General features: G+C 40.6%; 2 protein-coding genes and 1 long non-coding RNA gene across 4 annotated transcripts; 1 reads left to right on the top strand and 2 right to left on the bottom strand.

The window, feature by feature from the left end:
- Positions 1 to 559: 559 nt before the first annotated feature.
- LAPTM4B (lysosomal protein transmembrane 4 beta) lies at positions 560 to 61,289 on the bottom strand. Its single transcript, XM_084507630.1, has 7 exons — positions 61,050 to 61,289; positions 44,887 to 44,998; positions 37,549 to 37,622; positions 36,761 to 36,883; positions 28,242 to 28,340; positions 21,620 to 21,715; positions 560 to 2,610 (listed from the first exon to the last, which is right to left on the bottom strand). The coding sequence occupies exons 1-7, from the start codon at positions 61,272 to 61,274 to the stop codon at positions 2,536 to 2,538; spliced, it is 804 nt and encodes a 267-aa protein (XP_084363756.1). The 5' UTR covers positions 61,275 to 61,289; the 3' UTR covers positions 560 to 2,535.
- Positions 61,290 to 75,297: 14,008 nt separating this feature from the next.
- MTDH (metadherin) lies at positions 75,298 to 106,360 on the bottom strand. 2 transcript variants are annotated; one of them, XM_084512100.1, is made up of 13 exons: positions 105,808 to 106,359; positions 99,866 to 99,970; positions 95,266 to 95,347; positions 94,641 to 94,820; positions 93,040 to 93,108; positions 90,331 to 90,582; positions 87,933 to 88,019; positions 85,866 to 85,964; positions 83,379 to 83,506; positions 82,729 to 82,848; positions 80,787 to 80,906; positions 77,503 to 77,659; positions 75,298 to 76,564 (listed from the first exon to the last, which is right to left on the bottom strand). In XM_084512100.1, exons 1-13 carry the CDS (start codon positions 106,225 to 106,227, stop codon positions 76,494 to 76,496), a joined length of 1,890 nt encoding a protein of 629 aa, XP_084368226.1. In that variant the 5' UTR covers positions 106,228 to 106,359; the 3' UTR covers positions 75,298 to 76,493. The 2 variants fall into 2 exon arrangements, with proteins under 2 accessions (XP_084368226.1, XP_084368227.1); XM_084512101.1 differs by lacking the exon at positions 87,933 to 88,019 and having other exon boundaries at positions 105,808 to 106,360.
- A 310-nt stretch (positions 106,361 to 106,670) lies between these two features.
- Positions 106,671 to 108,024, top strand: LOC311432020. Its single transcript, XR_014689782.1, has 3 exons — positions 106,671 to 106,804; positions 106,901 to 107,050; positions 107,443 to 108,024. It is a non-coding gene; the product is annotated as an uncharacterized lncRNA (long non-coding RNA).
- The last annotated feature ends 13,872 nt before the right edge of the window (positions 108,025 to 121,896 follow it).

Below are 121,896 nucleotides of genomic sequence, written 5' to 3'. Positions count from 1 at the left end.
CCCCACGGGTCCTCTAGTACATCAGCAGAGCTGAACATAGGTTGCATTATCTGCCCCCTCCACAACCCTGCCTCCTTTAACTCAAACTGGCCCAGCTCCAAGACACAAGGAGAACTGGCAGGAGCACACATGCAGTCACACTTACGCACGTATGGTATGCGTAGAGAATTCTTCTTAGTTGGACAAGCTAAAGTCTACAGAAATTTCATGTGAATTAGCATAATGTTATCCCTTGTAATGAGGTGGAAAAAAAGAAGCCATAGCTTTCAGTAGAGCTCAGTATATCCCTGTTCTGCATCACACACTTCATCAGACCTGGGAAACTGTCTGCAGTTCTGGACAACAAAATAGAAACTTCAATTATTTCTTGTTTTTATTGTACAATAAATTATCTGATAAATTTACTATTCTTTTCTCCTCTTACACAATATGGATGGAAAGTTGGATGAAAAACTGCTGCTTACTTGATTTACAGAGAAAATCCTGCCGTGTCAGATTGACTGGAAAGGAATCAATGTAGGTTTGTGCTTGGGAGACCAACAAAAAAAGATTTCCACAGTTTTGAGGAAACACCCTTTATTGTAGAGAAGTTTGTATACACAGATGCGATGTATTTACAACCAGCTTTTCTCAAACAGATGACTATTTAAAATCCTTCACAAATCTGTCAAGAATGAAAGAAAACGAAGCTCAGAAGCCCCACCAGCCCAACCCCCTAAATTCAGATTAATTCCCAAAGACAACTGCAATGAGATCATTATACATGGAGTTATTCTGAAGGAAGCAGTAGGACTGTGACAGGGATCAATGGATGGACTTCAGGGTTGGTTCAGTCAAAAGCATTGCTTAGTTTGATCTCAGAGTGAATGAACCACAAAGTAAGATGCCAAGAGGCAGATTGGGACCTGCTTTTTCCAGGGGTGTGGAAAAGACAGGCAGAAAGAGCGTGTTACCCTTCCTTCCATGGCCTCTGCAAGGACAGGTCACGGTGAGAACCTCTGTGAAAAGAAGTTGTCGGTCCCGTGTTCCCCTGAAAAGGTCTTTTCCAGAAAAAGGCAGGAAAAGCTCCACTCTTCTTCGGTCTGCAGGATAGAGCCAATGCACTGCAGGTGAGAACAGGCATCCTCCCTGGGAAGGGTGTGGGCTCAAGTGCCAGCTAGCCACAGGAGGGATGGCCCCTTGGGTGCTTCTGGTGCCCCTCCGAACCATCCCTCAGCTCTGCACTGCAATTTTCCTCTGTGCAGTGGCATCAGCCTTGCTTCAGCCTACTTAATCACCCCAAATGCAGAGGAGGCACCACGGGGGGGGGAGCAGTGAGAGGTAGAGATAGACATTATATTTCCTTGTCCTTTTCAGTAAAAGTAGAATCTTCATCAGCAACAAAAAGTTACGTGTGCAGGAGGCACTTCTCTGGGGAAGAAAAAAAAAAATACCTCACGCAAGCATTCGTGGATGGATGAGTCCCATGAGGAAGATTCTCAGCATAACCAGTTTGGTTATAAAAGGAATCTGAAATCCTCACGCTGACGTATACGAAACACGCTAAAGGTATCTGCTAATGCTCCAGGAAGGTGCATGCATAAGTTTCCCACAGGCTGGGAACATATATCTTGGAATCTGCATAATTTACTTCACACCCAGCAAAACACTGCGATATTTACAGGCACATTCCAATGGGAAAACATTTGCATATCGAGTGTGAAAGATGCAGCTTTGCCACCTAACCATGGGACTTTAAAAACAGGCAGTTTTTGACCTCAAAATGCTACTTGAGAAGTTTCTGGAGAGGAAAACGGCGTACGGGCAGGAAAAGAAAATTACCAGAAGTTGGTAAGAAGTTGTTGTTTTGGGTGTTTTTTTGACCATTAGAATGGTTACAGGCTGGGACTGAGTCCTTGTAGACCACAGGTTCTGGCTTGTTACACATCACAGAGTGCTTTTGTCCACTCTGAATTTCCATACTTATTTTTCCCCATTAAATTGGTTTCTCACTAGCCAGGTTGATGAGAATAGTACATAACTTTCATCCTTCTTGCAATCATCACTTTTCATATGAGTAAGCATGCTTACTCATAGATTTTCGCAGAACAGGAATGAAGCTGAATGTCACTTCTTGGACTTGGTCTGTATTCTGAAGGTTAAAGTGGGCATCTGAGAAACACATTTGTAATGCTTTGGAAGTTTTATAAATTAAAAAAAAAAAAAGGGCATCACACTCTGAACATGATTGAGAATGCCAAGTTCTCCATCCTGTAGCACTGCATGTCAGGCGTGGTGGACAAAGCTACTCAGCAACTACTGTAACCTTATCGCTACCCAGAATTGTTCTGAAACTAGTTCAGCACACTACTGTAGTTGCAGCAAATTATTAAAACTATCTACAGAATTTTAATCATACAATTTAGGTTTCAGTATGTCAGCAAAACAGCAACATATAACCCATAGAGGTTATATCCTGGAAGTGAAATTATCAAACTATTGCTCCAGTGTCTGAAAAGTAAAGCTATCCTCCCTAGGTACACAGCACGCTCTCACTTATGCTGACACGTAAGGTGGTGGTGGATCTTTAGCAGCTCCATTCACAGGATCATCATATGGTGGCAACAGCACCTGCAGGAAAGAGAAAAAAAAAAAAAAGAAAAAACAAGGTTATATTTTCTAAAAAGAAGCCAGCTGATAAAAATTACAAGGAAAAAAAAATGGAAAAAAAGGCCTTGTGCTAAAAAATAACAAAATAGAGCCATCAGGAGCTGATTAGTTAGAAAATGAAACAGTATTAGTTTAAAGTTCCTCCTTTTCAATTTATGTGTCGGTTTTCATAATGAAGGAAAATATTTCTTCTCAATCTTATTGACTCCAGTGGCAGCATGATTTCAGCCAAAGGCCACTGATTGCTGGTACCTGAATTTCTTCAATCTGACGGTGACAGTAGATGCTTATTCCACAGCTGTCTCTGTCTACAGTGCTTAAACCATGTCTCCTGGAGGAGTGCTCAGGCTGCTAAACCAGAGTGAGGAATGTCCCCCAAACCTCTCTTTCTGAGATCTCACTGGAAGAAGTTGGGGTAGGCGGAAGGAAAGAAAATTGAGAACAAATTACCAACGTCTAAATAAATCTCCAGTTTTGTGCTTTAGGGGCTCTCAGCTGTGAGAGGGAAGACATACATTACCATAAACTCTTCAGTAAATACTTAAACATCTGATAGAAATTAGGACAGCTTTAATCATATATCATCCCCATTCATGGGAGGCCTGACAGCTTCCTAGGGCATGGGAGGTGCAAGTTTAGGCCACACAGGGCAGAGGGATTTGAACCAAAGTTTCTACTTCTGTAAACCAGCATGCTAGCTACCATGCCATTTTTTAAAGTCACCAGCACTGACATTAAGTAGCTTGCATGTGAAAAGGTGAAAGAGCACTTGGTCTGTGAATCCCAGCAGGGACTGAGAGTGAAATGGATGTCTAAATGAAAAATGAGTGTGCATTCCCTAAAATCTATCAATAGCATGTAAAAATATCAGCTGTGGTGCATTGGCAGAGGTACTTTATGCAGCTGAAAATCAATTATTCACAATGGAATTTCCAGCTATATCAGCATCACTTCTTGGTCATTAAAGGGCACATGAAGCTGAATGTCTAAACGTGTACAGGGAAAACCCTGACACCATTAAAATTGATGGGAGTTTTGCCATGAGAGGATTTCACCAGTTTTTAAAGAAGTTGATAATATATTTCCTGTGAAGAAACATCCATGTTCATCTATTTTGGACCTCAGCCACAACATAATACAGTCAGTGGCAATCTTTCTATAGATTTAAATAGGCTTTGGATCAGTCCTTTGTAGGATGGTTCCAAGGGTGATTCACATTGTCCTTATGTGAGTTTACAAACATGCACTGTGTGTTCAAGTATATTTGTGCACATGTTTGTTGGATTACAAAACAGATACCTTCGCATCTTCAGCCCTTAATCAAAAAAGTTTCATCATTTAGAAAAGGAAATTGTTGGAGTTGTTGCTCCTTATGAACACCATATGTTTGAGCTTGTAAATGTAATATATGATGCATACATCCATGACAAAATCAAAAAAGCTCTGTCTTAGAAAGCATTTAATAAGCATTTAATAAATGGTGTCAACAATTAAACAACTTAAGGCAGAATACTTATATCTTGAAATCAGTACAGCTTATAGAACTTCATATAAATGTTGTGATAACAAAAAATCATAAATATTAGTTACAATGTAACCTCAGTAAATCACTTTGCTAGAACATTTAAACTGTGAAGAACATTAAAACTGAGATCCTATCCTTGGTGCTGGTCATCAGTTTAAGAATTTTCTAGGATCCCTAGTAAAATCCTCGTGTTTCTGAAAAAAAACACTAGTTTCTCAAACATACTGAAACACATTCATTAGTTGTATATAAAACAATATAATTAGTAATTAAATCTAATCCACCGATAATCTAAAATGAATTAAGTTCACTTTGTGATGATTTAGCTTTCTTTTCACATTCTCGTAATGCTCAGCTCCAAACTGTTGTCTATTTCTTTCAGGTTTAGAGTCCATTTCATCAGGCATAATGTGAAATGACAGCAGACTCAATCCAAAAAGCTGTCCATTTCCCAAGTCCACCAGTTGATTAATAAAGAACAGTGTGCTCTGATCCTCTCTCTTTTAGATCAACGAATCCTAAAACTACTGTGGTTACATCAATCTTACTACTTCAGCACTGTGGTTACTGTCATTTGCAACAGGTCTCCTGAAGGATTTGCTGATACGAGTGAGCTTCTTGGCTGCCTTCACTTGTGTGAAACGAAATCCTTCAGGTAGGAGAAGAGCCTCCTCGTGAGGCTCTGGGGAGGTGAATGCTCTGCTTTGCTCCATGGACCCCAAAATTACCAAGTCAGTGACCCCAAGGAGCCTCAGAAAATGCTTTCTGACCTCCCAACAGTTCCACAAGAAGAAAGGGAAGATAGGAACGCCTAGAGGAGACATATTGTAAAAGTCATTGATGATATGCTAAGGCATACGGACTTCTGTTGGAAAATTCAAGGTGTATGAGGTATGAATTGGAGAGATCACCAAAGAGGTCCATAAGTTTCACAATAAATTATCTATGGTAGAAGGCTAAAGAGTGTTTTCAAATTTCTGTAAGGTCTAGGGTCACTTTATTGCTGTCAAGGGTTATTATTGCTGGTGAATAGTTCCATCAGTGATGAGTTTACAGGCTTATTCCCAACTCATTTTTGTGTTTAAATATTGGAGTACCCTCATCATCCATTTCCTTGACAGGAACAGAATTGTGAGCTGTAAAAAACAATGAGTGCAGAATAAGCAGTATTCAAAATTACTACTTTTGCTTAGCAGTGTTTGAGTTAGACAAAGAAAATATGGACTGGTTATCTTTCAGTCAATGTGTGTTTTTTTTACTGTTACTTAATCAGTTGTCAACTGTAAGTATAAATAGTCATCATTCAGCTTCCAAGACAATTTTAATAACTCTTAAAACACTATAATTACAAATCTTGCAACTCTGCCTGTAAGAGCACGTTTTCATTGTTTTTGACAGGAAGAGTTTCAGGCCATTACTTCCCTTACAATTTTTTCTGTCCTTTCAGTTAAGTATATTTTGGACAAAGGGAAAAAGATAAGAGCTGAATTATCTCAGCTTTTAACTGTTTACTGTTAAAACAGTTAACCACCTACAAAAATCTCAAGAAAAAGAGAATTCCATTAGAATTTTTATGGATGAATTTACACCAAAGTGGCTGAGATGAAAATCTGGATGATGGTATTTTTCTCATCTATCGTCTTAATTTTAAATCTCAACATGGTTTAATGGAAGCAGATAAGTTCCTTGGACATAAAACTGCTTAATTATTCTGGAAAAACATTAAGTTCTCTAGAGACTTAAAATGGAAACCAGTCACTGAGCCAAAGGGTGAATTCAGAAGCTGGAAAAGTAGACAGAAACTCACTACTCACTTTTATCTGAGAACCTAAATAGAATGGATGCAGTCTAGAATAATTACTGAATGTCAAAAATATTTCAGGTCCATGGTATCCTCAAGGCAGAATATGCACTAAAACAACTGAAGCATTTTGCTTCCTGGGCACTACATTAGAGCATTTCCTTGTTTGTTTGTTGTGAATTGAGAAAAATGCACGTTTGTTCCCCTGGATGCTCTGGGACTAATGCTCACAGAGCGTTTGAGATTGTCACTTGAAAGTTATTATAAAGAGTAAAGATAAAGGGCCCCCATTTTATGGAACCCAGTGATTTCTGTGAAGCAAAATTCTGGGGTTTTATGGCTAGACCAGCTAGCACGTTTGGAAGATTAGGGTCCAGTCCTACAGGATGCCTAAAATCCAAAGGACAGAAGTACCTAAATTCTTTCACAATCCTTATAATGGTATCTAAAAACCATGAATGATTGTAATATCATCCTTTAATACGCATCAAAAAAAAAGAGCTGACATTACTTGCTGTTTGTATAATTAGTGATAAAAAGCATTGCCCAGAGACTGTGAGATCAGTAGTCTAGGGGCTCCCAAACCAAGACAGTTCAAACCCAAAGTGCCCATCTCTTGTATGAATGCCTCAGACAGAAGGTTATCAGGTAGGCTGGAAGGCCATTTTCCACCCTTCTGTTGTCATAGCAAGGCCAAGTGTGCAATAATCCATCGGGAAGGAAAGAAAATAAGAGAAAGTGTGGCTTCGTAACCTCACAGTTAGTGCTTAAGTGGGACAGAGAGTCCTGGATGCTGGGCTTTGCTCCCAATACCATTTAATCATTTTGTGATAAGCAGTCTTGTATAATCCACAGAAATAATCCAGAACTGACCCATAAGAAATCCTGGTCCTGACTTAGCTGGTGTCATCCAACTTATTTGGATAATTGTATTACATAAGCTTCTCTCTATTTTAAAGTGCAAGATAAAGAATGACCTTCTCTGGAAGAAATAATTACCATATAAGTTTCCCACTGGCTATAACATATTCAGTTAGTATAAGCATATGTCATTTCTTATTTTTTACATCCTGGTTAATCTGTTTTTGAGTGGAATTTCATACAGTTATTGCTTAGAAATATGCCTAAAAAGAAACACAGGCAAATACTTGTATATTCAAATAGTTCAGAATTAATCTTGGCCCAAAGTGTTTTTTTTTTTTTTTTTTTTCCCTTGGGGGGGGGTAGGGAATTGCATCATTTCAATAATCCTTCTATATTTTTCCAGCTGTTTCCCCATTTAGCTGAATTTCTAGTAGAATTTTTTCTTTCTTCAGGATATGTGCAAGTTCTCTCATATTGCTACATGTATTCCTGTTTGAACTCGAGATCTTAGATATGTTTGGTGTCTAGTACATTTCTACAGGACAAAATGTACTTAGTCCTGTGTGAGTAAACTTTAATATTTGATGAATTGATTATTTCTGCATTCTTGAGGATCTGACCCATAACTCACTGAACTTAACAGCAGTCTTGCTGGGTCTTCAGAGGGAGCTTTGAATAACATTTTCCCACAGCCATTTGTACTCTTCACTGAGTGGAATCATACAATTGTCACAAAACAGCTTCTGGTTTGAACAATATTTTGGCTGGCAGCAGCTATGTGAGGCTTTTGTGAGTTCCCATGGCAAAATACCTTGTTGATGTCTTGTTAGAAACAAACATTGTTAGAGACAGCTCTGAAACACTTCATTTTTATGACAATTCCTAGCACAGAAATGTACTTGATAATGCCCAAAAAAGCTATAGATTAAAAATGTCTATGGTAAGTGCTGATGGTGGTAGTCAGCATTCAAGATGTTCTCTCAAACTTCAGCTTGGAGATGCATCAGCCCTTCAATCTCCTGTCTGTAAAGTCAGGATTATAAATTACAGAATAGATTTGGAAAAAAATAAAAAGGAAAAAAAAAAAGTCCTATGCATCAATCACGTTGGATAAAAAAATTGTAAAAAACCAAACCAAACCAAACCAAACCAAAACGAAACAAAAAAAAAACAACACAGATTTACTGTAAAATAATTTAAATTCAGTTTTTTATGTATGAAATACAGAGGAGCAAGCTGCTGCCTAGTATTTGAGAACTCTTCAGCCATGAACAGCTTCTTGAAGTGAGAGGCTTGTTCTGGGATCAGCCTTATGAATGCTCTGTACTTCAACTGTGCTGTGAAACACAGTGTATCACTTCATGAATTTGGGAGGAATACGTGCTTGAACTCTAGCACTTCATAAACAAGCGATCATCTTCCAGCTCTCTATAACCTGGGTGAGCATTTCCATGGTGCAGCAACTTCCAGCTTTACTGTGAGAGTTTGTGAAGCAATGTGAACACGTTGCAGAGGGTCCCAGCAAACACCACCTGAGAGTTTTTTCAATAAAAACTCCAGACGTTCATGCCAAATGACTTCACACTACATCAATACACAATATATAAAGAGGGACAGATGACAATGGTTGAGTAGGATTAGGGTCATCACTACTGCAATTCAGTCCTGGTCCTGTCTCTGACATTTTGAGTTTTAGCAATTTGTTTGACTTGGTTGCAGAAGGATTTCACATTTGTAAAACAGGCACATTATTTGAAACATCCTGAAAAGTGTTCCAGACCTAAAGACAGATTTAAAACTCTCTTGGGTGAAACTTGCATATGACTGTATGAAACATGGACTAAATTGTGGAAATACTTACAAACGAAATGTATATTTGCTAGATATTTGACCTATGCCTAGAAATGTTTACCCCACACTCTCCACCACAGCTATGTGTGCAGCACTTCTCAGTCTCCTGCAGAAGTGACATTTGCATCCCAGACACCCAGACCATTAACAAGAATCCCTACAGGAGGCCCATGCAGATACACAGAGAGGAAAAAGAGGGCAAAAGGAGATTTTCTGTCACGCAGCCGATGTACAGAGTGTCAATGGGTACAGGCCTTTCTCTCTGTTTACTTAAAAAGGGAGGGAGAGTAACCACAAAGTGATGGAGAGTATGGCAGAGCCAAGGCAGGATTCACCAGAGTGTTGTTGGACCAAGTCATGGGTAAAAGTGCTGAACCACAGGAATTTCCTCGTCCGGGAACTTCTGCCCAACATGCAGCACCGGTGTGCTGACGGGAGGAGTGCTGGCACAGCTGCGGGCTGAAATAAAGAGTTACTGAAGGTCTTCCCTACTGTGGCTAGCCTTTTTTTTTTCCACTTCCTTTCCAAATTCAGGATAAAATTTCTCCTCGATGTCGCACAGGGCTGATGCATCAGGTTCAGGGACAGCTTGATTGCAATATGAAGCCTCCAGCCACACAAGCCTAGTTGCAAAAATCCTCTGCTCTGGGTTCCTTTCATCTCAGTAATCCCAGCGTGAGACCCAGCACCTACTTGTACCGACGGAGGCACGGCATTGATGAATGTACAGGTGTTACTGTTCTGTGGTCCACAGTGGGTTTCACGGTGTGCAATCACATTGTCTAACTCCATGCTCACGTCTCTGCTCTCCTGTCATTCACCCGGCCAAGGGGAGAGGGATTTCCTTCCACAGCTGCGGTGCCGTGAGAAGCCATTAACCGCAACCTAAACCACGTTCAGCTGCAGTGGAGTGAGCAGACAGCCTACAAACAGCTCTGAAGGGAAGGCTGCTGACATGACCTGTCCGGTTCAAGATAATCCCAACAGCCCTCTCCTCGTGTTGGAGACAAATATTATGAAGGTCACCTGGGGAAAGCAGATTCTGCATTTCCTATCGCTTCACTCTGCACACAGAAAAGGATGAGAACGATTCTCTCTTTGCAATGTTTTCCTGTCAAATTGGTAATGTGTGCTTTTTGTTTGTCTCCTTGCTTTGTTTTTGAGTATGACAGAAGAAAATGTAAAATTAAAACGAGGTAACATGAGCTTTTAGGGTGATTATTAGCATACCTAGCAGATTGGGGTGAAAATATAACTGGATGGACAATTTGGCCTGGAGGAACAATGGATTACACACACTGAGATTGTCAAGAGAGAGAGATTGACTGAATCAGGAAGTATTAAAACTAAATCCGCTAAGAATTCAGGGAAAAGCCTTTTAACCCATGAGCATGAAAACACACTTTACACTGACTGTATGAAAAGACTGGCAGCCTTCTGGTGAAGAGCTTTTTCCTCAGAGTGGAGAACCAGGAAAAATATGGGTAATTCTAAGGCAAGAAACAGTTATTAAAAGTTTCATACAGGGTAAGCACTGGAGAAAGAAGTAGGGCTTAGCATTTTTAGCTGCAGCTGTGCATGTACATGTACGGACAGCTCTGCTGGATGAGGTGAGAGGTCCATGCAGACCGCAGCGATTAGTGGTGGATATTGAAGGAAGAGAAGTGCAAGAGGTAACAGTAAAAGAAATGAAGACGGAGCAGTGCAGGCATATATGGACAGGTCTTGGCTGGCAAGGTCAAGATCAGGCAAGTTAGAGAAGCAGGAGGGGTGCTGAGGAGGGAGCTGACCTCCACCTGAATGAAGCTTTCTCCATGCTCAAGAGAGGACCAGGCACTTTCTCCCACTTGACCCGTGTTAGCTGTGTTCTTCCAGATGAGATCAACAGCCCTGTGGAAGCAATTCTTTTTCTCTGCTGCTTAGAAGTATCTGCTTTCAAGGTGCCTGTTTACAGTGTAAATGGCTGCCCTGGTCACATGAGTGCAATCAAAGGAACTGTTTTTAAAAAAGTTACGAGAGCTATGTTTACAAAAAAGCTTCCCATCTGCCTTCTTCTCCTTCCCCTATCCCCAGTTTAAAAAGCCCTGGATATAGGGCCAGAGCTTTATGTCAGAGCCAAATAATATTTAATATCAAATAGGAAATGTTTTTCTTTGCTTTATTTACAGCTGCATTTGCTTGAAAAGTTTGCCCCAAACGTGCTAGTTAATTACGATTTGTTTAAGCATTTCATGATTCGTTATTTGTTAAATAAATCCCAGGAAACCTTCCTCTCGACATGGACGGGAAGTTTGTATGTTTATATGTGTGCATTTCCATTAGAAACCACACTAGAATGATTACAGATGGACTAACTGGAAGCAGAATAGCTCTGAGATAGTTCATAATTCCATTCAGACAAAAAGTAGGCCTCAATGCTGAAAAATCATCTGTACAGAGTTAGAGTTGGTATGTTGTTTTGTGTTTTGTTTTTTTTTTTTTTTTTTTTTTTTTTTTTTCTTTTCCCAAAACTGCTTATTTACTCCAAGCCACCAGCTCTCTAAGACACTGTTTTGCTACTTTACATGAGTTTATGGATTTTGGTAATGAAGCAGCACAATGTTTCCAGCGCTACAGATAGATGAATAAATGTATATATTACTAGGACACAGCAAAATTTAGGGACAGATTGTGATTGCTCTTGCGTGGGAAGAAAATTGGATTGAGGAAACTATTGTCTTTTTTTTATCGTGTGCAACCTCATAAAAGTCATCCAGAATAATGGTGTAATTACCCTCCCCATTCAAAGGCACGGAGTGATAGTTCACCTCAGGCCACAAAAGCCTTTCCTACACATTGGCCAGCCCTCTTCTGCTGCACCTCCTGCCGTGCATCATGATCTTGTGCGGACAGAGCACATCCTTCTTGCTTTCAAAATGAGCATTTGCTGGATGAATATATGATTCCTAAGGGGTACTGGACTGCATGTCACCAGTACTGATGACTTGGAGAAGCATATTACAACTCTGTGTACCAAATGGTTGGTGTGTTGTCCTGGGTGCAGAGGCTGTGAGAGCACACTAATCTTTTGATGGACTTTTTAATTACTAACATGCATCTCCAACCTTGTCTCCTCTTATGAGTACATTTTGCTGCCACTCAAGAGTTAAAAAGATGGGAACCTATAAATAGCTCACACAGGGCAGCCAAATTGTTTAATAGGCATGGTGATCTTGTGGGAGATATTCTTGCATTACAGATACTGCTGGAAAGGCTTCCATTTTATCTCCATCTCACCAGGTGGACCATTTTTCCCTCCCTATCTGCCTAGGGACGTGGGGTGATTGAACACTGGTCTTTGGCACCAAAACAGAGAGATGGGCCAATTGTAAAATTTGGGGTAGAAATCTCATCATAACATCTGGGGGCAGTAAGACATGGGACTTTGAGATGCCTACTTCTGTCTTCCACAATTATTTTTCACTAATTACTATTTTTATTAAAATATATATATATATTTATATATTGCACAGTGCATGTAGGCACTTCCTAGTGAAAGATGAATGTTTCCCTTGTTTATAACAGAATTATTGTAATGCTGTGTTAAAACTACAAAGCACTGGTGTCATGAAAGGTGATGAACTGACAGCTTGAGGGAAAAGCTGTATGTTTATGTGGAAATCTGTTAATGTTAGTAAATCACATTTGTAAAGCACCTGTCAAACAGAAGCTCTCATGATTTTTTTCACATCTAAATTTGGCACACGACTGACAGCTCAGCCTTGTTCTTTCCAGAGTTAAGGAGGGTTTGTCACGGAGTTCAATTAAAGCAGACCTTGCTTTTCTCACTGCTCGTAAGACAAAGGACTGAGACTGTAAGCGCTGTGCAGCCCAGGGCAGGCTGCAGTGGAGGAAGTCCTACGTCCATAAAGAGTCCTGAGGGAGGCTTGGGAAGAAAGCAGTTGCTCTACTGGAAGCTATCGTCTTTACGGAAAACGAAGGCAGACTGGAAGAACGGTCCAGAAATCACCAAAAGCTAACAACTGCAGGAAGTCAGCCTTCTGGATTGTTGTCACACCCTCGGCAAAACAGCCGCAGCTGCGTGTACTCCTCCGTGATACGATGCTGAGCGTCGCCTCAGCGCAATCTCTAGGAGAACAATGCCACCTACTGAACTGCTGGCGACGGCAGCTCCCTCCCACCCAAGTTTCAGAGGATGTTATTTCTGTATCTACATAGCTTAGGGTGATGGGTGAGTTTTGGCACAGAGGCTCGGGGCTAAAATATCTGGGACATGCAAAGAGTTGCTCCTCCACTTGGCTATGACCTGACTCGCACTGTGCAAGGGGGTGTGATGCAAAGGCTGAACTAGCTTTAAAGATGAAAGGCAGCTTAGCAGAGGAGCAGGGCTTCCAGCATGGGCCAGTTCTGTGGCTGGAGAGCCACAACATGTCTAACCGCTGCCAGGGCTTGGCATCTCGCATCCTGCTGCACTTTCCGGTCTGAACAATACTGCTGGGGTGGATTCAGGCTTCCCCCTGCTTCATCGCACAGTGTAACTACAACTCGAGCCTGTCCTGGAAAACTCACACAAGGCTCAGCTTGTACACCCGTATATCCTTGGCAATAAGGATTTAAGCTGTCATCGGCTTTAGCCGCACTGATACATATCCTCAGAATTATACCTAGGACGTCAACTCATTTTTTCAAGCCCACAAAACAGCAGCCGCCAGATGGTAATGAATTGAGCCTGTTAGGAAAAAAAAGGGTCTGTAAAGAAACTCTGCAACTTTATAAACACTCTGTATTTTTTCCTACATTGCAACACTCCTAATTAGTAAATTGAAAAAGATTTGAAAGATTCAAATTACACATCTCTATGTTATGTCTTTTCAAATTTAATTATGAACAGTGAAAACAGATTTATCTCTTTCTGTATCAAACTTCTTACTGATTTTCATGTGTTAGAGTAATTCCAGTATTTGAGTTGCAAACAGCTCTAGATATCTATTTATTTATTTACTTTTAAATTACACTGGGGAAAATAGATAAACATGTGTTTTTATTTGTAATTCGATTTCTAAGTAAATGTAAATGTAAATGTAAGTGTAAGTGTAATGACTGTAATGACAATTGAAAATGTTCTGTAAGCCTTATTTTTAATCTTTAAAGGGCATTTGCCCCAAAATTGACACCACTAATAGCCTGTCTGAGCAGCACAGCTGGCTTCTAACATCAGCCAGTAAGTAATAGGTGAGACCTGTAACAAAAAGTGTGATTAGCAAGTAGCCCTAAGAAACAGAGCAAGCAGGCAGCATGAAGCAATTTTGACCTCAGGGAATGCTGGAATTTAAGAGAAAATCCTTGCATAAACAAGGAAGCAGTGGAAGAAAGAGCTGCGTATAGATGATATGAAGATGTGAAAGGCTGAAAAAAAAAAAAGCAACACAATCTCCTCATTAAGATTAAAGGACAACTGACAAAGGATGAGACTTCAGGTAGAAAGTGAAGTGCTGGAGCAGCTGTATAGATGTTTGTTGGCAGAAGCAGACTGTTAGGATACTTTCCTGCAATTCGGAATCAATTAGAAGAGGAAGCGCACGCACACATGAGAGAGACGTGAATGCTGGCATCCACGTGGGACTTGAGCCCTTTGAAGATTCTCTGATTAAAGACTTTGCTGTGGGAACTCACAATTCGAGTGTATAAGAGCCATTCTGAAGAGAAACAGATCCAGCCCTTAAATGATATTTCCAGATCTCATGCCGACTATTACACGTAGCTAATTACCACCTTTATTTCAAGTGCTTGGTAGTTCTGTTTATATACTGTGTGTTTTTTTCCTGCATCTGCTTCTTCTTCCTCTTCTCTGCCTCCTGCTTTCCCTCTTGCAGGCTTTAGCAGACAGTTTCCACCAGGGAAGGTGGGAGCTCCTCTGCCTGCACACAGCTGAAGGCTCCAAGAAGGGCTCAGAGAGTGAGTCACGGCAGCAGTATTCATTTGTGGTGTGTGCTCACTTCAAAGTATGCTCATGGTTACTACTCAGTGGAAAAAGATGCCTCTGATGTAGTGGCCCAGCCATAACGGTATGCATACGAACCACCATGCAAGACCAACTCCTTGGCGAGCATTGCCAAGTTTCTAGGAATTTTATGCCGCGTTATGGAAAATACCTTTAAAGCAGGAATTTTCTCAAAGGTACCTTGAACTCAGACACGTACTCTCTCAAAACTGGCTCAGTATTTGGAAATAACAGGTCCCAAAGAGCCTATCAGAAACAAGAACTCTTGGGCACAGTTTGTCTGCCTCTGGGCTCCACCTCACACTTCTGTCTGTTTAATTGGAAAGAGTCTAAGGATCCTTCTCTCCTTCTGTACACAAACTAATCACCTTCCACACATGCAGAATAAGACAGTAACACAAAGAATGGCTCTTCCAACCTCACCAAAGAATATTCCTGCCTCTGCTCAGAGGAATCATCCAGCAGGAATGAAAGACCTAACTCTGCACTTCTCAAATGGGTCCCTGTTGCTCTGGGAAAGGGAGAACAAACAAAAGAATAGTGTTGGCAGATTAATTTCAGACTACTTGGTTGACGTCATGTCCACAAAAGGAATGTATCTGTGCTGAAGACAAAACCAAAAATGAATAAGTTACCAAGTAACTTATTAACTGTTACAGATAAACGTATGTCAGATAGGATCCTTAAAGCAATTTGATAAAGTACATAAGAATCTAAATCCCAATTTGAGGAGAGATTTACGGCTTTATATTTTATCCTCGCCGGCAGCATGACCAGATTGGCTTCCACTGATTGGCTATGGTGAGTGTTAAAAATAAAATAATGAAATTCACCAGTTGTCCAAGAGCACAAAGGAGCCATTCCTCCTATGGAGAACAAAATGTCTAACTTTGGGTAATCCTCCACACTCATAACTTGGCAGTTTTTCCAATTTGGACAGTCATTTCCATGGCACTGCAGTCACAGTTTAAATCAGTGTAGAAAACTGATCTTCATCCATGGAGTGCTTGAAGCAGTTGGCAGGAAAAAGCAATCCCAGATTGGGAAAGTAGAAAAAGCAACCTTCAGGTTATTATGGTTCGTTGCGTGGGAGCCACCTTACTGCCATGCCAAAATCTCTTACAGTACTGGAATAAAGCTTAGGGGGGTGAGATGATAACATATTCTCGAGCAACCCTGAGGCTTCTGTGACTAAGGTACACAGCTGGATCTCCAGGTCCTGCCATTACCAACCCCAGGCACATAACAGGGTCATGTCTTCCCTTTGGCTGGGGTCCTGGCTGTTCCCCAGCCCGGCACCAGCTGGTGCCCCCACCCCATAACACACACTGTTCATGGAGCCAAGCTGGGTACACAGCTCTGGTGTTGAACTTAGAAGGCCACAGAAGGAGGATGTCTAACCTCACAGGGGTAATGTGAGCATCCCATTTACAGCCAGCAGCAGGGAAGAATGCTTGTTTGTTCCAGATGGCACGCTTGCAAAAATTACGGCTTAAACCACTTACACTGAGTGACAAAAATCAGATTATCTGGGAGCTAATAACTATAGCTATCAGGTTACTTACAGTTCAGATCTATGAGTGTTATTTATAAGAAACAGTTTGATCAGGGAGAACTAACTGGAAATTCCTGCACTGTGAATTTTCCCACCAAATTAGTCCACACTGAAGTTATTCTTATGTTTTTTAGTGGAGCGAGAATTGGACAATAAGTAGGAAGAGAGGGAGACAACTGAATATTTTAAAAAATAAAGTATTTCTGCAGTGGGGATCTCTGGAGGATTGTCAGAGAAGAAGGTACAGCATATGCATGGTAGTATTGGTGACCAGGACTGGCAGAGCACTTCTGTGTGAGGGCAGACAAGCCAAAAGCTTGTCTCTTGGAAGGTAACACCTGTAGCTTTCCACCATAAGGCCAGCCAAGAAGATGAAGGAGTATTGCTGTTGAGACCTATTCACTCTCAACATGAATTCAGATTCTTGATGGGCTTGCTCTTAGATAGAAATGGAGTAACTCATTGTGAGACCCACCAAGGACTTCCAAACGCACAGAGTCAAGGAGCAAGTAAGTAACAAGAAACAAGCCCTCGCTACTGTGCTTAAGGAATTGTCCATTCTTCTAACCACTTTTGGATGCGATATGCAGGTGTGCTTATGTGTTTTGCCACTGGTAAATTAAGAAATGCAGTAAAACAAAAGATAATCCGGTTATTATTTTCAGAACAACTTGCTGGATTGGAGAGCCACTTAAATAAAATCACAGATTCTTACTCTTTTGAACAAAATACTGTTGCTTTATAATAAAGATGTTTCCTCCTTTTGTAAGAACGGGACCTGTAATCCAATCATCTCAGTAGGGTTCACAGCTGGTGCAGCCAGAAAGTAACTATGGACCCTTTTTACCTCTTGTGTCATGATATCCCAGCTAGTATGGATTTGATTGTTTTTCTCAATAAAATCTCAGGCATTAATTTTATATTTCCATTTAAATTGGAATTTAGATATATTTTCAAGCCAGTAGAACAGGCAACTCCCTGTTCAAACATCAGAAGAGGGAAAATAATTATCTTTATGAAGCTATAAGTAAATTCATATTTATCTGCCAATAGAACATTGAAGAATTTGATTTTGCCAAGATTTTAATAGACCAGAGAATAAATAAGAATAAATATAATAGCTGACGTGTCTTCTCTTGCAACAGGCATGGGTGTCCCTTCAAAATGTGGCACACAGCAGTCATCAAGCAATCATAACACAAATGTAATTCAAGCAATTTTCTATGGCAATTTAATTTTCTGTAATTGTAGTTATTAGAGAACATGGGTTTATCCATTTTTTTTTTCCATTTTCAGGATAAATCCTGTTGGTGCATTGAATTTTGAATGCAAGGATGAGTTTGCTGATGATTTTTTATTGATCTCTTACTGACACTTATTTTTCCTGAGTGCAAATAACAATAGAAATAAGGTACATGTCATTTTTAACATGTCATTTAACATGTCATTTAACATGTCATTTTTAACCATGCTACTAAGTTCTACATCTACACTTTTCTTGAAGACCTCCAGGGACAGTGACTCAATCACTTCCCTGGGCAGCCTGTTTCAATGCCACACAATCCTTGAAGTGAAAAAATTTCTCCTAATACCCAAGCTAAGCCTCCCCTGTCTCAACTTGAGGCCAATTCTCCTCATGTTATCACTCGGTGCTTGGGAGAAGAGCCTGAAGGCCACCTCACTACAACCTCCTTTAAAGTAATTGTAAAATACAGTAAGGTCTCCCCTGAGCCTCTTTTTCTCCAAACTAAACAACCCCAGTTCCCTCCGCTGCTCCTCAAAAGACTTGTTCTCTAGACCCTTCACCAGCTTTCTTGTCCTTCTTTGGACATGCCCCAGCACCTCAATGTCCTTCTTGTGCTGAGGGGCCCAAAACTGAACACAGTACTCGAGGTGCGGCCTCACTAGAGCCGAGTACAAAGGGACAATTACTTCCTTAGTCCTAGTGGCCACACTATTCCTGGCACAAGCCAGGATGTTGTTGGCCTTCTTGGCCACCTGAGCACACTGCTGGCTCATATTCAGCCAGATACTGACCAACACCCCCAGATCCTTTTCCTCTGCACAGCTTTCCAGCCATTCTACCCTAGCCTGGAGTGTTGGGTGGGGTTGTTGTGCCCCAAGTGCAGGATTTGGCACTTGGTCCTGTTGAACCTCATACAGTTGGTCTGTATGAAGTACCAAATGTTTTTGGTAATGCCATGTCTAGCAGTTGAAAACTTAATCACTTTTAAAAAAATCTTGGGTGCAGTATGTAGATGAGAGGCATTACTTATACCTTGTATATAGCACAGGGGATATTAGGAAATAATAGCTGGGACCTGATCTCTAGATTTTAGAAGTATCAGGATATATTTAAACCTTGTTACACTAAAATGTAGCTATTATGCCCAGTCCCATATTTAAGCTCAGATTTTTACTTCCATTTGTATGGATTGCTATTCTTTTAGCTAGTGCTAGTGACAAGTATGTATAAAAAAAATCCCTGGATACAAGAACCTGCCCTACAGCTAGGACCTACAGCTCTGCTGGAATTCAGGCAGCAGGTTTGATTCTAAAAATTATACATTTCTTTTGAAGTAGAGGGCAGAGATTGACCCACATTTTTTCAGAAACTTGTAGTTTGTAATTGAAAAGCATGTTGGGGTAAAGGGCCTTGCCAAAAGAAGTTTCCTATCATCAAACCCATTGTTTCATAAATAAATACACTTGAGTGTTGAGGGAATGTTATACAATTCAGCAGACAGCAGTGACCTATCAGAACATTTCAAATTTTTATGAGGCTTCTTCAGGAATCCTAAACTCTCAAAGGTCCTCAGCACTCAACTTTCTAAGCCCTATTCTTCCACACTTTGTTTTCAAACCACTTTTTTCCAATTGCGTTGAGTTCACTTTTTAAAAATTATGTGAAAAAGGATTTTTGCTGATCTCTTTCAGCCTATGCATCAAAAGAAAAAAAAAAAAAAAAACTTTTTCAGTCCTTAGATTGGGGGTGAAGGGAAGGAAAAACAATCTTTTGATTCAAAATGGAAGAGGATGAATATTTAACTCTACAAACTCTGTTGTTCCTTGCTAAAGCTTAACACTGAACATAAGAAAGAAGGGCTGCTTAGTAGTACATCAGCTCCTCCATCACATCCCTAAGTGCAGGGCACTGGCAGGCATCCATGGAATTTGTCAGGGAAAGATGTGCAAGAGGTGGAGAGTTACTGCATCACCTGGAGGTAAAGGAACTTATCCTTGTTGGAGAGAAGCCGTCAGAAATGGCTTTGCATGAGGCTTGCCTCCATCCCAAGTAATGAGTTCAAAAACCAGGCTGTTAGTGACTCTCCCCCTTCCTGCCTCTCTGGCAGGGCCTGAGAAACTCTTCTCCAGTGGCATTGTTCCTGTGCCTTTCTGTACTCCTGAACCAGAATTTTGTGGTGAAGAAGATGGTTAGTGGAGAAATTCCCACACAGCACTTTCTACAGGACCTGACCTAACATCATTCCATTGAACTTACAAGGAATGAACAACATATACGTTGTAGCTGAAAGCAACAGATTCTGGCTATGTTCACATGAAGAGAATGTAAATATTGGGGAAGGAAGACAAGTCCAATGGTCAGGGCACTAGCCAGGGACACACAGCCTTTCTCAAAACCTGCCTGTGCTGTAGCTGTCTTGTAAGATCAAGATAAGCAAAGTTAAACTGAACTCAATGCAAGCATATGCCATATGTAAAACAGGGTAAAAGGGCTTCCTTTCCCCACAGAAACACTCACAAGAAATTTAAAGATGAGGAGGCATCTTAGATTACTTTGGTAATTAAACACATAATTTTATAGTGAACACAAAAGTACTGAGATAAGTTCTCATAGCCACGTATGCGTGAAACCAAAGTCTTCTGCTTTGTAAAGGAAGCAGTGGAGCATGTGTTTTTAACACAGGATTTAAAAAGCCTTGGTAAATTTAGTTTCCTTGATAGCTCAGCTGACATTCTCCCACTGCTGAGCCTGCCAGTGCTGTGGTTTGTGTAGTTAGCAATGGTTGAAGATGAGTTACAATGACCTACGGGCTGAACAAAAGAGCTATCGAAATTATTTCACAGAAAACTCCTGCTTTTACTCAAAGTAGATTCCTGTAAATAAAGTATGTGAAAAAATGTACATATATGTCTTAGCTTTCAATAAACCCGTATTTTTATACTTAAATTTCCTGATTACCAGTTCTGATCGTAGCCTGTAAAACTTCCTATGCTTCTCTTAGAACTACAGATGCTGAACACAAGTGATCATGTGAGAATTACAGCTTTCACGTCAAAGCAGTTTTCTAGCCCTTGAATTCACACAGGAGTCCCTCATTCTCATGGTTTTAAGTTGTTGATCTAATGTCTCAGCATGTGGAGACCACCCACACTTCTGGAAAACCTGAGGAGGGCAGTCCTGAAATTTTAGATGATCCCAAGAACCACGATCGTGCAGCTGTCATTCAGTTATATAAATTATGTAAAGATAAAATTTACATAAACTCATTCCATAAACCAGTGGTGTCACCCATGGACTGATCTGACACACTGCCCTCAGTGTGGGTCAGCTCCACAGACATCACTGAAAACAGAACTAGCTCTTTCCAGGGAATGCATTCATTCAGTGCCTTCTACAACCAGCAAGACTTTGCTTAGCCGTAGCACCCTGCATGTATGCATGTCAGCACTAGGATACTATAAAGTGAACTGACATATTCCATCCTTTGTGGTTAAAATCTGTTTATTCACTTCTCTCATGTTGCTTTTTGTTTTGTTGTCTCCTTACTTTACAAAACCATTGTGTGCTGGGAGATGAATCACTGAACCTGTGTTGCTTTTTAGATCCTCTCTGTGATGGTGCAAAGCACTACACTGAGTGATGAGTGCCCTAAATCACAGCTTCTATAGCTAAATTCACATTTCACAGCAGGTGTAGAGCATGGCATCTCTGGGTCCTAATCAGTCCCTGAACTGATCACAGTTCCAGCTGTGGCATCCCATGGTGTGGCCTTCCAGGCTAAATGACCCATTTCATCCCACACAACAGTGGGGGCTTTGCCATCTCACGTCTTAACATGAGATTATCACACAGCTGGAGAGTTCAGGGCTGGGGGCATTCCTGGGCCCATGAGATCAGCTGTAGTTTATGCCTAACACAGATTCTTTAGCAGACTGTGCATAAAATAAAACCAGTACTTTTAGCAACAACAGCACCCCAAGTCAGTAAAACTCAAGTCTAAACATAACCAGCAGATGAGGACCCTCAAAGAAATGAAGATGGCTAACTAAGGATTCAGAAATTAATAGAAAATAGACATATTATCACAATATTAGACAAACATTTTCTCTGTGGTCTAACGTCCTTACCGCAGTGTCATTGGTGGTAATGTACACCAACACATCCGAGTTGTTCCTGCTGTTAATGTATCGGTAACAGTTCCACACGCAGCTTATCAAGTAACCCTGCAAAGAGAAGGCAGTTATCATTATGTGCAGCAGATAAGCCATATAAAATTTCCTGCCATAGGGTTGTGCAAATTCTTGAACCTGGACTGGTTGAGAGCTCTGGCTTGACATTGAAAACAGAAGGGGAGCATACATGTAAATACTTCAAGCTCCATGAAAACAAATAAACAAGCTAATTACTAGGAAAAAAAAATATATGATTATCAAACTTTCTTTTGCTAGAGAAATTTCAGCCTCCTATCTTTTTGTTCTGTGCCTCTATGAAAGGCCATAACATAAAGGAACCTTTCCACGACACCTTGTAAATTTTGTGCTCGCCTCAGTCTTGTGATAGAAGGAACAAAGGAGTAGAAAGAGCAGGCAGAGTAGTGTGGAGTGAGTCATGCTCTTCAGGGCTCTGTACACAAACCAGGGTATTTAAAAAAAGAAATACTAATATAAATATGAATATGAGCCTGGGAGAAGCTTGGGACAGTCACTTTGCTTGCTGCAGTGACTATAAGTTTGTGCAGGGATTCTGTAAGTGATCCGATACCTTTTAACCCCTCTTTTACTTAAATGAGCAGGTCATATATGCAAGCTTTCTTTCTCATGCCTCTCTAAATACAGAGAGATGTGAGTTCAGTCAGACACCTCGCTGCTCTGCATAGGATGTTGCACACCGGCAGGGGTGAGGTTTACAATGTAAAATGAGCATACAAGTCAGATCATGACAAAACAGAGAAGGTGTTGAAGATGCAGAATGCCTCAGGAACAATAGAAAAAATAAACAGAAACACGTTCTAGATTCCTCCATGGTAAGGCTGTTTAAGTATTATCACAGAGTGGCAGTGGTCTTCAGAAAGCTGAATCAAACCCCAGTAGAAAGAGCACAAGCAAGCTGGCGACTGAAATATCATCAAGAAAATTACAGGAACCTCTCCTTGTCCTGTGGTTGGAAGCCTAGCTGGTGACTATGTGATGACTCCATTCATCACATGCATAGTTTCAATACTCCTTTTCACTTCATCTGAGATTAAATCAACGTATTCCATATGACCGGAATAGTCTGTGGTCTTCCTATTCTTGCCTGACCAGAGAAAACTGCCAGTGTACAAGTTTTTACTGAAATCTGAAATTACTTCTATCCTTTTAATCCTTATTGCAAATACTTTTTTTTTTTTTTTTTTTTTTTTTTTTTTACAGTATATATAAAAAAAAAATAGTTATTGCAGCAATATTCCTACCGCAGGACCATAAACTTCTCTGTGTTATTTTTCCTGGAGCTCACTTGGCTCCAGATAGCAAAGAGCTAGGAGTCTGCCTGGCAAAGAGCTAGGAGTCTGCACTTCTTTTATAACTGGTTAGGCAAAACGCTCACATCTCCTCTGCCAGCAGGAGAGGTTCCAGTCTAGCCAGCAGCAAGGAGCAAAGTGGCTGGATGGAAGACAGGAGGCAAGAACACGTGGAGGAGCAGGACTCAGATCCTCAGCATGCCACGGACAAGGCTGGTGGGATTAAGCAGCTCCTTGTGGAGCTTTCTGCTTCCCACACAGCCACACACGACAGTGATGAGGTGAACAACATGATTTGATAGCACCCAGATTATATTTTTACTCAGCGGGCTCTGCATAGCAGTCCTTCCACAAACCTACTGTGTGCAAATTGAACTGCCAGCGCTGATTGGATTTGCATGTGTATCTCTCGGAGTGAGTCATATTTTTGTGACTCACTTGCACTGATGACCTTCCAAAAGCCTCTTATCCTCTTCAGCTGCCCTGTGCTTCCTCCCTCCCCAGAGCTGTCACACAGGAGCTGTGTTTCTCAGGACACCACATGACTCACAGATTGCTTGCCTGCAGATCAGGAAGAGTGTTTTTTTTTTTTTCTACCCAAGCCAAGCTGGCTGAAATCCAGTAAGTTTTCTTCCTCTTCTCAATGACAGATCCTGGATGACGTGGAGGTGTCACGGGCTTTGACAATACTTTCTACTATCAAATGGGGAGGATGACAGAAGTCTGGAGCGAGCTGAGTGCTAAGGGCAAGGCAGGCTGGCTCTGCACCCCGAGCTGTGGGCTATGTCAACCTGACACAGGTTACTGGAACCAGTGGTGTAGAGGCGTTTAAATGAAGAACTACAGCTTTTTTTTCTTTTTCCCAGAATTGAGTAACAGTGACACTGTTGTTAATAATAAATGGTAATAAGTAGCTGAGTAGCTTTTGACACTCAGATGCCAGGCACTGAGAAAGGTGTGAGCCTGTACAGAGAAGAGTACTGAATGCAGGACACTCTTCTGGGGACACAGCCCATCTTCATAAGAAACCCGTGCACAGCAAGGCCACCTGTTTGCAAACCAGTCTTTATGCTCCTTCTGTTCAAATCCAAAGCAAGGGAAGCTCCATTTCAGATAACGCAGCCTTGTCAGGGAGAAGCTACTTGATTTATCTTTGAATTCTCTCCTTCTGCTACGTGTGCTGAATAAGCCCCATTTAACCCCACGATGTGCACACACAGCCTCTCTGCCTCCCAGCCCACCTGGATGCATGAGCTGTTTCTCAGAGGGGTGGCCTGCTCCAGCCACCTGGGGTGAAGAGGCCTCCAGTCAGCACACACCTTAGAGTTGGCGATAGTCGACCCAGTGTAAACGCCCAATGCACCCTGAGAGGTATTTTCGCACAGCACAACACAGGCTGCTGACAGACTTCTTTTGGGGCAGCAGCCCCCACTCCAGAGGAGCACGGTGATGCCACCACCACTTGGAGGATGAGGACGCCAGAAGGGCTGAGCAGGGAAACAGGCACCGCACCTCCTCCTACCAGCTTTCGGTCCCTCCATTTGTATGGTGACAAATGACACTAGCCCAAAAGGAACTGAAACTGTCAAAACTTTATAAATCTGTCTCTGACAGAGTGTTTTGTTGTTGTTGTTGTTGTTTTTTTTGTTTGTTTGTCTGTTTTTTTCATACAGATGTTTAGCTGCACAAGATTTCTGCTCAAGCTGCAATATATATGAAGACTTCAGAGCAATGCTAACGCCAGAGCAGTTGGCTACGTGTATTTCACACATAGTGCTGCAGGAGGGGGCACACTGGGCTGCTGCACTGATCAAATCTGCAATTAAATCCATCTTACCAGCACATTTGAATATGTATCTTGTGAGTATAAGAAGGCTCATATGGCTTAGCCCTGCTGGGAGCATCCACTGGGCTGAGACACTGGGTCTGAACTGGTGAGCACAAAACAGGGTGAGCACCACCTTATCCCATCTGCTGAGCACCACCAGGGATGGTCCTGTTCCCAGGCTCACCAGTACACCCCCACAGCTTACAGGTATACCACGAGGACCAGGGTGACACTCAGCTTGCCTCACTGAACTGGAATACCTTTCAGCTGCCTCTTCCTCCCTAATTTCCATCAAAAGGACGGCCAGCAAAGAAGAGGCCACAGTCTGCAGCTGCAGAGTTCCAGGGCAGCAAGGGGGAAGGCTTTAGTTTGGTTGTGTTTGTGCTCACTGGACTCTACCTCATTTGTGCGTGGAGGGCTTTGTACAGGCTGGGGAGGGAGAGGCTGAGGCCTCAGGTTGTCTGTGCCAGCAGCTGGGTCTGGGCGGAGGAAAACAAGGCTCTGTTCCCCAAAGCAGATGCGGAGAAGGGCACGATTCAAGAGCCAACACGTTGGCTTTAGAATAGAATATCCTGAGTTGGAAGGGACCCTTAAGGATCATCAAGTCCAACTCTTGACACCGCACAGGTCTACCCAAAAGTTCAGACCATGTGACTAAGTGCACAGTCCAATCTCTTCTTAAATTCAGACAGGCTCGGTGTAGTGACCACTTCCCTGGGGAGCCTGTTCCAGTGTGCAAAAACGGCTTTGTGCCGTTTGAAGTGCTGAGTACATTTAGTTATGCTGCTGGATGTTCCTCAGCCAGATAGGAAACACCTATATTTCATGGTATGTAGCTCTGGTTCAGCTTCTAGACAAACAGGGTAAGCAGTATAACACATTTTGGTCTACTCTGAAAAAGGTTTTGCTTTGGCATGAATTATCTGTCCATGCATCCATCCATCCACCTGAAATATCTATTAGCTGCTTGGGATCCAAGTGAATCCTGAGGGCTATAAAGACAAGTGCTGGTGTGTGGTTGGCTTTCATTCATTCTTACTGCCCTCCTTTGTCCCCTGCTTTTCACAGTCTTATGTACAAAGCACAGTACCTCTGTCTGACACATCCGTATCTCAATTTCTCCTCAACAGTGTTTTCATTTGCATGTAGCTGCACCCACAATAAAAGGGTCCTGATGCCAAATGTTTCTGACAAATTATGTGATTCTGTTTCATGTTTCCGACCAGATGAACGCAGCTTTTCCTGCTGTAGCTTTTCCTAGGTTACAATGTTTTGGTTTCTCTCTATTCCAGAGGGAGAGGGAGCTCAGGCATATTTTTATGCACAGCACCTTTTTGGTATATAAACCTGGTGCCATCTGTTAAGTCTATCAGTGATAAAGTGTGATGCGTCTCATAGCGTCCAGCTTTCTTTTCATGTAGCAGACTCCAAAAATCTGCATAGCAGCTCTTCTGGAAACACAAGAAATCCAAATTAAAACGCTAACTGGAATTTAGCATGTGTTTCTGTGTGAGTCATATTTTTGTGACTCATTTGCACAATAATGTGTTGCTAGAATGAACATTAAGAAAAGCAATAGTCTGTAATAACCCTGGCTGTAAAGAACTCGAATGAATACAGGAATGGAACATTAACTAATACTTCAATCTAACTAGTCACATATATTCTTGGAAAAATATTGGTAGCAGCTTTAAAATAGAATGGTTATTTTACACTATTAATTTCTGAGATTTCTTTTTTTATGTAGTAAGTATTTTTTGCCACTCCAATTTTTGTTCCATTTATTTTATAAGCCTGAGACATCTTTGTCATACTTTTTCAATGAAACACCTGACCTGCCTGCGATAAAAGCAAGGTGATGATTGCATCTAAGACATTTAAAAAGCATGTTGCTTGTGTCACCTGGCAGACTTACACATTTATTATATTCAAAGGTGAAAAAAAAAACAACACCACAAACCTCTATTGCTGTGAACATATAAATGGACAAAGCCAGAAGGCTAAATTGTATTTCTAAATCAAGAGTATCACTTCCAACTGCACCTTAAAATATTTTATCTTTTCCTTCCAATTTAGAAATAGCTTCTATAATCTAATAGCCTAATCCACCTTTTTTTTGGTCACAATAACTTTCCCTGTTTGTGCTGTATAGAAGAAACATCCTGTCCTGGCTCTTCAGGATGTCTCTAACCTAATGTGCAGAGGAAGAGCAAGAGCTATTCTGTCACCAAACCAACAGCAATTAAATAATTACTCCCTGTTTCCTTTTTCTGCCCCATGTGACAGTCTTCTGTGTTGGCACTCCCAGGAGGGTCTGCTTGGATCTATTTAACTGCTCCTTGTATGAGAGCTCTTCCATCCTTCAGATCACTTTCCTTCTGTGTCTGCTGGTTCTGTAGCTCTACAGCATTCTTTTTGAGACAGGACACACAGAAGTGAACGTGTGCTTCACGATGCCAGTGTGTGGCAGACATCACAAATGGCACAGAAACCCTTAGACTTCTTTTTTTCTTTCTTTAATTTTTTTTTTCCTATTTATTTCTTTATTTCAGGTTTTATATATATATGATATTTTATTAAAATCTAATATTCTTATTAATTGATTTAATTGTTTGACCAGAACTGAGAAGTAAACTAGTACTTCCACGGACCTGTGCTATTACATCTACAAGACTCCTTTTCAGGTGCTCATGCTTAGTTCAGAGTTAACTGCAGTGTCTGTGAAACAGGATTGTATTTTCTCTGTGCCCATTACTTAGAATATATCACCATTGGGTTTCTCTACTGTTTTATTGCTTAGTAACTCAGAGCCTTGAGACCCTTCTCCAAAGCCTTCTCAGCTGATTGCTTCCCTATTCTGGGTGACATTGCAAAAAATGTTGTCGCTAGATCTTCATTCCCTCTCCCAGATCTTTTGTGAATGAAGACCATGGAGTTTGGTTGTAAAAACTTATTTACCTTTATCCTCTATTTCCCAGCTACAATGTACAAGAAGACCTTTCCTCTTGTCCCTACACTTCTCACACTTCTCAGGGTGGTTTTTTTGTTTGTTTGTTTGTTTTGTGTGTTTTTTTTAAAGCCTCCAATGAGAGGCTTTACCAAATACCTTTGAAAAAAAAAACAAGAAATCTGTATCTACAATCCCTTTCTTGTCCACTCTTTCAATGCATTTAAGCATCATGAGCTCCCCCTACAAGCATTATGCTTCTCCATTGGGGTCTACATGTTCACGTGTCTTCTGTAACATTTTCTCTCTTTTTTTTTTTTTTTTTTTTTTTTTCCACAATACCTACCACTTTGCATTGTGCAGCTATCAGACTGCCTGGTCAGTAGCTCTCTATGTGTACTCTGGGGCCAGGACTCCCAGAGGGAGCATTTCACCCATGACCAGAAGTAGATGGCATACGAGTAATGGACTTACCTTAAAAGCCAAAATGATGCTTATGAAAAGGAGTATAATCACAACCAGACATGTGGGGTTCACAGACATGATCTCTTCCTTGTAGGGAAAATTGCTGGGCTGCACAAGCAAAAATAAGCAAAACACTGTAAGTTAATCTCACGAGTCATTTAAGAGCCATTCAATTAGAGCAGTCTATAATTAATAGCTTAAAAAACTTGCTGTGATCTACTAAATTGGGAACTCTCTGCACCAATAACCAATTTCAGTAAATTTGTCTGGAACATGTGCTACAAAGGCTCAGCCTGCCAAATGTTCCCCAGAGGGCCGAGGGGTTTGCTTTTGCTCTATATGTGTGGTGGGTTTTCTTTCCCTTTGTGCATGCTGGTTTTGTAACAGACACAGATTGACAAGGGGCATCCCTCTGAGGACTTTGCAGCAGGAAACGTGCCTTCTTGGGCAAAGGCAGGAAAATTCTGGTCCTATGAAGTGGTCACTGTCTTACAAGATACAGTACTCTAGCCATGGCTGCCAATGACCAGTGGTAGCTCCTTCCAAGAATCAAAGAGGAAAAGTCCAGACAGCACGATCCTTTCACCTAAATATTTGATTAAAAGACATTGGCTGTATTCAAATCCGTCTTCTTTTAGCTACATTTGGACTAGTTCTCCCAGGGCCACTTGTTAATGCTGCTGTTCCCCAAGGCTTGGGCCTTCCAGGGGAGCAAAGTCATGACTGAATCTGAATGTGCTCCAGGCCCTTCTGTTTTCTTGTATGTGAAATCGAGGTGACAACGTTCATCTTTTTAGAGCAGCGATTAGGATTGTGGGACACTTCAGGATCAGTGGCTGGAAAACAACCTCTAAACATGTTTTGCTATATCTAGTATTGCTTAAAAAACACCCTTTAAAATGAATTGTTTTGAAACATGGCAGCACCAGGGCATCTGTTCCAGATGGAAGAAACCATTTTTTGCAGACAGAGCTGCTCTTCACACACGATAGCTCCACTGCAGCAGCAGCAGCCCACTATAACTGCATGCATTAGCTCCTTCCACGCACAACCCCCTTTTTCCTTACAGGTCTAATTATTTAAGCAGGCCAGCTCTGAATCCCTGTCAGGACAATTAAACAGCCCAAGCTATAACTGTACTCTTGGCAACAATGGTGAAAACCCAGTCTAACCCCTTGATGCCCCTTACACCAGAAGTCAGAGCAGTGCTTCAGGAAATTCTCCTTTTGGACAGCCGCTGGCGAGAACAGCTCTTAATGTAGTGCTTCCATGAACTGTTCGGGGTGGTTAACATCAGCTGCAGCTGTAGCCAATGCAGATAACGGTTACATAAGCACATTTTCCGCTTCTTGACAGCAACGTTTCTGTTAATGTACTGAATTTCATGGCTGAGGTTTTTATCGTGTTATCTTCTTTGTCGAGGCACAGCTTTTGTAGGAAACCAACTTGCTATAATTTAACGAGTTTCTTTTTTTTCTTTTTTTTTTTTTTTTTTTTCACACAAGGTTATTGCTAAATATAGTGGATACGGTCACTCAGAGACCAAGAAAGCAAGACTGTATGCCAAGAAAAGATGCATTGCAAAGCAAAATCAAACCCCTTATGTACAGAACATTTAAGTACTATGGCCACAGCACCATCCTACTGCTTGCAGGAGTGAGGCCATCGGCTTGGTTAGAAAGCCCAGTCAGTTAGGGTCAGTCCCAGTAAAACTGCCCAAATAGGTTATCTTTTAGTACTGATCTACCATTAAAAACTAGTCAAACCAATTCATGAGTGTAATAGGAACTTCCTAGCTTGGCTTTGGGGAACCAATCGCTAGTAAAAGACTAGACAACAGTATGCTGGGGTTTTGGTCATAACCTGACGGCCTGTTTCCAAACAACAAAGCAACTGGGATTTGCATGGGGGCAAGAGGAGGGTGGGAAAATGACCAAGGAAGTTCCTGCAACCTTGAAGAGCAGGAACATCTGTTGGAGCCAAGAGACCTGGCCAAGTCTGGGAGCAGCACATCCCTTACGTCAGCAGTACTTCAAGTGAAAGGGCCTCATCAGCACTGAAAGCAACAAGCTGGGAGAGTACGTGAGGAGCACATTCTGTGGTTTCTGTCCTCGACGCTCAGGTTTTGGAGTTTCCTTCCTAGACAGATGTGAGGTGGGAGCAAGCCCCATGTGGTGGCTGTCCCCACCAAGTGGTGCCTGGGAGATCTTAGCATGCTGTATGAAAACCAAAGCAGGCCCCTCCTGGGGCTTCCCTGCTTGCTGTGTGGGACAAAAGGCTTCTGAAGCTGTGATGGATGTCTCAGGGCTGTGGGTCAACGTGGAAGAAGTTCACTTTGTTTGCTAACCAGGCTGGTTGCACCTGCCAGCCAGAAGATATTTAATGCTGGCTTGCCCAGGCTGGCCGACAACCCACCTGATCTTGACTCACAACCACAAACACCTTCAGTGCAGTAGGAAAAACAGTTATGAAACCTTCATTTTGCAGAGAAGCAGGAAAAATTACGGGAAGTGTCCTGGCTGCCCAGTGCAGGTACTGCTGCGGAGTTGGTCTGTGCTGGGAAGGTCTCCTTCATTCCCACCGTAACCAAGTACCAAAAGCGGCTCAGATGAACCAAACACCCATTGCCCTCTGCTGATGCAAAAAGTGATGAGCTCAAACACTGATGTGGCTGCACAAAGTGGGAAGAGACAAATTCTGTTCCTGTGCAAGGGGTTTGTCACCCATGGGGGAAATCAGGAGCTGGAAGCCTGCCGCAGGGATGGTCCTGAACACCAGGGTCAGGCCAAAGGTTTGGCAAATGCATGAGTGCCATAACTTCTGGGAAAAGCTCAGCGTCAAATGTTGTGCAAGGTCTGATGAGGCTCAGACAGAAATATGGCTGGGTGGGAAAAAATCCAGCCCGTCACTGGAAATGCAGGAGGGATTTTGCGGGAAGATGTTGTGAAATTTCATGCACAGACAAAAAGTACTTGTAGTGGTGTGGCACTGGCATGCTGAAGTCTTAATTAAAGTGTCATTCATAACCTTGTCATGGACACTGAGTGCACTGCATGCATGGTAATATGCCCTTAAATTTTCAATTAAAAATAATTACTGCTTATATGTAGCAAAGCTCTATTAGAGACTTCAAAAGAATCTTAATCTTGCATGGTAAGTATATAGTATTGACATTGTACAAATGCACAACAACAGAAAGCCCAAGCCTGAAGCTTCTTCTTGTTCCCTCTTGTACAACCACCCATGCTTTCCTTCCTCTGGGACCACAAAATAATCCACTTCATATGATGGTGTGGGTTCTTGTTCAACAGTTACAATACTCTGAAATTAGATCTTACAGAATTGAAATAAAACAGGAATGCATCTGTAGAATTTTTAAAACCCTGCTAGGAAGTTAATTGTACTTCTTTGGAATTATGAAATGTCATTAAAATGTCAGAAAGAATATTCGCTTTTTAAGCTTTAGTTTATAGGAATCAGTTTTTTAGTTTTAATCTTTTACATTCTCTAGACCTCACCTCTAGGACTGAAAAGCGCGACTGGCACAACGAGCTGGTAGACAGCAGCATCGCAGCTATTTAATATACTTTGAAATTTTCTTTAGATGACCTGAGAAAGCTCTGTACTTTCACAAAAAAACAGTATTGCGTAACTCAGTTGCAGACTAGCCTGTTCTGCACCTCTGGTTCAATTCATTATGTATACTGTTATCAGATGACAGAAGATGAAGTGTTTAATTTTAAGGTTTTAGAAAGCACATACATCAAAGTGTTATTTGGGGTAAAGAAATCAAATGTGTTTTAGGTCAAACTACTTCAGACCCCTGCTGCTCCAAGAACCAAGATTTTTTTTTATACATGCAACATTTGCTCTATGTGAAGATTTTTTTTTTCCTAGTGACAGTGATAATGACCAAGACGTTCAACATAACCTTCAGAAAGTTTTATGACACGTCATCTCCCTGCAACGTTTCAAATGACAGATTTGTAACATCTACTTATTTTACATGACCCTTTGTGCTGAGATGCTTTTGCAGTGTATGGGATTTTAGGGACACACCTGTGTGCAGCTGGGTACTAAATGGCAATGCAAAGTTTCCAAAGACACTTAGAGACTCTGAAAGAAGCAATCAGTGTAGGCTGACGTTACAAAACAGCTTGTGAACACCATGCTCAGTGTTTTGGAGTTGCAACACTTTTAGCTAGGGCTCTGCCTATCCTATTGATAGAATCCTATTTGCCTAAAAGTACTTAGAGGGTTTTATAGCAGCTTGCAACTCACCGTTGGTAGACTTAAATCTGCTAGATCTGCACCAAACTGAATAGATAAAATAATTCCAGGTACTAGCATAGAGAAGTAGAAGTGATTAAAAATACAGGGTTTTGACCTTTTGGTAAGGAAATCATATTCTTCTGTGACTGCCAAATACATTCCATTACCTGAGGTATATGCTCTTCCAGATATTCAATAATGAATTTGAAGAATATTTGGGATTTTTCCTTTCCCTTATGGAGCTGTTCTCCCTAAAACACCAACCCCCATATTTAAAGCAGTTTTAGAAGCACAAAAACTGAGAACGCCAGGAAGAAACACAATTTACTCCCTTACTTTCTGCCTTGCTTGGCAGGCCCCCTACAAAGGGAATGAGGGCAAGATGTCCCTAGGGCTGATTTATAAATCATCAGGAGCAATCACACCCAATTGGCATGACTCATATCTCACCTGTGGGGACATGGGTATTAACTGCAATCTTGTTCTTAATGTGGTATTTATCATATCTACCATGAACATCATTTAAAGGTAAGGGAGCACGTCCATGGGCGCAAGCCTGCATAGCAGTACCTGGGCTGTATGGCTACATCGGTGATATTATTGTTAAAAACTGGAGAAGTTTATTTTTAGTTTCATCTTGTTCTGCCCCTAAATCCTTGACATTGCAAGAGCATCTCAGCATCTCTGAATATCAGATACCAGCAGACACGAATTTCACTCATTGCATCTGTTTTTTCCTACTTAGAGCGTATTTGCTCTGAACCAAACGTGGCAACCTTTTGCCAGCTGATGTGGGCTCCTGTGTGGGGGTCCCAGAGATTCCTGCTGAGCTACTTCTTCTAGGGACCACAGCCCAGACAAGGAAGATTACAAGGCTGTAAATGGTATAATAGAAACATCTTGCTTCTTAGTGAACTTTACCTGGAATAACTTTTAGCTACTCATTATCATTACACCTCTCATCTAATTTAAACAGCCTTTAAACCTAGATGCTATGCATACAAAAACCATGATGGCATCACCTCTTGGTCTCCTTCCTTGACAAACTAAGCAGGAAATTTGATTATCTGTCATCATACTACAATTTATCTAGCTTTTATATGATTTACAGAGGAGCTTCTCTGCATGTACTTTGACTTTTAAGTCGGAGACACCAGAAGTAGATAGACACAATCTACGTGATCAACAGAGAAGGAGAGCCTCCTATCTTACTATTCTTTGCTTTATTTTCTTCTGCCCACAAATCTCATGAATAGTATTTGCAAGCAAAAAAAAAAAAAGAAAAAGAAAAAGAAAAAAAAAAGTGAACTCTTGTTTTGTCACTTAGTTCCCCCCAGGCTGCTTACAAAATCACTGCATTCTAGTTGCAGTTGCCATGGTATAAGCTCATCTGTATTTTTTAATATATTTTTTTATTTTTTTAATATTTATTCACATTTAGCAATGTAACACAGGTTGCTGAATGAACTCAGCTTCTTAATCAATGTGGCTCACTCTGAGTAATGGTTCTGTCCATAATGTTATTTACATCTCCATCAGTCTCTGTGTCAGCCACAGGTTTTACTAGAAGTGATTTTGCTGGGAAAAGCCACAAGTACTGACTCTGGGAAATGCAGAGATGTGCTCACTTTGGGCAATGCAGGGTACGGTCTTTCAGAGGATGACACAGCACTACTAGATTAGGCTCCTGCTCTCAGCCTTCCTCTAGAGGACTTGGTCCCTTTGGACAGTGACCTAGGAAAGCTCTCCCAAGGTTGGCACTACCTTTGTGAATGGCCTCTTGGGCACCACAAACCTGTTCCATCTGCCATCTAACGTGATCTAATGCATTTGTTACATCCTTTATTGATCTAGTGCTTCACTGATGTTCTGAGCATCGTGCTACGAAGTCAAATGTCTTACAAAGGTCTACTGTGCCCCTGCCCAGCTTTATTGACAAAGTCAGTAATCTTGTCAGAGACAGAAAATGAGTTTCCCTGCAGGACTGATTTGCTGTGAAACCATGCTGGCCGTCATTAATCATATTTCTCTGTCCTAATCCTTTGTCAATTGACTCTCATCTCAGCATTTCTGTTACTCCGCTTGGTAGCAATGTCAGGCTAATCAGCCTATAATTATCCTGAAAATTCCCCTTGCCCTTCTGAGCACAGACAGTTTAGCGCTCATGAAGCCTTGTGCAATTTCATTACTCACGTAGAAGATGATTTACAACAGCAAGAAAGGATCTGTGCAATCAGACATTTTAACACTCCAGAGTGCACATTATCTAGGCTTGCTCATTTTAAAACGGTGTGTTCAGAGTGAAAACTCTTTAATATGTTTCTTGACTGTCAGCGAATAGAAAGTACTTCCAAAACCCCAGCTACATAAACATGTTATACTGCTTGTTTCCAAATGCAGAGCAGAAATAGCTGGTGAACACTCCTGCCTTCTTTGCATCAGTATATTTATCACCTCTGCCCAACAAATGGCCTCTCCTTGCATTAGAAGTTTTTCTTTTTCATTTCTAATATACTTGTAAGTAGTCTTTTGGCATTTTTGCAGTTATAGATTTTTCTCTGAGGTTGTTAGTTATTTTTTTTACCTCCGGTAACTTCTAATGAAGGTTTCACTAATTTGAGCTAGCCAGAAATAAAACATCTCAACAGCGTGGAAAATTCTTATAAGGAGATTAAATCTCCAGCTTTCTTGAAGTCAGCACCATGCCTCAGCGTACCACAGGAAAAGCATCACAGAAGAAAACCCAAATATATGTGTGAGGCAGATGGTGGCTCCACTGACCGGGAGGGAAAAACATGTCCTTCCTGGAGTTATTGATAACACCTTGGAGTTGCTGTTAGAAATGTAGGTCAAAACGGGAACGTGGCTCACAAAGAGCTCTGCTACACAATTTCCAGTGTCCTCCAGGGTCTGCTCTTTGTATTTTGGCTATCGAAGGGCCAAAGGCAGTGATGTCTTAGCAGACATTTTGAGGGAATTGGCCGTCCTTTGCCCTCCTGGTGAGCTGGCTCCAAATGTGGCACCAACAAGAACAGGAGCTCTTCAGCATGCAGCTCCCAGCCCCAGACTGCTGCTTTCTCCCTCATATTTTCCCTCAAGGACCAAGATTAAACAAAACCTGGTTACAGTGAGCCCCCTGGGATGGGGAGTGTGAGCTCCAGAGCTGCAGCTGGTCCTCGTGCTGCCACAGGAGGGGGGCTGGCACCGACCCATGGTGAGAGGCTGCAGGAAAAGGGTGAAGAGGAGGGCTCCAGCCTTAATTTGTTCTTTTCTACCCTTATCTCTGAGTACCTTTTGAATTGTTCCTCTGCTTCTCTTCCAGTGCAGCACCAGCTGTGACTGTGGGCGGGTGTTAAGTAAGGTGAAGGATAACAGGTCCCTGATGCATCCCAGCTCCCGCTGGCTTGACACATTGCCTCTTCCCAGAGATTTGTGCAGCCACTTATCTGCCTGCTGTTGCTCATTACCTGTTATTTATAATGCCCTAGGTGGTTTTCCATCCACATAACAAAGTTCACAGCCAAACTAATCTGCATTCAAGTTCTCAAGGCAGGTTTTCAGAGACAGCCACAGCGTTAAGTTGTCCCAGAGCTCTGCAACTCCATCTGAACCCATCCAAACACAGCCCAGGACCAGAGGTGAAAGATTTGCTTGTTTTCACTTTAGGTGGTTGCAGTCGCATACTGTAGCTCACACAGTACTGATTATGAATGTTTGGCGACAGTAGAACCTGTCAAGAAGGGAGCCTCTAATTGTCCCAAAGATGAGACAGATTGATAATATTTTCTAGCAAAAGCAAACCTACCTTGAATCTAACTCCTGTCTAAAGAAATCGGTGTTAAAGCTGCTACATAAATTCAAAGGAGCAACAAAACATCTTTGGTATAGCAACAAAAATAAGTCACTGGATATGAATGCAGTAACTCTGAATCCAAAAGCAATCTCTTAGGATCTCTCTCTTGCACTATCATCCTCATTCCTAATGAAATGGTGCTGAGAGCTTCCACAGCATCACAAAACTCCAGTATCTGTGTAATTACAGTATCTGCACAGATACTGTAGTGTAAGCAATGTAAGTTAGCAATGCAGCTCGCAAGGGTGTGGAATATAGATGAGCAAGCTCAAACTGAGATGACTGTTCAAGGACTGCATAGGAAGTCAACAGTAAACCACTGGCTAGAAATAAGGGACAAACCAGGCACCTTACACGGTTCTCCCCAACGCCCCAAAAGGTTTGTGAAAGTCAGGTAATTTACCAGCTGGCGGAGGTAGTCCTGAATTGTGCTGGGATAGACAAGTACACTGATGGCAACCAATGTGTTGAGAGCAAAGTCAAAGATCTGGTAACAGAAGAAAGGGATGATCCAAGCCGCATGTTGCTAGAAAGGAAATAAAATAAAAACACATCAACCACAAGCTAAAATGGGAGGATATATATCTTTCTGCACTGAAACCTAAGGAATATTTGACAGAATGCAATGTTACATTTCATGAAGCTGTAAGAGGAAATAACTTGTAAAATAGGCTAAAAGAAATACAATATTCAGCCAAAAAGATTGGCCAAGCCATCTTGGCTGCTGAGCTGCTGCAGTGTGTGTGGTGCAAGCCCCGTAGCTCATTATACTGAGACATTTAAAAACCACATGAGACTTTTTTTTTCCCAAATAAATAGGATTAATATCTGGACAAACCACTCATGTGGGAGGGAATGGAAAAAAAATCCATTAAATTTGGTAGGAACAAGATTCAGTTCCCTGAATTTACAGTTTGCCCAGAGCTTACTCCTGTTTGAAAGTACAGAGAGCAAACACATCTGAGCAGCCTCCAGCATGGGGCTGTGTCATAGCACTCATCTAGACAACCAGCTCTGCCACTTCTTTGTTTTGTTTTGTTTTGTTTTGTTTTTTGGTGTGTGTGTGTTTTGTTTTTTTTTTTCCCCTCAATTTTCAGATAAACACAAAATTGGTAGAAAGCAACTTTCTTCATTTTATTTGCAGTTGTATAGTTCACTTGCTTCACATCTTTATGGAATGTAATGAATTACCTTATACGCGCCATACGTAGCCATTGCACAAATCAGAATCATTAGAAGAGAAATTGCTGTGGCAATGCACATATCTGAAAAAAAAGAAACACATATGAGTGATTGCAGGAAAAAATCAGAGCTTGGTTCAGTTATTTTGCCATCTGCTTAGTGCTGAGCATCCCAAAGGGCAGGATGGGAAGCGTGGGTGGGTGGGGATGAGCCAGGTGCATCATGCAGCCATTGCTGGAGGAAATCTCTGGGTCCTGTGGGAAATCTCCAAATTATGAGAAGCTAAAGCAGTGGTTACACTGCACAAGCCTATGCAGCCCTGATAAGGCTGGGGAGATGCTGTGAATTGTTCCTTTTTTTTTTCTGAAAGATTTTCAAACATCCGGGAAAGAATGGCTAGAAGACTATTTTGCCTGGGACGATCATATCTGTAGTCAGAAAGAGTCGGTGCTGAAATCAAAATGTGACCATTGGAGATAAATCTGAGCTTGCCAGACACATGGAGCTCAGCAGGAGCCGGATGCCTGGCTGATACCAGCCCCTCGGGTACCTTTACATCCTGTACCCTGCTCTGCCTGCTGTGAGACGGCTTTTGGTATCAGGACAGGCAGCTGAAGGCTATCTGTCTTGTGTGAGTCAGCAGGAACCACTGTCACATCTTCGCCCATGGTTGCAGACATGCCTCCCAGACTACAAAAGTTTACAGCCTTGGAAAGGATGTCTGCATTGAACTAGATAGATAAGTTTAAATTAACCTTGGGGAGATCAGGATCTTCTCATTATTGCCACACCTACTCTGCAACTAACCTAAAGAACGACCAAGCTCCCATGGGTGTGTAAAAAAAAAAAAAAAAAAGAGAGAAGAGAGAGAGAGAAAAAGAAAGGACAGAATGAATACTGTGGCTTGTGTTTGCAGTAACAGCTGCCACATATCATTGCTCACATCTTTATAAACACTTTGGAGAAGCAGAAATACATTTTTAAAAGCAGAAGTAGACAAGGCAAGTAGGGGTATCTTACAACAGAAATAATGTACTCCAAACTTTCATTTCAACCAGGAATAGTACAGAGATACATGATTTATTAATGAAGAAGTATAACTGTCAGTAAAGGTGAAATAATAAAGGAAGTAAAATATTCTTTACATATTTGATTGGAGTATTTACAGGACTCCTGTCTTTTTTCTTATATTGCTGCTGAACTTTCAATTAACTTTTCATTAGATTTAAGAAGGTTCTAAGCCACAGACAGCTGGAAGGAGATCCTGGGGGGTAAAAATCATGTATGTTTGGTCTTTTCCTATACACCTCCCTAGATATAATCACCGGCCTTAGGATGCCAGAAGTGAGAGGCTGTATTTCTGACCCTGCTCTGACAATAGGTCTGGGAGCACAACTGAACATTGCTACTGCTCTTCAGAGGCTAAGCACAAAGAGGAGAGAGGAGGCAAGGTATTTAGGACATGACTTGTAGAGGTCCAAGCTCTGTGAGTATTCGTGAGATATCTGCTGCTCACAGTGCTCTTACCATGTGCGTGGAAACTGCCTGCCTCCGTGAGGTATTTGGGGGACTTGAGACACAGAAATGCTGTGTTCAGGCTGCTCACTACTTATCACTGCCTGACTTTGGAGGCGTTTGAAGTGTGAAGATGCCTCCATTTGACCACAGCGTTGCCATGACACCTAACTCTAGCACTTTCTGAGGAGCATCCCACAGCAAGGGACAGTCCCTCACCTCCCTGTCTGCATCCAAATGTGGCCCTGCAAAGGTGCCCAGGAGCCTGCAGGAAGGTCCCTGAAGGGGCCTGATCTGGACAGGGACTCCAGTGCAGCAGAAGAGACCTTACTGCAGGCTAATTCCTGATTTAATGGATGGAACTTCTTTTCTGGGCACTTTTAAGCCCCTGTAGTGTGACAAGGGCCTGGAGTCCCCATTTCCTTACTCACAGTGCCTCGTACCCAAAACTTCACACATGCTGGCTTGTGGATGCCATGGGGAGGACACACAGGGTCCCTGTAATGCAGAAGGGAATGACATCTCAGTGCTTCCCAAATTGCCCTTCAACCCAAATTGCTCTTCAGAGGCACTTTCTTCTCCTGATACTCATCTCATATATCCAGCTTGGACACCTGAGCTACACTACCACGAGCAGATTCCAGCTTTTTAGGAGTTAAGGCCTGTGCTATACCTGTTGCAGGTGGTTGGTATTCTGTCCTCAAGACAGAAGCACGCACAAAAATGAACCTGTGCTAACAACAGTTTCTGCAGTCTGTTTGTATGCTCTTATTTGTGTGGTTTTTATTTTGACTGCCCCCCAAACCTCCTGTGAAATCACAATGATGTTGAGCACTCCCGGTGCAGTCAAGATTATGAAAGAAAGGCGAGATGTGGGAACGGCCACCTGTAGCCACCAGCCTCAATTGAAGCTCTTGAAAAAGAGCCTCTTGGATCGATATTTTCACTTTAGCCATCAGTTTGAAGGCACTGTGCTCTTATTTATTCTGCTCATTCATAATCCCAGTCCCTATTCCCTGTCTCAAGGGGAAACTGCTGTCATTGCTGCTTGCAGCAGACACAGCAGTTAGGGCCTGGCTGTGCTGGTGATCCTGGCAGCTCTGGTTCATGGCCAGAGCTCAGCAAGCCTGGTCCCTGGTGCCACTCGAGCCGTGCGCAGCCGTGCCAAGCCTTTGTTGGCCCAAGTTCATCCTTCCTCATTTAAGGCTTCACTGGGCTTTTTGGGTTGTGTCAGCTTCAATTAATGAGAGTGAAACCAGATATGTAGCACGCTGAATGAGAAGCCAGCAGAGGCATGTGATTTGTTCCCCAGCCACGCTGTACATCCTGTGGCACTCACTAGATGAGCTATACCTGCACCACTGAGGTGTTTGCATAGCCTGCTGCTCTACGTGGCTTCTTGAGCTTTCTGTTTGGTTTTAAAGAAACTGAGTTGGATTTTTCTCTCTTGAGCCTTGTGGGGAGACATCTTTCTGCCTGTGATAACTTCACAGGGAGACAGCGAGGAGCCGCAGCAAGGCCATGACCTCCCATCCTCCAGCTCCTCCCCTGCCCACCCTGGAGGAACCAAGAAGATGCTGAGCAGCAGCCTACGATCCCCAGGCAGTTATATCTGCCCTCCCAGCCTTATTTATCTGGCAGCCTGGCCTTGTTACAGCCTGCTGAGGATTACTGCCTCTCTTCCTCCTCCAGCCTGCCTGTGGGAGCTCTGTGCCCCTGCTCCCAGCATTGCTCCTGGGGTCCAGCCCCTGCATCAGTGACATTTTCTTTCCAGAAAAAGAAGGAGGTCAGTGAGAAGGAAAGAGAGAAGAGCATTCTGCACCTTTGAGCCCAGCTCATTTACTTCAGAGGGTAAGATGTAGCCCCAAATATGCTGTGCTGGGGCAAGGATCTTGTTTTTTCCCCTCCCTGTAACATGGGGCTCATACTACACCAGTGATACTGATGCAGAGGGGCAGGAAGGGTACATGCTCCATCGTACTCTCCCAGCTGAAGTCCAAGTCTGCTATCTATAGGTTTCCTTATAAAAATACATCTACTTGAATTAAATCTTTTTGCACCCTGGGGTGCAAGTCACGTTCTGCAAGGAGACCATCCCACCAGCCTGCCCACTGTTCCACTCAATCCTGTACAGACACCCCTCACCCCGTCTGCATATCCTGGACAGGAATATCAGCTGATTTTGGCCTGATTTGCAGACACTGGTGTCAATGTTCCCATGGGTTCCCACAGGGCATTGGCAGGATTTTAGTACTGGTTGTCATATGGGTTAGGAAGGATCACACACACCTGTGACACCATGAGGGCTGTAAATGAGAACAAGCAACACTCCTTGCTCATTTGAGCTATAACACATCAGGATCATAACCTGCACACTTGAAAAAGTTGAGCAGGAGTCTCAGGTGAAACCCTCTGGGAAGCCAGAGTGACTTATAGGGTTTTTCCATTTCCCGTATAGGGATCATCATGCTTTTACCAGCAAAAGCATTGCACTGAGCAGCTCACGTGTTTCTTTCTTATTTTTCCCAGTCCAGCTTCTAGTTCATAAACTCCCCCAGGTTCTGAGGAAATAATGGAAAGAAAGATGAGGCTGAAAGGGCTCAGCTGAGCAGCCAGCAGAGAAGAGAAAGCCCAGAGCACTGCCAGTTCCCAGATGCACACCTCGGGGCGGCAGCCAAGCCACACGCCCCTGTCACCCAGCACATCCATCTGCCACAAGGCAAGTCCTGGCAGATGCTTTTTCCCCCTTTGTTTCCCTTTCTAGAATAGAAAGAAAAAGCTCTGCCCTACAGCTTTTTCCAAGTGCTCAGGTAGATACTTCCTCTGCTTAATCGACCACTTGGTGCAGAGCCTCTGGCAATGCCCTGGGAACCATGCTGCAGCCTAAACCCTGAAGTTAAGGGTAAGCAGCCATTTGATTTGCATAGGAACTGGTGCTGCACTGGCATTTTCAAATCTTTCCCAGTTGACTGGCTCTGGCTCTAAGTGTGACAGACAGTTGTGACACTGCTGGAATAGAAAACTGAAAATTGTCCATAAAGCAGGCCTTAGCACAGTCGTAAAGAAATATGAATACAAATATGAGGAGAATCCTGGTTTCTTGGGAGCCAAGGGAAAATCTGTCACCAATGTCAGGTGAGCCTTACCTCCACTACTGTTACTCAGCTGAAAAGTTTGTTTCCAGTTACTATTTGCAGAGGTTTGACCAACAAGTCTATTTGAGGAGGGAGGGAAAAGGAATGACAATTTTACATGCAAAATCTGCTTTTGTTTGTTTGTTTATTTTGTTTGTTAGTTTTTCTTTTCTTTTTCTTTTGATTGCTATTGATAGGGGCAACCAAAGTAGCAGAGAATAAAAGTTACTAATATCATTATTATTTGTCAGTACAAGCACAGAATCACAGAATGGTTTGGGTTGGAAGGGACCTTAAAGACAATCCGGTTCCAGCCCCCTGCCATGGGCAGGGACACCTCCCACCAGCCCAGGTTGCCCAAAGCCCCATCCAGCCTGGCCTTGAGCACCTCCAGGGATGGGGCATCCACAGCTTCTCTGGGCAGCCTGTGCCAGGGCCTCACCACCCTCACAGTGAAGAATTTCTCCTGAGGCCTAATCTAAACCTCCCCTCTTTCGGTTTAAAGCCATTCCCCCTTGTCCTGTCCCTACACCCCCTGACACAGAGTCCCTCCCCAGCTTTCCTGTAGCCCCCTTTAGGCACTGGCAGGCCACTGTAAGGTCTGCCCAGGGCCTTCTCTTCTCCAGGCTGAACAACCCCAGCTCCCTCAGCCTGTCTGCATAGGAGAGGCTCCAGCCCCTTGATCATCCTCATGGCCCTTCTCTGGACTCATTCTAGTAGGTCCATGTCCTTGTGCTGGGGGCCCCAGGGCTGAACGCAGGGCTCCAGGTGGGGTCTCACGAGAGCAGAGCTGAGGGGGACAACCTCCTCTCTTGCCCTGCTGGCCACGCTGCTTGTGATACAGCCCAGGACATGGTTGGCTTTCTGGGCTGCAAGTGCAGATAACAACTTTGGGACATTTAAAAGTGTAAAAGTCAATGTATCTTACTGTATTTTGTATGCATGGTTTCACATCTAAGAATTTCAGCACATGCAGCTAACCTAGGAAATATATGCTGAAAAATAGACAAACAAAACTGGGACAAGGGAAGAACATGTGAAAGTTTGTTTGATGTTTTACCTCACAAGAAAATGTTTCCTCTGATTTGAACAAATATAGTCATATTAAAAAAAATAAAAATAAAAATCTCTCATGCCAGCTATTTCCAATGACTATAAAAGTCAGCAGCCTGATTCAGCTGCCTTACTCGGTAAGGCATTAAGCTAGAGGGAGTCAAAGAATAAAAGGAGACCTTAATTCACATGTTCGTTCATAATTTAACTGCTTGAGAAATGTTCCCTCTGCCGAATGGAAATGAAGTTGCCTGGCCCACAAGCCATCCTTTTACAGCCTTTCAGGGCTCACTTCAGAAACCTGAATAAAAAATATAGAAAATACAATTTTCAAGTGTAGATGGAAATCCCCAATGTACTTGATCTGACAGCTATTGCATTACAAAACAGAATTACTATTTTAAAGCCCTGGGCACTGGCAGGCCTCTGATGTCGGCTATATAAAACCACACTGACAGACAGTCATTACCAAGGTTAATCTCTGAGAATTAGGACACGGCAGTCAGTTTTAATATGTCAGAATCAGCTAGGAGCCCATCTGTATGTATGACGGTCCCTACTTGCTTAAATCCAGTTATATAAAAAGATTTTTAGTCCAAGTTGTTGGTGCTTTGTCAGTGAAGACACAATAAAGTAGCAATTGCCCCCTGTTACTAAATGTAAGCCTTTGAGGCATATTTGCAGTAAGGAACTTGTGGAAATAAGCATCCCTTAACAAATAACCCAGCAGCTCTGATACACCATGGTCATAATTATTTTTCTCATGCGTAGAGCTACTCCTTTTCCTGCTGATATTTTTATTGGCTTCAGCAGGAATGAGTTGGAACCTTTTGCTGTAGATGTGTGGCTCTGAGCAGCAAGGCACCAGTGGGACTGATGGGAGCCCTTATTTCAGATTGCAGTGGGAAATGTTGAACGTAGCAATCTTGTGAACAGAAAAACAATTACGTAGACATTTTTTATCAGAACCATATACAAGGGAAAATTTTCTAGATACTGCTCAAACAGTTAAAACAAACAAGCAGACCAAACGCCACCAAATCATTGCCCTGGAAATAAAACTGCTATGGAAGAAAGAAGCATTTGTAAAGGGCAGGAGGCTTTTGCAGGAGAAATAAATGGCATTGAAGATTACTATGGCCTTTGGTGAGAGATAACAGCCCTGTGTTATCCCTATACATCTATGACTGTACAGTTAATACTTACATCTGCATCTATCACTACAGGTTGGGGCAAGTCATGCCATGTGCACTTGGGGGTGTAAATGTACAACATGAGTGACTGCATTCATTTGGTTACAGAAACAGCAGCACATGGTCTTACGTGTGTGCAGCCACATCAGAGGCCAAGCATTCATTGCATTTTGCAGCCCCCCCCTGAGGCTCTCAGCATTGTGCTGGGGCATAAAGTCTGCATCTGGGGACTGGCTGTGCCCTGGTAAGGCAGAAAACAGCACAGGGAACAGGTAAGGCTACTAATCGGCAGCCAGCTTGAACTGTGCCACAAATACATCTTTCACAATAAAAATGCATCTGTAAGATACCAAGGGGAATAAATAATTAAAGGACAATAATTACTGAAACAATAGGACAGCTACTTGAATGCTGGAGCAAAAAATGTTAGTGCTTAGGCAGCCTGTACTCACTGGCATCATCCATAAATTCAAATTCACCCCCTAATTCGGCACTGGTGAGGTGGTACTGGTCAGGGTCGGTCAGGGCGCTCAGCAGAATCAGCAGTACCACCGAGTTGATGATCTGTGGAGAAGAAGAAGAAAGGAGAAGGGTCAGACTGTGAGAGTAATCCATAATAAAACTCTGGGCAGGATGTCCCACTGCAGGCTCTGCTGCTGACTGAGGCGCTGGCTGTTTTCCAGCTGCAAAACTGTAGCATTTCACTAACACCAGAATTAGTTCTTCTAGGTTTGTGTGGGCAGGATATATTTCTTTCCCAAGTGGCAGGAAAATTAAACAAAACGTGCGTCACTCCTTTTCCTTCGGACTCTCTCCCACAACATCAGACAAGTTATCTCTGTTCTTTTGGATTACAAAACATGTTAATACAGCCTTTTTTTTAATTTATTTTTTTCTGTCAAGAAACTCCAGATCAATTAAAAGCAGTAACTTTGCAATTACTACAAATGAGTGCTGCAGCAAAGTATTATTAGCAGGGCAGTGCTGGAACTGTTGATGTGCCCCATTAATGTGCTAGATGATCAAAGAAGGGCTCGTTTGCTGGAAGAGGCTGAATTTGAGAAGAGGCTGTGAGTAACGAGCAGGTTCACGAGCAGGTTCATGTGAGCTGCTAAATCAGGAGGCCTTGGGGGGACAGGAGTAGGTGGCACCATGAGCCTAGTGCCTGATGAACACATTTTGTGGCACGTGGCACAGGGAGAAGTTCACACCCAGTAAAACTTGGTCTATGAAGCTCAATAAGTGAATTAAATGTAAGAATATAAGACTGACTGAGCAATTCTGTAGAAGCAGATTGTCAGGTACCAGGTATGAGTGGAATGCAAAGGTAGGGAAGAGCTGTACTTTAAAAGAAATCTGAACAAAATTCTTATAGCTCTTTGAAGTGATGAGGAGACTAATTGCAGAGAAGAAGATTGCTCAGCATGAAATAACACCGTCTGGCTAAAAGATTATTATACAGAAGCGAGAAGATAACTGATCAACAGGAAAAATGAAGAAAATAATGCTGATAATAGAATATGCTGGGAAAGATGGATTTTTATTGCCCTGGTTCACACTTTGAAGTCATCTCAATCTGATCACAGGTTACTAATAGCAATAAAAAGATGTAAAAAAAGAGCTATAATAAGATGTGAACAGGCTAGAGAATTTCTTAGGTAAGATAAATGCTTTTTGATGGGCAAATTCTGCTGTGTTTAGCTGACATCAGATTTGTTAACAATGTTCTGAGAAAAATTGTTAAGAATAGATTGAGTTTACAAAACAGGGAAGGAACACGTCCAGTTTATACCTTCACAAAGCAGAAAGGTCATAAAAAGAATTTCTGGCTAGGCTGTGCAATTTGAGAATAAAATAAACCCAGGTCTCCTTGTTGGCACGTAAAATTTGTATGGTCATAAGCAACAATCCCCATGGGTTTGTCAAGGACAATCCATGTTATCTCATCCTGTTCACCTTCTCTGACAGGCAAGTGGGTTTTGTGAGCAGGGGAAAAGGAGCAGGTAACTTCTTGCACCTTAGCAGGCCTTTTGACATGATGAGATTCCCAGTAGTGAGCTAGAAAAACCTGGTCAGGTTGAAAGTGCAGAGAGGTGAGCGCACAGCCAGCTGGATGGTTGGAATGAAAAATAGCTCTCAAGGACTCGCAGAAGATATATTGGCTAGGGGTTCTCCAGTATTGTTCAAATGCCTGGTATTTCAAGTAACTTGTGAATTGTGTCTTTCTTCCATTTCAGCCAATGCCAAGATGTACGGACACTGACCAACTATGGCAGAAGTCGGACAAATAGAGTAGTGCACCTCATTTGTGACAAACACTTACAGAAGAACAAGAGTAGAGATAACTGAGTAGGTAACAGTTCCTCCCTCAGAAAGGAGTCCTGGCTGTGACAGTGAATAAACTGAACACGATTCAGCACTGTCCCATAGGTGCTGCAGGATCCTGGGTATTAGATGCAAATTGACCTCCTACATGCCCTCCACAGGGGCTCTGCAGGAAGGGCACAGTTCAAAGCCCTTCAAAAACATACCAAGAAAAACCCTGTAGAGGATCCTACAACAGAACAGAGGGTGATCAGACATCCAGAATGTGTGACTGACAGTGAAAAAGCCGGGAGATCTTAGTCTAGTGAGGAGAAGGTGGAGGGAGATACTCCCAGCCTTTCATATGCTGAATATGAAAGACAAGGAAAAGGAGGCAATAAACTCCTTCAGATCCACTGAGAGATGAGTAAAGTAACAAATTTAAATTACAGGAAAAGGGAATTTAGGTTATGCAACTTGCTGAACAATAGAGGATATTGTCTAGAGGGGTTTAGGAATCTTCATTGCTGCATTTTTTTCACAGAGCAGTTAGGTAGCTTTGTGTTGGGAATGCTGTTGCCATAGTTTTGGCTTGTATTTCAAGGCTTGGCTTGGCTTCCAAGGCAGATCAGATGACCATCAGGACTCAAAGTAATATTCTATAAATCCTCTCAATTTTTAACATTATATATAACTTTATGTTTCAATCCAGTTACTGCTTTAAACTCTTCTGTGGAAAGCTTGAGGACAGCTATCAGCAATAAATAAATGTTACTTAAGAAGAGTACTCAAAATAATCAAGCAATCGGAAACTGTAAATGCATAGTGTTGCTATTTTAAAGGCATGCCAGTTTAATCTTTTGTACAGATATAGATAGGAAGATTCATAAAATACTGACCTAGGCAGTCTACTTTCTTCATATGGATATGTCCAGATTCAGATTACATGTTGGTCAGCATAGTCGTTAAGTCTGTGTATAAAGACACAGGATGTGTTTGTCTGATCTAAAGCCTAGTGCAGGCAGTGGGCATCTCTCCAAGGCTCTTTAGTACATCACTTTCCTGACCTACCAGGTTGTTGTCTTGAGATCCTCATAACGATCTCCAAGCCCCTTCCAAATGTGCTGTTAGCAACGAAAAGTTAAAAAAAAAAAAAAAATTACACCAAGTGTTTATTTGCTCAACCTTTTTCTCAAGGGAAGATACATATGCACAGTTGGATACCTTGTTAGGGTTTTTCTTTTGTTTCAAATATGAAGCAACCATTGAATTTTGAATAATGCTTTACTGCATAAATTTAATGTGCCTAAAAACTTACTGATGTAGCATCTTCTAAGGACACATCATCAAGGAAAAGAGCATAAAGTGAATCCCTGTTGACATATGCAGTTTTTATAAGAGTTGAAATCTCTGTTATAGGAAAAGCAAAGGTTGTTTTACTGCTCTCTCAATACAGCCAAGATTTCTTTGTTTTTGTTTTTTTTTTTTAATTCCTTCAACAACAAATGGTGTAACAATGAATTAACAATCCTTAGAAAACATTTTCATTATGCAATGTTTCAGTCAGCAACTAAATGGTGTGCCCCCTTGATGAAACATCATCAAAGGAGCTTTTGTGGATTGAGAAAGAGAAACATGTTGATGATCATGCAGCAGGGTGGTTGGTGTTAGGTGGTGAGCATAAAATTCAAGAGTTCCCACTATCAAGTCAGAGCTATGTCCACAAGGTCCTGCTGCTGGTTATGGCCGTAGGTCTACACAGAGTTATAGGAGGGGAACCCCAGAGGTACCAACAGGCCTTGCTGGCCCTAATGACCCCACCTGGGGCCTGCTGCCATGTGTACCCATGACCAAAGACCCTATTTCAGCTCAGCCCAGAACTGTCAGTCCCTGCCTAAGAAACACCACAGGAGAGCTGTTTTCTAGCCTTAGTGAACCCCTTTCAAAGTCTGTTGGAGCTTGTCTCCAGCTGCGTTCCTAGTTTCATTCTTTTACTCCTGGTTGGGCTCCCTGGATGGCCACTAGCCCTGGTTCATCACTGGCTGTTGATGGACCCTGTTACCAGCCTCCAGCTCTGCCCTGGGCTCAGCCCCTACAGGATGGCACCTGGGGTGTCCTAAAAAGAGACCAGTTCCCACAGAAAGTCCTAGAAATGTCCAACTGTCCTCCTACGCTGTAATAGAAAAAAAATATATATCAAAAAATCTCAAATTCTTGCTGCTCTGGCAAACAGATGAAATACATCCCCCTTCTGCTCAATGTAGGGAAATAGAAATACTCTGCTTTGTAGAGACCCCAGAATATGTAATGAAAACAGGAAATGTTCTAGAGGAGGCATGGAGCCCAAATATTGGAGCATTGCTTGGATTTTTCTAACTAAACACAATTTCAAATACGAGTGGAAGATTTTAAATAGCAACAACTGTGTAAGAGAATGTGTAGACAGGTAGCAGGGAGCAAGGCAACAGGTGCTGAGATCAGGACCAGCACCTCCCATCTGTACAGGGATAAGGAACCAGCCGCTTGTGTTTGATGTGAGGCAGCACAGCTACAAGGAACATGCAATGTTTTAGGATGAAAGGAAGCAACCTTGTGTTTACCCCAGACAGCATGCAGAGTTTAGAACCTATATAATGTGCTACACTTTGAGACTTCTGCCGTCAGTGAGTTAGTTGTCTTCTCTTCCACACCATTTGCTCCAGAGATGAGCAGTGAACTGCAGTGACCCATGGAGGTGAAATGCAGAGGAGAGAGAGCAGATATATCACTGAGTATCAGCACTGTATCAACAGGTGATAAGAAAATGAGTACTGCTATAATTTCAGACCCTTCACAGAGCTGCAGTTTGCATTGGTATCTATCCCTGCTTACCTAAAATAAAAATATCTCCAGTAGCTCCAAAGAGCATGCCATTAATGCAGATCTTCTGCTGATACCTAACTGAAGCAAAGGGAGCAATATTCAAGCTAGTGACTTACAGATGCCTGTAAATACTAACAGAATTGTCAGGAGTGACAATAATGAAATTTCTCCTTGCCTTCCTCCAGCTTACAGTCAGGAGTTGAAATAAAATTGCTCTGATAGAGGAGTTTAGAAGAGGAAATATAAAGCTTACTTTAAATTGGCACATTGCATTAAAAATACACTGATGTTTTTATTGAACCCCATAGGGTCAGCTCTACAAATATTCTTGACTTCTCCCAAGACTTCCTGATGCAGTGAAGAGAGTTCCTTATATTTACAGGAAAAAGAAGAAAGCTTGCTTTATTTATGTTGAGAATTAAATTTAACTGGAGCCATGCATGTAAAAGTCTGCACACTGTGCTGTGAAAGATGCCCATAGGCTGTTAATTCTGAGCTTTTTTGCAGCCTCACTGAGCTCCAGGAGGAGCCAGGGCAGCACATTCCCTGCAACTCAGCTCTGGTGAAGCACCAGCACCCTGTCTGGGGGCCCTACAGCTCCAAAGGCTGTAAAGGCAGTGGACACCACCCTAATACATAGGGATAAGAACATATGTTTAGATAAGGGAATAAAAACAGAAACCTACAAAGCTAAGATTATTTTCTACAGCATAAAAACAACAAAAAGTTGGATTTCAGGAAAATGCAATCATCCCATGTTACTCCCCACAACTTTCTGTGATCTGTATTAGTGAATTATAATGCTGGGATAGATATGAGCAGCTAGTTACCAAAAACACCGTTGTAGTCTACTCTACATCCCCTGTCTGACACAGTGTGATCTACCAGGTGAAAGAGAAGGCAGTGCTTATAAACTAAAATGGTTGTGACCATGCAGCAACTAACAGTGCATTTCTATAAGGACTATGACCAGTGGGCCATTGGAAGGGCATTGCTGGCCAAGACTTCAAACTACAGTTCTAGAGTACATTTAAAAACACGCAGAACTGGTAGGTTTTAGTTTGTTGCTCTCTATGGAATTATTATTGAAGCAAGTCAATGATTACCTTAATTTCACTAGTAAGAAATTATAAACGTTTTTAATAAAAATGAAGGGAGTCTCAAGCAAAACTCTATGGTGTTAATTCTCCAGAGAAAAACAAAAACAAAACAGAAAAAAAAAAAAAAACAACATTTTTGCTCCTTCAAACTAAACTAACAACAGGTCTGTAAGTATTTTATAATACTTGGATACTTGAAGTCAGTATTACCATCAGAGAAAGTTAGAATGTGTGGAAGATGTCTAGGTAAGTTAACTCAAATAGCCTTAATTCTCTCTACCTACTTTTATCATCCCATTGGGCATATTCTTTGCATTTTTGTTGCATATTACTTTTAGCATAAAAGACATCACCAGGAAAACTTTTGTTTATCAAGAGAACACAGGAATCCAACAATAGAAAAAAAAAAGTCTTCAGGATTTAACAACATTTTGGTGTAGGTTTGTGCCATCTGGGGCTCCTTTCACAAATTTCTTTTTTAGCATTGATGATGAGTTAAGGTTTATGATCTATAGTACCTTACAGGCAGAATTTTCTACCTGTTTATATTCTCTCCCCGCTGGGCAAAGTTCATGTTTTTCTTTTCTGAATTTTGACTACAGAGGAAAAAAGGAGGCACTTTTAGAAATTAAGGTTTTACAGCTGTCTAACTGCTGTGGAAAGCAGGCAAATGACGTGAGAAGACAAGAAGTGTGTTGGTATGTGCCCAAGTTTCATTACAGATCTCATGGCACCAATTCAATCGTCTTCCCCCTCAGGGCAGAGAGAAGCCAGGAGCTACGTCTGAGCACACGTCTAAGCACATGTCATGCAGTGGCCTGAACTCTTAGGAAAGGAAGGATCAGGACAGTTCTGGCTGTCTGAGCAGATACTTCTCGCTCTTTTTTCCACTCTGTAAGCCTTCTGCTTCATGCTATTTAAAATGTATGTACTCTCCAGTGATGTGGCTAGGGACAAGCTGCAAGTGATGCATGAAATAATGAACGGTTCAAGGAAGGAAACCCAGTCACACTTGGCTAGCTTTTCACCCCACAAAAAGTGTGACAGCCTGAAGGGAAACAAAGATGGCCAAGTGAAGTTGGGTTAAAGGGAAATCCTTCATCCCTTTCACCGGTGGTATCTATTCACAGACATTATTACTGACACTGGAAGGAGGAATACAGAAAGGTTGAGATGTTTATTCAGGAAGTGCACATGTTCAGTCATATTTCAAGACATTAAAAAAAATAATAAAATAAAATAAGCCCTCAAGCTTCAGGTTATTGCCCTAACTTAAAAATAGTAGGAGAATAAACGAAAATGTCTTCCCTGCACAAGTAATTCTTTCTAAGCACATGTTTCTGGCTGCTAACTGAAACACTGCACTGGAATAGGGAGAACATTAGTCAAACCAGAAGTATCAACTAAGTTGTTCATCAGTGTGGAAAAGACAGCATAGAGTCTGCAATTCTTTTTGCTTGTTTTTTTCTTATTACTCATGAGAATTCAAAGAATGATCCAGGAAGGCTCAGATTAGCATAATACAGATTGCCCATTATAGACAGCATATAACAGAAAGGTGCATAAAATATTTTAATCAGACTTTATATGCAATCTCAACTTTGATTATTATAATGACACTGAGCATTGAACTTTAAAGTCTATGCTGATTAAATTGATAGAGGAAGTCCAGCATAATTTATCAGCACCCTTCTATACAAATGACTCAACTGCTGCTGGCTGCCAGCCTTTAAACAGTCCTAAAACCCAAACCACAAGAGGCCTGTCACTAATGAAATATGGTAATGACTAAATATATAAAAGAAAAAATAGATGGACAGGCAGTACAGGATGCACACTAGAGACTTCTGCCTCCCTAGAGATAGAGTTTAATTTGTTACATACTTAATCTTAGTCCTACTGTGGTTTAGAGGAATGGGATATTTGCATTCAAATTTATTGGTGGATTCTTTGTTACTTTTGCATTGCATTTAAAGAAAGTTGAAACTATATCTGATCAAGGTCCTGAAAATGATTGCTGAAGTCTTCTGCCCAGCCTGGGGGAAATTTAATCATATAGCAATGTTCTGGTTACAACATTGCCTGAACAACTCACAATTCGTACTATAACACACCTTGGCTCAGGATGCTGTGGAGAGCCAAAAATGAGTTGGCATGCATTAAAACTTTGTTAGAAAAAGAGTTTCAAATAGTCAGTTGGGATTTGTTTGGTTTCTGTAGTCATTCTTCACTTCCAAACACAGATTTGGAAATACAACTGTGAAAGGTTGCTCAAGTGTCAGCATTGGGGTGATTTAGGGAACCTCCCATGAGTCTGAACCTTAATTTGGACTCTTGACAGAGGATGACCCAGTCACTGCAGCTGGAAATGAGAAGGCTGGGTTGCCAGAGGCAGCTTGCCCTGGCTAGCAGCTGGAGTACCTTATCCCATGCCAGCTCATGACATCTGTGCCCAGACCGACCTCCAGCCTCTCTGGGCATGAGCTACTGCAATCATGAGAGGAGTGTCCCAGCTTCTGACAGCAAGCCACACACACCTGCTTATTTAACAAACAACCTAACAAAAAAATCACCAAAGCTTTGATCAATTATTCTTACGTAGTCACCACAGGCAATTTCCACACAGACCATGCAATGGAAAAGGGCTGTCAAGTAGTACACTGCATCCTCACATCACTCTGCAAGCCAGGCAGCAATTTAGTTGTGTAAAAAAAGAAGCAGGCATACCACAAAGGATGGTACACTACAGATAATTACTGAAGTAGTAAACAACTTGATCACATTTATCCAATCTGCCTGGGCCCAGCTGTTTCACAGCTGGAAAATGCACCTCTGCAAGGTAAAAATTTCCTGCAAATCTGTGTTTCTGCCAAAAGCATTTGTCCTGTCTGAATTAACTACTTAAAGTATCTCCTGACAGAACAAGACCATGCTCAGCACAGGCCAGAAGTGAAGTGAAAAGCATCCAAAGCACTTTAAAAAGCTCTCTAAGCCAGAGGACTAAGATCACAGGAGTCGGAGCTGACTGCAGACACACGAATGAGAGCAGATCCACAGGAGGTCCAGAACATTGCACTAGGCTCAAGTCCAAATTATTTCTTCAGTGATGTCTTGCTGGCAGAGACAATGCCTCAGATGGATGAGGAGTACTCTTGTACCTTCAGTAATGATCATTGCTCTTCCCTTCCTGTTCTGCTGTCCAGAGATATGGGCCTTTAAGCCCCAAGCTCAGCTGCTGAACACCAGAGCATGCATTTTCAGGTTTTGGCCACTTTGAATATCCATAGCTTTATAGTCAAGTCATGAGCCTCACAATAAAATGAAAGAGGAAGAAGGCAATAGAGGAGATTAATTCCTGCCTATCTTGCAACATCCGTTCCATATGTCCAGGAATATATAAGACTAATTGCATTTTCACTGACGTCACTCTAATCAATGATCAGTTTACAAAGCTTAATGTCTGGCTCAACAGGAAATATACATTAACTGTCAACAGAACTACTAAACACCTTTTACTTGATTAATGCAATACCTTCTCTCCTTTCTGTAAATATGTTCATGATTTTTGAATGCCATCTTTAAAAAGAAAGTAAATATAGTGTACTGTACTCTTAATGTGTTTCTTTCCAGTAACAAGCATTTATCTAATTTCTGCTCCTCTTTCAACTGTCCGTTTTCTCACGGGAAGGAGAAAACTGTTCCTTGTAATCTCAGTGAATTTATCACCCGATTGAAAGCCTTACTAAAAAAATGCATTTTACAAAAGTTTGCATTTTCTGAATTGATAGCTATGTTAATTGGAAAAGACAAATGTGTCATTATTCTGGACAGCTGATGCAGATTACCAGCTCTAGTTGCAATAATTCATACTCTGTGAAAAATCCCAGCATGGCATCTGGGGATATAAGGAAACCTGCATACACAATGTGATTATTGCTTAAAGAAGTGTTTAGAAATCCTTGTGTTCAGTAAATGCACGCGCTGTCCAAAAGATACTTACAAGGGATTTTAGCTGTCCAATGCTTTAAAAAGTTTTTAAAACAGAAACATTAATCAACATGCTGATACGTGACAAAGTCTGGGGAGGACTGCCAAAATGCTGCTTCAGCTCCTCTATGCATTACAGCAAACAAGCAAACCTGGAGATTTTCACTCAAGACACAAAGCACAGGTAGTGTTAGATACCAGGTACCTATGAATCCACCCTTTTCTTTTTTGTTTCGGATAAACTTTCTGTCCTCTTCATGCATTAATTCCACCACCCACAGGCGAGTGATTAGGGTCTTTTCAAGTTGTCTTGTTGATTGTACAATTTAAATTTCTCCCACATGGCACTTTATTCAGTATTTTAATTGAAGGAGTCCCAAGGAATTAATTGGCCTGAGAAGGAAAGGAAATGGGATAAAGACCAGCACAGTAGAAACCAGCCTAGGTTTGTGCATGGTGGAAAGAATTTATTTAAGGACTTCACCAGAAGCCTTTCATGAAGCTGCCAATTAGCTATTGCATAATTCTAAACTGTCTCTTTATACAAGTTACAATCAGAATGTAGTTATTTAGAAAGTCCTCCAGAGCAGATGCATCTTGTTTGTCTAATGATCAGTGCTGGTCTTTATTCTTTGTTTTATCATGTCTAAAATGCAGACATATATTTTCTTATGAATGTACCATGCAGGTCCTGAGTAGGCATTTATGTGCAGGATCATTAATATATTCCCTGCTCTTCTTGAATAAGATAATGAAATAGACTTGAATCACTCTAAAAGTAAATACCCTGATCCCCCTCTGATTCTAGTGCCAGTTGGGTATTCAACACGTACATCAATGATATGTAGAAATCTTTGAAAGTAGCACTCATGTTTTTTTTTGTTTGTTTGTTTGTTTGTTTGTTTTTCAAAGCAGAAAGTCACCAAGAATTACTTGGGAATATTTTTCCCCCTCCAAGATCTCATTTTATGAAAGAAAGCACAAACAATAAAAAAGATAACAATATTTTTGTAGGCATGGAACTTGGAGCATAAATATTCAGTCACTGCAGCTATTTCCACTACAAGAATCAGGCAACTCGAGTCATTTCAGATTATGTGCTGACCCCTTCACCTGCTGGTGGAGAACCCTCATCTGCTGCTGACACTGCATCTCCTGCTAATGGACAGGAATTAGCCATGTCACTGGCACCACCCATGTCTTCCCTGTGAATTCACTGCCCAGGCCTGAGCCACTGAGGTGTAACCACCTGGTGAACCCACAGCAAGCCCCATTTTGCAAGATAGCGCCACCAGTACTGTATTGTTAGAGGAGGTAGAAGAGGGACTAGCAGTGCCTGCAGGATAACCCGACCCAACAGCTCAGCTACATCACACTGCCACAACCTGGAAAGTGACATCCCTGGCTGGTCTGAAGGAACAGGGAGTTCAGTATGACCATTTGTGTGCACATAAAATTGGGGAAACTGTATTCTTAGCCAAATTCATTCTATATAAAAACAAAGAAATCTAAATTCAGGTTGAAAATTAGGAGAAATTTCTTCTCAGAAAGAGCAGTCAGGCATTAGAACAGGTTGCCCAGGGAGGTGGTGGAGTCACCGTCCCTGGGGGATCTCAAGGAGAAGTTGAACATGGTGCTTAGGGACATGGTTTAGTGGGTGACATTGGTAGTAGCATGATGGTTGAACCAGTTGATCTTGGAGGTCTTTTCTAACCTTAATGATTTGATGATTCTATGAAATTTCTAAGTAAAACACAAGACCTCAAACTTGCAGTCATGCAAATTCCCACAACGTGGCTCTAAGATAACAAAGATCCCAGTTACCTTGAACCTCAAAGTTTCTAATGGTACAATTTTCCCCTTTTCACAATTTTCACAATTCAATTTTTTTTTTCATTTTTCAAAATCTCCCAATTCTTACAGGTTTGAAAATTATAACTTCACTTTTTTTTTTTTTTTTTTTTTTTTTTTTTTTTTTTTTTTCCTTCTGCCTTTCCTGAAAAGACTTTTTCACACCATTCAGGTGACCCACACTTACAACTCCTTGGTGATGTGAGCAGTCCTAGACAGTCTAAAGGTTACAGGAATGAGGACAGAGCACGTTAGAAGAACCTCAGTGTGGGTATATTTTGTTTACATGAACAGCCAGTGCTGATCTCTGCTCCCTGCCAAGATTTCCATAATCTTCTAATGGGCATTTAAGCACATTGCCATACATGCTGTTTTGCACAGGCCTTGGAAAAGACAAGGGAATAAGCATGGCCCAGTCACAAAATATAGACCTTGAATCTCTTTTTGACATCAGGCCAAGAGCACTCTACTGATCTCAGCAGAATGATCATCCTGTAAATCCATTGCACAATGAGACTATAGTAAGCAGTACTTCTTTTGCTTTACCATATAGAAAGGATACTACCAATACATTTTTTCATCCATTAGGACTCTATCCCTTCATTAAAAACAACTGGAATGCTGACAGAAACCATTCAAGTTTTCAACCATCCACTCAGAAAAATCTAGCACTGAAACATCACGACTAGCGATCCGTCCTGAGCTTTCCACAAATAGCTTGAACGTCGAAGCCACCCCGGCTAAAAACTTAGGCTTGCTCTATTTATGTTCGTACCACATGTCCTTCAGAGAGTGCCTCAGCAATCTGAATAACTGGCAGTCATAAAAGGCTCTTGCTCTTCCATTAGTTTTTTATTTTTAGGCTCCCTCGCAGGGCCCTGGGTTGAGGAAACGGAGCAGAGCTTCAGCACGGGCCGTGCCGGACAGCTCCCGTGGTGGTTGTGGGGTCCTGGCTGCCCCGCATCCACAGAGGCAAAGCTCCTTCTCCTCGTGTTCCCCCACCACCACCCCTCCCGGATTATTTTTTTCCAGAAAGATGAAAGTTTCATCTTTGCCCCGCGCAAGTCAATGGAAAATAATTGCTGCTGTCCCAGATGGTGCCGGCGGAGCCGCGGGGTGTAAACAAAGCCCCTGCTGCCATGTGTCGAGCTAATGGAAAACCCTTCTGTGGCACTGTCAGCACATCAGACGCTGTTTCTTCTTTGTTTTTTAGATAAAGAAAGGGGAGTGCATTTACTCGGGAAGACAACATGCTGTGTTTACAAGTGCTGTTACCAAAGAGGATATTACTCTGACTCACCACTACCCACTGGATCACTTGGAGCTAACAAAAACGCCAGCTTTTCATTCTCATTGTCCTTTTTTTTCCCTACATATATGACACTTTTAAGACTTTTGTGCCCCAAAGTCTTCTGCTTTATTACTTATGGCCTCAGATTTTGTGTTTGGTGTAACACAAAGAGGTATAAAGTCCATGCCAGTGGGATGAGAGACAAAGATCAATAACCAGCTGAACTGAACTGGTCCCCAGGTTTCTGAATAAATATTACCCTCCAGCCAGCCATATTATTGCCAGTTTATGAACATTACATTTATCTTCAACATTACAGCATGCCTGAAGTTTTTCTCCCCAGTGCAGCACATCAGCTCCTGAAGTGCAGGCCACTCTGGAGCCCTACTAGATATTGCTGTCAGGAATTTTCTTCTGATTGATATTTGGCTGCTCCACCCTTTACAAGTTACATTTTACATTGAAGTACGCTTTTTGATAGTATATTTTAAGGTGCATACTATAGTGTAATATTATGTTACGCTGTATTACATTAGTCTAGATGTGGTGCCTATGGCTCTACCAGAAAGAAACTACTGAAACACAACAGCTGCAGAAACATTAGCATTCTGAGATCCATTATGTTCTAAAATGAAGCAAAGTTAAATATTTATTTCCCAGCTATTGATATTTTATGAGACCACTGTTCTTGCCCTTTACCTGCAGGGGAAAGTGCTCTGATCACCCCACAGCCCCACCTGCATTCACCTCCCTTCACTCTCCACTATTTGGAGGATCCCAAACATCCAATTAAAACATTAAAACTGAAGAGCTAAAACATCATCACAGAGACACACACGGCTTTTTCCACATTTAGTCAGAAATTCTGCCTCCTGAAATTATCCTAACTGAAAACCTGTTCAACATATGAAAATGTTACTTAAAAAACCTCCCCAAGCTTACAAGCTACTATTTTTTTCTTCTTCTTAAGAAACTCATTCTGCAATACAGAATCATTATATTCATAGGCAGGGGATTAGTAAGACTTGCACTTCACAAGAAGCAAGATATGCAAAAAGCAAAAGGAAAGCTATTCTTTCTCTAGGGGGATTTTATTTCTCAAGTAATTTCCTGTAAAGATTAATGGCAAGCAGTATAGAGAAAACATATTAGTGTGGTGAAAAATCAAAGTGTTTTTTTTTTTTTTAAAAACTTTTATTTGAGGCAACACTCATAGCTTGTTTGTGGTTTGGAGTAATACAGCCACACAGAATGAATGAAGAGGAAAAATCACCAGCAGGACAGCACCAATTTTTATGTATATGGTATCAGAACACAATTGATCCGAGATAAAACGATATTTTCTTATATGACTTTGTAAACTAGAACTTACAAACAAGGGCTTAAGGGGCTTATTGACTTAAGCGGCTAGCCTTTATTTACCTCCTAACTTGGTAAGCTAGCAAAAAGGTTTAGTATTTACTATCAACATGCAGCAAAATTTCTGTTCATAATAGTCAACCTTAAAAATAAATGTATGTGTGATATATGAGAAAGAGTAGAAAGCAGTGTTACGAGTTAACTGGCATGTTATGAGCTATTGTCAGTTTGAAGTCATTTAGGAATCTTCCCTGAAACATGTATAAAAAGGAAGGAAGCAAAATAGGAAGAGGTATAAATCAGGAAAAAAATCAATACTTAGAATAGAACATTTTTAAAGAGGCTTTGCAGAAATGTACTAAGTGAAACTGGGGCACTGGCATTTAAATGTTAGTAACATGGTAGGTAAAGCTTAAAAAAAAAAAAGCCCTCAGCCTTTTCTTTGTAACTAAAGCTAAGCTAATGCACTTAATTCCCTCTTCCTTGAATATTTTTAGGTCCACTGAAAAGCTAAAGTATCTGTATCCCTGTCTTTGTGGAGCTGATGTAAAGAGCCTTCATTCAGCTGAAGGCTGACTGAAAGAAATAACAAGAATCCTGGAAGAAATGTTCAAAAGCTTTCAGGTCATATTCAGACCCACTGAAACTCTGCTGTAGGTGGGCAAAAAGGCCATCTTTTTCAATGCTGTGGTCATTCTGGATACCACAGGCTGTGGATATTTCATTTAACTATTAAATGGGGAGCAAGAAATAGCTGAACTAAAACACCATTTTATCAGTGGTGAAATATGCATTTTATAGGACATCATATTTTATGTGATTTCTGGGACATAGTTGTCAACCTAGCATTTTAATTACGCTGATTGAATTTATTTAATGAGCTGCCCTACAATGGAGGACAGCTGAGCATTTTTCACTTCCTTCTGAAGGGAATTTCAGCAGTTAGCAAACAAGCCTGGGTCTAATCTGCTTCCGTCTGCAGTGACCCTTGGCAAACAGCTCTGCGTGGCCTTGGCATCAGGATTTCTTGCACCAAGAGACTGGGAAGACAAAACAGGCTGAGAAGCAACACATCCACATAACCCAAAACAACGAACCACCTCTTTTTATTGCTGTGACACATTTGCAAACCCCACGACTACGGGGCTGGCTCTGGGAAAGCTGCTTTTCCTGCCCTGCTACCCGAGGGGTTGAGGAAAGATTGTCACTGATGGGAGAGGAGATGGGGTCTTGGCGCGTCTCCTCCTCTTTCCCTAGCTGGACAACTGGGTGTCCAACAACATCAGGTGCCCAACAGCCTCTGGATGGATGGGAGATGACCCATTAAGGCTGTGCCTCAAGGGTCAGTTCCTCACTCCTCCAGCCTGGTGGAGGAAAGAAGTCTTCCTGATATGTCGCGGAGGCTCCTGCAAACCTCCAGTCCCCTGTCAGCCAGGCTCAGATGCCACCGACCACCAGTTATCTGGTACACGCGGAGCAGCAGTGACGAGAGCACCTGCCCTTTTTGCAAAGCAGCGTCTCAAAAATCTTGAGAGCACAAGATTTTCTGTGCAGTGTGGTCAGCACCCGAGCAGCCTCGGCAGATCCAGCGCATCCGTGGGGCCCCAGTGCTGCAGTGAGCAGCAAACCCTTGCTCCGAAGTTTGGGGAGCCGGGACAAACCCTCACCTCTCACATCTTCACCCCCAAACCTGCTTTTTGCTCGAGACCCCTGCACACCCTTAAATACCCACGGATTTCCTCTCCTGCCGTCGGCAGATTCCCACCACCAGCCCTGCCAAGGAGCGGCGGGGAAGCGCCGGACCTTCACCGGGGCTCAGCCGCGCCTGCCAGTGTCGGGACCCCCCCAAACCCCTTCTTACCAGGTACCAGACGCCGAGGATGATGGTGCCGGTGCGGACATGGCAGCAGAGGCAGCAGCTGTTGGAGTAGAAGCGTGCCCAGGGCGAGCTCAGCATCTCCGCGGCTCCTCCGGGCTCCTCCGGGCTCCGCGCAGCTCCGCACCGCTCCGCGGGGGCGGAGGCGGGGCCGGGCCGGCCCCTCCCGGCGGGCGGGACCCCCCTGGCCGGGCACCCAGCAAGAAACATCCCCCTCCTTCCCCGCTAGATAGGGCCGGAGACGATGGGGAAAATCTCAGCATCGGCTCCGGGTTGTGAGGGCACGAGCGGCTGGGGTTTGCCCAGCGTCCTCCTAACCCGCTCCCATAGCTGCTGCCATCGAGGGGGCTGGAGTTGTGATGGAGATTTAACTGGCACGCAAGTGGCAGCAACCTCGCTCTTGCTGGCTGTAGTCGGTGCACTGGTGGTGGGGGAACTGCAGCAGGAGAAAGGACCCCCTTCTGGTGGTCAAACAGCAGCCCCCATGCAGGTAGAAGCTGAGCTTCCTACCTAGCAGACAGCTTTTTCTTCTTCATCATCATCATCGTATTATTCTTATTCTTATTCTTATTCTTATTCTTATTCTTATTCTTATTCTTATTCTTATTCTTATTCTTATTCTTATTCTTATTCTTATTCTTAATTCTTATTCTTGAGATTTGTTCTCTAGAGGAAATAAGGGAGAAGATGCGACCAGGAGGTTTGCACGCCTAGCCTGACCCTGAGAATAATTCAGTCGCTGACATCTTATCTTGGCTACTTCCCAAATTGCGCAGTTTATCATCAAAATATAATGCTGAAAAGTACTCAGATGTTTCCCTATATGGTTGCTTTGGGGCCCTTTTTTTATTGCATACATACATCTGCACCGAACAGTAACTCCCAGATAAAAGCTAACTTGGCACAGAGGAACATTTCTAACTATGCCTCATCCCTACTTGTAAAACCACTGTAGTAAATTAAGTTAAAAATCCCTTAAGCGGGAACTTTCTATAACCTCAGTTTTTAGCTTGTCCCTATTAAAAAAAAAAAAAAAATCTTATTCATAAATATTATTATTCAAAAATAGAAAAACCACCTGGCACAAGATTCATATTCAAAGATGACCCTAAAATCTATTAAAGTGAAACATTCATAATTGATAAAAATAAAAAATAAAATCCAAGAGACCAGAGAAAAATCCCAAGCAATGTGTTCTGTTCTGTCTTGCCAACAGCCTTGACAGACCTCTGTCTTTAATACCAGAAGGTAAAGATATGCAAGTCAGAAAGATTAAAATCTTGTATATGTAACTTGTGAGAGTATGCGGAAGGTAAGAGCATTTGCTTCATTAACGTTATCTGAGCAAGAACCTTTTCAAAGCAAAGGGGATAATAAGCAAAGGTGTGTGATAAACAAGGACACCCAGGCACAAACCCGGAGGACAAGGGATAACAGAGACAATGCCGAAGACCCAGTCTCCAGTTACAAATGGATGGGCCATTGAGGAGCTCCAGCATTGCTTTGGAGAGGGGCCCCTGGACTTTGTTACTGATAAGAAGGGGAAACAAAAGGGACCTGAGGAGCTGGGATATTCGAGGGGGGGCTGTGGGCCTGCAGTGTCAGTGGCTGGAGCCAGCGGGTTCTCGTGGTTTCCCGTCAATGGCTGTAATCCAGATATCCTCTGAAGAAAAAGGAAGAATGAGAAAGTGATCATTAATTACTTCAAAGCAGTTTCCTGTGCAGTTATAAATTTCCATTCAAATAGCCTGATAGGAAGGATCAGGAAACATCAGGGTTTATATCACACTCCCCATTTATAATCATCTCTAGGGGGTCCAGAGAAGTACAAATCGTAGGCAGGTTTTGGAGAAATGATGAAGCCCAATCTGCTCCTTTCTATTTATATTTCTGTAGCATCCTAGACACTTTGCAGATGGAAGACCTAGTCCCTGCCTTGATGCACTGATAGTCCTTGGCTCTAGTCAGTAGCTGACAGGGTGCACTTGCAGAGACCCCACCAAGAGACCCCATCTCGTGCCCCTTGCTACCAGCCATGGTGGCAAGGACATAGCTGCAAACTGCATTAAAACAGATGCAAAGAAGGAAAAGTGGGGGTCATGGCAACACAGGTTACAACATGAGGTTTACTGTGCTCCAACACACAACAATCCACTTTTCTTTCACTCATTAGGACTAGTTGCTGGTACTCCTCCTCCCAACTTTTTAAATACTTTCATGAGCAAATCTGCTTCTGGACAGGTGGCGTGGAAGCTGCAGACCTTCTGTCTGTGCTCGCAGTCCACAGAGATGGTGGAGCATGGTTCAATTGGCCTTGAATAATTCAATCACACTGCACCCGGTGTTGCCTGCAGCACATACACAGAGGGGTGGTTGAAGGGAGTGCTCTCAGGAGCACTGATGATGCTCAGTAGGATTAGCCCTGTGCTCCTGTGAGCAAAGAGGTTGTTAATTGTTTTGTATTTGGCAGTTTAAGACAAGATAAAAAAAAGGTTAAATATTGTCCAGAAACCAAGGTCTAGGTATTGTCCTTGAGCACAGGGCAGTGACAACATTGGGAAATTGGCTGATTATATTAAAGAGTAGTTTTGCTCAAGTTCTTGTTTGGCCAGGTCCAGAGCCTGTGTTTCAGGATGGCTGCAAATGATTCAAGTACCCAGGGTTACAGAAATAATGCAATAACATTTAAAAAATCAACAACAACAAAACAAAACACCACTTAAAAAAAAAAAAAAAGTCACCTTCCAATAAATACCAGACACCATCTCTGTTTCACAGAGAAAGACAAAAAGACAACAGGCAATAAAATAGGACTGCTGCTGCAATTCAAAATGAGTTCAAAAGGTCATTCATTCTCCTGATTTGAGTAAAACAATTCAAGGTGAGAACAGTATTTGTCTCCAACACCTTGCAACTCACTATACATTTTAGAGACATGTAAGAGAGACATCACACTAACACAGCTTGATGTACAACCACTTACACATAGCTAGCCAAATTTCCCCTTTCCAGTACCAAAAAATGAATAATAGGCTAATAAGCTTATCAACCTGTTTTTATTGTTTCTCTCTCTCTCTCTCTGTCACTGGTTTTAAAATCACAGAATTACAGAATCACAAAAAATATGCATCATTAAAATATTTTGATATGTTGCCTTTGTAAATCAGGAAAACCCAGAGCCCAAAAATTCTCCAAGAAAAGGGTCAGCCCTATTACACACTGAATATGCACATACCTTTTGACAAGGCTACAGGGGTTAACACCATAACCAACAGAACATGCACCTACCTACATCTCTTGTCCCCACAAAACACAAAAACAAGAGCATAATGGCTGTTTAAGTCATTTACTACATTTTAGAATGCAAGCAAATGATTCAGACGGTATGAGCAAGATGAAAATTACTGCTGCAGGTACAAATAGGTTCATAAATCCTAAAGGTATAGGGCTTTATCCAGACCTGAAAAGAGCAGTATATAGTGTGGGCATTTCCTTGTTTGTGGAGTTAAATTACGCATCAGATAGAATTGATCTCTTATAGCTTGCTCCAGTTCCTCAACAGCATTAGTTGAGCTCTGGCATTTTTCTGCACAAATCTTTAGCTCACAGTGACAGATCTGTAAAGGACCTTCCATCCCACTCTGCTTCTCCATTTCTTCTTCTGGAAGACCTGTAAGTCTTAGTATGTAGGATGGGAGCACAGATAATTTTCAGCCCATTTTGACACTATATTTAGCTTACTGTGCATTGTTCCTTCAGCATGCTCCCCCAGTATAAGATACATGGATTCCACCTTGACCAACAGGATGCCACACTAACAGTGCACTGCATAGGCAAGGGCAGGACTAGGGGTGGCATGGCCATAAAGAAGGAGATAGCTTTGGGGTGCTCTCAGAGGGTAGGATTCCTGGCTATGTCACTGCACCGTGTAGGCTGACCAAAGTCCTACGGTGACAGGCAGAGGCCTGGTGGTCTCCCCCACCCCCATAAATCTCCAGTGACACTGCAGGCTCACACAAACAGAGATAAAGGGGATAAAGGGAACAAAGGAATGCAAGAGTTAAATAATCTTGAGGATAAGGAGGTGCTAGACATCGCCTGGAGCATGAGCTGAGCACCAGCTGATCACCAGCACCAGATTCACATTCAACTGTTTCGAAAGGGCTGAAGGTGGGGCATGAGAAAAGGTATAAAAGAAGTAATCACCTACTCCCTGTGTGGACTCAGACTCTCCATCAGCTGGCCTGTGGACAAGAACCCACTCACCAGCAGGGAGACCCCTGATGCCAGCTACCAAGGAAGAAGTGGTTCAACCCAGTGTGGTTTGAGCTCTGTGAGCACAGCCCAGCAGTCTCCCAAGCTCAGACCAGAGCCACCTCCATGTGGCTCCAAAAGGGACCCACTGGTGGTCAGGGCCAAACCAGTGAGCAATATTGGTTGTGCTTCTGGAAGAACAGATCGAAAAAAGGGGAAAAAAAAGAAAACCTGCTGGGCATCAACAGCAAGGAGAGAGCAGTGAGAAGCAGCCCTGCAGCCCCCAAGGTCACTGCAGGAGGTGCTCCAGGCAGGCAGAAGCAGTTCCCCTGCAGCCTGTGGAGAGGCCCCTGGTGGAGCAGGCTGTCCCCCTGCAGCCCATGGGTCCCACATGGAGCAGATCTCCACGCTGCAGCCCCCCCATGGGTGGAGGAGCCCCTGGTGGAGCAGGTGGATGTGGCCTGGAGGAGGCTGCGGCCCATGGAGAGCCCCCGCAGGAGCAGACCCCGGGCCGGAGCTGCAGCCTGTGGAGAGGAGCCCACGCAGGAGCAGGGGGGCTGGGGGGAACTTCCACCCACCCGTGGGGGACCCATGCTGGAGCAGTTTGCTCCTGGGGGATGGATGGACCCCGTGGGACAGAGCAGTGTGGGAGCAGTGCTTGGAGAGCTGCTGCCTCTGGGCAGCCCCCACAGGCTCAGTTGGGGAAGGACGGCATCCTGTGGGAGGGACCCTGCATGGAGCAGGGGCAGAGAGGGACCGTGAGGGAGCAGCAGAGATGAAGCATCAGGGACTGACCACAGCCCCCATTCCCCATTCCTGTGTGCTGCTCAGGGGGAGGAGGGTGAATGGGGGGAAAGTGTTTTAGTTTGTTTTCAGTTTCTCACTGCTACAGGCAGTTGGGAGTAGGCAATAAATTACATTAATCTCTCTTTGCTGAGTCTGTGTTGCCTCTGTGGTTGGTGAGCAATCATCCTGCCCTTATCTCAACCCATGAACCTCTTTTTCATCCTGTTTTCTCCCTGATCTGTTGAGGAGGAGGAGCGAGAGTGTGGCATGGAGATGCTGAGCTGCCCATCGGTGTTAAATCACCACAACATAAAAGTTAAGAATATAAATAAAAAAGTCTGAAAAGTACATCTAAAGATGGAGCACAATAATATGTAAAAGAAATGTTTACACATTGTACCTTGCCATGCTGCAGTGGTTTTATGATGTTAGTCAGTACTTTAGCAATAAAGAACATCATTTTTTCTCTCCTTTTACCTTGGGGAAGTCTGTGAACTTCTCTAATATTTTTATTTCTCCTGGCTGAATAGAGCTAGTGAACCTTGTGCCCCATCTCATGCCCAGTGGAGAAGAACAGCTTTGACTTTTCCCCTTCACTGGCTCAGAATGCTTGGCTGTCCCAACCCAGTTCAATGGGTACTTCAGTCACCTCTGTGGGTACGCTTGTCACATGTGGACTACTCCCATTTGCAGAACATATGGCCAGAAGTGTGTGCTGGCTCCTCTTGCACAAGCCTTCAAGCCTCATCTAGCTGCCCCTGTATTTAAACCAGTAACTTGTACCCACACCTCCTGAGAGCTCGCTGAGAAGTGTAAGGAATGTTTCAGCAATTTGTGTCAATAGAGGGCTTGAAGGGTAAACCTTGAGTCTCTGATATCTGGGGGGTTTCAGAATAACCGCTAACTATTGTGACTACTGCGTGGGACACTACACATGTCTCTGATATCTAGCCAAGAGATTAAGGAGAATGGGAAAGTTGAAGGATGACTAAAAGATAAAGCTTGTAGGGGACGCTGCACAAGTCTCTGACATCCAGCCAAGATGGATAAAGGAGAAGGACAAGGAAAAAGCCTGGGAGGAAGACTACGAGTCTTCAGCACAAGAGAGCCCCAGCTGGACCACTGGAAACTGATATGCACACGCCAGAGGGAGGGTTTGGATTCCGGGAACTAATTATAATAACCCTGCCTTTTCTAGAAGTAGTAATGAATACATGTATGTATCAGCCTAGGAGCATAAAAAACAGCCGCCTGATGTAACGTGTGTGTGTGCCCAGACTCCCCATGCACCCAGCACTGTTCACGTGCCTTTTATTGACCTCATAAATAAATCTTATAAAGCTAAATTGACTTGGAATTTATAACAGAAGGAACCAGTCTTCATCCAAAGACAGAAAGAAATGGAGACACCCCCACTGATCTTGGAAGATTGTTTCCAACCCATTATCACCCCCCTTGATAAGCCCAGATGTCTTCTATCCCACTCAAACTCATCACCTCTTTCTCTATCAGGGCAAGTAAGCCCTTTAGCACCTAATGTCTAGTAACTTCTACTCTACAACAAAGTTTTTTCCAAATCTTTTTTGTCGAATTAAATTTCTACCAACCAAACACTGCTTCCAGTCCTTTAAGTACATACATGTATTTATTGCTTCTCTCAAGTCTGCATCTAGACAGTGTTGTAAGAGCCTTACAAATTGCAGGCATCAGGCACGACATTATTTACCAAATGGACACAGCGTTGGTATTGTGCCCTCATTCTTCTTCACTGTTTAAATTCAAACATCTCAGGGTTTACACTTGACCTTTTACTATGATGACCCAGTGGACGGTCACACTTAGGGCTTTTTTTTTTTTCTTCTCCTTTCAGCCTGAGCAGTTATGCTGGACACAGTATTAAGCCAGCTGGTATAGGTGGCTACATTTTATCCATAGACTGCAAACAACCAATTCTGAAGGATGACATACAGCATATTAGGATGAGATTCTAGCTGTTGGATAAATAGGTTGTTACATTGCCAACGGTGCCTTGCTGCTTGCCAGATTGCTTAAACAAAGGAAATTTAAGTGACAGTTTTTAATATCATGGTGAGTTTGCGGTCAAAGAGGTCACAAGCCTTTTATTGATGGGAGAGGCAGACCTTCTAAGAAAAGCTAATGTACATAAAGAGTATTTACTTCCTCTTAGTTCCATTAGTTAGATTAGTTAATTTTTAATTTATGACTTCAAATATGGCTCAACACTGGGAATTTTGCCAAATTTTATTCCCTTTTTCTTTATGTGATAGCAGGTTTCTCCCCTTCTTTTAAAGACTCAATTTTTAATTATTATTAATGCAAAAGAATAGATGTTCCTCCCAGTTTTACTCATCAGTCTTATGTTTACATAGTTATAAGAAAATAAAAGACCTAAGAACTATCAGAAATCATGACAATTTGGTCTTTTCATACTGACCTCAGTGTAGTGATAAAGTGTCTTCTTCCATCCTATCGAGAACCAGGACTTAATTTTACATCAGGAGAAACTAAAACACCACACCTTCCATAACCGTATCTCATTACTTTCTGTAACTTACACAGCAAACACTTCCAGTTCTGTCTTTTTGTGTTACACACATTACCTCTTGGAGCCTGCCTAGATTTTTCCCCAGATGCATGTTGTTAGTCCATATATTAAGACACATGCAACAGAAACCTGAGCTCTGAATTGTCACCAGTTTTAAACCAACTAAATACCACCTCCCTCATTATTTTGAGTATCTGTGAAGTTATTCCTCTTCTCATGCTCTCTTTGAAGTTTGCTGACCTCTTGAGCAAACTCCAGGACACACTGTACAATTTTCACCGGTGTTCATTGCAGTAAGAGGTTTGCCACAGAGCTTTACAGAAGCTTCCAGTCTCACTGATGTATATATATTTTCCCCCTCTGCTTAGAGGAGTGTTTGACTTTCTTTTAGCGTCATCCTCTGAGAATTTACCCATCTACTGCTTAATAAGGAGTCACCAATGGAGATTGATTCCTTTACCAGCCAAACCTGGAGAATATGTCACAGCAGTTGTTGGCTTCATACAGTGAAAATGCCAATGAGGTTTGCCCCCTTCAGCAATCTGCTCTGGATCCCCAGGAAAAGCCCCATCATGGTTGACTTGCTGAGTACCTGATGGTGATTTGGATGCAGTTAAGCCAATACTCACCTTTTCTTACAGCCCATGCAGAGGCAAGCTGCAAGTACTATACATGCAGTGTAATACCTTTCATATACACCATATGTATTACAGGTCATGGTATATCCTTCCTGAAACACAGCACATATGGATTTGTTAATTCAAAAGAGAGGAAAACACTTCTTTTTTAGTATTGGTGGTACAGAAAGTTTTATAAAATGGATTAAACTTCTAATTAAACTTTTGTTTGTATCAGAAAATACTGCTAGGAAAAAGAGTAAAACATAAAGCACAGCCACCAGTACAGCAATGTGTGTGGGGTGTGAGACTGAAGCTCTCTAGTGCTGTATATTTTATGTTGTCTCTCCTAAAGGGAGACAGGTCAAGGCTGCTAATGTTCTTCCAATTACAGAAACCAAAGATATTCCTGGCTTCTCTGTATAACAAGCTCCTCCAAATGATCAAAGTTCTTAGGATCCCTCATGCCAGAAGTAAGATTGATGTTTTAAATAATGTGCCTGATATTTCATTCTCCACTTTGTATACCAAACGACCTCATAAATACCAATATAATCCTACTGAAATTGCATTATTTGGCAACTCATCCCCAAGAGTAGCATAAACACCACTTCAAAAGCACATCTCACACTCATTCTCATCATTATATTTTTGTAAAGGTACATTCATAGATTATCAATACAAAGTTTATTACTGTACTGCCGCTATATAACATTTTATAGGCGTACACATCTGAACATGTTTGATTATAGTCTGAGGCAACTTTGGGAAATCCTGACTGGGCTAATGCTGCGAAGATCTCCCCATTGACTTTGGAAAGTTTAATTGCAATAACACACAATTACAGCTCATTGCATCTTTAGAATCAAGCATCTACATGCAAACCTTTGGAACAGGAGTGGCTCAGGCATGGCATGTGGAAACCCCATCTCTGCAGGTTAGTGACACTTTACAGAGTAGCCCCTCCGATTTTACACCATTTCAGCACCTCGCTTAATCATGATTTATGCTGTTTTCCAGCCTGAGCCCAGATGACGTGCATGGACTTGGGATTTTAAATGCTGCACTCAGCTTGAGCTTTATTAGGGGTGTTCATCAGCATACTCCCACTTTGCAAGCTGACGAACATTTGGACAACGTTTAAACCAAATCTGAAGCTGAAAGTGCTCTGAAATTAAGTGTCTTGTTGGGGCAGGTCAGTAGGTATATACCTGTATAATGTTGTTACTACATATCCTGCAGCTTCCTTGTTTCACACTCTAGTACCAAAATACCTGGCATTTGCTCAGAGCCTGGCTTTCTTTTCCACTCTAACATAAAAGTAACTGATCACCAGCAGGATTGCCTTCAAAACCAAGCGTACTTTGAAAATGTAAATCTGCAGGTTTTTTCCCCTTTTCCTTTGATTTTTAGTCTACGTGAACACTTAGACTGCTTAACTACCACGGGTGACACCTCAATACCCTCTCAGTACGGGGTGCTGACTTTTGGCCATGCCAAGCAAGATGTCCTCAGTGTGCTGGGGGAACGACCTGCTGACAGCTCCCTTTGAGCCACCAATGCACCATAAATAATGAACATCATCTGCAGGTAGCAATTATCCCCCCAGTTTAGCTGGCAAAACACTGTTTTTGAGGTGGGTTGGCCAAAAAAAATACTTGGAACCGTAAAATCTAAGGTGTTGAAAGCCTTGCAGTATATCATGTTCTCGACGCAGCAGCAACACGAAGCAGAAGCAAAACATTTTGCATGAGAGAAAAGGCACAGTGGTTTCCAGAGCTGTTAGCACTACGTTAAGTCCTTACATAAGAAATCCTGCTCCCATAAGATGCTCTCAGGCAGCACAGAAGGATGACACCAGCAGCATACTAGCACAAAGCCAAGGTCATTAGCAAGGGAATTATTAATAGAGTGAAGCACTCGCTGTCATGCTTCTGTGTCTTAATCACGTGCTGTATGACAGATATTTTACCTAGAAGTGAACAAGCAAAAAGCTATTTTCTGATGTGATGTGCACTGCTTCTGACCTCGGTTTTCCCTATCTAGTACCCAGGTGATGTTACTATGGAAATCCAAAATGGCAATCACCAGATACACAAAAATCTGCCCCTCTCAGTCACAGACATGCCAGACTCTGAAGCCTTCAATCATGTATCTCTGTCACAGCCTACCAAATATTTTTATATTCAGTGCAGGACACCCTAAAATGTTTTAAGAATACTATAAAGAAGTTGCTATGTTAGCAGGCTGCATGAGTTGGATGACTTTGAACACCACCTCTATAATATATGGACATAAAATAGCAGGGTATTGATTTTCCAGCTCCATTCTACCAGCGCTGAGCATCCTGAACCCACTCCAGAAGAACACTTAAAAACATTCTTAGTCATGCAAATAGGTTAGATGAAGCCAAGGTATGAGATCCATAACCTTGCCCCTTTCATAGCATAGAGAAAATTTGAGATGAGGAATCTGAAGACACCAGCATCAGCAAACACAGAACATGCATGGCTCCTCTCCCCCCAAATTCCCATATAAGCAGTGGGACAGAGTGCCCATACAAGCTGCTGACCCCGGGCTGACAGCCTGCTACTACCAGCTTTTCCAGAAGAACCTAGAGACCTTGCTCAGCTCCGTTATCTGTGGCTTCATTGCTGGAGTAACACAACTGCCCAGCCTCGTTATCTGGACATGCCCTTTCTACATTTGAACGGCAGCAATCTCAAGATCTATTTTTTTTTCCTTCCCTTTAATCACATGATCAGTAATGCAACATTTAATTAGGTAACCATAATAATGCAATGCATGGTCAAAATTTGCACATCCCTCTGTAACTACTCATTTTCCTGAGTTATTAAAAAATGCAGTTTAACTCTAAAATGAACAACTTTGAACACCAGTTCACCATCAATCTCTACGTTAAGTTCAAATAACATGAGTTTTGCTTTTTTAATAAGTCAACTTCCTTCTACCAAGTTATTTTATTTTATTTTTATTATTATGATGATTTTTTAAATCATCACATGGGCTCTAAGCTGTCTGCTCTGAACTAATCTCAGGAACAAGCTAATTGCAAATAAGTAAAAACATTAAAAGGGTTCTCCCACATGCAACTTCAATTATGGGTATAGATCAAGGCATGACTTCACTGGTCAGCTACATAAAGATGGTCAAGGAAATAGGAAAATTGGGAAGGAAAAGGTGTTTGTGAACTGGTCTGGTGGCAGCTTCAGTCAGTGGCCTCGAAAAAACAAAGCTCTCAGTGACAAAGTCCTTGGCTTATGCTTCATCAGACATTTGAAGTAACTCACTTAGCTCGAAGGCCATCTATCGAACAGCTACGTGAAAACTGCGTGTGCAGAAGAGGTGATATTCCTAAGGAAACAGAACTGTCTTAAAAATACTGAGCCACTTTCAGAGGTCACTGAATGAAGGATAGAAAATCTACTTGCTTAAACTGCAGGTGTTTGCCAGCTTGCTCTATTAACAGCACCGTATGAAATCCCGAAACCATTAGTTTCATATTAAGAGTTTCAAATGCAATTTTCTGCGAAATGTTCCTTCACAGAACACACCAAAATTAGACAACACGGTTTCAATAAGAAACTGATCTTCAACGAACTGGAAATCTTCAGTTTGGTACAACTAACTTGGTATCTAAGAAACGGAAGGTCAAGTTTCATTAACAGAGGAAGGGACCTTATAAAGATACTAGATAATTTTTAGGAATTCAACTGTTTTTCTTCAATAAGAACAACCTCTGAAACTTTACTAGCAAGATGCTAGTACAGAAAACACCAAGTGCCCCCCACCCATCTGATGACGCACAAGTTTTTCTACTTGGTTCCTGAGACCTCAACTAGCGGCGGCTCTCTTAACCCTACAGGGAAGACAACATATGGCTTATCAGCCATAGAACCTCTTCTGGTCCTCACCCCTCTGCCCCAAACCCACAAACTAATCAATTTTAACAGTGAAATATTTTAGCGGTATCTTTATAAAGGTAGTTCCAGTTTGCATTTTGTTTTCTTCCTTCCTACAGCAGAACTATGCTGAAAGCTTTTAGAGTCGGCCTGGAAAACTCAACCTGTCCTTCACACGTTCGCAGCATTCACTACAAATAAATTCACAAGGAGAAGTGGTTATCGTTACGGTCACTGCAAAGACTTGCATCTTAACAACTCAAATCTTAGCCGGAGACCAACTTGAGACATGTAAAAGCAAAACCACTATGGTTAATAATAGATGAAAGTCTGCTCAAATGATGTATTCTGATGTCACCTGCAGTTATAAGAGCCTTATTTCACAGGCCAATCCCACGGCTAATAACCATTAATAAGGCAGTTTCCAGCAAGATACAGTTCGGTTACAACACAACAGTACTAGAAGTATTTCTATAAAGTTTGAAATGTTTTTAATATGTACATTCTTAGTAAATATTAAAGTAGTGCTCTTCTCTTGCACTTTTTTTCTTTAGACTTCTAAAAGGGCAGCAGAAATACAGTTTTCATCCCCCTCCAAACCAATGCACAGGTTGTTACCTTTGTAACACGCACATATGAATTCTGTACATCTTTCCCTCCCCACAAAAGAAAACTATGCCATGACTACCCAATTACACATCATCACAAGTTTAAATTACGCATACAAATAATTCCAGAGTATTTTTAAAAAAACAACATATCGGATTTATGAAACCATTCCATGCATTCAACAACAAATAAAAGAAAAAAAAAATTGTTAAATTTCTTTAAATAGCATTTTTCTCTACCCAAGTACCAAAGTCTGGATTCAGTGTATCATTAAAAATAACCATTGCTTGACTCATAGAAACATGACAATACATAGATAACCACGTTTCTATTTATAGACAACACGCCATACTACCTCTTTAATGAAATGTCAAATAAAGCAAGGTTTGCTTTCTAAGACATTGAAACTGCACATTAAGAAAACAGTAAGAGGTGCTGCTAAAATGGGTAACATTTTGAAAGGAAGGCTATGTATTTATACGCTCCTGCTTCGGAATAGCAGTTAATCAGCAGGGTTCCTGTGTTGGTAGCTAGTTTCTTTTTTCCAGAATGACAAACTTTCCAATAGCTACAGCTTAATAACCCCAAAATACCACCAATTTTATCCCAAAGAGATGAAAAGAATAAATTTATGCAGTGAAAACTCTTGGGGGCAGTCACCCTCATTGCATAAATGCTTCATTTTCCCCCCCCCCTACAAGAAAGGCCCATAGCTCAACATACAAGTTAGAAACACATTTTGGACATACATTACAAACCTGAATTGAAAGTAAAATTCTTTTACTTTTGCCAAGAAAAGGATAAGTAAAATTAAAATATTATTTACATGCATATAACTCTGTTTTGTAACATCCCATTTGAGTGTCTGCCTTAACATACTCCTTGAAAACTGTACTTCGGTTCTAAATTTAGCTCACATGAATCCTGCCTGACAGGCATCGGTCCCAGGCATCATTCCCTCCCCGTAAATAAATCAGTACTGTCAATATGCTCAATTTATTTTGACATCATTTTAGAGCGTCACATGTTCCTGATATACAGGGATTAATACCTGTGCAAATTAGTATCCATTTATTAGGAAAGTTGTCCATTAGCAAGGTGCATCTTCAGTACAATTAAAGCCAGCTTGCTGCGTTAACTGTTCTTGCCCTGTAATCCTGTTGAACTGCACTTATGTACAGTAGAACAGTGAAAGATTGTTGATCAGTACCATGTGCCGCAGCTGTTAACAATTCCATTTGTGCCACAAAACCAAATCATTTACAAAACATGTTGGCTCTTTAACAGTTTTACCAGGTGATGGTAATTACCATCCTTATCAAACAATTTTTTTTGTAAAGACTATTTACAGTGTACATGGCTGAGCATGCACCTTACAGACAAACACATCTGTCAGTTTGATACCACATAATTACACAGTGCCTGAAAATGACAACACATCTTAAACACCATTTTAATTAACAGTTTCAAGCGGGAAATGTTCTTTAATTTTTTATTTTTATTTTATTTTATTTTTTTACAACTGCTATACTTGCATGAATGTTTATTTTATTTTTTATAAAAACACTAACTCCTGTCCAGAAGTCTAGACACATTCTACATACTACAGGTTAAGGCAGTAAAAAAAATGTGTTCCTGATAACTGGTCTTGACAATGTCAATTAAAGCTGTCTGAAGCCACTCCAGTTCTCCAACAGATCACTGAAATCCCATATAATTTGTTGGGTGAAAAAAGTTCACCTTGTTTTCTTCGGAGTTTTAGTGACAGAGAATAAAACAGAATTGGGTATGGCAAATTAGAGAGTGTTAAGGGAAGGGAACGTTTGATTTCAATTCACTGTATGAGCTTAGAAGTTAAAGGGGTGCAATTTTAGATGGGAGTCTGAATCAACCAAGAACTGTAGGGAATGAAGCAGAAAAACCAATTTTATGCACATTACTGCATTCTTAAAAATATATTGTTATCTTCAGCAATTCAAGTAAGGTAATAGACATTATCAAAAATAACTTCATGAACCATACTTAAGTTTCAAATCACATTCTCAAACTTTTAACCCAAAGCAGTTTTATTGTGTTAACTTCATATAATAAACCATGAAGGTCTGACTGTACAAATGGTTAATGATTTGCACTTGATTCCTGTAATAGCTAGCAGACTTGCTAACCAACGTACTGTAAAGATATGGCAGATTACGTGTTTTATCAAAGCACTTTGATTTAGGCATGAAACAAATTCAAATGGTTGACATTCTGTGCTTCTACTGCATCACTTAAAAGAGAGGCAAGAAACACCCATTATTATACAGACAAATATTTTACAGAAAACCCTTCCTTGAAATCAACCTTTTATCCGCAGCTGTAGATGAGAGTATAATCTGTTGTAAACAGGGCACTGTGTTGTAAAACCAGTTTTGTTTTTTTATTTTAAGATCTCTCTCCAAAAGTTGGAAAAACAGACTCTTCAGAATGTCTTTCAAATGTAGCATGTTCTGTTTTCTATATCATAAAGTTACTTTCCTTTGATTCCTTTTTTAAAGATGTTTGTGTTCACAGCAGTTCTGTTTTTAAAAATTGTTTGAAACTTATATAAAATTCTGTACATGTTCACAAATTATTGCATAAACAGCATAATCTTCATGACAGTATTCAGCAACACATGTCCATCTCAGGAAGTTCACGTTTCCCTTCTTGCTTTTTTCTTCTTTTTAACTTGTTTGGGGGATTCCCAGCTTTCTTCAGACTTTGCTAAAAACAAAGCATAACTACAGAGTTACAACTGAGGAAGTTTACACAGAACTGACTTTTAAAATCCTAAAGAGTACATTCCATAATACCATGAAGCTGTTCTTCAGCCAGCACAATTTTTGCAGACCTCCCGTTTACCTGTTTGTAACGAATAGACTAATCTGAAGTGCCTCTAAAACAAAGTTTGATAATTTCAACCTATTTTTCTTACACCATAAATAAAGTCATGCATTTTTGTTAATATAACAGCCAACAGCTGATAATGACCTCATTGCAGATAACTGGAAATAATATACTTGTACATAGGTTACATTATTTGTTCACTTGTATCAGATTACACCATTTTTAACCACTGAGTTACACTTACACATCAAAAGATTAATTTTTAAAATAATGAACTACATAAAGATGTAGTTACATGGCATCCAGAATTGAATAAAGAATCGCGATATTATTTGAATAAATAGAATTGGCCTTAAAATATGCTGGCTGCCAAAGGCAGTAAGTCAGGTAAAATATTTTATATGTTTAATATGAGATATTCTCCCATTTTCCAGGGTGGGAATTAGTCACCAAAGCCTTTTTATTTTAGAACCAGAACAAAAAAAAGTTAATTGATATATTAACTACATAGTTACGGCATGGGACTCCCATCCTGATGGGGAAGAGTACATTCAAGTGTCTGTTAAGGTCTTGACAAGGACAAACGTTTTCAGTCATTCAAGCACATGAAGCTTGTTTTTCCTCACAGTGAAAGGACAGTTGCCAAAACACTATCATTTAGCTTTCATTTAAATAAGATCCCTCAATGAAATACAGAAGCATCTGATGTGCTACTCTGCATCCAAACCACATGGCAAAGCATTCTGACTGTACATGCTCTATGGAAAAAAAAAACACCACACTGAATTCAGATAAAATCGTACCAAAATACTTACTCTGTGGAGGAGGCACACTGTTTTGCTTAATATTGGGACTAGAAACATCTGTCTCTTGCAGCATCTGTGGCACTTGGGAAGCGATCTTGTCAGAATCGCTCTCTGATACAATTACAGATGGCTCAGTAGAAACAGCAAGTGAAGGAGCCTCCTCAGGCTATTTGAAAAAAATAGGAAAAAAAAATTCCAAGAGTTCACTAAATCATATAACAGTAAGACATTCTTATACAGTTATTTTGGAACCATACTTAGCAGGTGCTGGGAAGATGGCACTGAAAAATTAAGCCAAAAAAACCTGCTAAAATTGTATTCAAAGCCACAAGACTGTGACTGCCATCTAGTGCCAAGACTTTTTAGTTGCATACAATCAAAGTAGCCACGTAAACTAATTCACCTTAACAAACACATAACATGCAGAGAAAGAGAATACAATCTGAAAGTCACTAAAATCTGAAAACGATTTTAGAATATGCATTCAGAATAGGTGGAAGATAATGACACATACGCATTTTGTTTCAAGGTAAAATGGCAAACTGATTTGGTCAAAATCTACAACTCAAAAAAGCTTTTATATGGTTCAGAAAGCATTTGCAGTTGTTCCTACCATGTGCTCGACTTAGTAGTTGCTCACATTCTGTGCTTACATTAGAACAGGTATTTGAGAGAGTAGTCAAAACTATTTCAGTGGAAACTACTGTAGGATGAACAACCAGGTGAAAGATAGTTTTAGTGTCTTCCAATTATCTGCTATATTTTGAAGATTCCCACTACAGAGATGAACTGTAACTGTAGCCTACTATGTAGCACTTACTAGAATGAAAGTACAGTAAAACACAAGTTGTAATGCAAGTACAAAAAATTTAGTAGGAAAGTCAGAACAAAAAAAGAACTGTATGATCCCATAGCAGGCAACCTACTGACAAAAGGCTTCAGGTAAGAGTACACTGGAAAAACAGGGCATCAGTCAAGAAACAAACCCAAAACTTTAGGATGTTATTTAGAATTCATGGCTGTAGTTGTCCTACAGTGGCAAGGATGTGAAACTAACAGAACCTAACAGTGATGTCTACATCCATCCCGTGATGCAGATGTACACAGGTCCTAGGTTATAAGTTACCAGCTTGTACTGTTGCCATCACTAATGTAAGCATCTCACAAAAAATTTAGTCAAAACATACAATAAGGCAATATACATTTTAAAGCCATATAATACTGAGCAAGAAAATAAACAGTTTTAATTAGAAAAAACATAAATTAAAGTAGAAGTTCTCTATTATGGGTAGAGAACTTTCCTGCGTTCTTACACAACTGAAATAATTATAATGCCAGTAGTTCTCTTATTAAACTTAACATCACACTGCAAGTATGACAATTTTTTTTAATACTGTCTATGCTGATAAAATGAACTCCCATATTGCAGGGCTTCCAGGCTTTGCCAATTCTAATGTTGTCTAATTGTTGGCAACAACTAGCTACACAAGAACATTAACCTCAACAAAAATCAACGTTGCCTCAAACAGAAAGAGGACTCAGGAGAGTTCTTAGTTGTGCAAGGTAACCAATTCAGTTTGCTGGCATCACTCACAGTTTTTTTTAGGACAGGGTCACTCTCCATCCACATGTAAAAACTTGATGAAGATTTAAACATACATTCTAGTACAATTGTAAAATACAATTCCTGTACCTAAAGGTGGGCTACAAAAAAAGCTGGGGAGGGACTCTATCCAGCACTGTAGCAATAGGACAAGGGAGAATGGCTTTAAACTAAAATAAAGGGCAGATTTAGATTAGTGATTCAGAAGAAAGTCTTCACTCAGAGGGTGGTGAGGCACTCAAATTTAATTTTTTCCTCATATTTGTTTTCATGTTTCAGAACATTTGCTTAAGACTCAATTACCTAGCTTGGAAACTTAGGTCATCCCTTTCAGGCATCAGTTGCAGACCATTTCTAAAATGTTTTGGGACAGCCAATTCAGTATCAGAAAATATTTTGTACACATGAAATTACAGTAAAGCCAAACCCGATAGCAAAGAGGCTTGGAAAAACAACTGATAAGCTATCTGCATTGTCAGATGTAACTATTCACAAATTTCCCTTTATGTTCACCAAGTTCAACTAACTTTCAGGGAATGTCAATAACAGTTTTTTTCTCCTTTTCTTTTCTTTTGCCTCCACAACAAGTTTAATACAATATTTGATCTTGTTTCACAAAACTGCCACTGGCTGCAACGCAGCTATGTATAGGCACAACCTATACAAACACAACGAACTTAAAACTCACAGCAACAGGATTGCTCCAGTCTAAAAAATAATAACACATAGTATAGGTCGACATCTGAGCTGGTGAATCAAGCAGAATAGTTGATACTAACCTCGAATAAAAGTTGAAGTAAATCTAAACTGAATAATCATAGTAAAAGCTATACTTTGATGCAGAATATTTATAATATTCTAAAACATGCCTGAATCTGTTTTTCACAGCATGTTCTCAATATACAGTTTCTGTACTTTGGTGACCTGTAGCTTCTCGTGGAAGATTCCATTCTATTATTTTCATTGAATTTTTTTCTTTATGCAACCTTGTTATAACCTTGCTATCTTTATGTAACAAATGTTTAGTTATTGAAGTAAATTCTTCAATTCTGAGGTACTGTCTCACTGATATTGTTCATACTTTATGGAACAAAATCAACACCATTAGAAATATTAAATATTTTACTTCTCAAAGTGTGATGCTTGTAGGACATTATCTAAAGAACCTATTTTGGAGAAAGACCAAATAGAACCTGTATTTTCTATAGTACTTGTTTCAACTGAGAACTGAAATGAATGGTCAGTTTGTGAATTGGTTCAATAACATCAAAACATAGTAAGTCAGTAACTCTTCATTCAGTTGCAATGAAACAGTAAGATATGCTAAGATATTAGTCTTGCACTCTTACCTATTTATTCTTAGGTTTCCAGATCTCAAAGTTTTAGAATTTATATATTCAAACAACAAAAAAATCCACAAACTTGGTCATGATAAAGATGATTAACAATTTAGCAAATGCTGCTTTTAATTTTTTTTTTTTTTTTTTTTTTTTTTTTTTAAAGAGTGGATGCCCTTTTTAAAAACTCATAACCGGCCTGTATCTAAAATTCAACCTCTTGATCACCTTCAAATTAAACATAACCTGAAGTATATCCCTACTGTAACACTACCATACACAAGCAATGTTTCAGTACATCTTGAGCATTTAAAAATGACAATTATTACTTAAACACAGTTTTATAACCCTACCTTAGCTGGTTCACTAGTACTTATGGTCTTCAGAGAAAAAGCTATTTCCTGCTGTGGTTGAGCTTTTGAGGTATCCTCTTGAAATTCCTCTCCAGCTTCTCTATCCAGTTCTTCAGTGTCCTACAAAATTGAGGAAAAAATTAGGAGCCTGTATGTGCAGTAAAGTTCCAACTGTTTCTCCCTGCGCATCAGTTTAGTTGCCATGATTATCTCCTATAACTAAGAAAACCTAAAAAAAAAAAGATTAAAGTGGTTGGCTAATATTTGCTTAATACGTGGAAGTTTCAGGTATTAACTTGTATAGCTTTCTTTCATGTATTATGATTTAACAATATTTTGCAACTCAGTGTAGTTTGCAGTGATGTCCATAAAATAAACATATCTATGTACAAACTGAAAACATTTCCTAAGTTTCCAAGAGTCTCAACCTTTACTCCTTAAGCACTGATGTTGAACACTTTTTCTTTTACATGAGGAATTACAGTATTCAAATTTATTTAAAGCACTAAGGTGAACAGTAACTAGAACACAAATCTCCAGTTTTAAGCTGGAAAAACATTCCTTCCTTCCTTATTTCCCCTGAAACCTTGTGAAAAATGTAGTCAAAGCCTGTTGACTCCTAACAGGTAAGAATATATCCTGTCTTACATTTAGCTCTGATGGTAGCTTCTGCTGCCTGAAGTCAACAAACACGACGTGAACACTTAGATTATACTGTTTAAATTATACTTCTCATCAACGAACACATTCAACTTTCAGAGTTTAATTATATAAATTTTAAATGACTTTGAAGAAGAACTAGCAAGTTAAATCACTAAACTTACTATTCTATCTTGAAGATCCATGCAAAACAATGAAAATGCTGTTAACCATTTCATACTAATCATGACTTATGTCTAGAGTTATTGCAGATACCAGAACATCACAGATTTCAACTCATAGGAAAGCTTCCTACTATCCTTTTTATTTTTAACCTCAAAAGAAATGTTGCAAATTGACACAAATCAACCATCTCTACTTACACAATATTAAAGCAACTCTACTTGACAGTAATTTTATCTTTTACAATTAAAAAAAAGCAGCAAATCCAAAGTAATTATGACTGAAGTAATGCTTTCCTCCTCCTCCTTTATGAATGTCTGTCACCACAGGCAGAAGCAGGATGTATTCTGAGTATGAGCTGTCAAAAGATTTTTTCCTATTTAGAAAGTACTTGTTTTCATCTATTCAAATATGTTCCAATTGCCAAGTGGAATCTGATTTTGCTTTTTTTTTTTTTTTTTCCTTTTTACAACAAATGTGTTTCAATGTAATTTTTCAAAAAGAATTTAAAAATATCACATGCAACTCCAGCCATCCTCAGTTTGCAAACAGTATCCATCTCATTCAAATCTGACTCACATAGGATAGCTGTACTTGTGGAGTTAAAGTCGTAGATACTTAATATTTCACATAAACTACAGAAGAACTTTAGAAAACCACTATATCCTAGTAGAACTGCACTTCTAGAACACCTAGAAAGGGACTTTCAATTTCTCTTGTTCTCCTAGGTAGCTATGCACACAAGGCAGCTGTCTTTCGAAACAGGAACAGAGAGCTTCCCACGCAGAGGAAAGTCCCTGTAGAAGCATCCCTACGGTACAGAATCTTGCTTTGAAAGAAAATATTTCAAAGTTAAGTATTTTCTATATATTTCATGCTTTCCAGAAATCCAGCAGAACTACTCTATATTCAATCAGAGAATCATTTAAATTAAAGGAAATATTAATAAAGGAATCCTTCATACATTTACCTCAACTTGTAAAAACAGTAGTGGACCTTACAATAAAGAAATGAATTTTACCTGTCCCCAAAATAATTTTGCTTAAGTCACAAAAGTAAGTCGATTCTGTGAATTCGTCATAAATTTATTTTCAGACAATCCAGATCTTGCTCCATTTACCTGTGAAGGAGAGTTAGCTTCTTCACCCTGCTTCTTCTTTTTCTTCTTCTTTTTCTTGGACTTCCCACTTGTTGAACTCTGAAGAATTGGCTCTGCTTTTTCTCTTTCATTATCTGAAGCCTTAAATATGGAAATATAAGATATTAAACATTTAAGATGGCAATGAAACACGCTTCCTATAAACTAAACATAAAATACTAACTATCAGGGATTTAATGGCATATAAAAGGAAGTGAACACAATCTTATCTGTTCAGTTCACTTTGGAAAGGCTATGTTCTTTACACACACTCTGGAAACAAAGTACAAGAGTTGGGAAATGAAAAACACAGACAATGTACACAGAAACATTGCTTTTTGCACACACAAATATTGTTGAGTAGTGTTTATGAGGAGAGATCCAAATCCTCTGTTAGTACACAATAAAAGATAATACCTTACAGTATGGTGAAACAAGATCTGACATGGAGCTAACTGGCTTCTGTTTCCCCCTATAACAACATCCAGCACCACATGTTAACAAAGTGCTGCTGCTCTTATCAGCATAAATAAAATGAGAGATTACCTTAATCATCACCCTTAAGTTACTTTAAGAAATGGCAGCGGTAAGGGCAAAGTCTTGGAGCTAAAGGGGAAAATATCACCTTTTACCTTCTGAACATCAGATAACGCCTCTTCAGGTTGTGGAACGGAAACAACTTTTTCTTCATCTACCCAGTTTCCCCACTCTTCTGCAGGGGCATTCCAATCAGAGCTAGGATCAGCAGAAGAAAGTCCATCTACAAAAATTGAAGAGATTTTCAGGAATGTCACCTTACTTTACAGGTACTCTTTAACAGTTGAAAAATGAAAATAATTACTATGCAGAAAGCCACCTTTGATACCAAGATACAAACAGGTGTTTCCTGTATTTCTGAAAAATGTAAATACCTTAATGATAAGATGAAGACTTTGGTAAGTAATGAGTCAGTTTTAATTATTTTACAAAGCAATAGGATTCCAAACTAGTCACAGCAGCAGCTAGCCACATGCAATTGCTTTGGGATACTTTTATGAACTATGTAAAGAGCAACAAAGTTAAGGGTTGTTCTTCATCTCAAGTCTTTTTCCTGGTTTGTGAAGACACTAGGATGAACTGTGAATAATACTGATGCTTAGTAAGGATCCTTTACAAGTGCCATATCTGAGAAATGTAAATCTCATTGAGCCAGAAGTCATCCTGTAACACAGACATTCTTTAATACTGTGTTTTTCCCAAGCTTTCAAGTCCCTACTCTATTTTGCTAGTATTGTCCTTTTGCAATGGCATGTGTTTATGCTGTGATGGGGAATGACAGTGTCAATTATATAAAAGCTAAAAATGCTAGAAGGGAAGCCCTACAGTTTAGCAGAAACTTACAGCAAGTCGATTTCACAAGGTGTTCAGTTTTAAAAGATGATATAAACACAAAATGAAAGACTACCAAAAATATTTTTTTTTTTTTTTTTTACCCTTTGCCTATGCCAAATCAATTATTGTGCAAACTTGCTCTGCCAACCATGGCAGAATTCAATTTAAACATTTAAAAACTTACGCCCAAAGGAAAAGCAATGATAAAGCCAATTATATTTACTAGCAAACACTGTGTTTTACTAGTACACAAGAATTTTAAGATTACCTAGAAAACTTTTTCATCTCTTGCCTTCTTGTAAAAATATTACCTCAACTTACATGGTATATTACATATATATTACATACTTTAAACATTATACACTAGAATTAACTGATTTGAAAAAAAAAAAAAAAGACTACTGTGTAACACTCAATAAGCTTATTATCTACTGCCCTGTCACTAGTTCCTTTAAAAAAATTCCATCCTTCTAAATAGGAAATTCATAGCATTTGCACATACAGTTAATTCCCATGCACTGAACCTGTTATATCAGTAAGGTGTATCTGTATATCACTTAAGGGAAGTTCAAGCCTATTTCCCCCTTCTCATAGATACCAAGTAATGGAGGTACAGTAATGAAAAAAATGACTTGATTAACAGAAGCTGTAGATACAGACATTTTATGCTCAGAAATGTGAATAAATTATGCTCTTATAATGGAAAACTGATCAATTCCAAACCATTAACTGAAAATGTGCTTCCCTTATTCTTAAGCCAGATAAAAGACAAAATAATTTTTATATAAACTGGTATTAGAATGATCATGACAAAAAATGATGGAGTCAATGACTGTATCAGTCCATTCTAATCCTGCAGTCATTAAATAAGACATTGTTCTTAGAAGGTAATATGTACAACAGCCTTGCTGGTCACTTTGTTGACCAAGTTTTTAAGCCAATGAGCTAATGAAACTACATTGTTTATTTCAGAAAAAAAAATTCTTTATTCAGTCAAATGTAAGAATATCAACTACAAGGCAATTCAAAAAGTGGACTTAAGGCTGTAAGCTTTCTTCACAGGTACAGTTTCACTGGTAGGTATTTAGGTAAGTCACTATACTACTACTAACTATACTACAGCACTTATTTAGGTTTTTGACTGTGGTAAGAACTACAAGTATATTCTGAAACCAGCAAGGAGGGGAAAGGGGAAAATAAACACCAAGCTTACTACAACTCCCAAGTAACTTCATTGATCTCTAGCCTGCATATGCTTTTCATATACACACAAAATTCCCTAGTGCTTGCTAAACAAGGAAGTAAGACTGAATATAGGAGTCTTAATGTCATGTTTTCAGTAAGATACAAACATGTAAAGGCAAACTCAGTTACTCAGATACAATCTACTAATACCAACATAACTTCTGCAGACTTGCAGTAGATTTTTTATCATTTGTAGTAAATTAAGACTGTTTTAATTATCTTTTTTTTTTTTTTTTAAACAAAAGTCAGAACTACACTAAAATGCATGAGCTTTCACTTCTGTGTTTCAATACCAAGTGTTTTGCCTAAGAAACAGTTATCATCATTCACCAAAAATATTTTTTCCTGCTTTCCTCAAACTGATACTTATCTTTACAGAAGCGAAACATTTCAGTTTTTGTCTTCATATGCTCACAACTGGTTAATGCAAATAGCTCAAATAATTATGCTTTAAAGTGATGGTAATTGCAATTTTTGTTAATGAACATTTTAGAGGAACATACTTAACCCAGACCATTCATCATCAACAGGGGGTTGAGCGTGACTTAAATCCCACTGAAAATCGGAAGTACCAGCCTGAGAAACTGGCTCACTATTGGATCCTGAAAGGGAATAAATGAAATTGTATTTGTAAGTTACAAGCTTCCTCAGTTTTCTTAGGTAAAGAAATTCAAAACAAAATAGCAATGGCCCAAGGAAAAAAAAAAAAAAAAAAAAGTCTGGTTCTAAAGACTGCACAGTACAGGAAAACTACCAACCTCTTCAAAGTGAGGTTTATTCAGAAAATAAGGGAACTGAAAAAGGAAGACAAAGTTAACAGTAGAATATGAAAAAATAAAGGTAATGCAGATTAACAACATTCCACAAGACTTACAGCAGTCTCCTCTAATTGGAAAACAATGAAAATTTATGGGTGATAAAATTATTCACCATGTGCAAGTAAAAACTCTTACACTTATCAGCTTAGAAGACTACTAGAAAGAAACTTGATTATATCACAGATATAACAATTAATTTATTTACTACTAAGTGAATTTTATGCTCGTCATTTAGACTCAGCACACAATCAAGCAGAAATCTTATTGATTTAGCTTTTGATTATCATTTTAAAAGTTACTTTGTTGCATTATTTGAGCATAACAACAACAACAACCAGTTCAAGTAAAAAGTTCCAGGAACATAAAAGCAGCATGATGAACAGTAAAGCCTAATTCCAGCTATGATAGTAAAAAGTGTTAAGACATCTAACATCATTATTTTAAGAAAAATAAGGCATCAGCAAAGAGAAAATTTCACAAAAAACTTCAAAAAGCTCATTTGTGGGACTGAAAGAAATCAACATACTGCTTTATGAGACATTTCTGAAAAGAAGTTTAACTAGGACCATAGATAGCTAACTGGTTCTCCCTTATTTATAAATGCCTCTGCAAAAAACATCTCTCAAATGACAGGAATATTAACACATTCTCAATCTTTTACTAACTAGCCATTACAGTAAGCAGTAAATATTTACTAATGTGGCTTATGTGCATCAAAGACTATAAATATACTTCACTGTCTTCATGTTTCTCTCTGAATTCAAGTTGGAATGATGGTATTGCACATTGAATCTCAGATCAATCTTTCCCATTTTATTAACTAAGTTTTCTTAAGTTTCAGTCTGGCAACTGAACTTAAATTCAAGTGGATCCCTCTGGGAAATCCAATTTCATTAACATTTTTTGTACAATTACTATTTTTTTTTCCTTAAGATAAGTTTTCATTAAGTGAGCTATTCTTTGGAGAGCCTGGTGAATTAGACCTTGGCATTTATAACTTCTTTGTTATACTGGCACAGATGCACACAGAGAATGAAGCGCTTGTGAGCTATAGGACAATGAACGCTAGTTTCACACTTGGAAGACCACAAACTGCAATCCCAGTAAACATAGCTTAATGCATAAGCACTTGGCTAGCTACTTGCTAGAAGAAAATAGACATGCCAAGCTCTTTAGATTGGGAGCAAATAAGCAAGAGAAGAAAACCTGACCCCTTTATTAAATAATAAATCACTGTAGCACTTATGTCAGTAGTATAACATACAAGATCTGTTAGGAAGCCAGGTTTGCATTCTACAGCAATTTCACCCTTCAAAACAAGACGACCCTGGAGTTCAGCTTTCCTACCCATCCTAGAAAACCTCAGGACTTAACTCCTGCCTACATAACACATTTTGAAAGTAGTGCTTCAGATCCTTGAAGGGAAAAAAGAACTCCAATCAACAAACAACAAAACCCCTGAAAGTTCAGGGTAAAAACTGTTTTCCTATGCCAATTGTTTAGATTCAACACAGAATCAATCAGAAATACCTCATTGATTTAGCTTTTGATTATCAATTTCAAAGTTACCTTATTGCATTATTTCAGCATAACAGCAAAAAGCTTGGCAGACTTTCACAAAACAGCTCTTCTACTTGTTTACAGTTACCATTACTATTTTCAAAGGACAAACAATGGAAATAACACCTGGCAAGTCTGTTTCTACCTGTTATAGGAGAAGAGAGCCAAAAATCTTTGGAAGGGCATACATACCAGAAACTCCAGGAGTTAATCCAAAAGAAGAGAAAGAAGTAGAATTTGGTTCAGAGGTATTAATCCGTGCATCCACATTCCAAGCAGCTGTGGGGGGAGGGAAAAAAAAGAAAGAGAAAGCAAGCTTCGGACTGCTGGCAATGTTGAAAAAGTTAGCTATTTAATGACGAATAGGGTCAGTAAAACAGAGGAAGTTCCAGCCATGTTAACATTCCATACAGCTGAGAGCAGTGTTTGCCTTATTACATGAGACAATCAGCACTGACAAAGGTGTGAATGTCTGAACATTTAGCTTGAAATCATTTTCTCCCTCTACCGCTATTTCTATACAGAATATTAGATTTTCTTCTCTATATAAACTTTTCCTTTGTGAGTACATTGAGTTTTGACACCCATATTGCTGTATTTTCCCCCCTATTACCAAGACTGGAGTTATGAAAAAGCCTATTTGTTAGCTCTGTAGATGACACCTAGCTTCAAGCAAATTGCTTTTATGTTAAGAACAGAACTGAGTTCAGAACAATTTTTGACAAATAGGAGATGCTGATTAAAAATTACAACATACTTAACTCTGTGAAGTGGAAAGTAGAAAACAAGACAAAATAACCAGTGGCATATATGTGTCAAAAAGAAGCAGCTGGTTAGAATGCGATTATATGATTATAAGGAAAAACTACTAGGAGTTATAATGAGCTACAAAGAAAACCTCAGGAGGTCCCTAGTACATCCTCCTCTCCTCAACTCACAGACAGCTCTTAAGGTCGGATAAGGCTGCACAGTGTTTTTTAGCCATCTGAATCTTTAAAGTCTCCAAGGATGAGGACTGGTTACCCACAAAGGTTGTACGTTTGTGATGCCTGACTGTCCTTGTGAAGAAAAAGTTTCTGTTTATACCCATTCTGAACCTCTTGTTTCAATTTATGTCTGTTGTCTTCCTACCACACACCACTGTGAAGAGCCTGTCTCTGCCTTACCAGGAACACCTCACAGGTTCTGGCAGGTTGCTGTCAGGTTCTCCTGAAGTCTTCTGTTCCCCAAGCTTGACAGACCCCATTCCCTTAGCCTCTCCTTCCAGGGCTCCAACAACTGACCATTTCTGAGGCTCTTTGCTGAATCTGCTCCAGCTGATCAACATCCTTTCTGTATAGGGTGCCCCAAAACTGGGCATAGATACAGTCCAAGAAGTGCTTAGTAGAGTGCACAATCACTGCCACAATCCACTGACTCCTGTTAATGCAGCCCAGAACATCATTGGCTTCCTCTGCTGCCAGGGCCTTTGGCTGGCTCATGTCCACCTCAGTGTCCAGCAGGATGCCCTTCCCACAGAGCTCCTCTCCAGCCAGCCTAACTTTGATACAAACCATCCTAATTTTGATAGAAAAATGCTGAGAGAGACAGCACTGAAAACATTACTAAAGTTATGGATGGTAAAAATACACCCTCTGCTCATCCACAATCTGGTCACTTAACCAGAAGCTGATCAGTCTGGTCATGCGTGACTTGTTCTCAGCAACAAAACAAGAGCAAGCTGTTTAGTTGCTAAGAAATACCACATCAGAATATGAAGCAGAGAATATGGAAAAATAAAAAAAAAAATAGAAACAACAACAAAAACACTTGCTTCTTCTCAGTAATAAAAAGCTTTCAATGGAATACCAGGTCCAGTCTCTGGCACCACAATCCAAGAAAAGTGGGACAAATTAAACCAGTCTAGACAAAAGCAGCATTTCTGACTATAGCAGAACATTGCTTTCCAGAAAAGACCATGATCATTTAGACTGAACAATGGAAAGGGCAATATTACAGTATCTACTAATAAGGTTGCTGCACAGACAAACAAAAATTTCATCATTTATCTGGACAATATAAGCAAAAAAAGCTAAAAATTGTACTGGCAAAAACTAAAAAAAATTCTAATGGAAAAAAAAACCAAACAGTAAAAGCAGTAAAAAGAGACTGTCACAAGAGCTGAGCAATCTTCGTTCCTGAAGCCTAAACAGATGTCTGTCAATACAACACAACTGATTTGATCATGTGTCAACAGAACAGACTTATAACCTGGGTTTTAAGGCAAATTTCAAAAAAGAAAAAAAATATATATATAGTTCAGTGACTTAATATCACTTTTCTAAAATTCTAAAGGTGTATAAAAAAAAAATTGGTTCCCTTACAGAAATCATTTTATTTCAGATGAAAACTGAAAACCCCATTAAACTAATGAGAAACATAAACGATAAGCCATCAGAACTCACAATAAACAGAAAATGCTTAGTTCACATTTCACTAGACCATTCCAAGATTTTTTTTTGAACACATAAACAAAGCTATTCCAGAGATTCAGTACCAAAAATTATGTAGAAATGCTTAAGTGAAGCAAATTTTTCTCAAAATAGCTTACCAATAGGAGTGAACAAAGAACGCTCTTTCCAGGGCCTGCCCACCAGGGTTACGCCCCAGTCCTTTCCATTCCCATTAGCATCTCCAGCGTCTTGGCCCCAAGCCGATGTCTCAGTCTTCCTCTTCCCAGCTGTAGCTGAGGAAACAGACGTCCATTTCTCCTCCCCTACACCAATCTGTGAGGAGATTTTTACAGACTTCTCATTCCAGCTTCCACCGTTTACTGTATGGCTTTCACTCAATCCTGTAGAAACTTGAACATAAGAATAATGAAACATTACATAAAATACTAATTGGATGAAGAATTAAAATCTTACACGCACATACACTTAGCAATAAAAAAAGAACAAATGAACAACAGCTTTGCTACACCAGGGTGATATAGAAGAGCTGCTGCTCTGTCTCAGCTGATTTTCCAGTTCAGATGATACACACCATCTGTCAACTAACTTGAAGAGTGAGGGGAAAAAACAGCACCAAACTGCACCCTTCTTCCTGTGTCCCTTTCTTTATAAGACTTATAGCTTGTTTCATCGGTGCCTCTAGATTAAAAAACAAGGCAATTTCTCTGTCAGTCTATGGTGATGCAATGGCTTGTGGAGAGCCCTATGTATTGAATGGAGAACAATTTCTGTTTTGTAACTATGGTGGCATACAATAGTCCTCTAAGCACTAAGTAGAAGAAATGACATGTAGAAAATGCTTCCCAAGTGCTACATGGAATTTACTAGGCACATAGCTATCATTAACTACAGAGACCAAACTTGGGAAGGGGGGGGAACAAACAAAAAACCCCATGGCAAGCTCTCAAAATAATTCATAAGCAATGTATTTTACATTATACTACGGTAAGAGAGCACAAATCTTTATCTGCAGTCTACGTTGCTGAGGAACTACTAGTCAGAGCAAGTTTAATATACACTTTCAAAGGACTCAGTACTACACCAAGACAAAGACCATTATAAATTTTCTTTTCTTTTAACGTCCCCATAAAACAAAGGCTAACGATCCCCTGGCACACCCAATGTGACCTATATATGACACACCTTTCTCAAAGGGCCCTGCATATCAAATCGTTTTTTTCTTTTAATACATTGTAAACAACAGAAAAGCTGCATTTGACAAATGATTAAGTATCTACGTATCATGAGTGTTACGCTTAAATAAATACTCAGCTAAAAAGTGACACATAATTAAGTCAGAATCATATGTCCACAAAAACTACAGATGAAATGTTGTTATTTCATAAATGAATTCCACTCAGGCAGCATGAACATACCAAATTCAAGGCAGCCTCCCTGGCAGAGAAATGATTTGCTGAGATACGCCTACATGTTCCTAGATAAATCCTATTTCCAAACACAGCCAGCTGTAATGTAACAACCCCTGTACCTAAAAACACCATCCTTTCTCTCACAACTCTAGAGACGCTACACTGCATCAATTTATGTCCTCTGTGGGTAACATGTCCTCTTAGGGGATGGCAACAACAAAACCAGCAAACACAGGAACTGTTAGTGTAGCTGGTAAAACAACTCTTTGGAAATCTTGCAAGAAGACAGCTGAAGTCCTGGAGCAAAAGCTTCATTATTCTGTTTAATAAACCACTCTTCCAGAAACTTTTCATAGAAATCACTGAAAACTTAAGGTTGGAATGGATCTCTGGAAGCAACCTACTTCCACCTTCTGCTAACTTCCACACAGCTTACTTAAAAATTGTGTCACATTACTCAGTCTTTATGATTACCAGAACTTGAGAGTTCAAAGCCTCTCTGGGCAACCGTGTAAAGAGCTTCCTTGGTGACGCCCAAACAGAATTTCCCTTAGTGCAACTTAATCACTGCCTCCTATCCTATCATTATGCATCTCTGAAGTACATGGCTCCTTCTCTCTATGCTATGGTCCAGAAAGTTAGCGTGTGAATCAAAGCTCTCAAAAACTGGCAGTGATGCATTTTCTGGACCTGGGTGCTTTTAATAACTCATTTGTTGACTTGTTTAAATGACTACTCGTTTAAAGAAATGCCACTAATGCAGGTGGTGGTTTCTTATAGCCAGCATATCACTATGCCAAACTAATTCACTTCAAGCACTGCTCTATCACCATCTCTTATCAAAAAGCCATTACAATTCATCAGTCAAGCGTAGTCTAAAAATAGCCAAATAATTTAACAGTTATATGACAAATAATGTCCTCAAAATGAATGCCTTTACAGTAAACCCCTCAGAGGTGCATTGAAAGAACTCAATAACCCACAGGTACACAACCTGCAATGAGTGCAAACTTCACAATAATTAACTATCTTTGAAATCAATTATCTATATTTGTTTTTCTTTGAACAAATAAACTTATTAACAAAAAAAAGTAAATTTGAAAAGCTAGCCTGAGGGATTTTTAACTGGAGCTTGAGAATAAGCTTTAGCATTCTGCAAGTAATGATCTGTACAGCAAGCAATCTGGCTGAAAATTTTAGACACTAGATCCTTTTTTTTGTATTTTATACATCCCAACAGATGTAATAGAGACTGTTTTCAACCTGTTGAGTAGTAACTGCAACTTAGAAGTATAACATTTGCATAGCAAAAAGAGCCAGCTGCATAATAGAGTTCCAGATTAGTAACCACATAACACCCTGCACTGACAATGTGCTTTCGCTTCTGTAGAACACTTTTCCAGTTAATTAGGATTCCTATTTATGAAAGCCTTTTACCTTGTGGAATTGATGACTCCCCTTTGGAAGGTTTGGAGCTGCTAACTTGCACATTCAGAAGCGTATCACCTGGTGAAGAGGTAGAAGGAGACAGAGCTAATTTCTGCAGACAGCAACACCTGTAGAATTCCTTTAAGAATATTCACTACTGGTACTTAAAAACAAGAACAAAAACCACACACACACTAACATTAATCAGTACCTCAAAGTAAATTAAGCCATCTCCAGGAAACTTAAGAGCAAAATTAATACTCTATCTTTCATTGTGTTGATTCTTATAGACAAATTGAACTCAAAGATGATTTACAGCCTATAAACTGAGTAGCTGCAGATTCCAAAGAATTCTAGCTAGTTTCCCAAGAATGGCAAGCAGACATCTAAAACAGAGGCTGTCCTTTTCCAGCTAAGGGTAGCTATACATTTCTGAAATGATTAGAGATATTTCTGACTTTTACCTTCCCATGAAAACATTAGAAACAGCTGATTCTTTTTCAATTTAATCTTATATTAGGTAATACATCAAAACATATGCTGCGTAATGAAATTTGCCTAGAGAGTTTACAATAGTCACGGATAGCCACAGAATATACAGACAGCTGGAATTACTGTTCCTTGAAGCTGTTTGTATGCAAACAGTAGGAAAAAAAGAAAATGGGAAACAATTTATCCAATTTCAAAGCACTCAGTCAAGATGCAAACAAGAGTCAATTAAAAAAAAAAAAAAACAAAAAAAAACACAACAAACTTAAGTTCTGCAAGTTTCAGTATGTTGTTATAAGGTACCAGATAGTAGCTAGGCTCAGTCTTATTGCTGTTTACCTAGAATATCATTTCATTAAAGAGCTGAGTATATCAACAGGTTAGAAATACTCCAGAAAGCTAAACTGTGTCTTTAGATTCTTTTAGCTTCTTAAGCCACTTCTCATCTACAAGCAAATATGAATTCCTATGCCTACACACTGCTTAAACCTGAGACTACCTGAAACAGCAGCAGCCGTTGGAGCTAAAGCCTATTTCCTTATTGAAACCTCAGCTGCTACAATTGATTACCAAACTTCAGCCAGATGTGTCCCACCATCATGAACTGTGTTAACGCATGTACTAATAAACCAGACAATGAAAAAGTCTGCATGTTAAGCAATGAACGTAATCAGCGTAGAGAACTTGTAGGTGTAACCTTCCTACAAGGAAGCACTCAAAAAATTGAGTTGGTACTGCCTCCAAGAGTGCTGTGGGGTGAGTTTGAAGTTTCCAGGGAACATAATGGGCAGAATCAGCAGAGCATGAAGGCAGGAATGGAGACAGACGGCCACGCAACTGTGCAGCAACTGATATACCATACTGGTGCTGACACAGCTCTGGCGTGGAGAACATTGTCTCAGCCATTTGCTCCATGATGTCATCTCCTGAGCTCTCCCAAAACTGTGGCTCAAACAGAGGGGGAGTTTTGCACAAGGAAAATTATCTTTGTGGTTTGAAATAATTTCCTCAAGAGTTACAACTCCAAATATATCCGCTATGCCTAAACAGTGACTGTTTTGGAAGCATTCAGAAGACATCATCTTTCTAGAATTCTTTCACAGACCTCTTGACTATCATACCTTTATTTTTTCTGAGACCAACGGGAAGTGATGGTGTAGGCATCAGCTGTTCGATGGATACAGTAGCTGTGTTTTCTGACCCTTGGGGATTTGATTCTCCCGAGCCACCATCAGTCAACACCTTGTCTCGCTTCCGCTGCTGTCGCTTTTCTCTGTTACTGATTTTAGTTTCCCAGGTTCCTAATATGTTCCCCAAAATGAAAACATGATTAAGTTAGAGTGCAAACAGGAAAGAGCTTTACCTTGTCTCATATCAAGCTGAAGTCTGAAAAAAGCTTCAGTTTAAAAATCAGACCCAGCAGGCAACTTCAACGTTAGCTGGAGAAAATGAACAACTGGCAGAAGGTAAGTTTTTTCCTGGATGCAATACAATAGCACTTTGCTTCCCAAAGCAAACATGAATAACACGAGTTATTATATTATACATGACTATTCTCAGTTTCTGTAAGTTTAACTGTAAGAAATACAGTTAAAATCATTAAACGTTATTTCACAGATCAGATTTCCAGATCTAATATACAACTCGAGTTAGGACGAAATGAGTTTTCTGTTTATGAGTCACAAACAAGTAATAGCATTTAAATCAAAGTACATCTAATTGATTTTTTTGGTTTGTGTTCAGTACCTTCATCAACTTCCTTTCCATCTAGACGTGATGCATCTTGAACCGTTTTAGCATCCCCCTTTGATTTCTTTTTTTTCTTTGACTAGAATAAAAATAAAACATTATCTTATTAATTATTTGGTGATTACTCATTATGTACTTAGAATTTAAAAAACAAAACCAAAGGAACAGGAGCAAACTTAAAACAGATTTTTTCTTAACAACCCTCTGTATGTCCTTTGAAAATTAAAGGACTACTAACCAATACTTATACCTAAGCATAAATTAAGAATGTTAAAGGGCATTAAAACCTTGTGCAGGACACAAATGGCAGATGGAGGGAAGAAGTATTTATGCTACAGAACACAAAGTCTTGTGGAAGAAGCAATGCTGATAGCGTCACAACCACAGAGGAATATGAACTGGTTGACAGACAGATCCCACTGGTGAAATCTGTATAGTTATACATGTACATGGAGCAACAAAGAATGACAGTGATACCTTAAATTACAAGCAAACAGGAACAAAACAAACAAAAAACAAGTTGGTAAGAATTCCAGCATGGAAAATTACTTCAAAGCAGGAACTGGGCTTAGAGCAATATGCATTTTTATTTATTTTAAATGATTCCACCTGTCATTGTTTCTTGGCTATACAGACAAAGATAAATGAATAGGAACAGAGATGACTACCCCTGCAAGCAGTTTTGGTGCAACAGTTAATAATATAAAATGTTAAAGAGATATAATCAAAAGAAAAAAAAAAAAAAAAAAAGGAAAAATGACCCTAGATATTTGGAGGGAGTATATTGCAGAAAAACCTTTGAGTTTAGCCTTTTGATAAGCTAAAGTGATGGCAAAATGACTTGCCTGCCTTTTTACAAAGAAAATACAGTACTAAAAAGCTTTTTGATCTAGTGAAGAGGTGTCTAAGAACTACTAGATAAACCTAAATGAAAAAAATATTTAAGTTTTTAAAGCAAGAAGGCTATCTACTCACTTTACATCACAACTTCCACTGATTCAGTGTTTCTGTACGTGACAACTCTAACAGTGGTATTTCAAGTATACCGAGTATCTTTCTGGATGTCTAGAGCAAGACTAGCAACTGGGTAATAGTTAATTACCAGCTTTTTACCTGAGTTCAGACTATGATTTGCAAGTCTTAGATGGCTAAGTACCATACACCAATCTCTCTAGGACTGGTAACAAATAAGTTATCACCACAGTTGTAGCAGAAACCCTATGGGTCCACCACGATATGCAGTGTACGTGCCTTTGAGTTAGCATGCCCCCAAAGCATCTTGTAGCTTCCACGTAGGTCCTGAAAGCAGCATAGCTTGTTAGTGCAGCTAATAAAAATGCCACTGCTTGTACGCAGTGCTGTGCCAGCACACCTGTAACACAGAACTGACTAGAGCAGTTAATTCACCACTTGCTGTACTAGGGGACCCACAATATGCAAGCATCCAAACAGAGTTATCTCACAAACTTGCTCAGGAAACTACCTTTACCCACATACTGGCTGGGTAACTTCAGAACAGTCTCTAAAAGAAAAGGGCCTGTTTCAAAAGCTACACGAGAAGAATTGGTTCTAAGAACATGAACAAGCCAGATCATTTCTCAGAGCACCTTCCAAGTAAAGGATTAAGCATGACAGCAGACAGCATGAAAGATGATTATGATTTGCTTCTTGCCAGTTAAGCAAAGGCAAGGTTAGTGATCGTGCACCTTCATCCTCCAGTCTCAGCTACACTGAGAACGGAAGCTGAGGTCTTAGAATCTCACATCCACAAAGACATCACCACTCATCTGGTCTTTGACATGAAGAGAACATGTCAGAAGACTTCACAGGTCTTTCAGATAGCAGTTTAAGATGACTGCTTCTCCAGGTTGTAACTGCAGCTTCTTAAGAAATTCATTTTTACAGAGAAACTGACATCAAGCATTACATTTCTGATAAAAACATCAAAGCTTAATAGCTTTGAAAGTTAAGATTTTAAAAACAGTCCTTGTTAGTAACAACTGGGAATACAAATACTGAAAATACATTTGCTTTCCTAATCTGAGTTACTAGAACTTAATCTAAGAAGCTGGAACTATAATTAGATATCTAGCTTATTCAACACCTGCCAAACCAAGTTCTGTACCCATCATTATCCTGGTAACAAACTGACTGCTAAAGGTTAAAGATGTTAAAGTGTCTCAAGCAACCTAGCCAACCATTTTGCAGAAGCCCTATTCATTCAAAGTGTCAGCTTCTGCAACACAGAAAGCTGCCAGTGTTGGGTCTGTCACCAGCCAAGGAGCACATGAGGAACTTGGCAGGCTTGCCAAAATTTATGTCTGTAAGATACATGGTCCCCCATGCAAGAACAAACTATAGAGAAATAAGCCTTTCTTCTGCATTCTTAATGGTCTGTTTATTTCTAGTATCCAGGACAAGGCAGTTTTGTGTATTTTTTAAAAAAAGAACTGGCAATAAAATTTTAAGATTCTACAGTCTCATCCAGAGAAGTTTTTTTTTTTTAAATAGAGTCCCATATACTAAGTGACTAAAAACCCTGTACTGCGCAAGTCACTGAAATTGAAAAAAGGGAAGGAACTGTTCTGTGTCAAGAGAATGATGAACTATATGAATCAGCCACAACCTAGACATTGCCCAAAGCTTCCCTTCCACACAAAGCAGAACAAGAGGACAAAACCTAAATGACTACCGTGAAAAAAACAGGCATGAAACTCACAAGGCTGAAGGAGCTAAGAAATACAGAAACACGAATGGAATTCTGTTTTTCATCAAAAGCAAATATTTAAGCACAACAAAAAAAAATCATACCCTTCAGGTCACAGATTATATGTATTTATATATCTGTATACATGCATGCACTACTTAAATCCTACCCATCACCTCCTACCGCCCACCTCAAGCCATACAAAGAACGAACACCTACACAGGACCCCTAACGTTCTTCTTAGCAGGCTTATAACGTTACAAACACAACAGCTGCCCCGAGAGGCTTAACCAAATAATTAGATGCCTGCAAAGTTACCCACAGCTTAAAGCAAGTACTTGGGGCTGTTTTTAATTGAAGGGTAACAATCAACTCCAGAGGCACACGCGCTTCCCCAAAGTGATATGAAAACAATCTGTTGAACGAGCATCAGAAATCCATGTGGTGGTACCAGTCTCCTGCGGCTTTCATTTAACATTTCAACATTCAGTTTTAAGGTAAAGCTCAGGTTGAGTATTGAAACACCTTACCTGCCTGGAAACATGCTTAAGGTAAAGTGAAAGTTAAGAATAAAAATGTGGTTGTTCCTTCAGGATCACATTTTGTTCCGTTCTTGAAAAGAACAGTCTGGTATGTGACTCATGGAGAAGAGAAAGAAGCGTGCAGCATGAAATTTTCTGTAAAATGGCTTCACCTTATAAGTCTATTTGTCAATGATGAAAGCTTGCAGAGTACTATAGCCAACTGACACGATACAATTAACTTTCTGATAGTTTTCTTTTCACCAACAAACTAACTAAAAAAAAGGGTAGTCAAGTAAGTTAATTAGAGCTTGACTGAGCTAAACAAATTCCAGTTATGAAGTAGTGTTTTCTTTCTCGTGAACTCCTCAGCAGTTAGAGCAAAAGCACTTTGTGAAGGAAATTTTATTAGTTAATCCTCAAATATATCAAATGATTTGAGTCAAATTACTTTGTCAAAATATATGTATGTACATATTTAAAGGTTTTTAAGAGTGAATTTTTATCATTCCTAATAGTAAAAAAAATTATAACAAAAAATGCAATGTTTACCAGACCAGAACAAAACTGGTAGCTAGTCTTCACTGTAGCATAAGCCAGGAAATATATTAAGTATTTTCAGAAATTCATGCCAGTCAGAAAGTTTCATGCACAATGTTAGCAAAAGAACCAAAATAAAGTTTTGCTCAGGGGCCTATCATAAATATACCTATGTTGCCTAGAAGAGAGAGCATTTATGGCAAAGCTAGAAGAGATCAGTCCTCACAGATGAAAAAAAATAACATTGTCTTTAGTATGGCTACCTAGTACATACAGTTTCAGATCAAGCTTTAAAAAGATGTTCTAATGCAGCTGTTCAATTTGCACAACAAGAAAGCTCACACCAGACTTCAAAGCCTGTGTTTGTCATCAGAAATTAAGATCTCTAATCACTAATGGATACATCTGACAAAAGAAATAAGTATGCACATGCTCTTAATCCTTTCAATGGTAGTCCCTCGATTGTTGGGCCATTTACAAGCCACTTAACAATACTATCATTATGCCGCATCTCCACAGAAGCCCACAAAGATTAAACACAAACTTGATTTCTGTAGGTTTAACATCTTCAAACTGCAAACAATGCCATCAGTGTTTAGCAGGGGGGTTTGTTTTGCTTGATGCAAACACTCCACGATAAGGCATGATCTCAGAAGCTGAGAAAATTCATTAGCTCTTTCCAACAGAGTATTAGATTAATACTCATCATATTAAAAACACGCCCCCCCCCCCAAATCAGATAAATAACTGGATTTCCTACCACAAATAGAGTTATTAGATATTGAAGCAACATGCATTAAACTTCGCCATTTTCAAGTACATAACTGACCTTTTCATTCTTCTTTTCTGCATCCAAAGGTTGCTTTGTATTTTCTTTACAGACAGGCTGTATTATTTCATCCTCAGATACATCAAGGAAAGACCGTCCATTAGGCTGTGTAAACAGTAAGTATAAATAATAAAAAAACTGGAGAAAGCAGATGAAGCAAAGCTTAGCCTACACAATGACTGAAATGCAACTACTTGACTTAAAAATGCCTGCAAGATTGAGTAAAACCCACAGAATTTTGGATAAGCACTCGAAATATCAACTGCAGTTCTCTATTTACCACATGTATGAATGAGAATGGAAAGAAAATAGAATTCCCCTCATTTCATCTGAATCTTATTCAATATAGGAATTACTTATAGAAATAAATTTCTGTAAGTTACCAGCCTTGAGACCAGCTACATCTGTACATGCCATAAGTTATCTAATTAAATGAACACATTTAGCACTTTGTGGCAGCTTGAATTTTTCAAATCATTTCGATCTGGAATAAATTTCTTCACTTTATTCCCCAAGTACCCGTGCGTAACCCTCACAGCTCACTTGCTCGACAAGTTAAACTTCCATAGTAGAACAGAAATTACAAGTTAAACATGCAGCATGAACAAAGAACATCCTGTTGTTCTTTTCAGATGGTCAGACTCGAGGGTAGTCATCGCATCAGTCAACTATTTTCCCTTCCAGAGTAATTAAAGGAAGGAAATTAGCATGTATTACTTTCCAAAAGTTTCTATGATAATGAAGTTAAAAAATCTGGACAGTCCTAAGTCTTATCGTCACTTTGACAGCAGAGGCATATGCCTCAGCTTGCATATTCCCAATGCAAATATACAATAATTTCTTTAATGTTCCCAAAAAATGAAGAGTGAAGTTGTTGTGTTGAACAGGATTAAACTACCTGAAGTTTTATACTGCTGTTAGCAATTACTCTCACTGAGAGAAATGCAACTGCCACAGGTATTAATTGATACTAGGTCCACACAACAATTTTCTTGTTATTCATAATGATTCAGGTATTTAATTTTCACTCTAATTTAGGGTGTTAAGCATAAGTAACCACTCTACCTCATATTTGCTTTTATGTCTGGATCAAATGTATTTCCTGTGCAAGACATCTAGTTAAATAAAGTTTAAACCACCACATACATTGTTCTTAGTTATTCTGTTTATTAAAAAACATGAGCTACCTTAAGTTCACATTAAACCAACCTGATTGCTCTGAAGCAAAAGGCTACATTACAAACTTAGGGTGACCTAAGTAATGAATACCAGCTCCTCTGCTTAACTGGGAAGGGAATTTTTTCTTGCCATTTTATATTATGCTTACAGAGCACCCCTGGCACCAGTGCGTAGCATAGTATTGCTTACTGTAGTTAGCTAGCATGCCAACTTGTTATTTGTAGCTATTAATAGAAATTGAAAGATCAGATCACCTAACCCCTCTCCTCCTGCAACAGCTGGCTTTGAACTAGACCTTTTATATCTAGCATGCTACACTCCTTCCCTCGGCTTTCTGAAAAATCGTTTTATAGGTCTGTCTCACCAAATCCTGTCCAGAAGTTCCTCTCAACAGAGCTCACAGTGCAAGACTCCACAGGGATACCAAAGATCTCATGTTCAATCTTGACAATAACCCGTTGCCAAAAATCAGTTCTCAAACCTATTTTTCCAGATGCCATACAGACAGCTACGTTGTTAGTGGTGCAACGTCGTTTTAAAACCCATGATCTTTAAGATTGTAAGGTAGAAAAAGAATCTCTACGTTATTTACTGGTATGTCTAAATAACAGATTTGCTGCAGTATTCTAGTATTGCTACCGGACTTGTGTCAGAAATGTTCACAGCCAGCTAACTTCTTTTAATTCTATACATTGCTTTGCTTCTTTGATATAAAACATATAAACTTATGAGTTTGAACACCAGTCTTTATCCCTCTCAATATTTCAACACAAAACGTTTAACACATGGAATTTGTAAAATCTTCAGCCATTTCTCTTAAGTAATAAACTAATTCATATCTGTTAAGAACCCTCTGGAAAAATTCATCCACATGACTGCTTAAAACACTGTCTGATCATCTGATCGTGTAGACCATGACCATTAGAAATCAGGTTAAAAGCCTGAACCGTCATACATTTCTCCCTGAATATTTGCAATATTTGCCTCTTTGGTGGAAGCTTTCCACATTTGATTTCTACCCGCAGATGAATCACAGACTTTAACCAAAATTCATGTGACCATTTTTGGGTATAACAAAGATAGCAACAGAAGCGGGAAAGAAAAAAGCTTTTCCAGAGTACTGAGAAGTGTTTCTTTTAAAAGACAACTACAGCTAAAAAGACAAAGTTTAAAACTTTGCAGTAATATACTAAACTTCCACTTATTAAATCACTCAGATTGGGCAAGTTATTATATGCCATCTTTTTTTTTTTTTTTTCTTTTCTTTGTCCTAACAGAAATAGGGAAGATGTGACAGCAGAAATACTGCTGTAAATAACAATATCCATTTCTGAACACACTCCTGGACTTGGCTGATCTTAAAAACTCCAATGTTTAAACAACCCTTTTTCCACACACATTCCTCTTTGAGGGAGTTAAGGTAATCCAGAAGCAGAATAGAGGTTGTGCTGACATTAAGTGCTGAAATGAAACTTATTGTTCTTTAAATACAGTACAATGCTACGGATACCTCAGTTTCACACTGCAAAAAGCAGTAATGAAATTGCTATCAAATAGTTTTACAAGGCCATATTAGCCAAAGTCCTTGGTTACACATTATAAAGCTACACCTACTTACATTTTTTTTTTGGCCAATGAAAGAATCCATTTACTACTATTTTCTGCAAGCTTTTCTTAAGACAGAAACTAAGCAATTTTCTCTGCAAGCCCTGGACAAGCCTACAGCCTTCTTACTGCTGCAGTTTGACAGGTATAACACGCGAGTATCAGTTAGAAGTATGAAAAAGTCTTTATGCAGTCTATTTCTAAGCGTAATAAGCATAGCCTGAAAAGTTCTTTGAAGGAGGCCAAGTAAGACGTGTTCTCAAATGAATGCCAAAGCTTGTACCAAAATTAAACTTCAGTGTGCGGCCTTTACTGTTCGGGTGTACTTCAAACAATAGGAAATATATTGTCAGCTTGGTATTTTCTGCATCTATAAATAGAGGGATGAATGGCTTTCTATAAGCTGTAGCTGAATACAGAAGAATTTTACTCTTAAGTTTCAATGATGTTTTCCAGATTGTACAGAAACCACGTTAAGATCAGTTTCACCTTTTTCTTCTGAAGATTTAAAAAGCAGAAGAGAGGCACAGGAATTATTCACAAGGGAAAGGAACTAAAATCAAAGATCAAGAGATTTTTGGAAAGGAAAAGAAGTCTTAATAGGGGCTAAAGAGCTCTGAGATGGAAGACAAAGCGCTCTCTCCCCTGCCAGGAGCTAAGGAAAGAGGGCTTGAGGTTTACTGCACATCTACAGAGAGAATCTAAAGTGAGGCTACCATGACGCTACCTTGCTCCAAGCTGCTGGAGGAAGCCAGGACTGGCTCTCTGAACTTAGTGCTCGTGAACGCTAAATCATTCATTTGATCTCAGTCTACCCACAGAAAGTCAATAAACAGAACACCACAGCTACTCCAGCATCCAGGCAACTCCCTGCTACTCAACTCCACATCGTACTAAAAACCTCAGTTAAATTGTACCGTACTTACGAAGGAACCAAATAAACCCAAAGACAAGAAACAAAGCAATAATACTCTTCCTCGGAAAGGGAACAGCGGAGAACGTTTCTGATCCTGACTGATGACAGTGTACATCACCCGCCCCACAATGAGCTCAGTAACCCTACATTAAAGTAACCCTACAGCTTTTAATTAGACATCTGCAGTGTGCTTTTTAATGCTCCAGACCAGTTGCTCTAAGCTTTCTGTAATGCCTGTAATGGAAATCTAGACCCTGGCATAGCAAACCCTCTGGTAAATCTACTGATAATAGGCTTACTCTTTTTCCTTCACAGACCTCATTATTAGCACGAGTGTACAAAAATACAAGATGAAACCACTACAGCCTTCGGTAGGACTTTTTGCTGCTTCTCTCAATTTCCAATGTGATTTTAAATGTTTTTCATGGTGAAACAAGTCAGAAAATCTTGGAACGTGCTAATACAGGTCCCCATGAACTAATGTTGGATAACGAGCACGAGGCAGGCCTATTTAAGTTCACTGCTGATACAAACTTATTTGCACTGTAGTTAATGATTCAGTTTTTTCATTTTCTTTCCTGTAAAGTTTTTTTTTTTTTTTTTAATCTTATCTCTGCATTGAAATAATGGATACAAAGTAATACGAAAATAACTTTCCAAATCTTAAGAATACAGAACGATACCTTAACAGCTGAACAACTCTTTTACTCTTTTTTGACTGTGAAACTATTTGCTCTTCCATAGCCTTCACTTTTGCTATTTTGTGCCTGAGTAAACCAAGCTGGAAACAATACAAGTATTTATATTCACAGAAAATGTCAGCTAGTTAAGTTTATACACAATACAAAGCTTGCTTTTATAAAGCTCTACACTGCAGAACTTTGTCAATACTGTATCTATTTCTTCACTCTCTCTTCTGTTCAGGCATTTTTCAGTGTCTCCAAAGATGACTTGCAAGAGTTTATATTTTGTTTTTATCCTGGAGTTTAAATAAAATATGAAAAATCTGGATTATTTCTGGGATTAGCCTGTTTTCTAGAAAGCATAACAGATCTATTAGGCCTTGGAGGATGTCCCTTTCTGGACAGCAACAAAACACTGCATCTTTAACGTGTCTTCTTCAAAATGGAGACCTAGCAACATTTGAAAAATTCTGAATCACAGTGCTTCCTCTTCTTGGTGCCTAGTTATTAGCCTACTGCAACTTGCAGAATCAGCTCCAGTGAGTTTCAGGAGTTCACTGCTCAAAGACAGGTTGGTGCTATATACAGACTTTTGTATTTTTTAATGGAGAGAAGGCTAAAATATCTTAAACAAAACTTCTCAAGTCTCAGTATTGCCACAGAACCAAACGAAGGTACAACCCCTTTCTGTACCTCCTTTTTCTGGTCATTAGGCAAACAATTCATATTAAATTTCACACTATATAATTAAAAGACATAGTTGTAAAAGGCAGGGGACATCTGCTGCACTTTCATTCCTATAATCCATTTGGACGTAAATAGGATTACAAACATACCAACAACATAAAAGCTATTGAAGCAATCCCTTCAAGTCCCAAAACTATGATAATGGAAGCTTGAAAAGGACAGCTGATAATTTCTGCATTCAATTGATTTTTTCATGAAAACGCTGTCAAAGACACACGATTCCTACATCACAGACCGAGGATTAAAACAAAAGACAGCCACGATCTGTTTTGAAGGGGCTGCTGAGAGACAGATTTCCTTATTAAAGGAGATGATCCTTACTGTAACGACCCAGGCGTGTTCCTAGGGAGGCAAATTCACCACATGCCTGGTGTTAACGTGTCCTGCCGAAAAGGCGCAGCAGAAAGCCTTACTCAAGTTTGAATCATCGCAGCCTTTACGAGGCTTTGAACCGCCTGTACCTGCCTGGGCTGAGACTCCTGCCTCGAGAAGCTGAACCACGGTAAGGTCTCTGCTACCAGCTCCTGGTCTGGTAAGGTTTTGACTGGCAGTAAAAAGACAATATTGAGAGTAAAAATGCAACAGTACGGCGTGCAGACGTAACCCACAGCTTCGTGAAAAGAAGCAGGGAGAAAGCAGGGAGACCTCTCCTCCTTCCCCAGGAGGAAAAAAAGCCTCATTTTCACCTAAATGTTGTTTCTTTGGCTTCCCAACCCCCCTCTGGCAGCCGGGAGGGATCCCAGCAGACACCCCCCGGCTGCACCCCCCCACCTCAGCCCTCACCCTCCCCAACTCCCCGGCTCCCCTCTCACCCTCGCCGCTTTCTCGGGCAGCTTCTTCTTGCTCCTCTTCTTCTGCTCGTCTCCTTTCAGCCCCAGCTGCCCCGCCGCCTTGCCCGGCCCCCCAACACCGCCACCACCGCCGCCACCGCCACCACCGCCGCCTGTCAGGGCCGCCGCCTCGTCGCCTTTCCTCTCAGCCCGGCCGCCCGCTGCCTTCCTGCGGAGGCCGCCGCCGCACGCCAGGGCCAGCAGCAGCCCCAGCAGCCCCAGCCCCAGCGCGGCCGGCAGCCCCAGGGCCAGCCAGGTGGGGAGGCCGTGCGGGTCCAGGCCCAGCTCCAGGCCCAGCTCGGCTCGCAGCAAGCCCAGGCCTCCCGCCAGCGCCTCCCGCACCCGGGCCGCCGTCTCCTCGGCCTGCTGGGCCGCCGCCTGCTGCCAGCTGCCCGCGGCCATCGCCGCCCCTCACGGGCACGGAGACGAGGAGGGAGGGAGGGGAAGGAGGGAGGGGGGGGTGACACGGAGCCGAGGCGGGCGCTCACGCCGAGCGCATCGCGGCCGCCGCCTGCCCGCTGGGGGCGAGGAGTGGGGAGGGAAGGAAGGAAAGAAGGAGGAAAAGGGGGACGCGGAGCCTCCGCGGGACGCGGCAGCCTCTGCCCCGGAGGCAGCCGGGTCTCCTCCTCTTCCTCCTCCTTCCTCCTCCTCCTCCCCGCAACGTCAGCGCCCCGCCGCCATCTCCGCCCCCTCCTCCTCCTCCTCCTCCTCCTCTTCTCTTCTTTCTCCTTCCTCCTCCTCCTCCTCAGCACGGGGAGGCGGCCTCGACGTGGCAGCCGCCGAGCGGGGCCGGGCGCCGCCCGGTGGCGGCGGGGGGGAGGCGCCCGGGGGGCTCCGAGGGGGCTGCGAGGGACTCGGGGGTCGTGGTGCTGAGGGAGGGAGGCAGGGAGAAAGGCAGCGAGCCCTCCGTCAGCAGCTTTTCCACCGGTGTTAAAGCACCTTCATGCTGCTTTAGTCCCCCTGATGATGAGTGTGTGTGGTAATTAATGGGTTGTCTCCACTCTTAGCAACACCGCAGCCATCCCCGCTTCTTCTCGGCCTGCAGATGTCAGCGGGGGTTTTGTGCTTTTTTTAGGGAGAAGCCTTCCTGAAGAAGCCTCCCCAAACCACGTAAAGCCCCAGGGCCTTGGTGCTTGTGCAACGCCGCCCCAGCGCGAGCACCTCTGGTCCTGAGCCTCGCACACCCCACGCAGAACATGCGAACCGGCACGTACCTGCGTGACAGGTACAAGGAGCAGCCAAAGCTGGCCATGAGGCAACCTACGGGTTCCTAGGGCGGGCAGGGAGATGCTGCCTCCCGTCCCGCTTCAGAGGCCCACATCGTGGACCTCCAGAGGCCTTCTCTTTCACAGAGAAAGTTTTTAAAACATGTCAGTGAAAAATCAGTGCAATTTCGAAATATACTAGCCAAGGTAGCGTAACAACGTAGATGCTTTCCAAGTGCCTTATTTCCTAAGATCTCAACTCCCACAGCTGGCTTAATATGTGGAATGAATTAGTGAGCTTTATGTAAAATACTGCTGGAACTCCAAAACTTAATTTACCCATGCACTTGAAAAATGAGCTCTCAAAAATTTGATCCCGAATGCATGTCCTGATTTTATTTTTATTTTTCAGAAACCTGGTCTCACAGCATCCAGGGTTCCTGCTGAATTTTAGATGTCGGGCCCCCGGAGCTGACACGGTCGAGAAGCTTTACAGTGACTGCAGCTTTAGTCTTCTGCAGTGGGATGTTGCTGGAAGCTAACGGCATGTCCCACTCTTTCAGTTTGCAACAGTACTTACAAAGGGTGTTCATCTCTCATTGTCTGGCAGAAAGAAGCCTGCATGGGATTCTTGAAATCTGAAATGTAGTAAAAGAACATTTGTTTAAACAGCACAGTGATAGCTTACGCTGTTTTTGTATACTGGTAACTTTGCCATATTTTGTAATGTCAGTATATTTTTCACGCACAAGTATTTATGTTTTAAAAGTTCATAGAGTTCTTTGTAAAGTATTTCAAAAGAGCCCTTGAGATTTTTTTATTATTATTATGCCACCTTTAAACAGGCAGTCAAGTGCTTCTTGTCTAATTAAGTTGGAATGAAAGGTATTGCTGAAAGTAGTTGTAGCAACTTTCTATGGTAGAACACTTTACTAATAGATGGCTGTATATTTTTAGAAGGTAAACTTAATTAAAAGCCCTAATACTTTGTTTTCTGTGCTTTTATGCTTTAGCATAGACTATGCACATGTATTGGGAAGTGTTAGCTATCATGGCGCAGGCAGTTGCACAACTGAGCCCCCCTAACATGCCAAATAAATTCTTATTCTGTAAGTAGTTGCTTACTTTAGATACTGCCTTATATAGATAGGGGTGGCAGAACAGTGATCATGTAGTTTTAGTACAAAATACGTTATCTGAAAAGTACGTGCAAATTTGAAAGCATTGTTTGGCTACGATTTATTTATTTTATTTATTTAAAAAACCAAATAAACAAAACATAGATTTTGTTAATTCTAAATTTGCATAGGCAAGAAAACACTGCAAGAACCTGATGAGTCTCTGTTGCAAAATATAAGCGGTTGAATTTAAGATCAGCTGAGTTTTTGTGGCCCCGTGGCACCACCGAGTGGCACCACCGTGAATAGCAGCGCAGTCGTAGGAAACAGATTTGTGTAAAAAAGGTAGCAGATCTGCCTTGAACATAGGCTCTTTCAGTTTGCTTGGGATGGTGAAACAAATGAATCTGAAATTTATCTTTTTTATTCTGAGCTAATGTGATATAGCAATAAGAAGACATAAAATTTGCCACTGAAATATTTAGCAGGAAGATTGTGTTTTGGTAACATTAAAAATGGCAGGAACATACTACTGAGACTATAAACATCACATAAAGCAAGCAATCTATTTCATACTAATTTCGATACAAACAGCAGTTTAATGTTAATCTTCATGTCTCTTAATGGATCCGACCAAAGGTATCCTAAGGACACTTTCTGGCAGTGCGGAATATAAAATGTTTCTTACATCATTCTCCAAAGAATCAGAGCAGAAGGTTGATTATTCTCATTATAAAAGAGAATACAATTACAGAGCCAGAAAGAATAAAGATAAAACTTTATTTATTTATTTATTTATTTATTTTATAATCTCTCTTCCTCATTTTCTTCTTCCTTCCTTGTTTTACAACCATTATTAAGCATACCCTGTATAATACCTTTCCTTTTAGGCTCTAAGCCTAAAAGGAAAATTATTTCAACAAAATTTGAGCTGCCAGAAGAGTTTTATGAAGGAATATACAGAAGCTGCACAAAAATATTTAAATCTCAGCACCTATTCTTTGATATGATATGTAGAAAAAGAAAAACAAATGCTTCAAAAATATTAATTCAATGAAATTTTATGATTATCATAAATGAGCATGGAAGCCATATGTCCTTGCAGTTCTGGATATTCTTTAGACTAGAAGCCAGGTGGATATAGCAGAAGCAAATTAAGCCTCTCAGCATTTAAAGAGAGAAGATAGAAAGAATCCCAACAAGACAAATGTAAGGTTTTTTTCATGTCAGGAAACTGACAAATCTTGGACAAGATTTGGCTGCTATATTATCTCACATACATCATGACCCCAAATTACTTTAAGGTGATCACAGTATGCCATTAACACAATTTGGAGCTAAGGCTCAGCCCGTGCTTTGCATTCAGACTAAGCTGGAGTTTTAATGGGGCAGAGTCTAGAGCTCCACCTGGAGTCAACTTGAAAAACGATTGCTGAAGAATTCCTCTTCTGAGAACTTGGTCATGGGTTTTAGAGTTCAGGCTAAAATTAGGCTTAGGGACAGGGAACAGACAAAGTTTGTATCTCTTTTTGGACTAGGGAAGGAAAGGGGCTGCAGAAAGAATTACTTTCTGAGAAGTTTCTCATGTGGTGGTGGTTAGGGGCCTTGGGCTAAATCTCAGTCCACAACTGTGCTTAGGGACTTGGTTATGTTTTGGTTTCAGAGAAGGAAGAAAGTCTAAAGATCTGTTTGTTTAGGGTTTGAAAAGAGACTGCTGAAGGACAGCAGGGGTCGAAAGAATTGTTTGCTGAAGACATGTTCATCTGGGCTCTGTCTGGGTCTGTTGGGCTAGGGCTCGGCTGACACCTAGGTTTGGATTAAGGGTTAGAAGAAATACAAGGAGTGGGATTTCCAGCTGTAGTTGTCTGGCAAAGGGGCTGCCAAGGGGAAGAGTGGGTTGTCAAAAGGATTCTCCTCTGAGATCTTTTTTACCTGGGCTGTGGCTGAGATCTTATGCTGAGCCTCAGTTGGCATGCAGACATATTTATCTGGGCTAAGGCTAGGATATTTTGGGCTAGATCTCACTCAACTAAATGAGGTTAAGGTTTAGGTTAGGGTTAGGATCGGTAGAGAGACAAAGCCTGAGCTCCTGCTGGAATACACTTCAAAAAGGGCTGTGAAGGTAAGGATTGGGTGGCATAAAATATAATGCCTGAGACTGTGCTCCAACAGGCAAGGCCTAGGGGTGGTGTGCTAAGCTTCAGCTGTAGTCAGCTGTGGCACAGTTTTAGGGTAAGAGAGTTATTTGTAAAGGAAGGAGGCAGGGACTGGTACAGGAAAAGGGCTGTTAGAGGGAAGAGGGACATACAAACAGAATTCTCCCCTGAGGATGTATTGATCTGGGCCATAGCTGGGGTATTTTAGGCTATGTCTCAATCAGCATATAGGTTTAGGGTTGGGAGAGAGACCAAGCACAGGATTTCGTTTGGAGAGAGGGTCTGTTGAAGGAAGGTATAGGGTGAAAAAAAAAGAGAATAGTGCCCTGAGGACTTGTTCATTTGGGCTGTGGTTGGCTGTCCTGGGCTAACTCAGTGACCTCCTCTTCTCACAGTAGTGAATGATTTCAGCAAGTCTTGGGACAATTTAAGTTTTTCTACTGCAAAGCCTCAGGAAAGATTTCTCTCCCACTTAAGGGGAGAGGAAGAGGACATTTCAGTTAAAAGATGAGTAATCCATGCTTTGCTTTTACTTTGTAAGTTCACCTTATTTATTTTTCCCATTGATATGTTCATCTTCTTGAGCTGACACAGAATCCTAAATCAAAATTCACTGCTAAGGAATACTGTCTTCAAAGTATTTATTCATTTTACATTATTTTTTTTTATTATTGCTCACATTCTTGTGTATAACCATATCATGCAAATGTAGAAACATTCTCATAAAAATCATGATCTTAATTCCCTGTATGAAGGGCAAGTCTGTTCTCATTAAACTTTTGACATAAATAGTGCTTAGCCATCAAAGCTAAATTGTCGTTATGACTGATGGAGCTCATGAGTGTCTTGGGAGGTGAAGAACACTTTGGCAGCCTGTTCGCATTCAAATTTCTATCAGCCTTAAGCGCTGAGAAAAATAAATATGCAAAGACTTGCTACCCAGCTGGGAATAAAAAAGTTTGAATTAACAAAATGCAAACACAGAATTATAGGCCTATTAACTCATATCTGTGGTAATACAAAATTGTTTTCTGTATTTTGTGAAGTGTACATTAAATATCCCACGTAATAGGTCTTCTAACATTTATCTTTGGAGAGTTTTCACAGCTTCATTTCATAGGCAAGACAGTTTTCCTAATACAGCCTTTCAATCAAGAGGTGGTTGCTGTTTATACAGATGGAACCAAGTTGGCTTGAAACTGCCTGGTTCATTTTTTTAGCAATGCAATTACAGAAGCAAAGTGTGCAGGCTCATTTATGCATTTAACCTTTCGCACTACAGTCCGCAAAGTGGAGTCTCCTATGCTGTCAGTACCTGAGGCAGCTAGGAACAGGAGGCAGGGACATCAGTGTGTTGTAGACCTCTTCAAGCTCTTTTAGTTGTTCCTCTGGGTTCTACCCCAAATAACTATGTTATAGGCACGGGCTAGTTTCTGCAGTTCTGACCTAGAGGTCATTGGGAATATTCCAAAATATGTTATCAGAAAGCTCCTGTTCAAGGAAATGACAGTCACTAAGGGAAATGTCTCCGTTTCAGGGAGCTTTTGATGTAGCACACCTGGGGCTCCCATAGGAAGCCAGGTCCGGGTCAGGGTGCTGTGAATCCTGAACACCCTTGGCTGTGAGGAAGGACTGCCACAGAGGAGACCTGTTCTGGGCAGCTGTACTCTTGAAAACCTTTCCTTGCGCTAGGATATCATGGGTTTTCAGTCCCTTTTCTAGTAGGTGAAAGCTGCATAGGCCCTTGGGAGGAGAAAAAACAGCCATGAAACTATGAATAATACATGGAGCATATGTGGATTCAATCTGCACTGTCAATGCTAAGTCTGGCATTTCCTAACTTTTGGGTACTTGATTTGGCATTCTTAGTTGTTCTTAATGTGAGAATTTACATACCAATTAGACTTTTTAGAAAATCAAATAGGAAAAAAAATATCTAACTGATCCTAAAATCTACTTCAGATTGAAAATATTCTTATGGAGGGGCCTTACTAAAAAACTCAGCCTCATTTAAAATTCCCTGGAGCTTGGCTTCCTGAAAGATCACTCTAAAGGTTATATCTACAGTGCTCAATAAAATAATCCCAGGGATAGATTCAGCTCCTGGCCTTAGGGTGGCATGAGTTGACTTGTACCCACACTGCTCACTACTCTCCTATAGCTGGTGGGCTGTGGCCATACTGACTAGGGCATGCTTCTGTTTCATTTGGGAACAATGTGATGTTAAGACATAACTACTAAATTTTTTTATTATGTTTTTTTTTTAAGGTCAAACTCTAAAAACAATGCAAAGGCTGTGTTGCAGCTTTCCAGACTGATTTTTTATAGAATGAAGTTGAGAGGTGTGTTGCTGTGCACCATAAGGTTCTGTGAAGACATTTAGATCATGAAGACTCTACAGTCTTCATGATCTAAATGTCTTCACAGAACCTTATGTCTTCTACAGGCAGAGGAAAGGAAACTTGTGGAGGTCATCTGGTCCAACCCGACTGCTGAAGTGGGGCAACCTGGAGCTGGCTGCAACCTACAGCAATTTTTTGTCATTGGAAATTTGATTGGAGTGGTCCAACACAAACCCGGTAGTCCAACACAAACGAATAGTTAAGGACTGTGAATACTCAGAGTAAATTATTCATGTTTACTCTTTTTATTGGACTCAACCTATTCATATGTCTTACATAGACAATGAGAAGAAGTGTTTGCTTTTGAAAATTTCCTCTTAGACATTAGGCAAGCTCAACCTGGAAGTCTGAAGAAGGGCATGAAAGAGGCCATCTAGATTTCTATGAAGTTTCATGCAGACCTGATTCCCAGTGTGATTTCTAGCCTTACTGGGACTTTTTGGGAACCATGTGGTTGTTACTTAATCATTCCATGTGTGGTTTGGATCTAAACCAGAGCGGTACTATGCAGAACCTTCACATTTAGCGTTACAGAGTGAGTTAGGTTGGCTGAGCCCATCTATTCCCATTCCCTGCTCAAAGCAGGTCTAATTACGAAGTTTGACCAGGTTCCTCAGCCTTGCCCTATCAGGCTTTGAAAATCTCCAAGAATGGAGATTTTTTGGGATCCCTGGTTTTGGATTTCAGTGCTTGGCCGCACTCATTGTGGATGTGATCTTTATATTGCACTGGAATTTCCTGTGATGCAGCTTGCAACCATTACCTCCTGTCCTTCTGCTGCACACATTTGATAAGCGTCTGGCTCTGTTTTCTTTATAACTCTTCTTTAGTTAGCTGAAGGCATCATTTAATTCCCCCTTAGTCATCTCTTCTACAGGCCTACCAAAACCAACTCTCCTTCCATGTCGTACACTCCAGTCTTTTAAGTACTGAGAAAATTGTGAATTTTACACTGAGAAAATAGACTTATAGAACCTGAAAATCAGTAAATAATCAGTGTTGTAAATAAAACAAAAGCTGGTAATTAGATAGGTATTTGGGGATGAAAGCTAAACCAGAACAATGGAGACAATGGCAAAAATTCTGTTCAGAAAAGGCAGAAACAATACTGGCCAAAATGTGAAAGGTGACTTTTTTCCTGTTCCATTTAGAGTTACCTCTTTTCATAGAACCATAGAATATCCCAAGTTGGAAGGGACCCACAAAGAACATCAGGTCCAACTTCTGGGTCTCCAAAGGACCACCAAAAAAACAGACCATGTGTCTGAGAGTGTTGTCCAAAAGCTTTTGGAACTCCAGCAGGCTCGGTGCCATGACCACTTCCCTGGGGAGCCTGTCCCAGTGCACAACCACCCTCTGGGTGCAGAACCTTTCCCTAACCCCAAGCCTGACCCTCCCCTGTCCCAGCTCCATGCCGTCCCCTCAGGTCCTGTCACCGTCCCCAGAGAGCAGAGATCAGCACTTTTTTTTTTTTGCTTAGTCTTCGACTTTTACTTAGTCTTCTTCTCAATTTAGCTTAGGCTATTTTTAAAATGTGAGAAAATATTCTTTTGAAACAAAAATTCATATTTTAAAGTTTTTGGCATTCCTGAACAAAAACATTTTATTGCAGAGAAGTTGAATTGTTTCAACCTGTATGGATTTTCCACCCTGTCTGCTAGCTAAAACTGCTAGTCAGCACTTTGATTCAAATTCATGAACACTTTCCTTTAGTTCTATTTTTACCAAATTCACTATTAATTCATTCTTCTATATATTGAAAACTTTAAGAAGCATTTTATAGCTTCAAAAAGGTGAACTGGCCTCAGTGTTTCATTTAAAAAAAAAAAAAAGGAAAACCTAAGAAGTCACAGGTGCTTAGCCTCCCCATGATCATGAACTGCTATGATAGAGCTGCTGCAGGATGCACACCAAATTTGCGAGCACCATCCTAGCTTTCTACCTGCAGCTGTGCTGACTTTGTGCTATCACCACGTCTTGCCAGCCTCTGGCCTCTGACTTTAACAAACTTCTGCATGTCCTCGTGTCTTCTTTTCTTCTGTTTTATTTTAAAAGTCCCTTTGAAATTATACAAAATATTCAATCGCCTAGCCTAAAGGCTAGCTTTTATGATACTTAGTTTTATTACATGTCATTTATGGAGACTGTTCAACAATTGCTGCCCCATTTTTACTGTGTCTAAAATAGATACTCTATTTCCTGTATTAAAATCAGACTCAAATCCTCTCATGAAGTGTGGGATATTCTTTGGGGAATTATACTGAACAATAATAAGAACATATTCTCAGGATATCAGCAGTCTGAGTGCATTAGGGAAGAACTAACAGATGCTTAAAAATCTTTACAAGACAATGGATCCCTATTAAAATCCAAGGTGATACAATTACGCGGATGCCAAAGTGCCTCTAATAGTTACATGCAATTCCTAATGCTGATGTCTGGATAATCTTTTAAAGTATTTCTGTTTATGGGGAGTATTTTTTTTCTCAAAGTTCTGTGGGACAGATCCTTCTGAAACACTGCATTTCTTGCAGTAACACTCAGAGCAATGAAGAGAAGGGATTTTTTAATAGGCCAGTAGATGGTACATTTATTCAACAGGGCACACATAATATACTGTGCGCTCCACACAGGACACTAATTTTTTTTTCCCCCAACTTTATGGACCTGTTCCTTCTACTGTCTTTTCCATGACCTCATCTATCTGCCCTCTATCCCATCCTGTTTCCCTGCATCCTGCCCTGTTTTTCATTCCCAAGTTATGCCTGAACTCTTGCCCTTTACTAATTCCATACTCCATATAAATCACTCACTAATTATTTTTCATTAAACATATCCCAATACATTAGATAACTGAACATGAAACAAAAACTAACATTTAATATAGTTAAAAGGTTTGCTGTCCTTTACTACAGATACTGTATATATGTGTTGCATCTGCTTTATCTCGATTGTGTTGCAGTGCAAACTCTTCAGGGCAAAATATGCATGTTTTTTACTTTTTTACTGTATCATTATTATTTGTTTGTGGGGTCTGGTACACTGGAGTCCTGTTGATGATGTGCTATGGGGCACGTTGTTGCTTTTAGTTACTGCTGTAACGACCCAAATACCTGAATGGATCAGTCTGGGAAAAGCATGAAAGAAGCTCCATCTGCTCCACTTGTTAGCGAAGAACAGCATCCTGTGATAAAGAAGGAACGTTTGACTTAATGTACTCTGGTTTTGGCTCTTCCTTAGAGATCTTGTATCTGTCTTGGCTGCTAAGAAGCACCTGGCCCATTTCCAACCTGGTTGAAATGTCTGTGTAAGCTGATAACTCTCCAAGCATCAAAGACATTACAGCAGAAGTTGAATGATCTTTTGGAACCGTCTTCTCCTGAAGAAGGTGAGAACTGGAGTATGTAATGCTCAGAAAAGAGGAAAAGATGCTGTGGTGCTGGAGAAGGGCAGATATGGAGAGAAAAGGATAGTCAGGGACTTACAGTGTCAGGAAATTGTCTGGGATTACTTAAACAAACAAACAAACAAACAAACACCTTCATTTGGTCCCTGTGCTCCCTTCATTATCCTCAACCATGATAGCAACTACTTGCAATCCACTAGGGCACAAGGGAAAAGTGAGAGCTACATTGATAGTAATGATGACACTAAAAATGGCTGATTTCCTTGTTTTATCTGTAATTCTGATTAGTTACGTGACATTTTAATGAAAAGCCACTGACTAGGAGCACTGCATGTGGTTGTTAAGACACCGCAGTAAAGTGTTAGAAAACAGGATTCCCAAGCTTGCATCCCTTTCATTTTGTCTGCTCTAAGAATGTCAACAGCTTTATCTAGCACTGATGAATGATGCAGATCAGCCAGAAAGCTCTTCACCATAGTGCCAAGTAGAAAAAACAGGCGAGCAGCACCTGGAGAAATATGCTGAGGCTGGACAAGCATAGCTCTCCATGCTGTGCACTAATATTCTCAGCCAGTAGCCACCAAAAGAATAGGACTTCAGACTAGTTTTCTGCTTTCTGAAGGTGCAGAGCTGCAAGGGGAATTTAACTGGTCTAGAATTCGACTGCTTAGAGAATCCTCGGACAGTCCAAGTTCTTCACCTGCTTATTAATTGCATTGTGCAGTGAGTTTCCATCATGGGAACCCACTCAGATAAATAGTGTACAACAAGACAGTTCCTGCCACTGAAAACTTACTTTATGATAAGTCGTGTTAGATATCTCCTATCCCATCTACAGGGTTTTAAAGTGTTTATTGACCATGTAATTCTTGGTCAGTATCCAAGGGTTCTGGGTTTGCAGGCACAATGTGCAGAGAGCTGGGACCCTTTGCACACACAGTCAGTCCTCTCCCCCAGGTGCTCAGTGCTTTCTTTCAGAAATGTTTGCCATGCCCTTGGCCCTTTTGTGCCTCTCTCCCAACTTCGGCACCTCTGCAGCTTTGGAAACTTGGCTATGTGGTAGCAAGTGGAAGGAATTTTAAACAAAGACAAACTACCCAGAGACCAGGGGATTGAAATGCTCCTTTAGCGGAGAGGCTTAAGGACTTGCCAAAACCATGAAATCATGTCACGAAGAAAAGTGTCACAAATGATCCCATTGAGCTCAATATGGGGCTTTGTATTGGCATGTGCCTGTGAATTGAAGCTCAGACATCCAGAAACTGGGCTACAGAGAGGCAGGAGCAAGTTCCAAGTGAGTCTCAAAAGATTTTTTTTTAGTTCTGCCTCTGAGTTGCCAGCTGAGAGGGGGACGGATCAATGTTGTACACGAGGAATAAAAACATCACCCCACATTTGAAGTATATTTGCATGGTTTGGGTTATGTCTTCCTGACACCAGTCCAGGGCAGTAAAATCAATTTCTGATCCTTAAAAAAAAAAAAAAAAAAAAAAAAAAAGGTATATTTTTAATATGCATTTTTTGTTTTCTTTCTGATTTTGTTCCTCCTGACACTAATTAGCTGCAGCACGTAAGACAGAGCAGCTATTGCACAGCTCTACTTTTTCTGGGCACCAGGCAGCAATACCACAGAACTGTCTTTGCACTCGCATGAACCCAAGACGGGAACAAGCAAGGGTGGATTGAAAAAAAGATGAAAGAAAACAGCTTAGAATTTAGAGGAGGCTGAAAAAAAAAACTCTGTTTTTGACCACTCAGGAAAGGTTTGGTGCCTGGGAACCTTTGCCACCAGAGAGCAATGGAAGCCTTTAAGTACACACATCACCCACTTAGTTTAAAAGACTTCCTTGTCTATCACTGAATAACATGGGCTGTTCTTTCATATTTGTTCTAAATCCAGTCTAAAGAGACTGAAGATCAGTTGTGGTAGCCTTAGTCAGGCTCTCAAAAAACTGTAACCCAGATATACATGAAATATGTTAAATACTTGAATCCTTTTTAGTTAGCTAGCAAAACACACGTTTTTACAGGATGTTGCAGATTTTATGTGCAGTTTTTCAGGGACCAGTGAGTCAGTACATATTCTAAATCCACTCATCCATAGTGTTATACACATGACTAAGTTTTTCCTATTCTGACATGTATTTTATATTTTTACTTGCTCTCATGGAAATTGGCTTTTCCACTATAGTCTTCAGTGGGTAGGGACACAGCTTCTGTTTGTCTCTGTGGTACTTCTCCCCCTTCAGCTGCATTAAAAGATGACACCCTGTTTATTGCTGAAGTCACAAAATAATTTGTATTCTAACCATGACTGTGAAAATCCAAAAATAATAGATTGCAAACTGCCTATCAGTGGAGTGCTCCTGAGACCGATGTGGTGTTCGTCAAAATTATGAGCAAACGGGTGGGGAATTCCTGTGACTAGATGTCTCAGGAAAATTAGCACACAGCCAAGGATGTCGCGGGATATTCACAAGACCCAGTACAAGAATTGCAGCAACTTCAAGTCCTGTTGGTGTTCGCTGCCAGCTGCTCGCAGCTCTGCCTGCACATCTTGGCCTTTCCAGCTGGTGGTTCCCCATGCGCTGACACTCTGGGCATTTGCTTGTGCTTTTCAGCTCTCTTCTTACCAGAAGAAGCATGAAAAGACTTGAGATCTATTTTTAAGGCAGCCTGTAAGAATGAAACAAGCACTGTGTCTTCCCCATCACACCTCCCCTCCTAGTCTGTGAAGAAAAGAGAGACTGCACAGCCTTCCTGAGGGAAGTGGGCAAAACATGCAATGACATGAAATGAAATGAAATGAAATGAAATGAAATGAAATGAAATGAAATGCCACAGCCACCACTTCACAGCACACCTTGTCCAGCAAACAACAAAGTTTCCTTTACTACACTAGAAGTAAATGCATCAAAGAGCAGATCAGTGAATGAAATGGGAAGAAAAGATAATATGTGTTCAAGTAATGTGGAGATACCTAGCCTTCTGCCCATGCCTCATATATAGTCCACTGAGAAGTCCATTCCATATTGCTCAAGGAGTCTTGAAATAAATGATGGCTGAGAACATTCAGTCTGACAGATTTCTCAAGCCAGCATTAATCTCTGTTTCTTCTCTTCTAGCTCCTCATCTAGTCTTTCTTCCTCAGCTTCCCCATTCACAACGATTTCCAATCTCTTTCTTTAGATTCTTCATGCAATCTCAGCTTCTGGTTCGTTCCTCTTTTCCTAGATATTTTTCACTATTTCCACCGTATCTGACCATTAATAAAAACCACCTATTTTTCATACCTCCTTCCTGACAACATATTGTTCAATCTCAGACTCCTCCGGACCCTTATCTGAATCCTCTCTCAAACTAGACTTTAAATTGCCCACTTCAGCCTTTTATCTTCCATGAATATGGCACCTTGGCAGCTTTTCCAGCTTTCCTTTCTCATGCTGCAGCTGCCATGCCATGTCATGCCACCTATACCACGGCCTCAGCAGCTCCCCTTTATCTTTCCCATCACCATCAAGACCCAGTACTGACTGCTGAGAGACTACAGGACTGACTGAGGGACTACAAGAGTACATCCTAGCTCTCAGATCACATGCCCAGACTTCATCCAGCAACAACAACAGCTCAGAAACAGAAACACAGGGAAAGTCCGGTGTGCAGCTGGAGACTGGAGCCTGCTGTGGTGGATGGGGTCTTGGAGAGTTTAATTCAAAACTGGGGTCTCTACTGAAAACATCTGCTATGCACAGGCTCCAAGTTCTATAATGTGGCCAAATTTTGGTAAAATTTCGTGAGGATAGCAGGAAGTTAATCTCCAATAAATAGGCCACCCAGCTTGCAAACAGGAAGTCCCTGTACCAAAGGATCACTGCACTGCAGCTATTCAGAGAAAAGTCTGCCAGAATTTTTTAACATGGTCAAAACAATGTATTTTTTTTTTTTCTCAGTTGTGTTTTCAGAAACAGCTGAAAGCTTTTCACTGAAGTTTTCCAGAAGATTGTCCCGAGGCAACCATCCAGCATGGAAAATTCCAGACTGAGCAATTAATGCGTAGCAAAAGTGTGTGCAACTGATAACAAGCCTGTGGGTTGGGAAATTTTGGGTAATTGTCCTAGCAGTCAGTGCTACCAGTTCAATAAAACCCACTCGTGTATTAACCAGGTAGTATACCACTGCTCACCAAAGAGCAGCAAAGGCAACGTGCTATTTCTTTTAGCTCAGAGGTGGTTATGCCCTTTCTCTCCATCCATTCACATCATGGAAATATGAATTCGAGGTCTAACTGGAACAGTTTCAAATGCACTACGAAGCACAGCCAAACAATGGTGTTCTGTCAAAAGCCCCGAGAAATTTAATGCAAAAGTCTATCTATGTGCAATATAGATGTAACAGCAGCCATCTGTATTATTAATAACATGATTCCCTTTTTAAAATGTTTTATCACCAAGGTTAAATTAAATACCTTGCTTCTCATGTTTTTTTTTTTTTTTTTTTTTTTTTTTTTTTTTTTTTTTAAAAAAAAAAGAGAGAGAGAGAAGACTGAGGCCCTTCTCTTTGAATGTGCAGTATTGGTGTATGCTGTTAACCCTATTTCTGGCAAATACTTGCAGAATGGATAGAGGAGGATTGTTCCGTCAAAATACTATGAATACAAACATGTTTTTAGTGGGGTTTATGAGCTAAAACGAGTGCAGTGTGGGATCCTGCACAGAGCAATGGGCCAGGGCTTAGACTGAGTCTCCAGTCCTCTTTCACAGATTGCACTGTAAATTGTTTCTTCTTTTCTGTGGCTCATTTACGCTCTGGTAAATAACATCTAAAGGTCTCTGTTGTGCCACAGACTAAGTTTTAATTTTACAGATTCTTCCAGAATCTTATTCGTTCAGTTTTCTTGTGTTTGGCCACCTGACCAAATCGTGTCAGCCTCATCACTGCTAGAAAACGTCCTTCCAGCAGATGGCAGATATTGCTTATCCAATGTAACCCTGACATCCAGTTCAGGATGTCAGCTATGGGATCTGGAACATCGATAAAAGCAGGAGCTAAAGCCTGAATTACACATCCTCAAGATACATGTGTTTCAAAAATATATTAAGTAGCTTGATTAAAGGTTCCCATATTTCTTATGTGTTAGGTCAATTCCTAGATGTATACTTCTCTTTCTTTATGATTACTTTCCTAAAGCCTTTTCAGGAAAAAAAATAAAAATAATAATAAAAAAAAAATATTAACTGAAACAACTATAAGTGATTTAGCTGTTCAAAACCAACTTTTCTCATTTGGCATGTGTTTATGGCATCTGAATACTAACATTTCCTGTTACTGAATCACGTGAATTGCTACCTATAATGCAAATCTGTGTCTGAATTCTTTCAGACCAGAATTCAGCTGGGCATTTTGTAACAGAAGCACCTCATACGAGTCTGGCCAACATACAGCGAATTTCAAATCCTGACTTGCTTCACAGTAAATGTTGAAATCGAGTCTATTTTTACTGCCATTCTTCCTACTGTACTCATTAGTTCCCTCTCTCCTTTTTGTAAGTCCAGATAGTCAGAGGAGTTACAGTAAAGTTCACCTCATGATATAAGAAGCTGATAGAGAGCTCTAATTTCAGTGCCATGTGCTTCATTCTATTATTACTTGCCTATTTCTTAAGGAAAAAAAAAAAGTTCCAACCAGGGAAAGAAAAAGCAAAAGAAATAGCAGGAGACAGATAGGTATCTGCAGTCAAAAGCCTGTGGCTTTTCTTGCAGACTCCAAATTATTCTCCATATCTGA

The sequence above is a fragment of the Aythya ferina genome (assembly GCF_964211825.1).
Source record: "Aythya ferina genome assembly, chromosome: 2".
NCBI lineage: Eukaryota > Metazoa > Chordata > Aves > Anseriformes > Anatidae > Aythya > Aythya ferina.
Note: the sequence above shows the minus strand (reverse complement) of the source record. Positions and strands in the feature narration are given on the sequence as shown.

Bases quoted from the DNA above. Each gene is read 5' to 3' on its own strand.
- LAPTM4B (XM_084507630.1), bottom strand. From the start codon at position 61,274: ATGTTTCTTGCTGGGTGCCCGGCCAGGGGGGTCCCGCCCGCCGGGAGG. The intron at 44,999-61,049 runs GTAAGAAGGGGT...TCTTCTCCACAG, and splicing joins TCCTCGGCGTCTGGTACCTG to ATCATCAACTCGGTGGTACT. The intron at 2,611-21,619 runs GTAAGGACGTTA...TCTTTCCTGCAG, and splicing joins TTACCACCAATGACACTGCG to GTGCTGTTGCCACCATATGA.
- MTDH (XM_084512100.1), bottom strand. From the start codon at position 106,227: ATGGCCGCGGGCAGCTGGCAGCAGGCGGCGGCCCAGCAGGCCGAGGAG. The intron at 93,109-94,640 runs GTATGATAGTCA...CCTCTTCACCAG, and splicing joins TGGTCTCAGAAAAAATAAAG to GTGATACGCTTCTGAATGTG. The intron at 88,020-90,330 runs GTAAGCTATTTT...CTCCCCCCACAG, and splicing joins TTCTTTGTTCACTCCTATTG to CTGCTTGGAATGTGGATGCA.